The 144,179-nt window shown below is 35.2% G+C and overlaps 1 long non-coding RNA gene across 1 annotated transcript; it reads left to right on the top strand.

Moving 5' to 3' along the window:
* The first annotated feature begins 34,153 nt into the window (after positions 1 to 34,153).
* LOC144333568 (uncharacterized) lies at positions 34,154 to 118,269 on the top strand. The gene is made up of 4 exons (XR_013402325.1): positions 34,154 to 34,314; positions 35,117 to 35,265; positions 39,818 to 39,962; positions 118,156 to 118,269. It is a non-coding gene; the product is annotated as an uncharacterized LOC144333568 (long non-coding RNA).
* The last annotated feature ends 25,910 nt before the right edge of the window (positions 118,270 to 144,179 follow it).

Raw genomic sequence — 144,179 nt, 5'->3', positions numbered from 1 at the left:
ATACTCTGAATATATCATCCCATTCTCTCTTGACCTGTAAGACTTCTGCTGAGAAATCCTCTGTTATTTCAATGTAAGTGACTAGATCCTTTTCCTGCTGCTATTGTTAGAATTTACCCTTTGTCTTAGATTTCTAACGGTTTAAGTATAATGTGCTGTTGAGAAGACTTTTGTGAATTTTATCAATTTATGAATCTTTGAGCCTCTTGTATCTGGATGTCTAAATCTTTTTCAAGGCTTGGGACATATTTATCTACTGTTCCATTAGTAGGCTTTCTAATCTTTTCATTTTCTCTTTACCTTCTAGGACACTGAAAATTTAGAAATTTGATTGCTTTATGGCATTCCATATGTCACAAAGGCTTCGCTCATTCTTTTAAAATTCAATTTATTTTATTTTGTCTGCCTGGGTTATTTCAAAAGACTTGTCTTCAAGTTCTGAGATATTTTTTCTTCCTGTTTGAGCTTGTTTATTGTGGAAACTTTCAAATATATTTTTTATTTCTTTCAAGGAATTCTTCACTTCCAGAATTTCTGTTTGGTTCTTTTTCATGACATCTGTCTCTTCAGTAAATTTCTCATTTCTATCCTGAAACATTTTTGTTATTTCTTTATTATTTTTCAGAATTCTCTTGTATCTCACTGAACTTCTTTAGTATCAATATTTTGGATTCTTTTTCAGGGATTTCATAAATATGTTTTTGATTGGGATTTTTTCTTAAACAATATTGTGTACTTTCAGAGGTTTCACATTTTTAAAAATGTTTCCTGTGTTCTTACATTAATATCTGTGTATCTGGTGTAACAGTGTTTCTTTCCATTTTTGGAATGTGCTGTCCTAAGGGAGGACATTTTCCTGAGAGAAATCTATGGTGTTGGTTGGGTAGGACCCTTTGTCTTTGATTCTGGGTGCATTCTGTAGTGCAGTCTCTGTATGATTTATTTGGCTGTAAAAACTGTCGCTTGGATCTGTGATTGCTTCTGTGTCTTAGGGTGCAGTTGCTAGTAGAGGTGGTGGTGAAGTTTTGTTGGGAACTGATATGCCAGCTGGGCCAGTCTTCAGACCCTAGTGAGGTTGCAGCTGTAGGCTGTACATGCCTGTCTTGGGCTCCAGGACAGTGTATGTTGGCTTTAATGTTAGTGAGTCTAGACAGACCAATTTTAGGGCCTCCAGGTGGTTTGCTTGGGTGCTGGGAATGGCAATGATTGGTTTGACAGATAAGTGGGTTCTCAAGCCCCTGGGCAGCAAGCATGGCATGGCCTATGGCATTGGAAGTAGTGGGACAACCTTCTGGGATCCAAGTCATCCATACCATTGTTGATAGTGGCTATGATGGATTGGGCAGGCTGTTCTCAAGACTTATAGGTGGTACATGGTGGGTGTCAGTTGTGATGGTAGTAGCAGGTTCAGTGAACCATAGGCAGGCACCTGGAGGGTGTATGCTTTGCTTTTGCATTAGTCCTACATCTGCTTACAGCAGTGGCAATTGTGGGCTTCAGGATTTGTCTTCGGTGTACATGAAAATGTGCAGCTGCCTCTCTGCTGAGAAGCGGGGTTACATCCCATGACTCCCACCTCAGCCCTGAGGACAGGGTAGGATGCATTCTGGTGGAGACTAGCCTCTCAAATTGGCACCATGCTGCAGCTTAGGAGTTATGGGATTTAGCAAGAACTCTCTCTCTGGAGCAATGCCTTTGTGTGGTTTCCAGGCAGCTACCTTTGTTAGTCTTGTGGCCCATGAAGATTGAGGGACTCTCCTGTGGCTCAGATTGTAGGCACCCAGGTGGGAACGTGGACAACTGGGAGACTGGGAGTCCCTCAGTTACCTTTTCCCTGCATTAGAAAGCCTCTCTAGTCTCCAATTCACCCTTGATGAACAGGCTGCCTTGATTTCCTCTCCTTCCTTTCTTTCGGTGCTACCCATCACTTCTCGGTTGAATTTTCGTGTTCTCGCTTAGATGATCTGTTCATTCATGTGATTATCTACTCACAATTTGGTTCCTCTCCATGGAAGAGGCAAGTACCAGATGCATCTAGTGAGCCATCTTGAAGCTCCTCCAGTTGCTTTTCAATTCTTTACAAACAATTTCTTCATGCATTTAGCAATATCAGAATTCTAGCATTTAACTCGTAGGCTTCTTACCTTCTGGGGTATCTATGTTCCTATCAAAGGCTAACTACTCATCCTCACTGCCTCCTTATATCCCCACCTACCTGAGTGTTCTAAATATGCTAATTTTTTCCTGAAATGCTTTAGTGTAAACCCTATAATGCCATGTTTGTACATGTTCTTTCTTGATACTCATTTTATCAGATAAATTTCTTAATGAATTTTAAACACTTTAAGGTCAAGGAGCTGCCCGGTTCCTAATTTCCTACCCTTTCTTTATTCCCAAACCCAGTGCTGTAAGTAAGACAAATGCCTAATAAATACTTGCAGGAAAACAGAAATGAAATCTATTTCTAAGAATTATCATCTTGTATTTTGTTGATTTATACCTTTAAAAGATTTGTTATTGCAAAAGTAACATATACATATGTTCAAAAGGTTAATCAGTACAAAAAGAGATCTATTTGTGGTAAATAAATCTCCCCTATGCCCAACCTTTGGACCCTCTCCCCAGAAACATTCCCAGCTCTATTTCCTGTACATCGCTTTTAGGGATCATCTAGTTCATTCATCTCAGCCTGCAGGGTTCTAGGTTGGCAGTCAGCCCTCTTTTCCTTCAGCTAGGGCATGCGTGCATACCAGAGAAAGTTGTCTCTGAGTTGAGAGACTGGCTTATTTTTTAGCTGCAGCAAAATAATTAAAAATGAATGGATACGGTTGAATTGTAGAAAGCATATTTATTATTTCCAGTAGTTATAAAAAAATCCTTGAAATTAAAAATCATACTTTGAACAGGTCGATTAGTCAGATTTAATTTTTCTTTCACTCTCTTATATTGGTGTAAATATTTTCATCTGTTATGCATAAACAAAAAGTATATTAAACTGTCAAAACATAAATGATTTCCTTTTGGCCACCATGGCTTGAGGGATTTATTTCGAGTCTGTTGTGCTACTATTTGCCCCTAGGATGTGTAATCTATATTTTAGGGGAATGTGGCTTACTGTAAGACACCTGTATTATTTATGTGTGATTAATATTTGCGTTACGGTGAATGAGGTCTTTTGGCCTTACTTTTCTCTTATAGTGACTTAATCATTTCTCACAAGAATGTAGTCATTGTAATAAAACATTCCACATACTAGTTTGTTTTTCAGCAGTGACAAATGCAATTGTAGTAAAATGTGAATTTTCAGTTATTAAATATGGCATCATGAATGTAATTTACTGAGCTACATCTGCAAGATGCTGCTATATGGCACTGCTGAAGCTAAAACCAAGCTAGTCTTTATTTGTATAAATTTAAATATAAACATTGTTGAACAGAATCTTTAAATCACAATGCTTAGGCCTCCAGACCTAATTTTATATTTCTGGATATAAATCTGTAAACCATAAAAACAGTTGGTTATATGGATGCCTATTAAGAAGGGTTCATTGTAATTTGCAAATTTGCAACAAATTATGAAGATCTTTGATCATCTCTGACAGATAATATCATGCACCAAATTAGGATATATGTCAAAGTTCCATTCTGTGGGTCACAAGACATGAAATTTTTTACAACGTTCTTTTAGAAAAAGCACTTATGTCGGAAGAATGAGAAATTGTAAAAGTTCCAAAATCTACAAGACTAAAATTCAGTTAGATATTAATGTTACCTGCCAGAGTAATCTTTCACAATGGTGACAGTGAAACATATTGCTTTTAGCAATTATAATACAGACTTGGCATCATATGGATTATTGAATATAAAAGAAATTAATCTAAAATGGCCACAATGAGTCTTTTAATTGAGTTTTGGTAAGCTTTTCCAAGTGATAAGAAAGAAGATATAAACATAAAAGATTTTTTTAATATATATATATATATACACACACACACACGCACTCACGCACATACATGTGTCTGTGTGTGTGTAGCTGGACAATCTTCCTTTGTGAATACCTGAAAGTAGTAACTTTTTTGTCAATTACATTACTTTAAATTTGAAAAGATGCAAATAACTCTGGAATTTGAAACCTTTTTTTTTTGTACGTTGTCTGTTATTAGCTATAGCCCAAGTTTTATACTGTAATCTTGCAAGTGATAAGTATTTTGGAAATAGAACCCTCTGTCAGTATTTCAGAGAGGGATTGGATTGTGTGTCTGTTAAAGGTGTGACAGAAGAATCATGTATGTCAATACTGGAATTGCGACATATTAAAAACCTTTCAGATGTATATTAAAATTGTAAAAGTGCTCAAACTTATTGAGTTTCCAGAAGTCATCAAGAGTATTAAAGAATGATGTTGATAATTATACTAAATTCTAAACCAGGATATGGTGGACAAGGGCCTTAAAACTTCAGAAACATCAATTAAAGCCCAAGTTGTGTGCAATAAGCATCAAAAATTGATAAAAACTCAAATTTAGGGTTTTAGATTTAGTGTTTAAATCAATCAAGCGCAAACAAGATTTAATTAAAGAATATTATTTCAAAGTGTAATTACCTACTGGGATTAGAATGAACCTCTATTGCCCATAATGTTCTCCTACTGTGATCCCACACTGAAAAATGTTGAGTTTTAGATTAATATGCATCTTGTAAGTACAAGTCCTAATCTCAATCTTAAAGGACATTTAAAACACACTTGGAACCTTCTATGCAATCAAGCCCAGTGTGACTACTCTGTCCACCATGCTAAATTTGTGATTACATTTTTTATGTGCATGATTTAAATCGCTTTAGCAGCAGTCCAGGGAGCATTTTACCCTGCATATTAATTACACAAAGGCTTTGTCATGTGAGGGTCTCAGTGGTCATGGTCTGTAATCCAGCTCATTTGAACTGTGAGTACAGTTTTTGAGCATGCTGTGCACATCAAGCCCAGCTTTAAAGCTAGAATAGGCTGAGATGGTTAACAGGTATGGTTCCTGCTTAACGAATGAATGCCATTTATTTAGTGACATCTGCAAACTAATTGCTTAAAAATCTGAAAGTGAATATGTGTGCTCAGAAGTCTGTTATTAATACATAAAGAACGAGATTCCAGGCCACAGTATTCCAGCTCCTATTGTCTCAAGCTAGCAGTATCTGTATAATCATATGATTCCATCATAAAATTCATGTTACACGAAAGAGATTTTTTTTCTTTTTGTGCTTCAATAATGTTATCATCATCAGTCCATGTATATGTTTGGAACCATTTTTAAACTTGTGATTTAAAGAGGAATTAAATATATTTTAAAATATATTTATATATGTTTTGCAATGTCATGAGGGAAATTCAGAATTATTTCAGTATATGCTATATAGAGACACCCCGGACCCATGCCAGAATTTTAAAATCAAAACCAGTAAAAGAAGGATATGGTCATGTGCATGTGTATTCTGAAAAAAGCACTGAAAATCCAGAAGCACTAATGGTTAGCTGAGCAATTTAATAGAAAATAACTCTGCTTTAATTTATGTCCAAAGAAATGTAATGACAGAAGTATAGAAAAGACCCACAGTAAAAGAATGGTAAATGCTTCAAGATTCACTTTGCTGGGTAACTCCATTGAATCCCTGCCAGCAAATGATGTAGCAAGCAATCTTTTAATTGACACATATGACTATATTATCACACTTTACTGGAAGAGCAAAGAAAGTACAATATTTTAAAATGCCAAATTATGTCTTAAAAACATAAAATGGACAGTCTAAATGTGAGCTACTGAAATACTTTATAAAACCTAAGTGGAAATAAAATAGGAATTGATTCTTCTTTTGTTAAACTTAAAAAATATGTGGTATATCTATCATACCCACCAATATTTGAAGAAGAAATTAATCATCTCTCAGAACGAAAGAACATCTCTGTTATTAAAAATATGTGTTCAATTATTTATGTATAACTTTTCATATTCAAAGCAATTTACCTTTTACTTCTTAGTCTTAAAATCCAGCTAGCAACTAAACTATTTTAAATTCTTCCTGAGACTCCTGGAAAAGTTCTACTCATTCAATATTCAATACAGATGTTTTTTAAAAAGGATGTTCCGTGCATTAGGCACTATAAATGGTGCTGAGGAGAGAGAGATAGCTAAACTATAGACTCTGGCTTAAGGAACTCACAATCTTTAGGGGAAAAATGATAAAAACAAAAGATTAAAATACAGTATAACAAGAAATGCATAAAAATAAATAACTTTATTTTTCTAAGTTTGTCTTCCACTGCTAGTTTTATTTTTCATTACATGATAAATGTTTTGGAAATAAATTATTTTCCATATTCTTTGAAATAAAGATTATTTGATAATGAAAACAGAATACATTTCTTATTAGCTTTTATAAGAATATGTACTTATTTTCATTTAATCAGAGTAAAGTTTATGATTTGAATAAGGTAGACCTGCCCTACAGGTAAAGAATTTTAGCATGAGTTTTTGGTACAGGAAGAATTACGTGTAGGTTATAATAAGCAAAGGGTATGTAAAGTTACAGATATTTTTGTGAAATTGGCTCAAATGTATCCTATGGATTGAGTTGCATATTTAAAGGATTTTTTGGTGTGGTATTTGAAGAGTCAAATGCTACGTTGACTTACACTTATGCATCATTGTATTATAAAAAGATTCAAGAGAAATTTGGCTATGCCATTTAGCAGGTCTGACAGCCTTTGTAGGAGTGTGAACACTTCAGAGGCCATGTAAAAATGCAGTGTCTATGTCGGAACATTTGTGCTTTCGTACTGTTGGTTTGGGTTACAAAAGATTGTGATGGTTTTTAAAGGAACAGCATCAGTTCAACCAACTCTAAATATTTTAATATTAATTTCCATTTTGGTAAAGCAGAATGAAGATTTAAGGTAGATATCCAACTAATTTGAATTATATAGGCAGCCTTTGCAATTACCTGAATATCTCAGTAAAAAAAGAATTATCAGTGGGATGTGACTTACTTCTGTTCTTCATTTCTGTTTGGCCACATGGATGCCAAAAATTATGAATATTTGGAAACAGTCTTGGCAATTGTGTTTTTCACTTTTCTTAGGGATGGTTGGCATCATATAGTCATAGACCTCATTGAATTCTGTAGCCTTTACAATGATTTTCAAAAAAAGAAAACCATTTTATACCAGGCATATTTTAAGAGCTTGTTACTTAAACCAGTTTGACGACTAAAGCCTGACGTCATTCAATTCAAATTTTATCAAAGAATCAGGGCTCTTTCTTAAAATAATCTGTCTTCTAGTGACTGCTTAACATTATTCATGAAACAGTGTAAATGTTTCCAGAGAATTCACTGGAAATTAAGCTTTTGTAATCATTTATTTAAATTTCCCAGTTCTTTAAGCAACAGTTTTCCTGCCTTAAAACTGGTCCAAAATGCAGGTAATTGGAAGTTAATATGCCCTTTCAGGGTTGATGACTTTTCTTTAATGTACTTTCTTCTGTTTACTTCATAGAGTTGTACATTAATAAAAATCCATAGATTAAAGCCATGGAGTTATTTTTCTAATGAAAAGGCTCCCTAAATATGTGGCATTTCATATCAAATTTTAATGTTTCCAATTTTGAAATCTCAGCAAAAAACTGTTGATGTGGGTCTCCTTTGATAAATTATAAAGGTAAACTTTAATGAACATTGAATAGGATCACCTTTGCTACTTGGGGTAATAGAACAAAATAAAACAAGCAAACACATTTTTCTTACTGCCACATGCCTCTCCTTAATAATAACTTTTGTCTCTTCCACAGGAATAGATGCTGTGTAAGTCTCATTAAATTACCTGACCGATGGAATAAATACACAGCCTATAGCTCGGCAGTCCATAGTAAACTGAGCAAGGATCTTGATATCTCAGAGTTCTGCTTATTTACACATGCCTTGGACTCTTCTCACAGATATGTAAATTATTCTGGTTAAAACTAAATGCTAAAGTCTACACCATTAGTCTTCCACTTCATGATCTCCACATGGGGCTGTTAGAGGGATAATGTACCATACAATACACGGTTTACTTTTAATTAATAGAAAAAAATGTGAAATGAATATTAAATGTAGCTTAATGTGAAAGAAAGCTCAAAGCAGCTTGGTTGTTATTTATTTATTTAAAAAATATTCAGTCCCGCTTCATGATTAGAAAATAAGGAATGCATTACCGGACTGGAAGCCTTGCTGGAGCCTTGGAAGGAAAAAAGAGCTTGGAGAGGCCTTAACAAACCAGCTAATGGTGCTGGGCCTGACACAACGAAGAGATTCTTTAGGGAGCAGTCCAAGGAGCTCTGCCCTGTGCCATTGAATCCCAGCAGAGCTTTTCTCTATATTCCCTGCTGAGATCGTCCCCTGCTCTATACCACACGAACTGAAGGATCTAGTATTAAATCTTAGAGTAAAAAAGCTCATCAAATAGAGCATTTAATTAAAACACAAGATCTGTTTGTCTGTGTTATAATTCAATGTGTCAAAATTAATGCCTCTGTTTTTAATAAATAGAATTACCAATTCGCAAACAGTTTATCACACTGTTCCCAACCACAGAATGGAATTTTAATTATATAACATTATTTATGGCAATGAAATGATCGTGTTTCATAATGTTTGCCAACAGCACGAGTTCGGGTTTAGAAAGAAAAGCTCTATTAAATAATCACTTCCTTCAGTGGATTCCCTTTTGTCTCATTTGGCTCACCTAGGATAAGGTAAAGACCTTGGGAAAAGACAAAGAGCATGAACAATTCTGACTAGGCTTTAGGAGATAACAAAGTCCTCACCAAAAGCACTTATTTGCAAGATTAAAGGGTTTGAAGTAAAGCCTGAAATTAGTAACTTTTCATCTCCTTTTACCCAGACAGCCAGTGTTTTGTAATAAAATAAAGACCTTGCACTTTCAAACCTTCGTGCCAGACAGACTGTGAAACTGAATGCTACTCAATTTTAAATTATTCATACATTCTTAATGTGATGTTATCCTTATAAATGATAGTAATGGTACCGTTTAAAACCTAGAAACCAGCAGGCACCTGCCAGTGAAACGGGTTCATTTAAAGCATAGCCATTGAATCCTTAATATGAGCGGATCCTCCAGAAGACTCAGCTAGGGGAAAGTCAGTAAGACATTTGATTTTACAGTTAGGAATTAGGTAGCTTGACATGATTAGCAGAAGGGAAGTGAAATGCCAGTGCTTAATCTACAGAGAATTTACACACCATTTGGAAAAATCATCCTGGGCTTAGACAGTACTTGTAGAAAATTTGACTAACTCTCTTTATAAGCGCATTAGCTACAAATAATTGTTTTCATATTATTTAGAAGAGATCAAAATATACTGTGAGGAAAAAAGACATGTGAAACCGTGAATAAATTCACTTGCTCACTTTAAAAAATATAAAAGTTTGTGTGTGTATCTAAGTGCATCTGTGTGTGAAGTTGAGTGCTTAAAAAAAGTTTGTGAGAAAGATCCATGTAACAGTCCAAATAGCTCTTTTCTGAGTATTAAGAGAACGGAGTTGAGTCTATAAAAACTAAGGTCTTTACAAGACATACCATACCAGTCATTTTGCTTTCTCCAACATTAAAAAAAAATGATGTTGCTTTGAATTCATTTTCAGAATCCTTTTAGTGATATCAACACTTGTCATGGTGTTGGGAGAAGAAATGTCTCTCTGAAATGTGGCCATATTCTTTTGGAACATACTTGTTAAAAAAAAAAGCAACTTTTTGAGGTTGTGTCATTTTTAGATGGACATTTTTACATACATCAATTTTTGTAACCTTTTGAACATTTTTTCTTTCTTTCCTGTTTGTAATTTCACATTAAGAGTCTTTTCCTTTAGAAAAAGGAATTTAGTTGTTAAATACTTTATTCAGCAACCAGTTTTCATACATTCTAAATAAGTAAGGAAATTAATAACAGGTTTCTGTTCATCCAGCTTTGGGTTCAAGACACAAGTGTCTCCAGGACTCTCATGATACTGCTTTAGGTATCATTAAATAATTCTGGCCTGCATATTATTAAAGCTTACAAGAGCTAGTGTTAGTGAATCTCATTTGAACTCCTTGAAATCTGTTATTTATACCTGAAGCCTTCTCTTGTATCCATTAAGAAAAAGTACTCTCATGTCTAGAAGTCTCAAAGTTGATTAATATGAGATTTTAACACTATTCTCCACAAAACCCCAACCAAAAGGGTGTTTACTGCTAATTGTTTACTTGATTGCTTGTGTCTGTCCTGTGGTCTCATCGAAATGAACTTTTTCTACATGCATGTGTACTGAAAAATAATATTTATTTTTAATTAGGATAATGAATACAATGGTGGTCAGATAGGAAGCCTAATAATATTACACCATTAAAATAAGGTGTCTCAACATTGCAATGCACCCTTTCCTTAAAATTTGAGATTTTAGAGTTTTAGTAGACACATTTTAATGCTTCAAGCATAGTTGCTTGATTCAGATTGTTTGGGTAAAATACAGGATTTGATGCTTCCATACCACCTGCGTGTCCTTGGGCTCAACAGGGACACTTATACAATCACAACACTGAGATAGGTGCTTGACTCCTGTTAGCTGTTCAACAGCTGTGGACTATTTTGAAGGTCAGTTTTAGTGGGGAATCAGCTTTGTACATTTTATAATGTACACATACATTCTATATAGTCCTACTAGCGAATAATTGGGTAGTTGGCATATTGAATAAGCAGAATGTCACAAAATCAACTTTATTTAGTTGTCTCGCTGGTCTTTTAAATCATTTGAGAGGATAATCCTCACCTTGATTCTTGATGAAGCTTCCATCAGACCTCATGACTTCCTTTCATCTTGAAGCACACAAAAATATTCTCTATCATTTTTTAAACTCAATTAACTACATCGAAATGGTCCAGTCCCCAAAATTTATCAAAATATTCCATTCATTTAATATTATATCTTTTCCCAACCTCTATCTTATCATTCTGACAAGCACTGACACTTGTAGTGGGGAGGGCATGGCAGTCTCCTTTTTTTTTTTTTTTTTTTGCCACCAAACAGTGGCCTAACTCCTCAAGGGTGCTGATCGAGGTTTCAAGTTCTGTCAGGGTCAAGAGGTACTGGCTGGAAGAAAGAGTACAGGGATAAGATAGTTCACGACATGATGCTTTCTCTTATTCATATCCTTCTCCAAAATAGCCTCATTTTTATATTTAACTTTATTTTGTTCCTTCAGAATCAACGAATTCAGTGTCACCTGGTGAATGTTTATTAATAAATTACACAAAGTGCCAATCAACAGACAGCTAATTCTCACTGCATAATGACAAATACTGCATGATCTTACTTATATGTGGGATCTAAAAAAGTCAAACTCATAGAAGCAGAGAGTGGAATGGCGGTTACCAAGGGCAAGAGGAAATAGGAGATTGAAGAGATGTTGGTAAAAGGACACATAGCCTCTGTTCGGAAGAGCGAGCTCAGGAGATGTATTGCACAGCATGGTGATTACAGTTAATAACAATTCATTGTATACTTGAAAGTTGCTAAGAGACAGTAGATTTCAAATATTTTCCCTAGAAAAAAAGTAAGTATGTGAGGTAGCAAATATGTTAATTAGCTTGATTTGGTCATTCCACGATGCAGACACATATCAAAATATTCTATACACCATAAATATATACAATTTTTATTTGTAAATTAAAAATAAAAATAAAAGTTCTAAAAAAAGAAAAAGACTTGATTTCTATCTCTGAATATACAAATCTTTGTCACATTTTTAGTTCAAGAAACAATTCTGACACCTCCCTAACATTTGGAATTATTCTCTCATAAAAACTTCAAGTATTTTATTCTCTTAATTTTGATAGTAAAAAATTCCCATTAAACAAGTCTTCTTGGGATAAGAAATTTATTTATTTTGGGTAGTTTTGATACCAGCTTACAATTTTAAGCTATTTAATATATAATCACATGATTTTTAAAAAATGTAATAGAATATAATTAGCCAAGTGTGGTGGTGTCCACCTGTAATCCCAGCTACTTGGGAGGCTGAGGTCGGATAATCACTTGATCCCCGGAGGCGGAGGTTCCACGGAGCTGAGATCTCACCACTCCACTCCAGCCTAGGCAACAGAGGGAGACTCTGTCACACATAAAAAAAGTAACAGTATATAGAAAATTTGAAAAACAGTTTATAACACAGTTTCTCATAAAGGAATGGAAAATATTTTAATTTGATTGCTACATTTAACATATTTGTAATAACTCTAGCATAGAGGATTGAGAAAGATTCTTTGGCCACAGTACCTGTAATTGGTTGATAATGTCTGCTGTGATACACAAAGGAGTGCCATATATATGCTCTCCTCATCCTAACATTGCCACTAACCACATGGTAAGAATTTCTTTCCAGTTATTTTTTTCTATGTATGTTATTTATTTTGTTATGATTATGGTGCTAAACAGCAATTCTAAAGTACACATATGTGCATGACTCATGAACCTCATTTCTGCTTCTGAATTTATTGAAATGACTAAACTTTTATGAATTATTCATTAGTATACAAGATGGTCAGGAAGATTCAATCACCTTTAAAATTTCATGTAGAGGAAAATACACATAAGCAAGAATGCTACTTATATTAACTCTATTAGGAAGTATGTATTATGTTAAAGAAATTATTTTATTAATTTAAAATATTTGATTTGAAATTTTGGATTAAAAATTAGTATTATACCTTTCTTAACATTTTAACTATTGGAAGAAATTTTGTTAAGTTCTGGGCAGAATATTTTCCATTCTGTCACATTTTCCATATGGGAAAATAAGCTTAAATGAACCTTATGAAAGGCATGAAAATGGCTTTATTGATGCCCAGCTCCCCTCCCAAAATATACGTTTACATGTCTATACACGCGCGTGCGTGCGCGCGCACACAGACACATATATATATTTAAATATTTTCTTTTGATTGCCAGCTTTTTCTTTAGAAATTGCCACATAACTAATATATTTTAAAGATTGAGGTAAATACTCTATTTTAAAAAGATAACACTAATTATACATTAATTGAAGCTTATATTCTTATATTTTCTTCAACTTTTTAATTTGAGAAAATTATAGATTCACACACAATTGGAAGAAATAATAGAGAGAGATCACACATACCTTATATTAATTTCCCCCAGGGCTTACATCTTACAACATTAGTGTAATAGTATCAGATCATAACCAAAGTATCAACATTGATAAAGATACAGAACAGCTCCAACATGAAAAGTATCTCTCCTGTTGCCACACCAACTTCCTTCCCCATCCTTTTGCTATTTTTACAATTTTGCCATTTTGAACATGTTATACATTTGACACTTTCTATGAGTTCCACATCCACAAATTTAACCAACCAGAGATCAAAAATATTCAGAAAAATAAAATATAATACAATAATTAAAAAATTTTTAAATACAGATTAAAAATATTTGCATTGCATTTATATCATATTATAAGTAATCTAGAAGTAATTTAATATATACAGGTGGATGTATGTAGGTTATATGCAAATACTATTCCATTTTATATATGGGATTTGAGCATATGTGGATTTTGGTATTCCTGGAGATCTTGGAACCAATCTCCTGCAGATACTGAAGGATGACTGTATACATGAAATCACAAAATATTTAATGTTTAGGGATTGACACTTTTCACTCAGCCTAATTCCTGGACATGTATCTAAGTTGTGGGTATCAATGGTTTGTTTCTTTTTATTCCTAAGTAGCCTTCCATTGTACATTATATAGATGTACCGCAGTTTGTTTAACCATTCACTCAAGAAAGGATGTCTGGGGCTTTTCATTTTTTAGCTGTTACAAATCAACTGCAGTGAACATTTGTGTACAGATTTGTGTGTGAACATAAGTTTTCATTTATTTGAGACAAACACACAAATGTTCAATGGTTGAGTCATACGGTAATTGCATGTTGAGTTTTATAAGAAATTGACAAACTTTTATTTTTTTTTTTTGGAGATGGAGTCTCACTCGGTCACCTAGGCTGGAGTGCAGTGGTGTGATCTCTGCTCACTGCAACCTCTGCCTCCCAGGTTCAAGTGACTGTCCTGCCTCAGTCTCCCAAGTAGCTGGGATTACAGGTGCCCACCATCAGTCCCAGCTAATTTTTGTATTTTTGTTAGAGTTGGCGTTTCACCATGTTGGCCAGGCTGGTCTCCAACTCCTGACCTCAGGTGATCTGCCCGCCTCAGCCTCCCAAAGTGCTGGGATTACAGGCATGAGCCACTGCACCTGGCCCAACTGTTTTCAAGAATGGCTGTGCTAGGTTGGGCATGGTGGCACCTGCCTGTATTCCCAACTACTCCAGAGGCTGAGGCAGGAGTATCTCTTGAACCCAGGAAGTTGAGGCTGCAGTGAGCCGTGATTGTGCCACTTCACTCTAGCCCGCACTCGACAAAGTGAGACACTGTCTTAAACAAACAAAAAACAAAAAAAGAACAACTGGACCATTTTGCATTCTCACCACCAATGTTTAAGTAGTTCAGTTTCTTCAAATGCTCACCTGCATTTGGTGATGTCACTATTTTTTCCCCTAACTATTCTAATAGATTTACAGTAATATCAATTGTGGTTTATGATTTTCATTTTTCTGATGGCTAATTATGTTGAACATCTTTTCATGTACTTATTTTACATTTGACTATTTTTTCAGGGAAATATCTTCCCATATATTTTTCCTACTTTGTAATTAATTTTTAAAAATTCTTCAGTTCAGAGTTTTTGTATATTCCAGATACTGGGTTTTTTTTTTTTTTTTTTTTTTGGTCAGTTATGTGGTTTGCATGCATGCATTTTCTCCCAGTCTCTAGTCTGTCTTTTCATCTTCACATGAGCTTTTACAGATCAAAGATTTTAATTTTGATAAAGTCCAGTTTGTTTTCTCTTACAATTTATGCTTTTGTTGTCATTCTAAAAATTGTTTACCTGGCCTAGATCCCAAATTTTTTTATCCATTACGAGTTAATTTTCATATAAAATGTGAGATTTAAGTTGGATTTCAATTTTTTGACTATCGATATACAGTTGTTCCAGCTGCATTTGTTGAAAAGGCTTACTTTTTTCCATTGAATTGCTTTTGCACCTTTGTTAAAATCAGTTTAGCGTATTTATATTAGTCTGTTTCTGGACTCTTTATTCTGTTCCATTGATCTGTGTGTCTACCCCTCTGTTAATACCACATAATATTGATTATTAGCTTTCTAGTATGCCCTTATATCTGGTAGAATGATTCACTCTACTGGCTAGAATCTTGCTAGAATTTTGATAAGACTTGCATGCAGGAAACCTACAGATCAATTTAGGCAGAACTGACACCTTTAGTATGTTGAGCACGCCAACCTATTATCGTGGCATATCTCTACATGTACTAAGATCTTTCTTTCATCAGCATTATGTAATTTGCAGCATATAGATATGATATTTATTTTGTAGGTTTACACATAAGTTTTTTTGTTAATTGTGGGATTTTGGGGGTAATTATAAATTGTATTATGTTTTTAATTGTGGTTAATATTTTTAAAAATTGTTCAGTATTTCTGTCATTTTAAAGATGACTATATGACCATTCACTTTTTCAGCAATGCTTAAACTTTTGTCATCATTTCTTTCCTTCCTAAAGAGTTTAAATACAAAACAGAGTGAAACCTAGAACTGTTACTACTAACAGAAATGTGTAAAGTGATCTAAAGCCATTATAGCCATATTGTTTGAGAGAGTAAGGCTCAAGCAAATATGTATGACACAGACTTATGGACAAGAGATACACACACACACACACACACACACACACGCTGGATGATAGTTTAAATGGAATATCAGCTGGTTAAATTTATATCAATACAACTTTTCAAGTATCTCCCTTATTATACATGTGCTTATATATAACACACAAAAGGATGAAGGTAGTACAATATGTATATTATGAAGTAGGCAAAAATGTATCAGAATATTTTAAGGGATAAAATTAACATAAATAGAAATTTCATATTATTCTTTTCTTATCTCAAAGGATCATTTTGCATACCCAAAAAGTGTGTACATTACACTTTTGAGATCTTAGGCTTAATAATCCTATTTAAAAGGCGATGACACATCTTGATCTAAGTGGAGGTCTTAAGTATTGTGGTCCAAGCCTAACCCAGTTCTATATTCTATATTTGTAATGATGTGTTTTCATTTCTCCTCTTATCAACATCCAATCTATTATGTACACATCAGGTGATGTGATTTTTGTAAAATTTACATTGGATGATGTCATTCTTCTATTGAAAAACTGATAATGGCTTCTTAAAGTATATAGGAAAAAAATATCCATTCCTTTATGATAGCCTACATGATTTAGTACAGCCTAACTCTCCTCATGTATTTCTTCCTCATGTCTTCTATGTTACCCTTACAGTTCTGGCCTTCAGTTTTTTCCTCAAATAAGCTAAGCTCTGTTTTCCTGGCCTACACTATGGTTTTTCTACATCTTCCCCTCATTGCTTCTTCTAACGTAACCTTAAAGTTGTAAATTAAATGTGAATTCCTTTATGTTATCTTCCTTAAACTTTCAGTTTAAATTGGGTTTATCTCCCCATCTTCTCAAGCTATTCTTTATCTCAGCACCCATCCCCCATTACATTAATACAAATGGTAATTATTTTCCTTGTTCTCTTGCTTTTGTTTCACACTATTTCCCTGCAAGTGGCTGTAAGCTATAAGAGGGCAGGGTACATAAGTCTTTTGTTTACCTTGGCTTATAATATAGGTTCCATAAATGTGTGCTGAGTGAATGAATGAATACTGAAGACACATAGAAGTTAAAAAGAAATCAATCTGGAATGTATGTTTAGAATTATGTTTGACCTATAAAATTAATTGTGTATAATTTTCCACAAATGGCAGAAGATCCTTGCAATTTTTCTTGACTGCATATTTACCAGTATTATTGTGGGTGACAATTTTAAAAAGAAAGATGGTGTCCAGAAACACAGAGTTGGGAGCTTCGGTGCATTATTTTCTGATTAGACAGCTTCTGAGGTACCATGATCCGTTTAGATGAGTATCTTTGCCCCAATATATATATATATATTTTTTTACTGAGGTATCACTTACATGTCATAAAAATTCACACATTTTGAATGTAGTTTGATGTCTTCGTAAGTGTATAAGATCACATAAATACCACTAATATCAAAATACAGAGCAGTTATTAGAGTGATATTTTAAAAAGGAATGTCTCTTACCTGAAGTGTATGTGGAAGAAGATCAAAATTATGGGGTGACTAGAATGTGTACTTAATGGAGATTGGTTGAAGAAATTGGGCATATAAGATAGGTCTTCTATTTTGACTTGGAGCTAATGTAGGAGTGAAACACGACACTTTTTGTCAACTTTTTGAAGGACCATTACTCGAAAGAGGGATTTAATTACTTCAGTCTGTTCTTAAGAAGCAGAACAGAGACCAATACATAAAGATTACAGGCAGGTAGATTTTAGCTTACCTAGCGGGAAGATGTTTTAGGAACTGGTGCTTCACAAAGAAATGAGCTCCCAATAGTTAAAAGGATTTAACCAACAGTTAAATATGTTAGGAATCTTGTAGCAAATTTTTCCTAACCAGTAGAGGTGATGGAAGACGATCTCTAAGCTGGCTTTTCCAAAGTATTTGTTGAATAAATGAGATCACTGGGTTAGGAGGTGCAGGAGGTGAAGTACTCCAAGGAGAAGTGGGATTTGAGTTGAAGTAGAAAGCCTTTGGGGTTTTCAATTACATACAGAGAAAGGTAGGTGGAAGGAGTATTCAGAAGGAAAACTATCAGAAAGGCAAAGATATGTAACAACACATATCCATTCAGGTTGGATTGTTCTAAATAACCACTTAGATTTTATGGATCACAGATCACTGAAATAGGAAGAAAAAGTGTTCTCTCACACTGCTTTTTAAATATTATTTTATTTCTAAAATAGATTTAAAAGTAAGAGAAGAAAGAGTTTTATCTGCTTGTACAAATTCTCTGGTCTCTTAAGCAGGACTAATGATCTTAAATTTACAAACAGCACATAGCTACAAACAAATATGTATTTTTCATTTAAAAACACCATGTGCATTAGCTTCTCTTCCAGGCAGATAATGGGCTTTTTTCTCTCATAGTTCAACTGACAAAAAATTGGTAGATTTTCTTTATAATATGCTATTATCCTAAAACTCAAAAGTAAACCCAAATGCCATCAGTGGTTATAAGCTGTGATGTGTTTGAAAATGGAAATTTGACCACTTCAAACAGCAAAATCTTCATTTCCATTAGTTTTATGAACCGCCTGATTGTAGTTCAGGATAAAATGTACACTATTCTGTAGCCTGCTACGACGACCCAGTCATGATGATGGAAACAAAGGCAATTATTTGTACTAGAAATAGCATATTTCATTAAGCACTTCATGCATGAATAGAGCCACTTTGGCACACATTGCCTTTTATTGGATTTATACCCTCAAAGTCATAGACAGGTCTTCTATTTTAGCTATGGAGATTTGTCTTTGGACATCTTTCTTGTATATATCTTTTAATTATGCATTTTATACACAATGCTTTATAAATCACCAACATTCAATAAACTAGTCAATTGATCTGATAATCATCTTCCAGTCAACAAACAAAAGACTAATCATTAAAAAAAAAAAAACAAAGGTAAGTTGTTCCTTATCACTTTAGCAAAGGAAAATAAAGACAAAGTTCAAATAAATGATTTCTATAGGCCCAAACACAGGTAAAAAGCAAAGTTTCATAGACCTTTTCAGAATTTTCAGGAGTGATCAAATATCTTATTAGAAATAGAATGATCTAGATATGGTTGTGAAACAATTTTACTTTAAAAAATGATAAAGTTATGAATCTGAATCTCCAACTAGGGATCACACTAGACAAAATATAGGCTATTTTGTTTTACTTATTGACATGTGAGTAGAAAGCCAGAAGCTTTAGACTTTTGTTATTCTTAAGGGAAATGACAGCAAATATTCATGACCAAAATGGAAGTGTTTACCCAGAGTGTATAAATGAAAGTTCTCAAAATGAGTTACTAAAACATTTTTCCTTTCCCATAGTTCAGAAACGCAGACTTTAATTTTAAAGGGAGATGATCTTCCTGCTTCTAGATTCGAAGCCTTCACATACTTCCACCATGGATCTAGGAACAGGCCCTTGGGGAAATCTGTAGTCTGAGAATAGGTTATCTGGGAATAAATCACCCAGGCTTGCTAGTGGTTTGTATTATTGCAGACTGAAAAATCAGCATACCTGTATAATCCCTGGTACCTTTTCTTGTGCAGTAGAGTTTTACTACACCCATCTGGAACACTGTTGGAGGTTAAGTCTACCAATTTTTAGCTATCTTATTTTGGATAAGTTACCTAATTATTCCAAACTTTAGGTTTTCTCCATGAAATGGGGATAACAATGTTCATTTTAGGACTGATGTGAAGACTAGAGAGAGTACATGTAAAGCACCAACCTAGTGCCCAGTTCGTGACACATGAAATCCATGTAAACCATTATATAAGTCAGTAGGTGAGATATAAGTAGAAGATCATTATCATGTTAGGTAAGAAATAATATGACTCATTTGCTAATTATTTAATCAAACTTGAGGGAAACCAGATTCAGTGGTATTGGAGATTCTGCACATTTAACTCTAAAAATTCTTATCTACATCCATTTTTAGTCATTCATTTAATAAACCCTTATTAAGTGCCCAGTATGTTTCAGTAACTATTCTAAACCCTAAGTATACAGAAATGAATAGAATAGGCTCCCATTCCAGTGGGAGAGACAGATTCAAACAAAATGCATTAAGTGCAACTACAGAGGTACAGGCAAGGGCTGGGAGAACTTAAGGAGCAAGTATTGAAATCCTCTTAGAAAAGTCAGGAGAATTTCTAAGAAGAGGTAAGAACTTGAGCTAAATTTTAAACCATGAGTAACAGTTTGCAGGCAGATAAAGTGGAGAAGGACATACCTGAGAAAGAGTCCAGCATATGAAAAGCAGGAAGTTGAAAAAAGAGAAAAGCAAGGGAGAGAGACTGCATGTGGCTGAGTACATTTTTTTTATCACATGATGAGAGTAGAAGAAAATGAACCTTAAAATGAAGGTAAGGGCCCTGATACCATTCCCCTTAAATTCAAGTGACCCTGAAGGTTGTCAAGCAGGAATCAGGCATCACAGCTGCATTTTCCAAAGATACACTGGCATCGGCATTAAGGACATATCTAATGGACAGCCAGAAAACCCAGGGAGACAAGTTAGAAGTCACAAGAGTGCTTTCACTCATAAAACCTGTACCTGATAGTTTAGTGTTGGGGAATGACTGTTAATTCAAACCCAATTAATTTTGACATATTTCCACTGTGTGTAACTACCTGTCAATGAAAATTGTCACTATTGCCTCAAAATATTTTTTGAATTATCACCTTCCCCTGAAGTCTTTTGTCAACATTGCAAAAATAAATTTATAAGGTGATTTGAAGAATCAAATATAGCTGTGATTTTGTGTTTGTATGGGTTTTTGCCCTCAAAAAACTTTTTTTCTATTTGTGAAATTATGCTATGCAAATGTGTATAGCATATATGCATTTTAAAATAAAAAATACCTACATACTCCATACCAGCTTAAGAAGTAAAAGTTCACCAATACCTTTTTACAGGTGCTTGTGTGTCCTCCTTATCACATTCTTCTCCACCCTACTGTACTGAGTTTTGTATGCCTGTTCCCTTATTTTTTGTAAGGGCTTAGACAGTCTTCTAATTTCTTTGTTTAAGTTCTCCCCCCATCCACCCACATGCCGACCTAAGACAGGATTAAGATATCTAGTGTCTACTCTATGTCTGATTGACATACATGAGAATATTCCCCAGTTGGTATTATAGCACAAAGTTGGTGAGGTGAAAGCACATTTTATGTTAGCACAGACTCAAAAATACTTGGAGCACTGGAATGCACATATGTTATCTTTGAACTACTGCCAAATCATAAGAGAATGTAAAGAAATATGAAAACTACTATATAGAATAAGATATTGTCATTAAGATCAGACATTCTTTGTTGTCATTGTCATTCATGTTTTCTTTGAAGCAATTTTGACTTTATTAGTTATTGCTAAAAGATTTGAAATATACCTTTCTAGGTAAGCAGTAACTGTTTTCCAGATCTTCTCTGATTAGGACATTTTACATAAAATAGTTCCTGTAAAGCTATTTAAATAATGACCAACATAGAATAAGCCCTCAACAAATGTTAGCTAACAATATTATTGTTATTATTATTGCTATTGTTATTATGCCAACTCTATTCTTCCAGTGATGTAGATCCTATTTTCTATTGAGAGAAATACAATAGTGGGAGATGGTACTGTATAATTTGTTGTAATCTTATTCCATTGATGGTAAAAACACTTCTTTCATTATTTTATTTTGCATACAGGTGGGAATTCGATGACCCTAGAATTAAATGTTTTGTGGGCAACCTTTCTTTTTCCATTTCCATCAATGTAACCATTCCTTAGTAGGCTGTCTTTTTCATATTATTTAAAACACGAAAGGACCATGTAATAGACATTACTGCTGCTCATCAGTATCCCTTTTCTTTCTGTGTCCACTGAGCTAGCTTGCATAGCTTTTGGTAAGACCAGGTGACCAACTGACCAATGAAATGTATCCTTCCCAGGTGGAGGCAATGAAAACCCCTGGAGCAACATTCTGTAGTCAGTATTTCTTCAATTTTAATCATGAAAATTGTTTGTTGAGAGGGCGGAGCAGTAAAATTCAAACAGGTTAGATTGTTACATTTCCACACAGAGGACAACTGCCCAAAAGGACAACTGTCCTGACCTGTAGCACACTTTGCATTAACCAAAAATCAATTATAGATGCTAAGCCACTGAGATTTTGAGGTTGTTTGTTACCTAATCTGTCTTGACTAATACAAAGTACTACTTTATTTTTCATGCATAACTAATCTGGCATTCTTGACTTCAAAGAGAAATAGCACATTCCTCATTTTAATGGACTATCACTGTGCTTGTACCAAAAGGATGAAAACTTGAGCAATAATATTTATTGCTGTTAAATTTCACTTTCTATTATTCAGTATTCTAATACTTGTTTCCAGATATTTAAGAACATATAATAAACTGAGCTCATTATTTTACCAACTTAACACAATAATACCAATAATCACAAAACAATTTCTTGCAGAGATTAGCTGGCTGTGAATATACACAAATAAACATTAATCTCGGATCTCCTTGACCTCACAAATGAAGTCATCTAGATTATGATGCTCTTGTCATTAATTATAAAACTAGGACCTCATTTGATATCTAACATCAAACTTAATCAGGTTAGTTTGTAGATGGTGGATTGTTGTGGGTGGAAAGGTATATCCAGGAATGAACAAGCCATAGCAAATGCTGATAGGACAGAATTTGTGTCAGGCAGCTTAGGCCAAGTTATGCTGCAGTAACAGCCTCAAAGCAAGTGACTTACAACAAATCTACGTCTCTGTTCTAAGTCACATCTGTTCTGGAATCCAGGCTGAAGGTAGCATTTGCTATCTGAAACATTGCTGGTTTTATGTCAGGGAGAAAAAAAAGTATTAGAATCACATGATAACCTATCTTTGAAGTATCACACATATCTTTCTTCACATTCTACTGGGAAAAGCAAGTTATATGGCCAAATTTGATGGCAATGGATAGGGATAGATATTTTTTCTACAAGGAAGGGCAACAAATATTTAGAACAGTAGTTATCCAAAGTAGACCAAGGTTAAACTTGTGAGGTTGGGGTAAGGTAAACCTTTTGGGATTTCCAAGAACACAAGGTCAATATAAGCAATGCTTATAGCAAATTGGACAATTGAGAAACAATGACAAATATAATCAGGAAATCTGATTCTAATCTCTATTCCATACGGAAATAAAAAGTATGAAGCCCATATGAGGAGGTCTGAGAAAAACAAGGCACCAGTTAAATATTGATAGGATTAAGACTAGAAGTTCTGAGACAGATTTCCAGTTCTAAATCAGAACTTAAAAACAAATCAAACTTTTTAAAATAAAAAAATTTCAAAGATAGTTAAAAATAATGTAACAATGAATCTTCCATATGCTTATCATCCATATTCAACAATTATTAAAGTGTGCACAGTTCCATCTAAATTACTCCATTTTCTGCCTCTGGTTTATTTTGAAGTACATCTCAGACATCATCTCATTCATATCATTCAATTAGTATTTATCACTAAAAGATACAGTCTTATAATTTAAACATATACTATTATTATAATTTGTAAAAGTTAAAAATATTGCTTAGAATTTTCAAATACTGAGTCAGAGTTCAAATTTCCCAATTATCTCACTTTTTTCTTTTAATTTGTTTGTTTAAATCAAGGACCTAGTAGGTCTGTTATTACAAATAGCTTTCATGTCTCTTAAGACTCTTTCAAGCAATAAGTTCCCCCCTCTTTATTTTTTATTTTCTGTTTTCATTTTGTGATTGTTGTTATTGTTGAATAAACAATTAAATTCAGAACATTTAATCTGATCTGTACCTGTGGATGTTGATTCTAACAGAAGGTGTGCAGATAGAGGCAAATGTAAGCACCTAAATTGACCAAGGAGTTCAGAGAAAAGATATCTGGAAAATTATGACTTGTTATGACCTCCATTTATGATGTGCTGAAGAAAATGTGCCAGGATTTTGCAGGTACTACTGTCATTGTAAACAGGAAAGGTATAATGCTCAAAGTATTTCATTGCTCTTATTCACAAAATGCTGGCTAGATCACCTTAGATCACTGTATTTTCAAAACAGCCCACAATAATATGTTCTGTTCTACAACTTCATGAAGAGAATATAGTGCAAGTGACTTCTCATCTCAGTCACGATACATCTTCTGCCGGTGTTTTCTCTCTCAGGACTCATGCCTTAGAAGCTCTGAGCTAGAAGCCATCAGGCTGGAAAGAACACATAGAGATAAAGAGGAATGCTACTAAGTTGTCCAGCCCCCAGCATTTTAAATCTTTCCAGACCAGAGACCAACTTGTAAATTTGTAAGCCTTCAATGGATTCCAGCCCCCAGCTTTGAATAACCCCAGTTGACACTGACTAGAGTATGTAGTCCCAACCAAGGTCTGCCCAAATTGTGATTTGTAAGCAGAATGAAGATTGTGCTGTTTTAAGTACCAAAGTTTTCAGTTGGCTTGCTACCTTAAATTGGTACCAGCTTGCTGATAAATTGGTGGTTTGCTACTAGCAAGTGGTAAGGAAAAATGAGTAACTGAATATCTGGTTGTGCTTTAGCTCTGCTGCTTTTAAGTTCCATCAAAGAATTCAATTTGGTTTATTTCATCAGGTATTTATAGTTTTCCTACTATGTGGCAGACATTATATACAGAAAGAAATAAAACATGGTTCCTACCAGCACATAGCTTACAGTTTAACAAAATTCATTATCAGGGCATAATTTTCAAGACTTCATTAAATAGAGTGAGTGTTAATAAAAATATTCATCACTTATTATACATGCATCATATTGCCAGACATTATACTAGATGTTTTACATAATTATTTCACTAAGTCTCGAATTAATGTCATGAAATAAGTATTAGGAGCTTCACTTTATACTTGAACACACTAAAATTCAAAGAAGTTAAGTAAATAGTCCAAGGTTATCTAGTAAGTAAATATCAGAACTGGAGTTTCTACCCACTTCTGCGTGAGTCTTTGAAATGACTGTTTTTTTATTGTTATTGTTTTTCTATAACAGAACCTTTCAAATATCACAAGCAATAAGTTTCAGTTGAATGAAGGAAGGTTTATTTATTTACAGGTTAATTCCACCCTAATGCTAAATGATATTTAAAGTAGACTCTTTAAAAAGGCTTGATAAACATGAAAGTCATATGAATATGCACATACATAGTGTAAAAGGATTTCGATTGGGATGTTTCCTATTCCTTTGAAGTATGCTATTGGCCCATGGATGAAAAGAAAAATTGTAAGCATGGCAGCACTAACTCATACCTACCTACAGTGAATTAGAGGAGGCATCCCTTGGATAGCTGTAGCTCTGCTCCATGACCTGAGGTTTCATCAGAGCTAAACAGAAGAGATTTTAGTCCCCATTTGCTCTCTTAGTCAGGTATCTTTGTCGACAAAGATCCACAGAATCAAGCTTCCAACAACTTTGTTGGAAAACTTGCCCATTTTCTGGCTAAATACTCCTACTGCTCTTGGCACTGAGCAACCATCTTACCTTCCACTGCAGTCTTTGTGAGATGATTGAAGAGAACGGAGAGAATTTTTTCTAAAAGTGCATCATTTATATGGTAAAGTAGTTCTCTCTACACAAGCCAAGTGATAAAGAAGAGTGAGTCTTCAGGAGAATAATTCATGGAGATTGCAGGTGCCCAAGAGAAGAAAAAAAATCTGAAAATCTGCTTACCTGGCTGAATGGTTGCTAAGTTATAAAATTTATAGTTTTCTTTTATGTCAATTGAAGCACAAATTATAACAGTATTCTTGGAAGAGGGAAAGTTGAGATATGTTCCCTGATGACCAAAGGAGAATATGAACTTAGACCTGGTCTCTGCTTCTTATCTGGATATTTCTGAAGGCAAATATAATGTATTATGCCTACGAAGAAGATGGGAGCAAATCAGAGTCAACTTACTTACCCTCAGCTCTTAGAGTGTAAAAGGAAAAACCTGTCAGTTTTTATGTCTCTCTGTGATGGATGTGAGGAGGTGAGAGGTGAGAAGAGAGGGAAGTTATGTTGGGCAGACCATGTGAAGTGAAGCTTTTCTAGAGAGAAAGTGTAGATGTGGAGAACCACCAGGGTTGAAGGAATTCAGGATTTCTCCTCTCTGAAGTCCTCCTGTGTGGCAGAGTCTTAGGGTAAAGCTAAATACCATTTTCAAGAAAACCTTCTATGAATTAAAGATCTGGAAGAAAGCCAGGATAGTTCCAAATGGACATGCAGCTCCTTTCTACTTCATTCTCCTCCTTGCCTCCAACTTCAGAGGTGCCAGACCCCAAAGAAGAAGCAAGCCTAACAGGAAAACCCCAATATTAGTCCCATTACTTCAAATTCTTTATGTCCTTCAAGTAGCCGGGAAAAGGAAAAGGCACAGATTCTTCTCTTGAATCAAATAGAAACCGAAGTTTTAAATTAGCCTAAAATCAGGTTTAGTGAATGAAAGTGACAAAAAGTTGTAGAATTCACAAGATGTAATAAAGGTCAGTCCTGCCTCTCCCCAGCACCATCAATTTCCCCTTTATGGATCTCTTCTATTAGCACACAAATATGCTATACCCTCAATAGCAAAAGGCTCCCTTACCTATACTGCTGTTCAACTTCTATCCTGTTGCCCCATTCAACTTTGCAGAAAATTTTTGTTAAAACAGTTGACTAAAATCACTTTTTCCCCATATATTCTCTTTCAACACAACCTAACTGGACTTTGGTCTCCATCACTCTACTCCGATTGTCCTTATCAAGGTCATAAATAAATCCATGTTCCAAATCAAGTTGTCACTTCACTGTCATTTTCTGAACCTCTCCCAAACATTCAACATAACAAACCTTTCCTTCTTTCTTGAAACCCTTTTTTAAATTTGGCTTCAGGGATACTATGATATCATATTTTCCACTTCTTTGTTTGCTTCCTGTCCTCCACCTCTAACACTGGAGGGCCCTTGGGGCATGGATCTGCTCTCTTTTATCTTTTCTATCTAGATAAACTCCTTAGGCAAGTTTTTTTAGTCTCGGGGTTCCAATAAAACTCAAATTTATCTCCATTGCTAATCTGGCATTCCTACAGGCATTATTCTAAGGCTTTGTAAATCAAAATATATCTTAAGCAAAACTTTTATTCCCCCTCCCCAAAGAACAGATTCCTGAGGCCCTATTCTTTCCTGTCTGTGTAAATGGACTCACATCTGCCTGTTGATCATCATAATTCTTGGAATTATCCTTTATTACTCTCATTAGTTTTCTTGCCATCTCTTCCATAAGCAATTTCGGTAAATTCTGCTTGCAAGATATATTCCACATGCATTCAATTATCTCCATCTTCCCTAATTCAAGCCATCATCTTCTCTCTCTTGGACTACTGCAACAATTAGCTAAGAATCCTGTTGTTTATTCCCTGATTCTTCAATTCTTCCCACTGTAGCCTGAGATATATTTTAAAATGCTACACTGTATACATATTTCCAGGCTTAAGACCTTCTAGGAACTTCTGAGGGAACTAAGCTTATTTCTGCCATTTGACCTTTTCACTAACTCTTCCTTTGACTTGCAATGTTCTTCCCATAGATTTTATCACGGCTAGCTCCTTTGTGTCATTCAGATCTTTGCATAAATATCACATCCTCAGAGATACCTTCTTAAATCCTCAGTCTAAATTTGCATTCACTATCGCATTGCACTCATAATTTTCTACCAAATACTTACAACTACCTGAGAATCTTCTTGTTTATTTGTTGGTTTTCTTCTACCTGTAGTGCAAACTCTGTGATAATAATGACATTCTCTCCTTTTTCTCCTATGTCTGAGAATTCATACCTATTTCTGTCATGTAGTAGGCATGCAATACATATTTTTTAATTAAAAAAATTAATAACCCTTATAGGAGACATATAAAAAATGTAGTTGAGAAATGTTTACCCTCCCTGCATAACAACCAACATTTAGGAAACTGCATTCACAATCTAAAAACTGATGCCATAGAATAAAAAGCAGTAAGCATTAAGTTCTGCTTATTTAAGTAACCACGAAGTAGCAAAAACCTAGAGAAAATTTATCGAGACAAAGACCACATCAATTAGAATATTGGCAGAAAAAAATCAACGTAGACAAAAGGTCCAGACTAGAGTAGGTTACCAAAGTTCTTGAATCTGTTGTGTGAAGCATGTAGACACATTTTATTAGTAACACTTATGAGTCACAAACAGCAGTAAATAGAAAGGCAAAAAGCTAACCACAAGGTCAAATGCTGTCACTAAAGACAAGTTCATAGTAACCCCGTTGAACTGGAGTGGCAATGGGAAGTGACAGGGTGACATCACAGTAAGTACATTATGTTGTACTCAAGAAGAAAGCAAGACATGGGGGAAATATTACATAAACAGCAAACAGACACATAAAAAGAAAGTAATTGCAATTGTTGGTATCCAGAATGAATAGATGATGCATTTGGGCAGGTAACTTTATAGAATTAAATACTCTCTACCCAAATGGGGACAGCTGGCAATTAAACAAATATTTTTAGTAGCACATTGTGAAAGCAGAGAAGAAAGAACATCTAACTGGTCAATTTGGTCAAATTGTTCAAAGTATTTGGTGTCAGGTGCTCAGTTTCAGTCAGATCCTTGAAATTTGTACTTCACCCACATAAAATACTCAGCTGGATATTTAAGAACTAAGAACCCAGTTTGTTAACACATTTTTTTTTTCTGGCCTATATATTTAGTTTTATCTAAATTTGTTAGATTGCTGCATAAAGAAAGAAGGGTTTTGCTTTAAGTAACATGAACTTCATTCATTACTGCTAAGTTGAGGCTGTAATTGAAACGGAAACGGCTCCCGTGTCCCCTTCGAAGGGCTTGCCATGGGACTGTGGCTCACTTCTTCACTGTCCTGCCGCTCAAACCTCTAGGCCAGCATACAGACAGGCAGGCAGGCTGTGTGGCTCCAACCCCACCGCAGTGTCCAGGGGTGAATGTTTACAGCTCCTGAAGCCCCAGTGGGTGTGTGTTACAGGGTTCTCTCTTAGTTTGCCGTCTATAGGCAGCTTGTGTTAACCAGCTCAATTAGACCCCCTTTCTTATCGCAAGAACAGAAAGAATTCTGTATCCGGGGGTTTCTTGCCTTGGTGTACTGAAGAATCGGTTCACACGTGGGCTTGGAGAATGAGTGTAAGGTTTTATTGAGTAGAAGTAGCTCTCAGCAGATGGGGAAGCCAGAAGGAAGATGGATTTCCCCTAGAGTCTGGCCACCTAGCCTGGCGGACTGCTTCTGGCCAAACTCTGCTGCGTTCTGCTGGTGGCTGGCCTGCCATCAGGCCGACCAGGGGCTGTCTGCATGCTCTTCCGCCAGGCGTGCTCTCCATGACCAACCGCTTGTATCTTCTGCCAGTGTGTTCCTCACAACGTCCAGCCGTTTGTGTGTCTGCCTGCTAGTGTCTCCGGTTTTTACAGGCCCAGGATGGGGGCGTGGTAGGCCAGGATGGTCTTGGGAAATGCAACATTTGGGCAGGAAATGCCTGTCCTCACCTAGCTCTGTCGGAGTGGAGCCCTAGCCAGAGACCACCTTTCTCTACCCAGCACTTCCCTTCCCTTCTTCCCTGCCATCTAAAGGGACCACGCCCTCGCCTTCCCAACAGTCCCCTATCATCATGACTGAGCCTTAACATCCTTATTCCACAATGTGCATTTCTCGAAACACGAAGGACAATAGAAAGGGCCAGGAAAAGACACAGTAAAATACCGAAACGCATCAAGACTCTTCAAATAAAAGATTGAGTCCTCAATTTTTAATATGAACAAAGAGAGCAGTTCTCACAACAATCAAATGGTTCTTAACTGTCAGGGCTTGCTTAGCATTGCACAGGATGAAGGAGACAGAAGGGTTGTGTGCACGCAGGGAACAGAGCTCCGAGAGTCTGAGGAGAGGAAAGGATTATACTTAATAATGGATATATTTTTGAACTCCTTAGGAATGTTTTGTTGCCTTGTGACTGCAGAGCACTGTGGGATTTTGCCATTCTGTCTTTCCCTAGGGTCTTATCATGAGATGGTTACCTAATTAGCACACAGCACATTCTTGCCTATGTTCTATTTGCACTGCAGATGCTTTCATTTCATATATCATTCACAACCTGCAGCAATTATAAAGTAGTAAATGACCTTATGCGATAATTACACTAATAGATCTGTATTGTTTCATTTGGAAGACTGTTTGGAGAAAAGAGGTGTCTGATAAGTACAGATTGGTTGCAATTATATTCCTTCTTTAAATCTGCAACAGAAAGCAAGAAAAAAGGTAACTTTCGGTCATAAAAGTTGCATCATATACCCAGTCTGAAAAAATTGTTAGGTAGAGAATTCTCTTTCGAAGGAATATATACTTTTTGCAAGTATCTCAATGTTGTACCGTTTCTTGGACCAACAGTATTTGGATTTATCAATTAGCCCTGGCATTTTAATAAATCAATAGTATCCTTATCTGTTAGAATCAGGAAAAGAGAGATTATTATTTCCCCTAAAACTACTCAAAAACCAGTCTCATACTAATTGTAAAATTCGATGCATAAGGTATGATTCTAATCTTTTTTTTTTTTTTTTTTTTTGAGACGGAGTCTAGCTCTGTTGCCCAGGCTGGAGTGCAGTGGCCAGATCTCAGCTCACTGCAAGCCCCGCCTCCAGGGTTCACGCCATTCTCCTGCCTCAGCCTCCCGAGTAGCTGGGAGTACAGGCGCCCGCCACCTCGCCCGGCTAATTTTTTTTGTATTTTGGTAGAGACGGGGTTTCACCGTGTTAGCCAGGATGGTCTCGATCTCCTGACCTCGTGATCCGCCCGTCTCGGCATCCCAAAGTGCTGGGATTACAGGCTTGAGCCACCGCGCCCGGCGATTCTAATCTTTAAAGTGGTTGAAAGCCAAACAAGTTGCAATTTTCAAAGGAAGTGCACACATAAAATATGAATGCTAATATAGAAGAAAATGAAACAAAAATAAAAAGTCAGTGTTGGTTTCTTCCCTCCTCACTCTTCCACTTGTGCAATGAGGCACCTTATGAAGTTGTATTGAGATGGTTTTTAGAAAGGATTTGTATCATATGAACATACTAATAAAATAATCTGAAATTTTTATAGCTAAGTAAATACTTATGCTTTCTTTGTTAACTTGATCTCGTTTTATTGCCTTTTAAATTGAGCCCACAAAAATCTTTACCCATACTTTCTGGATTTATTGCAAAGTGTGTGAAAACTCTGAAGCTTACTCTACAATATATTAATTAAAATATACTTTTAGCAACTAATTAAATGTGATAATTTTAGAACAACTTTCTATACAAGTCTAATCTTCATAAAACATGAATTGTCTACACAGATGCAATTTACAAAATCTGGCTTAGTTTCAGTTTTACTTTCTACTGACCAGAAGCTTAAAGGTGAGAGATGCATGATAGTAGTTTTCTGTAACTTAAATCATTGTTGGTGGATGAAAACAATAATTAAAATGATAAATGTGATAGAGTGAAGAAAACACTTTATACTTAGGAAAGATGTGTTCTAATCATTGTATAGCTAATGCTTCAGTGGATTTGAAATGATTAAACAAGAAAAACTTTTAGCTATACTGGTAGTGATATTCTCTTGAAAATTCCATCATAATCATGGTTTGCTTATTAGGTATTCTGTGTTACTGGTTTAGATCTCAGTCTAGAAATTACTTGTCTGGCAAAGGCAAGAATGTAACAGGGATCTTAGCTTTAACAATAGCTTTCTTAGTGGGGGGAAGTAAAACAGGGAAGGTGAGAAAGGATGGAAGATGGAAGGGAGGTAGGGAAGGAAGGAAGGAAGGAAGAAAGAAGGAAAGAAAGAAGGTAAGAAGGAAGGAGGGAAGGAAGGGAGGGAGGCAGGAAAAAAAGAATGAAAGAAAACTAAAACACGGTTTCTTTAAATGTACAAATTGTAAATGCACTTACATTTTAAGATTGTAAAAGTGTGAAAATATAAATATATGGTTTAGCATGAAGGGATTAAAATACAATTTACCTTGCTGTGGTGTGTATGTGCACACACACACACTCTGCAAGTACAGTATGGACTAGTGATTACACTAATGGCATTGTAATGGCATTGAGCAGTCATTCAATTTGTTTGGACATCATTTTCTTCACCTAAAGATGAGATAGAATGAGGCAATAGACCACAATTTTCTAACATGACTTTTATCTTCAGATAAATGGACTCATTCTATATTCAAAAAGGAGTAGATGTCCCTTCTTTTTGGAGCAAATTCTGGAACTCATATAGGTGGACAGCAACACATCTCAAGGGTCACCAACCACATACATTATTTCCAATAAAAAATAAGCATAAGTGATTCCACATAGCTTTTCATTGTTTTCTTCACTGCCCTGGCTTTGCTCAAGGAGGTTTTCTGCTATACTTTGAATATGGTCACCGTTAAGGTCAGGTTTGTTTTCAGGCTGCCTGGCATTTTTTTTTTCTCTTCCTTACCAGTAGCTCTTCTCACAGACATTTTCTTCGAGTCTTTCTTGTTTAGTCACTGAGGGCTTTGGTGACCCACACTCCTACAGGGTAGATTTAAACTTTGCTTCTTTTGTAATCTCTGAAGGTTTTTTTTAGATTCTGTTATGGCAACAGCATGGGACTTACTTCCCTTCCCACCCCCGAACTAGTTGCCATCTGACAGAATCAAGAATTGCATTATTTCATTCTCTTCTCATCATCACTATTGTTATTTTATTTTTTTAAAAAACCACACATTGTTCTTCTCTGCTCAAAGCTTGGCATTCTGAACTCTGAGTAATATTTCAAATGAGATGAAATGATGTAGTGCACCACACTGTGCCAAAATGAAATGCTTGCCCCTTCTAATCAGTGCAGTTAAATAAGACAGACTTTGTTGAATATCTTATTATAAAGCATTCCTAAGTACACATTTTACATGTAGCTGAGTGAGTAAACAATTGGAGTACTGTAAGTTGCTTCACAGCATAAAGCTGAATAACGTATTGAAACAACTTCAAGTACCATCACTCAGAGAACTAATGTGTTTTCTTCATTAGAGAAGTCTTCATATGTCACATTCTGGGAAATTGAGAATCTAATTTAGACATTTTTTTTTCCCATTTGATATTCCTTACCCCTTTCTTTTGTTTGACAACCATAGTAGAGTTAATCAGCTACAGTAACTCAATCTTCTATTAGCCTTGCTAATCATGCAAATACCCTTTCTGAAAGTCATCCTTGCATTTTTAATGGCAACACTCCCCACCCAGATGGTGGTGAGAGGGTAGGGGAGAGGGGTGGGAAGAATGACAACTTGAAATAAAATAATAATAAAGAGAGTTTTGGTCATCTAGCTCACTGAGTAGCCAATTGGCTGATTTCCTATACAAGAGGATGGGAACACAGGAATGTGAGTAATTCAGTTCATCCCTGAGCTTTAAAGTCAGATGAATTGCTTCAAAGTTCTGACTGCCATTTGCTAGATTTGTAACCTGAAGCAAGTTACTTATCATATCTAAGCCTCAGACTCTTCTTCTCTAAAATGGGATAATAGTAGTCGCTACTTTTAGATTGAGAAATTTAAATGTTACTTTATTTTAGTCTTTGCAAAAAAACATATAAAGATTTCCTAATGGTTATTTTTTATTGATGCTGCTGCTGTTAGTGTTATTGTATAGAGCTTTAAACACATATGATGAAAAATAGCAAAGATGGTTACATTTCTTCAACCAAGTCCAATGCTTAAGCAAATATTTCACTAAAAGGATTAGCTAGAAAGAAATTCATTACTTCATCTAATTCCTTTTTTACCTATCATCCTCTTCCTTAATATATACAATATATTTTAAAGAACAAATGGTTTAGCAATACTTTTCTAGAAAAGATAAACTTACAAAATGAAGCTTGTGTGTTTTCAGAAAGAAGAGTAGTTCTTAAAATAAAAGTATATAAAAACATTGATTTTGACCAAAATTTTACTTTTTTTGGCTTTCATTTCAGTTTCCTCACTTGAGAAAATAAGCCTGGTTATTTTTTGGCCTATGTTGAAACATCATAAGTAGAATGAAACAGCATAATTTTTCCCCCTGGGGTTCAAGAGTTTATTTCTTTTGATACAACAATAAATCAACTGACAAAATGGAATTTCTTTGCAATACATATGCAACAAGTTAGACTGCACGGACAAGTTGAACTTCAGTTTATATATAGACACTCTGGAGCATTTTATTATAAAGCAATAGTGCTGGGAAGCCTCTTACGGGGTAACTGCACGAGTAACTATGAAAAGGATATATATGATTAACCAAGTAGAACTTAAAAAGTGATTTCTGCAGCTTTGAAATCATCTACACATGAACTCAAGCAGCAATATGTATTGAGTGAGTATAACATAATGCTGATGTAATTAATCTTTCTGATGCTATTTCCTTAGAAAGAATGGGGTGGCAGAAATTTTAAATGAATTGGTGTAATTTTGTTTTATTTTCAATGTAAATTGAATTTTTGAATCTAAGAATCCATGCTCAGCATCACAGGCACTATACTTTTATGTCATCACAGGTTTGGAAAACCCCATAACCAGATTTGTCTCTTCAAGAAACAAAAGCCAACTTTGTAGTTATAGACAAGACACACACGTTAAGCCAGCTCATATTTTCCTATAGCTTCTCTTTCTAGTTAAGTCTGCAAACTAATTTGGATTAAACTAAAACAGACTTTTGCTCCAAGCATTTTGAAAGTTTAAAGAGTTTGGCTAATTTTGGTTGTCTTTTCAAAATATTTCTTATATGGCTTCATGTCTGTGTCCTGGAAGGGGACCAATATATGCTTAAATCTTTCAAGAAGTTGCTCTTTTCTTCTGCCCAGGATTCTGAAAGGCAGCAAACACGTGGAAGTTGTAAGTCTTTCTGCCTGCTTTCATCAAATGAGATGCCGGACAAAGTTCATTGTCACTAGGATTCAGAGTCATTGGGAGAAAAATGTAGAACACACTGCATTAAAAAAATTGTCATTCTTCTGATATTATAAAATTTAGTATGTACTTAAATCACTTTTTAAGGAAAATGAAAAGACACGTATGTTCCAAGTCCTTTGTCATCTTTGTTCCTCTCTTGTTCATACTCACTGACTTTATTTCTTGCCAGTTAACCTGAAATCACACTATTTTAATTTCTCGTTTAGATTCTGTGCTATCATTGGTACATGGTACTACACAGTGATGCTGTTTAAATGAAGAAATCTACTCTTCTAAAAAATCTTTGCCACTGATGCCACATACAAATACCGTATGGACTAGCTCTCAGAGCCAAAGCAGGAAAAATCGCCAAAGGGTAAAAATAGTTCTTGATATGATGATATGCTGCTAAAAGCCACATGGTGTTTGGGTGCAGTATTTCACAGTCAAACAATCATAATTTCATGCCTAAAATGTGCATGTTATTTCAGGAAAATACAAAATCTGAGCATTGCACATTTGCTACAGAATGACCAGTGAGTGTTGCTATAATGATTTGTTTTTCTTTTACAAATGAATATTTCTTGCTGAGCCTTTTCATGCCATATTGCCTGGGGCGGCAATGGAAGTAAGGACAGACTGAGGTTAGAGTCGGAGGGAGTATTGGGGATGTCTGGTCTTTTCTGCTAAATTTCTGTAATGCTACAAACTAGGTATAGTATAAAAAAAGCTTCCCTTTTTGTTTTCTTTCTTTCTTGAAATGTTAAGTACTGTAGTTCTCGTCTTAGAAGAAGAACTGGGCTTTGTGGGGACGGATGGTAAGAGACAGCTTTTCAAAAGCATCGTTTTTATCTTTCTCCGAGAGCACTACGATTCTCATGTGATCTTTAATAAATATTTATGATATGAAACTCTCTCTCCCTTAAAGTTGTCATAAATTTGGAGGGTTCAATTGATCTGAGCCCATGGTCATTGAAGTAGAAATACAAGAACATATTATAAATGTTAGTTTCTCTGAAATACTCTTCACAATTTATTTAAGCTGTATGATGCTACACAGTCAGACTGAAGAGTGAGAAGGATAGTCAGGTGTAAGGAGAAATCTGTAGGGGGTAAACATTGGAAACAACAAGGAAAGGGAATTAGTATGTGTTTTTTGTCTTGTTTTGTTTTGGTAACATAAATTGCTTATGCAAAGAGGAAAATAACTCCTGACATTATTAAACAAAAGTGGGAGGTTTGTGGCATCTATCAAGCTAGAAAAATATTTAAAGGCCTGAAGACAAAAAATCAAATCAAATAAAACCCAAACCAGTTGAAAGGTTTAAACTTTTAACTCATGACCTCACACTCATGAGGATGGATGATATATCCCAGTATCAATGCAGGGTAAATGAAAAAGGATTTGGTTCCTTACCATAATAATAATTAATAACATTATATTCAGCTTACTGTGTGCTAGGACCTTGAAGAAAATAAACTCATTTAATTATTTATTAAAAATTTTATAGGTATTATTACTATACCCATTTTGCAGAGGAGGAAACTGAGGAAGAGAGAAGCTAAGACTCTGTAGACAAACCTTTAGAACATTAGCCAGTAAGTGTAAGTTGGATGACTAAGAAGAGTTGGGAACTGTGGCTAAAGGTACAGAGACACAATCTGCTGTCATGAGGTCAACTAGAACTAATGAAAGAAATTACTAAGTGTTGTATTAACAAAAGAAGACTACGTAAAAATTAAATACTAATATAATTATGTGATGTTACTCTGTACACTTGTCTTCTACCTCAGCTTAATAGTTTGTAGCCCCAGAGGCAATATGTTTTTGAACTGAAGAGGATCTTAAAGGTCATCTAGTTCAGTGAAACAACATTTTTTTCTGATAGAAACTCAATGAAGGACAACACTCACTTGCAGGGCACATCCTGATATGAAGAAACTGAAAGCTGGAGCGATTAGCTCAAGACTTCATAGATAATTAGTAGTAGGATAAAAGCTCCAAATCAGCTGTTCTGACTGCCAGATCAAATTAAATATATGCATGGTGAGGAATGGGGAAGAAAAGACGGTATCTCTGCAGCCATACAGCTAAAATGCATTCTGGGGATATTGATTCACTGTCTATTATGTCTCAAGCATTATAACCCATAGAACAGATGTGACTCCAATTTTCATGGATCCTATGGCTAGCAAAGGAAATGGGTCAGCAACAATACAGTAAGCCCTTATCCATGGTTTCACCTGAGGTTTCAGTTACCTGCAGTCAACTGTGGTCTGAAAACATTAAATGGAAAATTCCAGAAATAAACAATTCATAAATTTTTAAATCATATGCCGCTTTGAGTAGCATGATGAAATCTCCGACCATCCTGCTCTTTCCTACCCCGAACATGAATTATCCCTTTGTCCAGCATATCTACATGGTATATACTACCTCCCAGTTAGTTTACATTATCTGCTCCTGACATCCAGCTGACATTATCAGGGCTCAGTGATTCAGGATCAACCAGAGCAGATGATCCTCCTTCTGATACATCATCAGAAAGTCAAGAGTAGTCTAATGCTGTGTGACAATGCCACTGTCATTCACCTCACTTCATCTCATTATGTACCTACTTTATCATCTCACATCATCTCATGAAGAGGGGTGAATTCAACAATAGATATTTTGAGAGAGAGAGAGAGAGATCACATTTGCATACCTTTTATTACAATATATTTTTATTATTATTCTATTTTATTAATTATTATTAATCTCTTACCATGCCTAATTTATAAAATAAGCTTTATAATAGATATGTATATTTAAGAAAAGAGCATGATATTTATAAGTTTTTGTGTTATCTGGGGTTTCAAGCCTCCGCTGTGAGTCTTGGAATTTATTCCTTTTGAATAAGGGAGAACTGCTGTAAGGTTGTAATAGAAGAGGATGCTTTCAGATCATGGAGAACAGGTACCAAATCTTGACTCAAAGACTTTGGGGAAAGTTTCAAAAACGTTTACTGAATAAATGGATAAAAGTTTGTCAGGAGGAAAATTAGAGGGAAAAAAGATTCAGCCAGACCTAAAAAAGAGAGCATTGCATAGATGAGCAACTTTTAAGAAAGTGTTGTTTGAGTTCATTCCAGAGTCTCATGGCAAGTGGGAAAGGTGAAGATAAAAGGGTGGGCAGGTGCCAGTTTTTAAAGAGCCTTCAGTACAGTATTAAGCAGTTTGAAATTTATCTCAAGGACTTTGAAGAGTTTTTAATAAGAAATTGGTATTTAACAGATTTACATTTTAGCAAAATCACCCAGTCTGTAGTGTGAGTAGACGCATGACAAAGAAACTAGTATAAGAGATATTTAGCAATAATCCAAGTGAGAGAAAAAGTGTCTTGCTGTTTTGGTAAACACATGCATATGGAGGGGAATGGATGGATTTGAGAGGTTTGAGGGGCAGAATGGTAAGCATTGTGCTAATTAAGTATAGTATGAATGGTGAGAGAGCAAGATGTAAAAATCAAAACAATGCTAAACTTTATAGTTTGTCCCTTTATCTATCCTGGTACATAATGGTGACATTTGCCAATTTTGGAAACAATGAAATGTGGATTTTTAAATGTAATTCTCAGAGGAGAAAACTAAGCAGAAATAGACATTTTAAACAACAACAACAACAAAAAATCCGAAAAGATAGTGTGACAGAAGTCAAGAGAAGAGAATTTTAAAGAGATAGTGGTCAGCAGTGTCAAATGCAGTGGATAGCACAAGAAAATTTACAACTAAAAAGAGTTCACTGACTATCAGTTGAAAACTTGATGAGAGTAATTTTAATGATGGGGTATAACAGTTGATGAACTGGAGGAGACTCAGTGAGTTGCCAAAAGAATATTCCACTCAAACATGCTGCTGCAGGAAGACAACCGAATGATAGCTCCAGGTGCTGCATTTCTGGATTCACCACTGTCGGAGCAGAGTCCATATTTACCATTGACTGCCTATCGCCAATGACTGAACACAGTGGGGGTGTCTTAGTCCATTTTCTGTTGCTATAACAGAATACCTGAGACTGCATAATCTGTAAAGAAGAGTTTTATTTTGGCTCATGGTCCTGGAGACTGGGTAGTTCAAGAAGCATGGTGCTGGGGTCTGGCAAGGGTCTCCTAACTGCATCATAAAATTGTGGGTGATGTCACACAGAAAAAGCATGTGAGAGAGAGACTGGACAAGAAGGCTGACCTGTTTTATAACAACCAGCTCTCACAGGGACTAATCAAGTCCAATGAGAACTAATTCATCTGGTGGAAACTAATCCATTCTCACAAGAAAGACATGAATCTGTCTTAACAACCTAATCACCTCTTAAATGTTCTACCTCCCAACACTGTTATATTGGCAATTAAATTTCAATATGAATGTTGGCAGAGACAAAGGACATCCAAACCATAACATTCCACTATCCCCCTACAACTCATGTCCTCTTTATATGCCAGATGTGATCATTCCATCCCAATAGTTCCCAAAGTCTTAATTTGGTCTGGCACCAACACAAAGGTCTAAGGTGTCATCTAAGACTCAAGGCAAACTCTTTCCGACTATGACCCTGTAAAACCAAAAACCAAGTTATCTACTTCTAAAATACAATGGCAGAACAGGTATAGGTTAAACATTCTTATTCCAAAAGGGAGAAATAAACAGGAAGAAAGGAGTAACAGGCCCTAAGGAATCGTGAAACCCAGCAAGGCAGACATTAAATCTCACAGCTCCAAAATAATCTTCCACTCCACGTGCCATTTCCTGGACACAGTATCTTAAAACTGTGCTATTGTCTGAGACTCTTCCTAACCAATCCTTCTTCCTTCATTCTCTCCTTCACAGGGATCCTCCTCACAGTGTGAAGGGTTTCCTCACCGATTCATGATCCCTCTGCTTTCTCTTTTGCAGGTATTTTCCCAGACATCTCAACGCACATTAAGTTTTTTCTTGGTATCTGCTCCTCTAAAATTGCAAACTAATGCTGAACGCTATGAATATTTGTCTCCTCCAACCATGCATTGAAATTTGATCCCCAACGTGGAAACATTGAAAAGTGAGGTCTCTAAGAGGCAATGGAAAATGAGGGTTCTGCCCTCAGGAAAGAATTAATCAATTCAGGGCTTAATGGGTTAATAAGTGAATGAGTTATGATGGGAGTGTGACTGGTGGGTATAGAAGAAAAGGAAGAGAAACCTGAGCTAGTACACTCATTCTCCTCACCATGTGATATCCTGTGCTGCCTTGGGACTCTGCAGAGATTCCCTGCCAACAATAAGGGTATCATCAGATGTGGCCCCCTTGATCTTGGATTTCTCAGACTAAGACATTTAGGAATCAATAAGAGGTGAAAACTGGAGACATTATCATGCAAAGAACATTAGCCAGAAGTGTGGTTATGAGGAAGGAGAGACCATAAAATGAGTAGAGGAGATTCTCTGAGAAGTCACAAAGGCTAGAATCTGGAGGCCAGCAGAAATGGTAGCCCTAGCAAAAGGAGAACGCTCATTTTCACAAAACGGGGAGGAAAGTAGGATAAAGATGCAGGTGATTTTATAGGTTTAGTGGTAGGATATTAAGGCAATTGTTACTTCCTGGCTTTTAAAAATTCTGTGAATTAGGAGGTGAAGCATCCCTTGAGAGGGAAGGGGAAGATTGAGCATTGGAGGTAGAAAATAGACACTGTGGTCCCACTCAATGTAGATTGAGCATTTGAGAGAGAGCAAACCAAGAAACAGCAGGACTCCAGGGCAACTTCAAGGATCAAGTTAAATTTGGTTGGTTGCTTTTATCTTTCCAAAATGAGCACAGTAGTTTTGTTACAGGGTGATAGAAGGCTGAAAGTTTAATTTTAATTTTAATTTCCTTGTTTTCAACATTGTTCTGACTACATCCATGTCACTATCCTTTGCTGTTTGGACACTTGAAATGAAAACATTTCTCTGAGATTTCAAACTAGAGTAAGAGTTGTTTCAAGACATCTGGTTTCTTTAAAACTCTTGAGAGTCCCTTTAATAGTAGTAGAGAGACTCTCTCACTTTAGTATAAATACTGCTACCTGATTTCTAGTTTTGACTAACCAAAATGCTGAAACGATAAAAAGATATCTTTGATTTCTTCTCACGTTTCCATTGGATATGTCTCCTGAGACATTTGTGTTCTCTAGGTGGACCTACTTCCTATATTATGCCTGCCATATAGTCCCACCACTCATAAGTAATGAAAATTCAAAGTGAGCCCATGAGGGCTAATATTTCACCACGTTGGTAGCCTGAATATACATTATTTTGTTTGTAATTATTGTTTTCTAAGACATCACATTTGTAGTTTTGGATAAAGGAATGGAGGAAAAAAGTGAAAATCTGATGTATCCTACAGCAAAAAAAAGTAATCCTTACTAACAAACTGGTTATATAAGATTCAGAGATCTAACTATGCGTTTTATTTTTTCTGAAATAAATACAAAGACAAAATGATTAACTATGATATTGACATTGGATGTTGCTTTATTGTACACAGAAAAATGTGAATATCAGTTTCTTAATTTTATTTTTTAAACTCCATTGGCAAAATTGTTTGTAGATTGAAGTGCTATAAAGAATTTTAGAGTAAAAATGTATTTTTAACTGTTAATTATACACAGCATTTGCTGAAAATTCCATCCCCTGGAAGCACAATCAAACATGAAAATCGACTTTGGTCTGTTCCCACAAAGAAGAAGAGAGTGAAAGCAATGTTCCAAAATAAAATAACATAGAAAATGATAGTAATTAAGAAATGAAACAATTCTAATAGTATTAACTACATTCTAAGAATCACTAGTATTAATGAAGCTTTTTTAGCTACAAATATTCTTTATACATATATATATTCTACTCTCCAATCCTTTCTGTGAAAATCATTTATTTGGTTGCTACTACATTGATAAAGGTTTCCTACGAAATGGAGGAGACAAGATAATACAAATTCACACTTTCTTCTTTGAGGAAATTTCTGAATACACTGATGATTTATAATCATTATTATATTTTATATAAGATCCTTATAAAAATACTATAGAAAATATATTACTTTCATGAACACCAATGTATTTATTTTTATCTTGCCTTTCTTTGAACGTGAAGGAGACACCTTTAGTATTTTCATTTTTTTTTAAGAGAGATGCATATTTTTCATTTTAGCAAATTATTTTCTAGTCCCAGAAGAAACACAGGAAACTGCAATTAGGCAGAATTTCCCGGAATTATTGTGTGTGTGTGGGTGTGTATGTGTGTATGTGTGTACGTGTGTGTGTATGTGTATATATATATTTTTATATATACGTACTTTTACAATTTTATATACATATTATATATAACTACATATTTGAATATGTATACTATTGTATATATGTATACAATTGTATATATGCATATACTATTTTACATACATATATTCACACATATATATGCATATATATAAACATACATAAACATTAAGTGTCAAGACAACTGATATGAGAAATATTTTAAAAAGTAACCTTCAAGGTAAAAAGTAAGTTTATCCTAATGATCTAAATCATCAATACCTACAGTACTTTGTAAGTTACTGCTCAGAGATTTTCATGAGTATAAGGCACCATGAGACCATCAAGATTTTCTGAGTAATTGATAAAAATAAAAAAAACCTTAATACTTAATGTGGGTTCTATAGAATGCATATTATACTTATTTCTTAATAATCCATGCATTAGGTATATGTTAGTTTTTAATTAACTATAACCTCATTTTCAAATTATTTTGCTTAAATGGCCATTTGTAAACAGCATTTTTAATGGATTTTTCCTTCTTCAAAAAGAGAAAAATACATTTAATATCATGCCAGAAATGTAAATTGGATAATATAGACAATATTAAAGCCTTACTGTTTTGTAAGTATCAGACATTTTAATCATCGTCATCATCATCATCATCATATCTTTTAGGAATTCAGTTTAAATTTTCAAAAACAGTTCTTCTGTAACTACCAATTTTTAACTTTTATGTTTAAAGCTTGGAGATTAATGGTGGTTTTGAATAGCAACAGAAAACTTAGAAGCTCATAAGCCAGCTTTTATATTCATGCCTTACACTTATGTAACTTATTTACCTTTTATAGGTTCATTTTGATTGCTGTGGTTCTTGACACGTCTGATTTTTTTGTTACAAGTAGTTTTAACACGTTTATAACTTTTAATACATGAATGAATTCAGTTTGTATTCAAATTTAACACAATTATGAATAAATAATGTAGGCACTTTCTTAAATCACTATATACTTACAGTGGAGGATTCACCATTTCATGCCTACATGTTAAGGAAATTTTTAGAGTTATTCTCTTTATAATGACTGTAATTATGACAAAAAAAAAAAGGGTTGAACCTTTGTGAATACCATTGAAAAACAATGTTTTCCCTAGTGATTTCTAGATAAACCCATTTCTCCCTTGGACTCTAACACCCTGCGATTTTTATTTTCTTTCAAAAAAATCACACTTATTGGGACTTTGGTACCTTGAAACTTGGTCAAACTTCATGAGAAAATAACCTAAGAAATCATTCTCAAAATTTAGATGCACACTATTTTTAAATTAGACTTGAGAGTGACAGGCAAGTCACTTACAGGGAAAACCTCAGAAGGGGAGGAAAAGCCTGGGGCCATAAACAGCTGAATGCCCCAGGCAATCTGTAAGTACGGAACTGGTCTGTGAACTTATGCTGGGAGTGCATCTCACTGGACAGATTTGCTTGCTGGAGATTTTTTTTTTTTTCTTTTCCTGGTTTCGAATCAAGATAGAAAAATCATTTTGCTATGACAGTATTTAAAAAAAGAAGTCAGACAAGACTTAAGTAGTGAGGTGTATGTTCTCCTCTCAGTATGTGCCTGAAACTCCCATCGACACTGACAGTAGTTATGCAGATGCATGCAGAAGAAAATAGACCCCTTTTAACATTAAACATCAGATTTGGGTTTCCCCAGAGAACACTGGTTACTGAAGTGGCTGTGAATGATGCATTCTCACAGAATGTTTCAGCCATAAATCAATCCTGAATCATACTTTTCCTAGAGTTCTTTTTTACTCATTTGAAATCCTAGTGTATTATGCATGCACTGACTCTATTTCAGACTGAGCCTAAATACATTTACCAAAATAAGATTCAAATAATTAAATGTGACTTTTATAATTGTTTTCCTCTGAAGATCCAGAGCCTAATCTGGCTCTGCTTAATCATTTTAATTTGACTTTTAATACAGTGTCAGTTTATTTAGTTGGAATTAGTTTTCTATTTCTCTCCTTTTTGTAAGCGCTGCCTGTTTACTTAACAATATTTGGCTTTGCCTAATGATATGTACAGAAGACAGTGCTAAGTGGAACATCAGCTGTTTACATCAGCTCTAACAATTAATGCATGTTAATTTTTAATTACACTGATTGTACTAGAGGCAGAATGTATGTTTCTTCACAGAACAGATGTACTAGTCAGCTTGGCTGGTGAACATGCATATCGATCAGATGTTGATGCTGCCAGCAATTCAGCAAAGTCTGCTAAGAGTGTCGGCTTCTAATGTACTTACAAGTTTACGGCTTAGAGTCCTGGTAGAGGCAATACAACTCGATGCTATATCCTCTAATGTTTACAGATAATCACAGTATGTCTGTTTTGTGGTTAGCATTCTACAGCGTATGATTAGAAGACTGACTAGGTATGAAGGGATCCAAAGGTGTCATTGCCTGTGGACTGCTTTCTCCATTATTATTTGCTGCAATCTCTTCAAAGATTTTTTGTTTTTAACCCATGTTTCTTTTCCTGTGTTAATACTAGATCTCTAACACTGATGACCACTCTTCCTTCAAGGAGATTGTAAAAAGCAATATAATTACTTGCAAAGAAATCTGTCTCCGTTGAACATCATCACCAAAGCTAGATGGGAAATACATAGAAAATGCCAGCAGCTAAAGAGCAGACAGTTGACAGGCTTTCAGTCAATGGCCAATCAGTCAAGAAGCATTTATGGAATGTTTCAATATTTTGAGCATTTCACTAAGTACTATGGGTTACCTTGTCATGAGGGGTAAAAAGAGGTCTAAAAGACCTTTGCCCTTAGGGAACTCATAATATTACTCATAACTCACATGAAAAATAAGACTCATATGCACAAAACAAAGAAATTGTTTTGTAAACTACAGTATATATGCTCTAGTTGATAACATGTAGTTGGTAATGTATACACTCAGAATGTAGGAAATGCTTTATGATAGAGATGAACTAGAGTAGAACTGGTGTTGTTTACCCAAAATTATAGTTTGAATATTGATATGATTTGGCTGTACATCTCTACCCAAATCTCATCTCAAATTATAATCCCCACATGTCGAGACAGGGACCTGTAATCCCCATGTGTAGAGGGAGGGAGGTGATTGGATTATGAGGGTGGTTTTTCCCATGCTGTTCTCATAATAGTAGTGAGTTTTTATGACATCTGATGGTTTTATAAATGTTTGACAGTTCCTCCTTCACATGCTTTCTCTCACCTGCTGCCATGTAAGATGTACCTGCTTCCCCTTCTGCCATAATTGTAAATTTCCTGAGACCTCCCTAGCCATGGGGAACTGTGAGTCAGTTAAACCTCTTTTCTTTATAAATTACCCAGTCTTGGGAAGTTCTTTATAGCAGTGTGAAAATGGACCGATAGAATAAATTGGTACTACAGAGAAAGGGGTACTGTTAAAAGGATACTTGAAAATTTGGAGGCAACTTTGGAACTGGGTTATGGGCAGAAGTTGGCACAGTTTGGAGGGCTCAGAAGAAGACAGGAAGATGTAGGAAAGTTTGGAGCTTCCTAGAGACTTGTTGAATGGCTTTGACTAGAATGCTGATAGTGACATGCACAATGAAGTCCAGGGTGAGGTGGCATCAAATGAAGATGAGGAACTTACTGGGAACTGGAGCAAGGGTAAGTCTTGCTGTGCTTTAGCAAAGAGACTGGTGGTGTTTTGTTCCTGACCTAGATATCTGTGGAACTTTGAACTTGAGAGAGATGATTTAGGGTATCAGGTGGAAGAAATTTCTGTTTTTGTTGGAAAGGCATGATTACTCTTGAAATGTGAAAAGACATGAGATTTGGGAGGGGCCAGGGTTGCAATGATGTGGTTTGACTCTGCATCCCTACCCAAATTTCATCTCGAATTGTAATCCCTATGTGTCAAGGGAGGGAGTTGACTGTATCATGGGAGCAGTTTCCTCCATTCTGTTCTCATGATAGTAGTGAGTTCTTATGAGATCTGATGGTTTTATAAGTGTTTGATGGTTCCTACTTCACATACTTTCTCTCTTCTGCTGCCATGTAAGGTGTGCCTGCTTCCACTTTTGCCAAGATTTTAAGTTTCCCCAGCCATGAGGAACTGTGAGTCAATTAAACCTCTATTATTTATAAATTACCTAGTCTCAGGACGTTCTTTATATCAGTATGAAAATGAACTAATACACATATAAATGTATTAAGCAGTATTTTTTAAACTACTTTGCCAGACTCTTCTACATCATTCTACAGATAAGAATATCAAGGTAAAACATTTCTCTCTTTTTTTTTTCTTTTAGTGTATTCCCGCCTTTTGTCCTCTAAAATTTCATAAAGAAATCTCTTGGGTCTCTTTTTACTTGTGGATAGAAATGACTATCTGATTTAATCATTTTGACACACTGATTAGACTTTAAAAATTCTTATTCTAAACTTAAATGAAAATATAAATGACCAGAAATAGCCAAAGCAATCTTAAATAAGAACAAAGATGAAGGATATACATGACCAGATTTCACAATATATTGTAAAGCTTTAGTAGTCAAGACAATGTGGTTTGATATAGTTGTAGTTTAAAACACCAAAGCAACTAAGAATTAAGAGGTAGGCCTGCTTATGCCATGACAATTTTGTGAGCATAAGATTGTTTAATAAATAATGCTGGACCAATTCTATATCCATATGAATAAAAATGAACTTTAAAATAGATTCTATACTAGACTTAGAGTAATTTAAGAGAGTTTATAGTTGCAAATGTGAAATGTAAAACTATTATGTTTCCAGAAAAAAATATGAGACAATATATTTATGACCTTGGTGGAGACAAATATTTCTTTAAAAGGGCACAAAAAATTAGCTCTAAAAGAAAAGATTGTTACACTGGAATTCCTTTTAAAATAAATAATTTTGTTCATCAGAAGATGTAATAAAAAGAGTGAAGAGGTAGGCCACAGATTAGGAGAAGATATGCAATGCACATATCTAACACAATATATAAAGAACTCCTAAAAATAAAATAGGAAAAGACAGCCAAACCAGTTTTTTAAAAAAATGGGCAAACAACTCAAAATGGCACCCAAAAAACACTATTCATTTGGCCAACATAGGAAAGATACTTAACATCATTAGTTATAATGGAGATGGAAAATATAATCAGAATGAGATACCATTAAAATGCTACCAGAAGGGCTAAAATTAAAAGAACCTGACAATACCAAAGGTTGTCTAAGTATGTAGCAACTAAAACTCTTATTTATTGCTGGTGGTAGTATATATTGGAACAATATTCCTGAGAAATTGGCAAATATTACTAAAATTAAACATACACATATTTTATGACATGTTTCATTCATAGGAGTATGCTGAGAACAAATGATTACACTGATTAAAAAGTATTTGATAATTGTTATAAGAGCTTACTTATAATACCCCCAAACTGAAAATGATCCAAATGACACTGAGGAGAACAATGACTTGTTATGGCATATTCATACCATGAAGCATTATATAGCAATGAAAGAGAAGAAATTATTGCTACACACAATAGCATAATAGTATCTCAGATGCATAATGCTGAGTAAAAGAAGCAGATATCACAAAAGTACCTCTATGTGATTCTCTTTATATGCACTTCAACAGGAAGGAAAATGGGAATTCCACTTCTGATATCACTGTGAGGAACTCCATGGGTCCACTCCCTAGTGAAACTTGTAAATATTATAAATAAAAACAACATTGAAGTTTTCAGAAAATTGTATATAGTAAATGTAAAAAAAAAAAAAAAAAAAACACTTATTCAAAAAAATCTATTATACTTAGTAAAAATTGCAAAAGCCTGGATGTTTAAGCTATGACCCATGCCTTTCATCACCCCTTTTCCAGATCAGCTGGACAGAAACTCTACTCCAAAGTGGAACAGCCAAGAACACAGGCTTCTCTCTTCTTCCAGCATCAAGTTGGAGGGCTCTCTTCCCTTAAGGTTCAGAACATCAGCATTTTTCATCTTCATCCCAGTTACCTGTTTCTGAATCTAAGCTCTAGATGAGTATGGCTAAGGTATGGAAGACCTCTTTTATTGCCTAGTCCTCACTTATGGAACAAATGATCTAGTTTGGGAGTGGTGTCTGGGCATTACCCTTGCCCTAGCTCATGGGATGAACATTTTATAAGAACAAAGGAGGCAAGCCAAAGATACCTAAAAATGCTGCCCCCTTCTTATCCACTGAGTGTTCAGCTCTTCAACTGGGGTGTCACTTAGAAAGAAGCTCACCATTTTCCCTGTCCCAACACCAAACACTGGGTTAATATTTTGTCTGAGAAAACAAGCAAGTCATAGAACAGAGAACATCAAAGGCCGCTTTAAATAAAGGAACTTCATTTGCAGCAGAATGCAAAAAAGTCAGGCATTGGAACACTCTCAGGAGGACATCTTAGGTAAAAAGCAATTGACAAGTGATTAACACATTCATGTGAAATATGAGCTATTCTTAGAGAAGCCAGCTTGTTGGAAAGAAATGGAGAAATAGCTTGCAAGAGCCCTTCTGGTGTCAGAACAAATCTCAAACACTGACCTTTGGAACTACACCTTCAAGGAGCCTAAATTTGATTGGATTAGTCTGTGGAACAATTTATGCCCTGGGATATTATTGTAAACAGTTGAACAATGAGCCAGCAACTGCTGGAGCTTAACATCTGGTGTGATAAGGAGAGATAAAGAGAGCCCAGTAGAAGCCACTGTCAACCCAGAATAACTCTGGGCTTACCAAAGGGTGTATCCCCTGAAAAGCAACATCACACAGACTTCACTAAAACAACCCAGCCAGTTACTAAACAAGAAAAGAAGAAAATATCAATAACAAGCTCTGGAATGGAGAAGAAAATTGCTACAATACATTACCTAAATTGTTTAGTTTCCAGAAAAAAAAAATGAGACATTCAAAGAAACATGAAAGGATGAGCCAAATACTAGAAAAAAAGCAAGCAACAAAAACTGCCAGTGAGAAGCAACAGAAATTGTGTATAATAGAGAAATACTTCAAAGTAGCCCTTATAAATATGTTCAAAGAGCTAAAGAAAACCATTATTAAGGAAGTAAACTATGATGAATGTGTTACATTAGATAGAGAACATCAACAAAAACATAGAAATTATTTGAAAAATAGAAAAATCTGAAACTGAAAAGTGTAATAACTAAAATGAAACATTTACCAGAGGCGTTCATTTGTAGATTTTAACAGGCAGAGGAAAGAATTAGAAAATTTGAAGACATTAATGAGGAAAAATAAACAACGATTCAGAGGAAATATATGTACAGGTTGAGTATCCCTTATCCGAAATGCTTGGGAACAGAAGTGTTTCAGATTTCAGATTTTTTTAATTGTGGAACATTTGCATATACATCATATACATAATGAGATATCTTGGAGACGAGACCCAAGTGTAAACACAAAATTTATTTGTGTTTCATACATACCTTATACACATAGCCTGAAAGTAATTTTGTATCATATTTTTAATAATTTTGTGTATGAAACAAAGTTTCTGTATATTGAACCATCAGAAAGCAAAAGTGTCACTATCTCAGCCACTCATGTGGAAAATCTGTTTTTGTTGGTATCACCATCATTCCTGAATCTGAATTTCCGTGCTATCAATAAGTAATTATTTTCTTATACTTATTCACACATAAGTACTTAACAGTAAAAAGTATGATGTACGATTAATAGTGAAAAAATTATGTGTTCATGGTAACTAAGAAGCACAGTAGCAGCACCAGACTACCTGTGTAGGCTGTTAAACAACAGCAACAGAAAACAACAGCAGGCTTTCAGTCTCCACCTGCAATTCTGTGTCTTGATTAAAAGGTTACTGTACAGATGCTGAACGAACTATGTGTTGTGGGCCTGTGTTTTGACTGTGACCCATCACCGAAGTTAGGTGTGAAATTTTCCACTTATGGCATCATGTCAATGCTCAAAAAGTTTTGGATTTTGGAGTATTAAAGATTTTGAATTTTTTGAATTAAGGATGCCTAGTGTGCACACGTATACACACATACCTACTTAATACATATATATAATATATATACACACACATACATTCATACACTATATGTGTATATAGTATTTTTGGACTTATAACATATAGAATTGTAATATATTGTCTAATAACAGCACAGAACATGTGGGTTGGATGCAAAGCTGTATTGGACTAAGGAAGTGACTACAAATAAAAACTTGAAACCATGGGAATAAACAAACAGAATCATAAATGATAGATGAGATGCTTAATATAACAAAAGCTATAAATAAATATTTGTTCACCCTTTTTCCCTTAGCTTCTTTAAAGTACATAATACTATATAAAATTATGATTTTAATAAGCATCATTTGGTTTGTAGAAATTATAAGTGTAGTATGTTTAAGAGTAATATCACAAAAGGAGGGAAAGAAAATAATTATATAGGAGTAATGTTTTCCTATCTCAGTGAAACTAAGTTTGTATAAAATAAAGACATTTTTTATAAGTTAATATCTATACGATAAGCCTGAAAGCAGCCAATGTGGAAATAACTTAAACAACAAAGTAAAACATTCATTAAAAAAAACCTTAAATACTCCCAGGGAAAATATTTACCTGATGCAAAAAAAAAAAAAAAAAAAAAAAAAAAAAAAAAAAAAAAAAGAGCAGTAAAAAAGGAATAGAGGAAGAAAAAGGCATAGGAGATATAAAAACAAAAAGTAAAATGGTACGTGAAAATCCAATTATATCAATAATAACAGTAAATCTTCATGAATAAAATATTCCAATTATTAAGCAGTAATTTTTAGACAGGATTAAGAAAAAAAGATCTAAGACACTTGAGATTTAAATATATGAATCAACTTAAAAAATAAAAAATGGGAAAAGATTTATGCAAAGAGTTAATTAGGAATTGACTATAATAACAATAAAAAAAGTAGACTTCAAAACAAATAATGTTACTAGACATAAGGGAAGATATTTGCAATGATAAAATAATCAATCCATCAGGAAGATATGACAATATACATATATATGCACCTAATAACAGAGCACCAAAATACATAAAGCAAAAACTGACAGAAATGAAAGATGAAATAGATAATTGAACACTAATAGAGAACTCAGATGCCCACTTTTCATAACAGATAGATCAAATACACACATCAACAAAAAAGAAGACTTGAACAATATTATAAACAAATGAAATCTAATAGATATGTGTAGAACAGTCCATTCAGTATCAGAATATACATTCTTTTCAAGTACACAGGGAATATTCTTTAAGGTAGTTAATATTTTATGTCATTTTAAAAAACTCAGTACGTTTCAAAGAATAGAAATAATATAAAGTATGTTTTCTGACTGCAATAAAATGTCAAAATAACACAAATTAGAGAAGCTTACATATATGTGGAAATTAAACAACTTTTAGTTTAACCATCAACAGAAGTGTACATTGGACTCATTAAATAATTTCCATCCCCCACCCCCTCCCACCATTCCACCATTTTAAGTCTCCGATGTCTGTTACTCAACTCAACTTTCTATGGCCATGTGTACACGTTATTTAGCACCCACCTATGCATGAGAACAAGTCAGTATTTAACTTTTGGTTTCTGATTTATTTCATGTAATATAATGGCCTCTGATTGCATCCATTTTGCTGCAAAAGACATGATTTAATCTTTTTTTATGACTGAATAGTGCTCCATGGTGTATGTGTACGTGTGTGTGTGTGTGTTTGTGTGTACATATACACAGCACATTTAGCACATTTTCTTTATCCAATCATCTGTTGATGGACACTTAGGTCAATTTTCTATCTCTGCTATTCTGAATAGGGCTGTGATAAACCTACAAGTACATGTGTCTTTTTTTTTTTTTTTTTAAGATTTCTTTTCCCTTAGGTAGATACCAGTAGTGGTATTGGTGGGTCAAATGGTAGTTCTACTTTTAGTTCTTTGAGAATCTCCATACTGTTTTCCACAGAGATTGAACTAATTTGCCTTCCCACTAACAGTGTGCAAGTATTCCCTTTTCTCCACACTCTCACCAACATCTGGGTTTTTTTTTACTTTTTGAAAATAGCCATTCTGACTGGTATAAGCTGCTCTCTCATTGTGGTTTTAATTTGCATTTCTCTATCATTAATGTTGTTTAATGATTTTTCATATGTTTGTTGGCAATATGTATGTCTTCTTTTAAGTAGTTTCTTCATGGTTTTTTTACTCATTTTTAAATGAAGTTATTCATTTTGTTTTTTTCTTCTTCAGTTGTTTGACTTCTTTGGAGATTCTGGACATTTGTTCTTTGTCAGATGCCTAGTTTGGAAATATCTTCTCCCATTCTGTAGATTACCTGTTTACTCTGCTGATTATTTATTTTTTTGTGCAGAAGCATTTTCAATTAAGGAAGTCCCATTTGTCTGCTTTTGTTGTTGTTGCTGCTTGTGCTTTTGAAGTTTTGGTCATAAATTTTTGGCTTAGGTCAACGTCCAGAAGTTTCTCTTAGGTTTTATTTTAGGAATTTTATAGTTTCAGGTTTTAATTTTAAATATCTAATCATATTGAGTTAATATTTGTATATGGGGAGAAATAGGAGTCCACTTTCATTTTTCTGCGTATGGCAATCCAATTTTCCTAGCACAGTTTGTTAAATAGGGTATTGTTTCCCCAGTGTACATTTTAGTTGACTTCATCAAAGAGCAGTTGGTCATAGGTATATGGCTTTATTTCTGGATTTCCTATTTTGGTTCATTGATCTATGTGTCTGTTTTTATATCAATACCATATTATTTTGGTTAGTATAACATTATTGTATAATTTAAAGTCAGGTAATGTGATGTCTCCAGTTTTATTCTTTTCATTTAGACTTGGTTTGGCTATTCAGGGTCTTGTAGGTTTCAGATGAGTTTTCTGACTTCGGTATTTTGATAGTAATTTCACTGAATCTGTATCTAGCTTTAGGGAGTATGGTCATTTTAACAATATTGCTTCTTCCAATCCCTGAGCATAGGATGTCTTTTCATTTATTCATCAGTGTTTTGTCGTTTTCCTTGTAGAGACCTTTTACCTCCTTGGTTAAATGAATTTCTAGATATTTTATTTATTTATTTTTGTAGCTATAATACATGGAATTAATTTGATTTTCAGCTTAGTCATTATTAGTATATAGAAATGTTCCTAATATTTGTACATTGATTTTGTATCCTGAAACTTTACTGAAGTCACTTATGACTTTATCCATTTTCTCTAGGTTTTCTAGTTTGTGAGTGTAGAGCTGTTCATAATAGTCTCTCATGATCTTTATTTTTCTATGGCTTCACTTGTGATGTCTCCATTTTCATCTCTGATTTTGCTTATTTGAAGTTTCTGTCATTCTTTCTTGGTTAATCTAGCTATCAATCTATTTATTTTAGTCATCCTTTGGAAAGATTAACTTTTAATTTTATTAATCCTTTTTATTTTTATATTTTGGTCTCAATTTCACTTAGCTCTTCTTTAATATCTTTTATAACCTTTTCTTCTGCTAGCTTTGGGTTTGGTTTGCTCTTGTTTTCCTAGTTGCTTGAGGTATAATGTTAGGTTGTAAATTTGTGATCTTTCTATTTTCTTGATGTAGTCATTTAATGCTATTAACTTCCCTTTCCATACTGCTTTTGCAGTATCCCAAATGTTTTGCTTGTTGTGCATCTATTTTTATTCATTTAATTTTTTAAAAATTTCTGTGTTAATTTCATTGTTTTCACAAAGATAATTGAAGATCATGTTCTTTCATTTCCATGTATTTGTATAGTTTTCTGAGTTCCTCTTAAAAGGAATTTCTACTTTCATTCTACTGTGGTCTGAGAAGATACTTGATGTAATCTTGATTTATTTAAATTTATTAATATTTGTTTTGTGGACTTACAGGTGGTCTACCTTAAAACTTCCATGTAATGATGTGAAAAGTGTGCATTCTGCAGCTGTTGGATAGAACAGTCTGTAAATGTCTATCCAGTCAATTTTGTCTAAAGTCCAATTTAAGTCCAGTGTTGCTTTGTTTATTTACTGCCTAAATTATGTTTCTAGTGCTGTTAGTAGGGTACTAAAATTCCACTATTATTGTATTGCTGTCTATCTCTTTTCTTAGGTCTAGTAGTGTATTAGTCAGTTTTCACACTGCTATATATATACTACCTGAGACTGGGTAATTTATAAAGACAAGAGCTTTAATTTACTTACTGTTCCATATGGCTGGGGAGTCCTCGGGAAACTAACAATTATGGTGGAAGGTGAAGAGAAAGCAAAGCATGTCTTACATGGTTGCAGGAGAGAGAGAATGAGGAAGTGCCACACTTTAAAGTTGTCAGCTCATCAGCTCTTGTTAGAATTCACCCACCATCACAAGAACAGCATGGGTGAAACTGACCCCATGATCCAATCACCTCCTACCGAGTTTCTCCCTTGACATGTGGGGATTACAATTCAAGATATGATTTGGGTGGGGACACAAATCCAAACCATATTCTTCTGTCCCTGGCCTCTCCCAAATCTTATGATATTTTCACATTTTAAAACCAATCATTCCTTCTCAACAGTCCCCCAAAGTCTTAGCTCATTCCAGCATTAACCCAAACGTCCAAGTCCAAAGTCTTGTCTGAGACAAGGCAAGTTTCTTCTACCTATAGGATGTTAAACTCAAAAACAAGTTAGTTACTTCCATGGTACAATTGGAAGTACTGGCATTGGGTACGTGTTCCCTTTTTAAGTGGGAGAAATCAGACAAAACAAAGGGGCTACAGGGTCTATGCAAGTCAAAAACTTGGCCAGGCAGTCATTAAATCTTAAAGCTCCAAGTGGGTCACCTGAGGTCAGGAGTTCAAGACCAGTCTGGCCTATGCAGTGAAACCCTGTCTGTACTAAAAATACAAAAATTAGCCAGTGGTGGTGGTGGGCACGTGTAATCCCAGCTACTTGGAAGGCTGAGGCAGGAAAATTGCATGAGTCTGGGAGGTGGAAGTTGCAGTGAGCTGAGAGTAAGACTCTGTCTCAAAAAAAAAAAAAGAAAAAGAAAAAATCTTAAAGCTCCAAAATCTCCTTTGATTTCATGTCTTACATCTAGGTCATGCATCATGCTGATGCAAGGGGTCACTCCTATGGCCTTGGGAAGCTCCATTTCTGTGGCTCTGCAGGATACAGTCCCCATGGTTTCTTTCATGGACCGTCATTGAGTGCCTGCAGCTTTTCCAGGTGCATGGTGCAAGCTGTTGGTGGACCTACCTTTCTAGGGTCTAGAGGACAGTGGCCTGTTTCTCACAGCTACATTAGGCAGTGCCCCCCTGGAGATTCTGTGTGGGTGGCTCCAACCCCGCATTTCCCCTTTGCACTGCCCAAGAAGAGATTGCCCACGAGGGCTACACCTCCACAGCAAACTTCTGCCCAGTCATCCAGGCATTTCCATACATCCTCTGAAATCTAGGTGAAGGTTCTCAAACTTCAACTCTTGTCTTCTGTGCACCTGCAGGCCCAAAACCACATGTAAGCCATGAAGGCTTGGATCTTGCACCCTATGAAACAATGGCCTGAGCTGTACATTGGCCTCTTTGACCCATGTTGGAACTTTTGGCTGGGATGCAGAGCACCAAGTCTCAAAGCTGCAAAGAGCAGTGGGACCCTGAGCCTACCCCACAAAACCATTTTTCCCTCCAACACCATGTGTAAACCACCAAGGTTTGGTGCATTGCACTCTCTGAAGCAACAGCCGGAACTGTATGTTGGCCTCTTATAGCCATGGCTAGAGCTTTTAGCTGGGACACAGAGCACCAAATCCCAAGGCTGCACAGAGCAGTGGGGCTCTGGGCCTGACCCACAAAAACTATTTTTTCCTCCTAGGCCTCTGGGTCTGTGATGGAAGGGTCTGCCTTGAAGATCTCTGAAATGCCCTGGAGACACTTTCCCCATTGTCATGATGATTAACATTGGCTCCTCATTATTTAAGCAAATTTCTGCAGCCTGCTTGAATTTCCTCCCAGAAGATGGGTTTTTCTTTTCTACCGCATGGTCAGGCTGCAAAGTTTCCAAACTTTTACACTCTACTTCCCTTTTAAACATAAGTTCAAATTTCATATCATCTCTTCGTAAATGCAAGGTCACCTCTTAAATGCTTTGCTGCTTAGATATTTCTTCCACCAGATACCCTAAATCATCTCTGTCAAGTTTAAAGTTCCACAGATCTCTAGGACAGGGGCCAAATGCCACCAGTCTCTTAGCTAAAGCATAGCAAGAGTCACCTTTGCTTCAGTCCCCAGTAGTTCCGCATCCCCATCTGATGTGGACTTCATTGTCTATATCACTATCAGCATTTTGGTCAAAACCATTTGACAAGTTTCTAGGAGGTTCCAAACTTTCCTACATCTTTCTGTCTTCTTCTGAGCCCCTCAAACTGTTCCAACCTCTGCCCATTACCCAGTTTCAAAGTCAATTCTACATTTTCAGGTTTTCTTTATAGCAGCAGCCTACTCTGCTGGTACCAATTCTCTGTGTTACCTGTTTTCACACTGCTATAAGATGACACTTGAGACTTGGTAATTTGTAAAGAAAATAGATTTAATTGACTCACGTTCTGCATGGTTGGGGAGGCCTCAGGGAACTTATGATCATGGTGGAAGGTAAAGGGCAAGCAAGGCACATCTTACAAGGTATCAGGAGAGAGAGAGACAGCAGAAGTGCTACACTTAAAGTTATCAGCTCTCATGAGAACTCACTCATTATCACAAGAACAGCATGAGGGAGAACACCCCCATGATCCAGTCACCTCTGAGCAAGTCCCTTTCTTGACATGTGGGAATTACAACTCCGGATGAGATTTGGGTGTGGATATAGAGCCAAACCATATTAAGTAGTATTTGCATTATCATTCTGGGTGTTCCAGTGTTGGGTGCTTTTATATTTAGGATTATTATATCTTCCCGTTCAACTGATAATGACTATGTCTTTGTTAACTGTTGTAGATTTAAAGTCTGTTTCATTTGACATAAATATAGCTAATCCTATTTGGTTTTGGTCTCCAATTGTTTGAAAAACCTTTTTCCATTCTTTACTTTGAATCTATGTGTCTTCAACAATTAGATTTGTTTCTTATAAGCAGCATATAGTTGGATCTTTTCTTTTATTCATTCCACCAATCTATACCTTCTAAGTGGAGTATTTAATTCCTTTATGTTCAAAGTTAATATTGATATGTTAGGTTTTGTTTTGTCATAATGTCAGTTGTTGTCTAGTTGCTTTGTAGTCTCAATTACTGTTTTATAAGGTCTGTGAATTTTATAATTGCATGTGTTTCTATGATGGTGATTATCAACCTTTCATTTCAAGGTTTAGATTGCCTTAAGCCTTTCTTGCAGAACTGGCCTAGTGATGGTGAACTCTCTTAGTGTTTGCTTGTCCAGAAAGACTTTATTTCTCCTTTATTTATAAAGCTTAATTTAGCATGATTGATAATATTTTTACTTAAGAATCTTAAAATTGGACCCCAGTCTTTTCTGGCTTGTGAGTTTTCTGGTAAGATATCCACTGTTAGTCTTATGGAATTTCCTTTATATGTTATTAGATGCCTTTTTTTCCTCTTGTTGACATTTGGGTCTTGTTTCTTCATATTGACTATGTGTAATTTGATGACTATATGGCATCGTGAAGTCTGTCTTGTGGTGTATCTTGTTAAAGTTCTTTGAGTCTTTATATCTCAATGTCTAAGTCTCTAGCAAGAGTAAAGAAACTTTCAATTATTTCCTCAAAGAAGTTTCCCAAACTTTTTACTCTTTCTTCTCCCTTAGGGATATCTACAACTTGCAGGCTTAATTGTTTTCATAACCCTGTAATACTAAAAGACTTTATTCATTGAAAATTTGTTTTCTTTGTTTTTGTCTCACTGGGTTAATTGGAATGACCTGTCTTCAAGCTCTGGGAAACTTTCTTTCACTTGGTCTAGTTTATTGTTAAAGATTTCAGCAATAGGTTGAAATTCCTTCAACAAATTTTTAAATTCCAGAAGTGTATCTTGTTTTTGGTTTTTAACATCTGTATATTTAGCAAATTTATCATTCATACCTTGAATTATTTTTCTTATTTTTGTGTGTGTTGGTTTTCAACATTCTCTTAGATTTCATTAAGCTTCTTTAAAATAAGTATTTAAAATTATTTATCTGATGTTTCAAAAATGTTGTTTTGTTTAGGTTCAATTGTTGGACAGTTAGTATGATCCTTTTGGCATGTTGTAATATTCTGCTTTCTATATATCCGAAATTGTTTCTATGGTTTCTTCTTAACTGGATAAATTATCTCTTCTTATTTTGTAATGTACTTATTGTTTCATTTGGGAAGAAATTTTTTTCTTTTCCAGTTGATGATGTGACTATGATGTATGTTGTGTAAGGTCATTTGGGTTTGGTTCTGGGTGCTTTCAGTGGCAAAGACTGTGTAAGTTCCTTGGTTGTAGATAACTTTTGCGTGGTGGCTTTTTTAAATGCTGGCTATAATAGTGATGGACTGGGTGTGTGAGCTAACTCACTGCCTCCTGTGGGGCTGGGATGATGGGGATCTCAGGAAGCTTATTTTGTTTCCCAGTGCTGTGCACTTGTGTCAGCAGATTTTGTAGTGGGTTGTGCAATTCAACCTCCTGGCCAGTGGGTGGCGTTTAAGGGTAAGAGCTGGTTATAGCAAAAGCAGATGGGATTATGCTTGATCTTTGTTTACTTAGTGAAGCTCTCAGTTGTCTTAGGACATGAACTGGTTTGTGGAATGCACAGTGGCTTGAACTCCCTTTTCAGTCCTTGAGTTGGGGACCAACCTGGGCTGAATTGAACCACCAAGGCTGCCCTTGGAAATCCCAACATCAGGCACAAGCACAAGCCCTGATTAGGACAGCAGGGTCAAATTTATTAAGATCTCTGTAGAGGAGGAGCGGGGCTGCCCCAGCTCCAAGGCCTCGGCAGGCAAAAATGTGATCTGCTCCCTGCCACACCCTTGTCTCAGTGCTTGGGATGTGCAAATTGGATGGACACTGCTGTCTATCTCCAGGCGGCAGTACAGCCAAGAGCCATGAACGACATTTGCCTTCTGGCTCACTGCTGAAATATCTTCTGTGCAAAATCTCCTCTTTCAGCCCCAAACACTCAGGTTTTTGGCTCTCCTGCTCGCCACTGCAGAAATCTTGCTGTTCATGTAGAGATGATGACAGGCCTCACCTTTCATGCAAGCCTGGGTCCAGTGGGCACATTGCCAGTGGGGACATGGCCATCCCTAGTAGCCCTAGAATGGCCATCCTCTGATGTGTCTTTACCAAACTCTCACAGGTGAAACCAGGGCTGTCTCTGAAGCTGTAGGTAGGGACAGGAGAAGTTCCTGTCTCCCTCTCCATGTCCATGCCTGAGCACTGAGGCTTTCTGTCCACTGGGATGGAACCCTACTCCTTTGTTGCAGAGCCAACCACACCACCCACATCTCTGCTGGAAGTGGCACAGTCATTCTCAGCCTACGAGCAGGAGCTCTCGGGCCAGGAAAGTGTTTGCACTGGTCTCTCTGTGTTCACACTCCCTTAGTATGCTGCTCTTTCCCTTCTCTTTGGAGCAGTCCTCCCTGAGGGCCAGACCACTGGTAATCCTGCCACTTTTCTGGGTCCAGCAAGTCCTGTGTAGCTGTTACAATCAAAGCAGGTGCCAGGGAATGCCTGCAGGGTCTCTGGTGACATGGTGACACAATGGCTGAGGTTTCCTGAGCTGGACACAGTTCCCCAGTGTGTGTACTCAAAGTATAGCAACCACCACCACAGCTTAGATCTAGGGGGAGGGCAAGTGACTTTGCGTGAGTGGTAATCTGGTGTAATGCTCTTAAGAAGTCCCTAAATTGACACTCACAGCAGTGTTTGGGTTTTCAAGGAAAGAGGAGCACTCTTAGTTCAGACACCAGTAGTCTACTGCAGGGGCAAAGGGAGACAATACCACATGTACCTACCCTTTTGATGAAGTAACAAGCCCTTTGGGCTCCCAGCCAATCCCTGCCAGTCTCATGCTTTCTTCTTTGTCTGTGCCCTAGTTTCTTCCTGTGAGTTTTTCACTAGGGTCCATCACTTTCCCCTTGATAACTTTTTTTTTTTTTTTTTTTTCTCTGAAGGAAACTGGCATCTGATGTTTCTAGTCAACCATCTTGAAAAGAGAAAGAAAGTTAATCCAATTTTGACAAAGATACCAAAACCATTCTATGGGGGAAAAATTGTGTTTTAGGTGAATGATATTGAGAAATTGGATATCCATATACAAAATAATGATATTAGATTCTATCACATCATATATAAAAAGTAACTCAAAAGTTTTTCAAAGACTTAAATGCTAGAGCTAAAACTAAAACTCTTAGAAGAAACAGCTAAATCTGCACAATTGCAGATATGACAATGGTTTGTTTACATATGGCATCAAAATATGAGCAAAACAATATGAGCAACAAAAGAAAAAGATAGATAAATTGGACTTCATCAAAAAGTTTTAAAAAGCCTTGCTTCAAACTATGCTAAATGCCTAAGCTCTTTGAATTTAATATGTAGTGTTTCCATCCTCCAGCATCTGGAAATCTGCAGATTTGGATGCACAAACAATTAGACATAAGACACAGCATAATGAAGTATTTGTTTTTATAGAGGATCATAGAAGTTCATAAACAGAGGATGAAGAAACACAGAAGACAGAGGAAGGATTTAGTTTTGGGGGCATGTGCTAATGGCCATGAAACAATTCTGAAATGTAAGTAACATTTCAAAAAGCATATGTTTTTGGCCCTTATTTTCTGCTTTTTTCAGTTTATAATGATGATAGAGAACATCAGTTATCATAAATAGCTTTATAGAAGGGTTATAGCTAGTTTATATCAGATAATGACTTTACTGTCTTTACTAAATCTAAAAATATATTAAATATATTAAAAGCAACAATAATTAGAATAACATTTTCCTGGTACGATGATGAAGAGACAGATCCATGAATTCATGGTCCAGAAATATATTCAAGTATGGTCAGGCAGTGCATAAAGATGTTTTGGTCAATGACAGATTGCATATAATATGGTGATCCTGTAAGAAGATAAAGGAGCTGACAATTTTCTATCTCTTAGTGACGCTGTAGTCATCATAAGGTTATAGTTCAATTACTTTATTTATAAATAAATTTAGTGTAGCCTAAATATACAATGTTTATAAAATCTATAATAGTATTCAGTAATATTCTAGGCCTTCACATTTAATCACCATTCATTCACTAATTCAACCAGACTCCTGCAGGCTCCATTTATGGTAAGTGCCTTATACAGGTATACCATTTTTAAAATCTTGTATACTGTATTTTATGTACTTTCCATATGTTTAAAAATGTTTAGATACACACATAGTTGCTATTTGTTAAAATTGCCTACAGTATTTAATGCAGTAATATGCTTCACAGGTCTGTAGCCTAACAACAACAGGCTGTGCCACGTAGCCTAGGTGTAGGCTATAACATCTAGGTTTGTGCAATGCATTCTAGCATGTTTACTCAGTGACAAAATTGTCTAACAATGTATTTTGTAGAACATATCCCCATTGTTAAGTGATAAATGAGTGTACATATAGAAATAAAAGTTCTCACACCAGTGGGGAAGAGGTACATATTTAGATAATTTGTTTTTTGAATAAAAGCATTTTGTGAGAAAAACCTTTAAAACTTGATGTTCAATTTGTCCCTTACAGAATAGGTTATCAGTGGATAAAAGATCTAAGTGTATAACATTCTATCCTAACATAGGTAAATGTGGGAAAAAGACACTGAAATGTTATTTTACTTTTTACTCTGAAATAAGTTACCTAAATTAAATTGAAAATATATGTTAATATTGTCTTTATACTCTTTTTTATTTGACAGGGTCTTTCTCTGTCTCTTAGGCTGGAATGCAGTGGTGCAAGCACAGCTCACTATAGACTTGACCTCCCAGACTCAAGTGATCTTCCCACTTCAGCCTCCCAGGTAGCCAGGACTATAGGCACATGTTACCACACTCAACAAATTGCTTTAAATTTTTTGTAGAGTTAAAGTCTCACTGTGCTGCCCAGGCTGGACTTGAACTCCTAAAGCTCAAGTGATCATTCTACTTCTGGGTCCCAAAGTGCTAAGATTACAAGTGTGAGCCACCATGCTTAGATGTCTTTATACGTTTAATGAAAGTAAATTTTTTATAAGTGTGTCCAAATGCCTGGAAGCTCTCAACATCTCTCACCTGGGCTATTGCCCTGATCAGTTTCCTGATAAATGTTCTCTCTACTTCAGCTTTCGTTCTCATCTCCTGTAGTCTACTCCTTATGGTGCAACCTGAATGATCCTTTGTCATGTAAGTCAGATAATGTCATCCCTCTGCTCGAAATCTTCCAGTGGCTTCTCACATCACAGGCTAGCACTCACGGATCCCCTCAGCCTTTGGCCTCTTTGTCATTCTTCACATGCACTTAGTAGGATCCTGCTACATCTGTTGTTCCCCTATGTGGTTCACTTCCTTACTTTCTTTTAGAGTCTTATTAAATATCATTCTCTCAGAGAGGCCTTTCTTGATTGCTTTATTTAAAGGAGTAGTCCTCTCCCCCAAACACTTTTTTACTCTCTCTCTTGCTTATCCTCATCCTTTGCATGACATATGAATCATATATATGTATTCCTATGTCTCTCTCTCTCTATATATATATATAGATAGATATATTTAATTGAGACAGGGTCTCATTCTGTTGACAGGGTCCTTCTCTGTCTCAGGCTGGAGTGCAGTGGTGCAAACACAGCTCACTGCAGCCTCGACCTCTCAGGTTCAAATGATTCTCCCATTTCAGCCTCCTGAGTATCTGGGACTACAGGTTCACACCAGCACACTGGGATAATTTTTGTAGATATGGGGTTTTGCCATGTTACCCAGGCTGGTCTAAGACTCTAGGGCTCAAGTGGTCCGCCCGCCTTGGCTTCCCCAAATGTTGGAACTATAGGTGTGAGCCACCACTTCTGGCCATTAAACATTGTTTTTAATCCTATATCTGTGGCTCCTAGGAAAGAGGTTGGCACAGTGTAGGTACTCAATGATGAATAGATCTGGGAAAACTAGTAATTTTTGACTAGATAAAATTTCTAAAACTGTTAAGAAAAGCAGCATAGGCACAGTCAAAAGATCAATATTAAAGTGGGTAATTTTTTTCAGCCCCACTGATAGAAAAGGGAAATTGAATATAAAAAGAGCTCTTACACATCACTTAGGGAAAAAAAATACATATGTAAATAGGCCGTGAAGATAAAAACAATAATAATTGTCATAACTTATAGGATAAGATCTGTAAACTCACTAGTAATCAGGGAAATGGAAGTAGAAATGCCATTTCTCAACATTACATTTACAGAACAATTAAAAAGTGTGAGAGTCTACAGGGTTGGCAAGGATTTGGGAAAGCAGAATACTTATACAGTCTTGATGTCAGGTATTGAGGTACTTTAGTAAAACTAGACTGGAGGACAATTTGGAAATAGTTGTCGACATTTTAAATGTGTATCTATTGTACTTTTAGAAATCTTTATGATGGAAAAACTCAGAAGTACACAGTATTCATTTGACATAGGACTGATCACTCAGTTCCCTGAAATAGCAGAAATATGGACCAATCTATATGTCCTAATGATAAATCCATTTCCTGGGACAGCATGCTTATATATTTATTCAAGCCTCTGTTCAAATATTCCCTCCTACTTTCTTGATCACCCTATCTAATGAAATCTCCAGATTTTTTTTTGTTTCACAATGTGTGTAGAGTATTCAAATATTTTTTAAAAGAAACCTAAGATCACTGTCATGAAAGGATAGTCATATGTTGTCTAGAAAAAAGCAAATCATAGAATGATGTGTTTATATTCTTAATTTGTAGAAAAATCTGTGTGTATGAATGTATTTGTTTTTGTTTAGAAGATACCTGCAAAAATGTAAACCAATCTATCATCAGCCATGGTTCCTTCCAAGGAGTAGAATGGAGGATTTAACTATTTTACTTTACATCCTATTGAACTGATTTATTTTTTAACAAGAAGTATGCATTTATTTGACATTTAAAAATATCAAAGAACAACAAAATGCTGACTTAACTTTAAAATAGATGGCAAAACTTATAATTATGGATATCCTTTAACAATTTCAAAAGAGAGTTGATGTTTGAGATTATAAATTTATTCCAGTAAATTTTCTCTCCAGAGAATAAGTGAGTGAACCAGGGAGAAAATGTGCTCATGAGTGCAGTGGATACACTTGTGAGCATGCACAAAGGTGTATGCATGTGATACGTTGCTTCTTACTCTATTCCTACTTAAGAGGTGTGGGGCATTTTGGGTCCAAAGACAGAGGAGTTGTAATATTCATAGGGAAGAAGGGCACTCTAACATTTTCAATTTTTATTCCTATACCCAGCATCTCCCTATCATCACAAAAGCTGTATTTTTAATAGGAAAGGTGAGAGTTGACAAGTATTCAGTATTTCAGTAAGGGCTCTATTAATTTCCAGAACTGACATTACAATCTATGTTTTCTCCAGATTGCTTTTCTGTACTTACCTATATGAAAATTACTTTGTGCCAATACATAGTATATTTTTAAGTCAGTTCAAAAATATTAAGGATTTAATGTGAAATTTTCATTCTCCTTGATATGTATTCATAACATATTTTCTGAGTTTCTTACTAGAACTGAAGTAGAACCTTTGAAACACCCTTTAGGTTAACAGCCTAGTTTGTAATCTATAACAACAAATGGTATTAATGAGGTAAGAACTCCACTACATCTGTTTCTATTATTATGATTGCTACTGATACTAATAATTATTATTATTATTGCTAACATTTATTGAGTGCTCAAAATATACCAGAAACTATTCCAAGTGGCTCTTGTGATAACTCAATATGTGTGTAAAGATTTAGAACTGTGATTGATGCATATTAAATGCTCACAAATGTTAACTACTATTATTACGTACAATAATATAAAAACTAATACTATTGTGCATAGGAGAAAACTAAGAATATTTAAGTAACTTTTCCAGGGTCATGCTTCATGCTGTTAACAAATGACGTTACTAAGATTTGAACCGAGGTTGTATGACTCCTGTCCATATTCTTAACATTAATTCCACATTTATTTTCAGCAAAATAAATCTTACATGCTACATTGTGTCACGTAAATGATGTATATTATTTGAATCTTAAATTAAGATAGGAGCAGCAAGAACACTGAGAAAAATTAGTTCTTTTGCTATATTTTGCCAGAAAATTCCAAAAAAGTCAAAGAACTAATGCCTCTAAACATTAAAATAAATTATCCTAACCCAAACTTGAAAAGCATTCTTGGGTTTGGTATAAGAAAGTAGGCTTTAAGTGTAACAGAACAGAGCCATGTTGCACAATAATCTGGGACTGAAAAGGAAAGGACAAGAGGTTTTTTAGGCTCGTGTATTGTAATTACCCGATTGGAATATTAATTCCATTTGTCTTCCTTTGAAGGATGTTTCATCTTTTGTTTTACTCCTTGGTGGTATATCCAATTACTGAAAACAGGATGTGCTTCTAAAAAAAAATTCAATTCCCAGCATTGAGGAACAAATGCACATCTACTACTAATTGTTGTCATTGAAATTGAGTACCACAGAACACCAGAACAGCAAATGGTAATGTTAATAATTAAAAAAAAGAAAAAACCTCACTATATTTTGTAACAAGAAAAACAGGGAGACCACATTTCAGAGTTTAGGTTTTCCTCTCTAAAACTAAAATGACTTAATTAGGAGAAACTTTGGAGTTAGTTAGTTGTACTTGTCAGTTCCATTCCATCCAATTTTGCAAAATATACAGAGGTGCAAAAATGGTCGTATATTTACTGGACATCATTTCACTGAAAAAGCTCAAATCCACATACCCACACTGCCCAGCTGAATTACAGCAGCATTATTCACAATAAACAACTTCTTCCTTTCAAATGTTTGAATATAGACGACCTAGAGTCCTTGATATAGAACTCAGTGTACCTATTGCGATCCATTGTCAAAAGAGAAAAAAAAAAAAGGAAGCCACTTTAGCATTTTTGAATGAGGTATTATAAAATCAATCAAAAACAAAAAATCAAAGACTAAATGAGATGGTACCATGATTACAATGAGGTCTGTGTTTATATTCTACTGGACAGTAGTGAATAGTATTAAGCTTATACATAAACAGATACCATGAGCTTTCTTATCATGGATTCCCGTGGCAATGTGCATAAGAGACATTATTTACTTAATGTACTTGTTGATGTTCTACATACTGTAGAGAAAATATTGCACTTTATTGTCTCTATTGTGATGTTGCCTTTTTGAAGTAACCAGGGCTGCCTCTGATGTTTTGTTTGGTGTTCCAACCCCCAAACAAAAACAAGCAAACAAAGACTGAATTTGTCATGCTTTAAGATCCCATTGTGTGATTCATCAGTCAGCCCATTTCTAAACTTTAGAGAATTTAGTTCTTTGCATGTATAAGAATTGTGTATTTCACTACAGTCACGTGTCCCTTAATGACAGGGATGCATTCTGAGAAATACATTATTAGATGATTTTGTCATTGTGCAAACAACCTAGAGTGTACTTACACACAGCTAGATGGTATAGCCTACTGCACTCCTAGACTGTATGGTATAGTCTGTTGCCCCTAGACTACCAATCTGTACATCATGTTACTGTAGTGAGTACTCTATGCAATTGTAACACACTGATAAGTATTTGTTTATCTAAACATATCTAACATAGGAAACCTACAGTAAAACTACCATATTATAATCTTATGGGACCACTGTTGTACATGTGGTCCATGGTTGACCAAACCATCGTTATGCAACTCATTACTGTATTTTAACTATATCCATCTTTTCTTTTTAATGAGTGCAAAGGAGTATCTTAGATGTGAAGCCTCCCATATGCAGGGATTGTCTCTGTTTTTTATTCTGTATATAAGCCATCATGGTCCTTAATACATGTTTTTTTGTTGAAGATACTAAGGAGAGGAAAGAGGATGACATCCAATTAAATGTGGTGTTAAATATTCCAGAATGAAAGATAATTGTTTCAGGTTTACTCCTCTTATGTTAGGTAAGAGGAGCGGTTGAAATCATGGTGTGCAAATTAAGTAGTTGTAGTTGTTAAAGTTTAGAGCAGGATTTGGATAAAAAAAAGAGCCTACTTTTTGTCTCATTTTAATTGATATTTGTTAGCTTTATACTTATAGGTATCCTCAGATCTTATTTCTGAAATCCAGTCTTTTTGATAGCACTCTAAGCTTTGTGATATCTTGAAATTCAAGAAGTATGCCTCTTCCCATTTTCCAATAGACACAAATGCAAGTGAGAGTCTAGTAATGGTAGGAGATGTGTGTGACAGGCTTCTGAGTGGCATCAGTCTTCTGTACTCACATTGGTTGTGACAGTTCAACCCACCCTCTATTCAATTGCTTTGGCAATCGGTCCCTCTTGGTTTCACCTTAACCAGTTGTTCCAGTGTCAGTCAAGACAGGTCTTTTCTATAAAGGCAAAAAGCTCCCAGATCTCAGCAGTTGTATTACATTTCTACTACAGCTCACAAATTATTACCAATTCATTAGCTCAAAATTAAATACATTTATTATCTCAGTGTTAATGAATCAAAAGTCACAGCATAATTTACTAGAGTTTTCTGCTCAGAATGGCACAAAGCTACACACACGAAGTTAACCAAGCTGTGTTCCTTTCTAGAGATTGAGGTCCTCTTCCAAGTTCACATAGGTGTTGGTAGAATTCTGTGCTTTAAAATTTTAAGACTAAGGGTCCAGCTCTTTTGCTATATATTGGCTAGGGGATGCCTCCAGGACCTAGAGACCTTCCACAGTTTCCTGCTGCATGCTTTTTTCCTTGGGCAATTCATATCATACCAAGAGAGTCTTCCTCCTTTAGTTTGTAAGACAGAGTCTGTTCTAACAACATAACACAGCCATGGGTGTGACATCCCATTATCTTTGCCATGTAGCATAACCTATTCAAGGAGTTGACCATCCACTTGCCTTTGCTATGTTCTCTTGGTAAGAGCAAGTTATTGGTTTTACCTACACTAAACAGAAATAGATTATACAAGGGCACAACTCATTGAGGTTCACTTTAGGATATGCCTTCTACAGTGGTTTATCAAAATAAGGGTTTATTTGTTGTGCCTGCAAAATCTGCTGCAGTTTTGTGTCACCGCAGGGTAGTTTTCCTCCATGTAGAGACCCAGCTGACTGGGCTGCCTCATGAGGTCTTGTGAAAATTCATCTCAACTCAAAATCAGATCACTATGGCAGTGAAATAGGGTGCTGGAGAGCTTCACACGAAGAGTTAAAATGGTTGCACAGAATCATGACCAGTTGACCGAAACTAGCCACAGGTTCCTACCTAACCGCAAAAGGACAGGATGTTTAATCTGACTCAAATGCCTAAGTGATGTTAAAGGCCTAACCTCAATATGACTATTTGGAGATAAGGCCTTTAAAGAGAAAACTGGGGTTAAATAAGGTCATAAGGTAGGGTCCTTATCCAATAACTGGTGGCCTTATAAGAAAACAAAGTGACACAGGATGTGAGCTTGCAAAGAAAAGGTCATGTAAGGATAGAACATAAAGGTGGTTGTCTGCTAGCCAAGGAGAGGAGGGCCTCAGGAGAAACCAAACCTGCCAACACCTTCCTGATTTTGGATTTTCAGCCTCCAGAACTGAGAGAAAATATGTTTCTGTTGTTTAAGCCACCCAGTCTGGATAATTTGTTATGGCAACCCTAGCAGACTAATACAACACCAAAGAAAAAGAAATGTAATTTAGCCTAATATTTAAAGCTCTATAACTCACTTTCATCCATTTGCCTATTGATTTTGATAGCCACCCTAGAATTATGTTTTTTTTGTTTTAATTCCCATTTTGTAGATCAGGAGAAAGAGATTCTCAAGAGGAAAAGTAACTTAGCAAAGTCCCATAGTTAACAAGTGGATCAAACAGCTTGGTTGAGCCCCAGTACACTGCTTTGCATTCTAGGGTAATCCAGATTTTCACCAATGATTTGTCTCAGGCAAAACTGGTTATTTATGTCTATAGACATTGTCCTTTGGCCATAGACAGATGGCTAAACTAAGATTTCTACCTTGGGTTATAAGATTAGCCCCTTAGAAACTTCAGTTACTTGGAAGTCCCCAAGCAGCATTAATTTAGCAACTGTTTACTATTAACTCAAATTTTCTTTGATCTTAGAAAACAATATTTGAGACAACCAATTGTAGTAACAATATTTTCTAGTGCTATTATTATGGTACACATCTTAATGGCTGGGTGTATGTGAGTAAAATATCAAAGGATCTCAGCTTGGACAGGTTTTGTTAGTAGAATTTTAATCTAAATATGACTGGGGGAGTGAATACTTCTGCAAAAAGAGATGATTATTTAAATAATAAAGAAATGTCTCCTATTCCCATTGAAGGTTTGGTCTTGTTAAGTGCATTCTTCCACAATGTGGGCAATCACTGGTTTCTGTGGTACATTTAACATAATTAATATAGGCATTTGTATTTCCAAGGATCTTTCTTCTTTCCTTTGTTCATGCCATGAACCTTATTCACCTTCATCTTTCTATTCTTAAAATATATTTTAGTTCATTAAATATTCAGAGCACCAAATTTGCTAAAATGCATAGAGTTTATTCATGATTCATAAATAGCATTTTTCTCTATCTCTTTTTCCTATTGTTTAAAGCAGTTTAATATATTCTGCCAAGTGACTCTGTTTTAATACATTATGGATTATTTGGCTATAGTTTTTATAAGATTTTCCAAAAACTTTTCAAGCTTATGTCTTCTAATCCACGCCACTGCATCCTAATAATATTATCTATAGGACATGAGTTGTATCTGTTTTGTCAGATTATGATAGAAGTTCATTTTCTATCCCCTATCACCGTCATCACAATGAGCCATTCCAAGTCATTTTGATGTGTACTTGAAGATTCAATGAGCTGTATTCCATACCAGAAGATCATCTGGGACTACAGTCCAGTCTCATATAGGAACACCCATGAAAGCTATCAGTTCTTGCTTCAGTCTGAACTGATTGCATTTTCCAAAATGCAGAAGCACCTTAGGTAGTTGCCCAAAAACTCCAGAAAGTGGTCAATCACTATTTTCCATCTAGGTCTGTGAGTATTGGTGTGTTGCTTTAGGTTAACAGATTGCCGCTGTGTTAATGAAAACACATGCAACTGCACTTGCAGTCTCTTTTTTCTTGAATAAGTGCCCATTAAAAATAACTATATGATAATTAATGAGGAAGGAAAATAGTACTGTGTAGATGGTTTGTCAATATTGTAGTTAGGTCATTCATCTGTGGAGCAGTGGTATTCACCTACTTTCTCCTTTGTTACAGAGATGTACAATTAATATTTCACTTTCTATTTTAGACATTCTTGCAAGCATTATTTTAAACAGGCAAACAGGGACCACTTCCAAGATAAAGAAAGTCGCCATTCTTTTGATGATGAATTCATAATGAAGGGAATCCTCATTCCAAATGGACTTCTATAAGGCACCATTCCCCTGAAATTAATATTCCTAGGTATGTGGGGAGAACTAGTTAATGAATGTTAAATTAAGTAGTAACATACTTAGAGGCAGGGCGATGTTTATGTGACACTAGTTTACTTTAAAACACTCCCTATTGACCTTTACAAAAATAATACGATAGCAATTTGAGATGAATATTTACAGTACGTGGAAATAGTTCTGAAGTGCTAATTCCCAAACCACTGTTTGCAAAATGTCCTGCTTCTTTGATCTACATTTTCATAGGCTTTTTAAGGCAGAGATTGGCGAGATTGCCAGTTCAACAAGAAAATTTCTTACTTGAGAACAGATGGTACCTGCAGTCTTTAAATGGCAGGAATCAAGTAGACCAGGTTACTGAAAAAAAAAATCACTAATTTTGTGACATGATAGCATGTACATCCAAACTACTAGCTACATTTCCAGAAAGCCTGGAAATATAGAAATCCAAAGAGAATGTATCATTTTAAGTGAAAAATCTAAAAATAGTTAATACTTGGTACTTTTACATTTAAAATGCTCCTTTAAAAATTAGTTATATTTATTGATGGATATTGTCTTTGCAGCTGATAGCTCTTTTTGGGGGTCTTATGTATTAGTAAGTTGGGGGAAATATTTTAAATCCGTGCTGTAATATAAGCATAGTTAGATAGCTAACATGAGGATTTTTACTTCATTTACATTCATTACATATTATGAGTTTAATTACCTTCCTCAAATAATACCAGTATGAAGGAAAGATGCTGAAGAAGGCGTACTTCTATGATGATTTTATTGATTGTGACTGATGGATGGCATCAACATTTCATAGTGAAGAATCATGGTTTTGTTACATCAGGAAAATTAAATTGGGAGAGTTATTTTCTTTCCCAGTGATAGTGGCAGTTAGAATATTTCACCTGTAATGAGATGTGTGCGTTATGTGCCATCGTGAACCACGGCTCAGCCATTAAATATATGTAAATGAAGAGAAACACAAGAGAGCCCGGGCATAATAACGTGCAGAACAGAGAAATGGATCCTGGAAAGTGATTAATTTATTTGATGATGCCTCAAGTGAGGAATTTTAGGTCACAAATGAAGTGACAGAATGACAAATTACCATTTTAAAGAATTTACTGGGCATCATTACTGAACAATTGTCAGGTAGTTTATGGTGGCTGAGAAGATGGTATAAATATAGATCTTTTCCTTATCTGAGATGAATTATTAATCACCTTTTTAAAAATCTTTGTGAGTGATGGTTGGCTGTCTGATTGGAAATAATGTGTTCTACAATTTTAACTAAATTCTAATATGATATGTAACAGGAATCTTTACAATTAAAGTCTCAGTGGAGAGTGGTAGGAGGTTTACAGTCAATTGCAGTTTTAATGTGATAGAAGAGGATGAATCCACTAACATATTTCAATAGATTTCCTTAGGTATATTATCCCTGCTGTGATGTTATTCAAATGTTTACAGTTTATTTTCATTTGAAAAATGACATTCAGATACTTAAATTGTTTTCCTTGGTTTATTAGTTAATGAAAATGAAATTCTAGTAATTACTATAGTTTTGCAGCCTGCCACATTATTTAAAGTGAAGTGACTGGCTTTGTCAGCTGCATTGTAAATGTCATCTTCCTGTGTTTTGTTCAATTTTTGTTTGCGTTATCTGTGTCTTGTCCCTTATCTTTCTACATGTCTACGTGTCTAATACCAGTAAAAACGAGAATGTGGAAGAAAAAAATCAGAATTTGAAATAAAAATGTTTTCTCCTGTGTTTTATGTTTGATATTTAAAGCATATACTAACCTACTCAGGAACAGCACTAACAATACCGAAGATAAAAACAAAACTCCTCAATATAAGGTGTACTAAAATTTCTAAACATATTTTAAAATGCCTGGATGTGTCATGCTACTTAAACCAGAGTTTATATGTCCGCTCATGTTTGATCACATCAAGTGTACTTCAAAGTTCCTTATTTTTGATGAGAAAAGGGTGGTTTTTAAAAAAGTGTATGTTAGATATTTAACAGAGTAGAAATGTCTAGAGGACTATTTTTAACAAGCATGTTTCTAAAGCAAGCAAATATAGCAGTTGCTGTTTGCTTTCTGGATTCAAAGGACTTAAATGACTAATCTTTCACCTAGAAAAAAGCTTGAGATTTTGCTCCTTTTTATGCTATTACGTGAACCTCCTCATTTTAATCTTGATTCCTTCTGAGAGTATATGAACAACTTAAATAAGTATTCCCTGTGTTACCTATGACATCTAACATTGCTGAACTGGAAAAAAAATTAAATTTTGAATGTACATGCCACTTTTCACTCATTTTGCTTTTACTTTTTTTCCTCAACCTGGATAGTAGAACATTACTGAAACTTTCTGTCATTTAAAAAAGAAAACCAAAAGATTTATCGTACTTTTGATTTCTTGGTCCAGTTTATATAGTGTGCCCATAAAGGGCCCACTGAGTTTAGAGAACATTTTAAGGATGGCAGTGCTTCTTCTGTGTGGTGTTTTCCTTTTTCATAAAGGATGCTTAGGTTTGCTCTGATGCCCGGAACACCACATTTCAGGTTAGCCTACACCAGCATTTCTCCATTAGAGATGACTCTCACCTTTCATTTGTTTTTCATCCTTGCTTGCCACAGAAAATGCAAACATGCAAACAAATGAATGAGGGCATGCCCCTCTAAGGGAAATTCAAATCCTGTATGAGGTACTGTAGTGAGATTGGACTTGTTTAACCAGCACAGTTCAGAATGATCAAGACTGTGTCAGAGGAGAGGATGATTGCTTTATGTGAACTGAGCCCTGCTGCCACACTTTAAATACTTCTCATCTTCTGCCAGCTTGCATCAGCTGTCAGAGGGACATGCGAAAAAGGAAATGAAGATGCATTTGACTCCAAAACATTTAGAGAGCAAAAGAAAAGATTCTTAAAGTGAAGAATATTTTTAAATTCACTGAAAGACATGGAAAAGAAGATGCTGTATGCAGTTACAAGGTCATGATTTTTGGCCATTTGCATGGTTCAGGAATATGATAGAAGAAGAAGAGGAGCACTTGATTAATTAAAATATCATTGCCTGGTAACCACAGGTCAAGTGTACAGAGAGAAATATATGTTGGCTACGCCCTTAAGAATCTTACAAACTGATGAGAAGTTGGGTAATAAAAAATGTGCAGAAATTTCTTATAATTTTGCCACTGAGTTTTATGAAAAGTTTTATCTTACATAAGTGACTTAATTATGTCCATTTCTTCTTTTTCAGTCAGTGTTGGTTCATTTCAGGATCAACACTTCTCTGAATCTTTTTTTTCCATCCAAACCGTTGCAGTGGCATTAAAAACAAAAACAAAAAAACAAACGAAAAAACCCCCAAAAAACAGTCCAAGGAAAATTCTCCAGATACTATCTCCTTACTGCCTGTTTTCCCAATATTTTGTGATACAAAATTTCAAACAGATTCAAGGTGAACATCTATGTGGCCACTACCTAAATTCTACCATTGATATTTTGCTATAAACATTTCATCACATATCCAATTATCTACCCACCAATCCAACTTATAATTTTTAATGCATTTCTAAGAAATTGGAGACATTACATTTTCCCTAAATACATCAGCATATCTATCATTAACTAAAGGTTAATATATGTTTACCATATTTTTTTCTCTTGAACTACATTTTACATACACAAGAAATATATATTTGTTGAGTTCTGATGAATGCATACATTTGTATAACCCAATCCCCTATCAAGATATAGGTCACTACCCGTATCCCAGAAAATTCCCTCATCCTGTTTCTAATCAATATTCAATTTCCACCCTAAGAGAGGAAACTGCTATTCTGTTTCTTCAATACAGATTAGTTTTGCTTGTTTTAGAACTTCATGTAAATGGAATAATACAGTATGTACTCCTTTGTGGGTGAAGTAGTTTGTTTCTTTTTATGGCTGAATAGTATCCTCTGAATGCACTGAAGTTTGTTTATCCTCATATTGATGGGCACTTGGACTTTTTCTAGATTTTAGGTATTATAAATAAAACTTCTATGAACATTCTTTGTTATTTATGATTTTAGTTTCAATAGTTTGGGAGTACAGGTGACTTTTCTTAAGTGGGTAAGTTTGTTAGTGGTAATTTCTGAGATCGTAGTACATCTGTTACCTAAGCAGTGTACACTCTGCCCAATATGTAGTCTTTTATCCCTCACTCCCCTTGAACATTATTTTTCTGGACATATGATTATATTTCCTTTGGAAAAATATCTGAGTGAAATTTCTGATAATAGAGTAGATATGTCTACTTTTATAAGAAACTGATGGGTTTTTTTTTTTTTAACAAAATTAACGCTCTTCTTTATATTCCCGCCAACATTAAACTAAAATTCTGCTTGTCTCACCTCCTTGACAACATCTGCTATTGTCAGGCTTTTTATTTTAGGTTCCCTTGCATTTTTACTTCTCTAGATTTTTCCTCATTTCTTTTGTCTTCAACTATTCTCTTTCTCCAGAATTATTTTTATCAACCTTCAAACATGCTCTGGTACTTTCGTCCTTGAAAAACAAGCAAAACAAAAATTTTGACCAATGTCCCCCTTCAGCTATCAAATTATTTCTCTACTGCTTAACAAGTATGTTTCTTCACCTTACCAATTAAGCTACCTCCACTTTATCACTTGAAATGTCCTGACGTCTAGATGCTGGGATTTCTTAGGCTGTGGTCCTGGGCCCTGTTGTGTTCTAATCATTCACTCTCTCCCCAGAAGATCATATCAGTTCCTGGCGGTTTTAAATAAATCTCTCTGCCAACAGCTTTTAAACTTATATTTTGGGCCTGTATTTCCCTCTGAGTTCTATCTGCCTTCTTTACATTTCCACTTGTCTAGGATTCTGATACTTCAAGTCACAATATCTGACTTTGAACTAGTACTCTTCCAAATACTCTGTTTCTCCAGGGTTCTTCATCTTTCTTAGGATAATTTATTTCCTTTTCTTCATGTCCAGAAATAAACTGAATAATATTCAAATCCAAGTTAACTTAAAGGATATATTTTAAAAGAAATAAAAGTGGTCTTAAAAAGAACATCTCAAGAATCTATTATCTGAAATAAAATTAGACAACATTTAAAAATCAATGAAAAATTCATATATAAATAATTAGTGGATATAGCTAAAGTTAATAGTAAAAAATTTGTAGCCTTAAGATACTTATATTATGATAGGACAAACATAAATAAGTTATGCAATCAAATTGCAATAATGAGAACAGAACAAACAATCCTAAATAGAAGAATTAAAAAAAAATATGACTAGAAAATAATAAAATAAAATTGATTAAGAAACAAAACATTTAGCATGATAAAAAAGCCAGAATATGTTGTTTGAATAGACTAACAAAATTGTTAATCTTCAGCAAGATGTTTTAAAATAAAAAGAATGTAGGCTCAAGTAAGTAAATTTCTAATTAAGAAAGCAGGAGTAAATACAGTAAAGATTTAGATAATATTAAAAAATATTATGAACAAGATTTATGCCAGTGAATTAGAAATTTAAAAATGCAGACTGATTTATCATATTCCCAGCAAAATTTAGCATTCTAATTGAGCTTCAAGAAGACATAGAATACCTATATGGTCCTATAACTCCTAAAGATATTAAAATAGTAATTGAAATCAGCACATAAAGAAAGCTAGAAAGTTTTACAGGGTGGTTCAACCAAATAATAATTAAACAATACCAAATGTAGTTAATAGCAAAAAGAAACAAATAATTGTGAAGACAATACAAGAAAGGGCACTTCCCAAAACAAACACACATGCAAATATGTGTGTGACTGATACAATATTAAAACCCAAATCACACAAGAAACATATAAGAGAGAAAAATCATAGGCCAATATCAATCATGATCCCAGATGCAAAAACCAATAAAGATGAGCAAATTAAATCCATCAAAGTATAAAATGTGGAAACCATGTAGGATTTGTCCCAGAAATGCAAATAGATTTAGCATTAGAAAAGTCATCAACTTAATTCTCTATCTGAACAATTTTAAAAGCAAAGGAAGAACTTAATAAATAAAAGATACAGAGGAAAACATTTGGACAAAGTAAATACCAACTTACGTTAAATGAGCAAAACAAAAACCACCTATTAGAAAAATAGGGAAAGAAGAGAAATTATTTAATCTGAAAAAGATAGGTATCAAAATCCTGTATCAAATAGTAGAGCAATGTTGAAATGTTAAATTTATTTCTATTAAGATAGAAATAAGACAAGAATATTCATATTTACCCATTTCTATTCTTTATTTTATCACATTTTGACATCAACATAGTAACACAAAAACAAAAATAAAAATAAATGGTACAAATGTGTAGAAAATATAAAAACTGTCATTTGTAAATATTGTCTAGGTAGACTACTGAAAACAATACAAATTACTAAAATAATAGTTTTGTAAGTATATATGCATATATATACACACACACACATAATATATTGTGTGTGTATATATATATTACATGAATACATGAAAGAAATCTTTATAGCCATGTTAATATCAATCAGAAAAGACTTAGGCAAAAAGCATTATGTAATTGTTTAAGAATCAGTTAGGAAAAAATCCCAACATAATCAAAAAAGAGAAAAGACATTAATAGGCATTTAACACAAAAGGAAACATAAACAGTTAAAAAACACGAAAAGATGCTCAAAATTCTACATACATGTCCTAGTGAAACCTTGCATGCTACATAGGGAGATATATGAAAGAATGTTATTAGAAATATTGTTTATAACAACAAACACAAAAATTTGGTCAACATTTGAATGCAGAAATAAATGGAAATATATGTATATAGTGAAAAGACATCATGCAGATACAGAGATGCAACTCTAAATGAAAGACTACTGATATGGTTTGGCTCTGTGTCCCCACCCAAATCTCACCTTGAATTTTAATAATGCCACTTGTCAAGGGCCTGACCAGGTGGAGATAATAGATTCATGGGGGCAGTCTCCCCCATACCTTTGCCGTGATAGTGAGTGAGTTCTCACAAGATACGATACTTACATCAGGGACTTCCCACTTTGCTCAGCACTCATTCTCTCTCCTGTCACCCTGTGAAGAGGTGCTTTCTGCTGTAATTGTAAGTTTCCTGAGGCCTCCTCAGTCATGTGGAAAATGAGTCAATTAAACCTCTTTCTCTTATAAATTACTCAGTCTCATTGTTTCTCCACAGCAGTGTAAAAATGAACTAATACAGTAAATTCGTACCCCAGAGTGGGGTGCTGTTATAAAGATACCTGAAAATATGGAAGTGACTTAGGAACTGGGTAACAGGCAGAGGTTAGGATAGTTTTGAGGGCTCAGAAGAAGACAGAAAAATGTGGGAAAGTTTGGAACTTCCTAGAGACTTGGAGGGCTTAAAAGACAGAAATTGGTGGGAAAGACTGGAACTTCCTAGAGACAAGATGAATGGCTTTGACTAAAATGCTGATGGTAATATGCACCATGAAGTCCAGCTTGAGGTGATCTCAGATGGAGATGATAAACTTGTAGGGAACTGGAGTAAAGATGACTCTTGCTATGCTTTAGCAAAGAAACTGGTGGCTTTTTTTTTTTTTTTTTTTTTTTTGAGACGGGGTCTCGCTCTGTCACCCAGGCTGGAGTGCAGTGGCCGGATCTCAGCTCACTGCAAGCTCCGCCTCCCGGGTTCACGCCATTCTCCTGCCTCAGCCTCCCGAGTAGCTGGGACTACAGGCGCCCGCCACCACGCCCGGCTAGTTTTTTGTATTTTTTAGTAGAGACGGGGTTTCACCGGGTTAGCCAGGATGGTCTCGATCTCCTGACCTCGTGATCCACCCGTCTCGGCCTCCCAAAGTGCTGGGATTACAGGCTTGAGCCACCGCGCCCGGCGAAACTGGTGGCTTTTTACTTCTGCCCTAGATATCTGTGAAACTTTGGACTTGAGAGAGATGATTTAGGGTATCTGGTGGAAGGAATTTCTAAGCAGCAAAGCATTGAAGAGGTGACTTCGGTTCTCTTAAAAGCATTCAGTTTTAGCATTCACAAAGATATGGTTTGGAATTGGAATTTATGTTTAAAGAGAAGCAGAGCATAAAAGTTTGGAAAATTTTCAGCCTGATGATGCAATAGAAAAAAAAAACGATTTTCTGAGGAGAAATTAAAGCAGACTGCAGAAATTTGCATAAGTAACAAGGAACTGAATGGTAGTCACCAAGACAATGGAGATTATGTCTCCAGGGAATGTCAGAGACCTTCACAGCAGTCCCTCCCATCACAGGCTCTTACGCCTAGGAGGGAAACATGGTAACCTTGGCTAGGTCCAGGGCCCCTCTGGCATGTGCAGCCTTGAGACATGGTGCCTTTCAGTACAGGTGCTTCAGCTTCAGCCATGCTAAAAGGGGTCAAGGTACAACTTGGGCCATTACTCTTCAGAGAACAGAGAATACAAGCCTTGATACTTGGTGACTTACACCTAGTGTCAGGGCTGTGGGTGCACAGAAGTCAAGAATCTAGGTTTGGAAATCTCCATCTAGAATTCAGAGGATGTACGGAAAGGCCTGGATGTCCATGCAGAAGTCTGCTGCAGGGTGGAGCCCTCATGAAGAACCTCTGCTACATCAGAGTGGAAGGGAAATGTGAGATTGGAGACCCGATACAGAGTCCCCATTTGGGCTATGCCTAATGGAGCTGTGAGAAAAGGGCCACCATCCTCCACACCCCAGAATGGTAGATCCATTGACAGCTTGTACTGGGTGCCTGGTAAAGTCACAGGCACTAAAAACCAGCCTGTGAAAGCAGCTGGGAGTGGGGTTGTAACCTGAAAATCCACATGGGTGGAGCTATCCAAGTCTGTGGGAGCCTACCTCTTCAATCAGTGTGACCTGGTTGTAAGACATGGAGTCAGAGGAGATCATTTTGGAACTTTAAAGTTTAATTACTGCCCTATTGGATCTCAGACTTGCATGGACCTGTAGGACCTTTGGTTTGGCCAATTTCTCCCATTTGGAATGGGTGTATTTACCCAAGTGCCTGTACCCCCATTGTATCTAGGAAGTAACTAACTTGCTTTTGGTTTTACAGGCTCACAGGTGAAAGAGACTTGCCTTGTCTCAGATGAGATTTTGGACTTGGACCTTTGGGTTAATGCTGAAATGGGTGAAGACTTTGGGGGACTGTTGGAAGGGAATGTAAGGACATTTTGAAATGTAAGGACATGAGATTTGGTAAAGGCCAGTGGGGAAATAATGTGGTTTGGCTCTGTGTCACCACACAAATCCTACCTTGAATTGTAAGAATCACCTTGCATCAAGGATAGGCCCAGGTGGAGATAATTGAATCATGGGGGTGGTTTCCCCCATGCTGTTTTCATGATAGTGAGTTCTCACATGATCTTATGGTTTTATAAGGGGTTTCCTGCTTTGCTTGGCACTCATTCTCTCTCCTGCTTCCCTGTGAAGAGGTAGCTTCTGCCATGATTGCAGATTTCCTGAGGCCTTCCCAGCCATGTGGAACTGTGAGTCAATTAAACCTTTTTCCTTATAAATTACCCAGTTTCTGGTGTTTCTTCATAGCAATGTGAAAACAAACTAATATAACTACTACAAATATAAGATTTAGTAAAAATAGTAGATAGCAGCATACTGAACTTATAATGTTTCCATTCATATAAAGTTAAAAACTATGCAAAAATAAACCATATTCATTTAGAAATGCATCCATATGTTAAAATGTTTAAAGGCAAATTAATTATGAATACTATAATCAGAAAAGTGATTTTCTCAAGGAATGAAATTTTATTACAATGTCTTCCAATGTACTATTACTGTTATAATTCTTGGACAAGGAGTTTGTTGTATGAGTATTTAGCTCAGTATCATTCTCTGTATTTCATATGAACATTATATATTTTGATTTGCATGAATTTTGCATAAAATTATTTCTAAAGCAAAACAAAAAGCATACATATTTGCATTTGAATACTTAGTCTAAAGATTAAAAAGTAGATATTGTTTTATGTAAAATTGATATAAATATACTCTATGGAGACATATTCATTACTTTCATTTCTTATATTTAAAGACTGAAAAATTATACACACCTACTGAAAATAAAAATAAAGATGACATAAAAAACCAAATATATGATGCCATTGGCCTTTTCTTTGTAACTAAATTTATTTAGACAAAAATACAAATACTACTTGTGGGGAAATGTTTAGCAATTCTGTATCTAATTATGTTATTGTCATATGTAAACACAATGAGAAGACATTATAAACTAGGTTAAGTGTTAGAAACTGTAGTTTTTTCTAGGGGGCTGAGACACACCTTAAATTACCACTATGAAACCAGCAATTTAAATGTGCAATATTGCCCTGATAACTGTATTTAGGCTCTGATAGTTGCTACTATATTGGTCAAAGAAATTCTGTTTCACTTTATCTTGTTTTGAACTCCATCTAGAGTTGAAGATTTCCTTCAGCAATTTTCTTTGGTTTGTTTTTGGTCTCTTTTAGACCACACCCTGTGTTTTCAAATGTACTCTGCTTGCTTATTAAATACAGGTTAAGCTTGATTTCCAATGTGGAAAAACAAATTATGAAATAAAACTTCATTAATCAATAGAATGGCCTTTTCACACCTGCCCCCTACCCCACAATAACCCCATAGCTTTGCATAAGACCAGTATGAAAACAAAATAAAATGGTGCCAGAATAAAAGCCTCAATATTTACTAATTTGCCACTAGGATAGTATACTTACCAGTCAGACTGATGGAGATTTTAAATAAATTAAATAATGTTATTCAGTCTGAATTCTAAAAACAGTGGAAAGCAATGAAAAAATAAAGCAAGTTACTTAAGACATATTATACAGCTGATCTTTGAACAACATTAGGATTAGGAGTGCCAACCCTCTACACAGTTGAAAATCTATGTAACTTTTGACTCCTCCAAAACTTAACTACTAGTAGCTTACTGTTGACCTAGAAGCCTTGCAGATACCATGAACAGACAATTAACACATATTTTGGATGTTATAGGTACTATATACTGTATTCCTATAATAAAGTAAGCTAGAGAAAAGAAAACGTTATCTAAAAAACATTTGTAAAATATAATTGTCATCTCAGGTATGGAGAAGGGCAAAGAAGATTCATGTATAGATGAACCCACATGGTTCAAACCCATGTTGCATAAGGGTCACTTGTATGACTTGAATCTGAGTATTCAACTCTTTCAAATATTTTAGTAAATTCTCACCTGTTAAGCATTGCCTCCCAACATTCTCTGTATTTTCCCTTTATATTTTTAGACATATTGGATTTCTGTTGGACATGTATTAGATTTTCTTATTTTATCATCCATGACTCTTCTATGTTTTAAATTTTTTATTTTTTTCTTTATACTGGGTAATTTCTTCAAATGTATCTTCCACTTAACAAATTCTCTTTTCAGCTGTGTCTAATCTGATTTCTAGCACATAAAATGAGTTTTTAATTTCTATCCCCATATTTTTATTTCTAGAAATTCTATATGATTATTTATAAAAATACTTCCTGTTCTTATTTTCCTGGTGTATTGTTATTTCCACATATATTCTATATATTTATCTTTGTAATCATTTTAAACAGGCTTTATTAATGCTATCATATGAACAGATTATAAGGATACAAGAGGGAGCTGAAGAGATTCTTGTCCTAATGAAGATATCATTATAGTATAACATTTATTTTATTTCCATCACCTATTGTTTTTCCATATTCCAAAATTAGAGAGCTGTTGATGTAAGCCTATTGCTTTTTATATTTGTTGACTTTTATTGATATTGCAAAACTTTATTTTCTATATGACACCAGAGATCTCTCTGAATGCACATAGAAAAGGTCATATGAGCACATAGAAAAATTGTGACTACTAACTAAGGGAAAAACCCTCAGAGTGAAACATACCTTGCTGGCAGCTTGATCTTGAACTTATCAGCCTCCAAAACTGTGAGAAATAAATCTATGTTGTTTAAGCCACCCAGTCTAAGGAATTTTCTTATGGCAACCCAATACAGGGAGGAAAGAGGGAGACATTTTAATTGTTACTGGGTGAAGAAGAATGATTTAGATATGAAATAATTTAACTGCCAGGGGAGAGGGAAAATATCAGAAAGTACATTGAAATGTTTTTTTCTGTTTAATGTCTGTATCTAGGAAATAATTGAAAGGTGCCCCCTGAAATGTCTCTGAAACAGAGGAGCTATAGTAAAGTCATCTGAGAAGTCTGTACATAATAACTGCAACAACTAAACAAGGTAGTTTCAAAATCTTTGGAAGAATTTTAGAGGGTATGAGTGAGAGAATCAGCTAAGCATTAGTAAATGAGGTATCAAGAGATTTTAAGTGAGGAGATCTTTGGAAGAATTTTAGAGGGTATGAGTGAGAGAATCAGCTAAGCATTAGTAAATGAGGTATCAAGAGATTTTAAGTGAGGAGTACAGTTTTGATAGGTAAGGAGATGCTTAAAATACCATGTACAATTAAAGGCAGAATTAATAATCTAAGATGTCCATCTCTTAATCTTGAGAATCTGTAATCTTATATGTAAATAACAAAAAAGAACTTTGCAGATGTGATTAAGATTATGGACCTTGAGCTAGAGGAATTAACTTGGATTATCCATGTGAGTTCAACCTAATTACATGAATCCTTAAAATGAAGAACCTTTCTTGGCTGTAGTCAGTGAAAGATATGTGATGACAGAATTGTCACTAAGGAGGAATAGCAGAGACTACAAACCAAGAAAGAGAGGCAGCTTCTAGAAACTGAAAAAGTTGGAAAAACAGATTCTTCCCTTGAACCTCCGGAAAAGAAGACAGCCCTGTTGACACCTTCATTTTGGTTCAGTGTGACTCATGTCAGAATACTGAACTGCAAAACTTTTTAGATAATAAATTTGTGTTTTTTAAGTCAATAGGTTTACAGTCATTTGTTGTGGCAGCAATGAAAAACTACACAAATTGGATTCTACAAATTTGGACCACAGGACATACCATATAGACCCATGAAGTAGTATACACAGCCAAAACTTGCCATAGACTATAAATAAAATATTAGCCCAACCATATTAAGGAAAACAATATAAGGAAGGTGAGGCTGGGTGTGGTGGCTCACACCTGTAATCTCATAGCTTTGGGAGGCTGAGGTGGGCAGATCACTTGAGGTACGGAGTTCAAGACCAACCTGGTTAACAAGGTGAAACCCCATCTCTACTGAAAAAAACAACAACAACCGAAGGTGAGTACTAAGATACATAAAATACCTATTGGTTTACATATACAGATATATTTGTATAAGAATTTAATATTAGAAAATAAAATCAATCACTTTAATACATCTCAGAGTAAAATAATAAACACATTTAGTACTTCCTATGGGACAGGTATGGTTTTAAGTGCTTAGATGACAGATCGATAGGTGCAGCAAACCACCATGGCACTTTTATACTTATGTAACAAACCTGCATGTTCAGCACATGTATCCTAGAGCTTAAAGTGAAATAAAATACAATAAAAAATATACATATTGTATATATACTATATTTTATATATAATAAAATATATAATATACAATACATATTATATAGTATATATATAAAACCTTAATTCTCACAACAATCCTGTGAGGTAGGTACTTTTATGATCATTCTGTTTTCAGACATGCAAATAATGACAAAAAGAGGGTAAGCAAACTACACAAGGTCACACAAGTGACAAAGTGGTGCAGCTAGGATTTAAAACCATGTACTTTGGCTCCAGGGAAGCTTCCCTTAAAATGTGTGCTAGAGAAATTGAAATATCAATAGATGCTGGTGTAGTTCAAGGATTTTAAATATCCTTGATGAACTATAGGTAAAATAGTATAGCCCTTGATCAATTAAGAGCATCTAATGCATTACTGTGTACTTTTAATTCACCTGTAAATAATATTTAAGTACTTAATTATTATGTTAATAATGAGAGAATAGAGCCATTCTTATTAAAAGCATAAGCCAAATACAAAGAACTACCCCATATTAATTAGCTTTGTTGCTTTCCATTTTTTTGTTTGTTTGTTTGTTTTGTTCTTTTTTGTTTTGTTTTGTTTTGTTTTGTTTTTCACATGGAGTCTTACTATCTAGAGTGCAGCGGCAAGATCTCGGCTCACTGCAACCTCCGCCTCTCAGGTTCAAGCGATTTTCTTGCCTCAGTCTCCCGAGTAGCTGGGATTACAGGTGCCCCCACCACCACGCCTGGCTAATTTTTGTATTTTTAGTAGAGACAGGGTTTCACCATATTGGACAGGGTGGTCTTGAACTCCTGACCTCGTGATCCACCCACCTTGGCCTATCAAAGTGCTGGGATTACAGGTGTGAGCCACTGCACCTGGCCTAGATAGCTTTCTTATGAATTGTTTGCTTATTGCTTTAAAGCATAGTGATTTAAAAAAATTTTTAAAAGATGAAAATATTATTATCTTCCTATACAAATTTAGATTTCTAAAAGGAAACTTAGGGTAAATAAGAAATGGAAGAGATAGCAGACTAAAAAGTAAGTTCAAAATATCAATTTATTAGTTTCTATGCTGTATCTACTAAGTATACAAAGACTGAAGACATCTCAAATTTATTTTAATAAGATGGCATGGCTCCTCTACTAAATGATAGACAATAAGGGCAACTACATGCCAATTTTACTTACAAAAGAGATAAAATCCTAAATACCATACTAGCCAATTTAGTGTAACAGATTATTCAAAATAATCCAAAACAACCAAATATATTCATTTAAGGAATCTAAGAAATGTTATATTAGGTTATTGATTAATGTAACACAACACATTAATTATTTAAAAGCGATAAACCACATTACGTTCTCCAGAAATACCAAAGTAGAATTTTGTATTTATTTAGTGTACACTCCTTAATGTCATTTGATCATGGAAACTCCCTCCTCCTGCAATCATATGCTAATATTTACCAGAACACCAATCTTTTTTTTCTATATGTGTAACTTCTAAGTTTCTTCCACTATGTTTCCCTTCCTCTATTATTGTTGGAGAAAGGAGCATTAAGATAATTTTAACAGTGAGATGCTGGCATAAAAATAGTAAAATGCTAATATAACACATTAAAATGTTATGTATAATTTGGGGTATTTAAAAAATCAGTGAAGAAGAGGGAGGCTTTTGTAATAAACATTATTTGGACTACTGATTTAGCAATTTGGAAAATGATATAGCTATATGGTCATATTACACCACTTATCCAAATAAGTCTTAGATGTATTAAACATATATTAATAAAGTAAGAATTAAATAATAACAACATTAGGAGGAACCATTTGTCAATACTTGGAGGATGAATACATCTCATATGCACAACAAACAGCCTTTTTAAATACGCAAGGAGTGACAAAAAGCCTAAGGAAAAATATTAGAAGTTTGGCATAAAAAAGAAAGTATATGTCCATATCAAAATAAAAATATGATAATGTTGGGCCACATTATAGCATATCTTCCACATAAACTGTTGATCATCTTAATAGCTAAAAGACTTTTACACTACCACTAACAGGAGAAAAAGTTTTTCTTTCCCAAAGTCTTACAGCATCTTAAATTAGACTAAATTTAATTATTGCATGGTATGACATTACAGAAGTTTCACAATGTATTTAACCAAAAGATCATTTGATCATAGTAATACAATTTTAGCTATTAGTAATACAATTTTAGGTTTTACAAATTCTAAATTAGTGAGCATGTTCAAAAGTGAATGTCGTCACATAGCTTGATTATTCCTAAAACAGGAATACTATAACATGTATTTCAAGTGTTTTCCGTAATTGAGATTGGTCAGTGAGATAATGGATATTTTTAGGACCATTTACTTTATACTTCCAAATGTTCCTTTGGCCTACTAACATTGCATTATTTCACACTTTATCTGGGTGCATAATTTTGCCTCCTAGGGTACTCAAACTTCACTAGGTACTAGGTGCTTTTTCTTTTCTTAAATTAGCCAAATTGAGGTTTTAAAAAAAAAAAAGTCTCAATGTGAATTTAAGGTGCATTCCTTTGAACGATTTTTGCTTGTTTATAGACTATCTGTATCTCTGTATTTTTCTTCAATGAATTGCCTTGCAAAGAAAACTTTTTCTCTATTGGGCACAGTGGCTCATGCCTATAATCCCAGCACTTTGGGAGGCCGAGATAGGCGAATCACGAGGTCAGGACACTGAGACCATCCTGGCTAACATGGTGAAACCCCGTCTCTACTAAAAATACAAAAAATTAGCCGGGCGCGGTGGCAGGCGCCTGTAGTCCCAGCAACTCAGGAGGCTGAGGCAGGAGAATGGCGTAAACCCGGGAGGCGGAGCTTGCAGTGAGCCGAGATCGCGCCACCGCACTCCAGCTTGGGCAACTGAGCAAGATTCCGTCTCAAAAAAAAAAAAAAAACAAAAGAAAGAAAAGAAAAGAAAGACAAAAAAATTGCTGTGTGTATTTATTTCATGGGTTTGCACCTATCTGCCTTTGAGTCTTTCCTTTTTTCTTTTTTATTATTTTAAGCATTATTGAACAATTTGAGGTCCAGGATAGCTCTGTCCTGATCTTTGTCTTTGCTCTTTAGATCTTCCTTTCTCTACGTGTTGAAAACTCCAATCTCCAATTTCCGGGACCTTTCCTGTATCCACATCTGCCAGATGATTTTCTCCCCCAACAAGTCAACTCATTTTATCTAAACGATGCAACTTTCTAAATATGAAAAGCAGATACAGTGTCAGAATTTCAAAAAACGTGTAAAAACCTTTTTCTATTGTTTTTAGATAAAAGACTATGCAAAGCAAAAGTCATAAAGGGAAAGGGATATTTATTTATAAAGACGTTCAGTGGTGCACACTTGTAGTCCTAGCTACTTGGGAAGCTGAGGCGGGATGATTGCTTGGGCACAGGAGGTTGAGGTGCAGTGATCACACCACTGCACTCCAGCCGGGGTGACAGAGTGAGTGAGACCCTGTCTCAAAAAAAAAGTAGCTTGTCAGTGTTATTCATAATACATTTTAATTATATGAAATAATTTAAATGTCCTTCACTTAGTAAGCGCACTTTATAGCTTGCCATAAAATGTTTATTTACATGATATACTGTTACAACATATACTATGTTGCATATAAATATATATTACAATGTATGCTTGTGTGGTATAAGTAAAAGCACATTATTAGTAGTACACATAACATTACAGATCTATAGATATACACACACATATACACATAAACACAGCACTCACACATACACTGGTTGGGATGGGTAATTCAAATAGACCAATCAACTGGTCTTGAATGAGACCTGGGATTTTCTAAAGATTTTAGTATTTAATGTGTAACCCAGATTATTATTATCATCAGCCAAGTTAGATAAACATTAAATTAGTTAGGTGAAGTTAACTTGTATCAAATATGTAAATGAGGTTGGCTGTTCTGAGAGATGTAGTTTCCAAATTTGGAGGAGGGGTGAGGTGGGCAATTTTAAATTACAGGGGACAGAGGATTTGGCTCAGGAAGTGACTTAGAGCATAGTTAGCGCATTGGGTACTTGCAGACACAAAGAAAATGGTACTGTGAAGTGAAAAATTATACAGAATAAGTTAATATGTACCAACAATGTTTCACATATTTTATTTTATTATTTTTGCTCATATTATTCCCCTTCTGTCCTCTGTTGTCTGTAATGTCCGGATTTCAAACCAGTACTGCAAGATTTATAAACTGATCCCATTTTGGTTTAAATAATCTACTGTGGGATATCTTGGTATCTTATCTACAATCATAAAAGTATTCTATGTTAGTATATCCTAAAGTTTGAAGAGTTCTATCAACACTAGAAGCACAGCTTTTTAAAGTTGTTACCAACTACAACTTTATTTTCACCATATAGTTTATTTTACTATGATTTTTTTCCTTCTAAAATTTGGGAATATCCAAATACATCCATTCAGTACATTCAGTTCTTTACCAGTATATATATAAACTCTTAATCACAAGTGTCATAAAATGACATGATGTGTAACAGTATTTCCTTGTCATTTCTCTGATAGGCAGGGAAGTTATTTGAGTTTAATGTCTCTTTAAATTTTACATTTCCCCAAGGGATGTAATGGCTGATTGTAAGGCAAAATGACTAAATTAGAAAGAGTGTAACAGAATGTCATAAAAGCTAGTGGAAATTTTCAAATTTGGACTTTCCACATAAAAGCAAGTAAGCTCAAAAAGCCAAGTGTCTTAGGATTTGTCGACAACCTGTTAAACGAGCTTAACCCTTCTCTGAAGAAAATGTAAAGTGATTTGTATTCAATTTAAATTTCTATATCATGATTCTACACCAAGAAAGACAAAACCATGATTTCAATTATTTTTTATCAATCTTTATGCCCGTTTATATTAAATAATTAACTTCAACCAAGCAATATAATTCCTTTAACCAAGCAATGTAATTCCTCATGTTTTCTCCTAAGGCAATAGGCAAGTAGGCAAATATGACTTTACAAATGTTCTTTGTAACACTGAAAAAACAGAAATGTTATAAATATAGAATAGCTCGCTATTTCTAATAGTTTACTGTAAGCCCTGCTTTTATTTAATTTTTAAGGTAATGTACTATAAAATAATTCTATGTGTACATTTATTGGTTCCCCAAAATAGTAGGCAATTATTTAAAACCCTGTGATGAGTCCACTTCTGGGTTTTCCTGATTTTTAGTTGTAATATTGACTATCACTTCAATACTTAGTAACCTCCAGTTTGTTACCCTCTCTTTTACTATTAATATAGGAATAAAGCCAGTATCTCCTCTTTGCCCTTTTTTTAAACACTAGATGTTATTTATATAGTTTTTAAAAGAGAATCATGGATTGTTTGATCAAAAGCTTCCTTATGTCTTAAACTTGAAAAATTTCCTTCTTAAGTCTTCATTTGTAGCAATCATTGACTTTTTTCACCAGTTACCAGGACACAATGTTCCTACTTCTTACACATTGGTTTTCATAGCAAGAACTCTGTGAAATAAATATATTTTATTTAGAGTAAACTCATGAGAATTCCCTTCATTGTCTTCTATTCTCTCTCTTACTCTCTATTCTATCTTCTTTCTCTCTATATACAAAGAGATAAACATATATACATTTCATACATTTGTGTACATATAAAATGCCTTTTATGTCACTCATTTCTGTTTTTCCTTAGTGTTTAATTCATATCTGTCTCTCATGCTACTGAAAACAGAACGATTTAGTTCAAAATCAGTAAGTTACTTGCAGTAGTTTAATGGTACTCATTTCTGTGATAATATCTGCTTCTGAGTATTATTTACTCTACAGATTAGATGTCTTGTTCTAACATACTTGCTCTTTTTAATATATTTTTTGTTAACTTTCTTAAAAGAGAAAACTCTTCAGTTTATTTGTGAATTCTCAACTGTGGTCTTTTATTTATTTAATTAATTTTTACTTTTTATTTTAAGTTCAGGGGTACATGTGCAGGTTTGTTACATAGGTAAACTTGTGTCATGAGGGTTTGTTGTACAGATTATTTTATCACCCAGGCATTAAGCCCAGTACCTATTAGTTACTTTTCCTGATTCCCTCCCTCCCTCACCTTCACCATCCAATATGCTCCAGTATATGTTGTTCCCCTTTATGTGTCCATGTGTTCTCATCATTTAGCTCCCCCTTACAAGTGAGGACATTTGGTATTTGGTTTTCTATTTGTGCATTAGCTTGCTAAAAATAATGATCTCCAGCTCCATCTATGTCCCTGCAAGAGACACTATCTGGGTTCTTTCTTATAGCTGCATAGTATTGTATGGTGTATATGTACCACATTTTCTTTATCCAGCCTACCGTTGATGGGCAATTACATTGATTCTATGTCTGTGCTACTGTGAATAGTGTTGCAATGAATAAGCACATGCATGTGTCTTTATAATAAAATGATTTATATTCCTTTGGGTATATAACCAGTAATGGGATTTCTGAGTTGAATGGTATTTCTTTATTTAGGTCTTTAAGGAATTGCCGCACTGTCTTCCACAATGGTTGAACTAATTTACACTCCCACCAACACTGTATAAGTTTTCCTTTTTCTCTACAACCTCTCCAGCATGTTATGTTTTGACTTTTTAGTAATAATTATACTGACTGGTGTTAGATGGTATCTTATTGTGGTTTTGATTTGCATTTCTCTAATGATAAATGATATTGAGCTTTTATTCACATGTTTGTTGGCCACATGTGTCTTCTTTGGAAACGTGTCTGTTCATGTACTTCGACCACTTTTTCATAGAGTTGCTTGTTTTTATTTCTTGTAGGGAAAAAACAGGGACATAGATGGATCCATTATCCTTATCAAGCTAATGCAGAAATGTGTTTAAATTCCTTATAGACACTGGATATTAGACCTTTGTCAGATGCGTAGTTTGCAAAAATTTTCTACCATTCTGTAGGTTGTCTGTTCATTCTGTTGATAGCTTCTTTGGTGTGCAGAAGCTCTTTAGTTTGATTAGATCCCATTTGTCAATTTTTGCTTTTGTTGTTAATTGCTTTTGACATCTTTGTCATAAAATCTTTGCCCATGTATTCTAAATGGTATTGCTTATGTTGTCTTCCCAGATTTTTATAATTTTGGGTTATACATTTAAGTCTTAATCCATCTTGAGTTAATTTTTGTATAAGATATAAGGGAAGGTATCAGTTTCAATCTTCTGCATATGGTTTGCCAATTATCCCAGCACCACTTATTAAATAGGAAATTCTTTCCCCATTGCTTGTTTTTGTCAGATTTGCCAATGATCAGATAGTTGTAGTTGTGCAGTGTTGATTCTGGGTTTTCTATTCTGTTCCATTGGTCTGTGTGTCTGTTCTTGTAACAGTACCATGCTGTTTTGGTTACTGTAGTCCTTTAGTATATTTTGAAGTCAGGTAGCATGTTGCCTCCAGCTGTATTCTTTTTGCTTAAGATTGCCTTGCCTATTTAGCCTCTTTTTTTGGTTCCCTAGGAATTTTAAAATAGTTTTCTTAGTTCTGTGAAGAATGTCAATGGTAATTTAATAGGAATAGAACTGAATCTATGAATTGCTTTGGGTAGTATGTCTATTTTATGATATTGATTCTTCCTATCCATGAGCATGGAATGCTTTTCCATTTGTTTGGGTTATCTCTGATTTTGTTGAGCAGTGTTTTGTAGTTCTCCTTGTAGAGATCTTTCACCTCCCTTGTTAGCTGTACTTCTAGGTATTTTATTCTTTTTTTTTGGCAATTGTGAATGGGAGTTCATTGCTGATTTAGCTCTTGACTTGACTGTTGTTGGTGTATAGAAATGTTATACATTAATTTTGTATCCTGAAAGTGCTGAAATTGCTTATCAAGTTTAGACGCTTTTGGGTGGAGACTATGAGGTTTTCTAGATATAGAATCATGTCATCTGAAAATTGGGATAGTTTGACTTCCCCTCTTCCTATTTGGATGTTCTGTGTTTCTTTCTCTTGCTTGAGTGCCCTGGCCGGGACTTCCAATACTATGTTGAATAGGAGTTGTGAGAAATGGCATCCTTGTTTTGTGCTAGTTTTCAAGGGGAATGCTTTCAGCTTTTGTCCATTCAGTATGATGTTGGCTGTTTGTCAATTGTATATGGTTCTTATTATTTTCAATTCCTAGTTTATTGAGAGTTTTTAACATGAAGAGATGTTGAATTTTATCAAAAATGTTTTCTATATCTATTGAGATAATCATGTGGTTTTTGTCTTTAGTTGTCTTTATGTCATGAATCACATTTATTGATTTGCATATGTTAAACCAACCTTGCATCCTGGAGATAAAACCTACTTGGTCGTGGTGGATAAGGTGTACCAGTATTTTGTTGAGAATTTTTGCATCAAGTTTCATCAGGGATATTGGCCTGCAGCTTTCTTTTCCATTGTATCTCTGCCAGGTTTTGGTATCAGGATAATGCTGGCCTCATAGAATGAGTTAGTGAGGAGTCCCTCCTTCTCAATTGTTTTGGAATAATTTCTGTAGGAATGGTACCAGCTCTACTTTGTACATCTGGTAGAATTTAGCTGTGAATCTTTCTAGTCCTGGGCTCTTTTTGGTTGGTCGGCTATTTATTATTGCCTCACTTTCAGAGCTTGTTATTGGTCTGTTCAGGGATTCATTTTCTACCTAATTCAGTCTTGGGAGGGTATATGTGTCCCAGAATTTATCCATTTCTTCTCGACTTCCTAGTTTACATGCATAGAAGTGTTTGTAATATTCTCTGATGGTCATTTGTATGTCTGTGGGGTCACTGGTAATATACCCCTTATCGTTTCTGATTGTGTTTATTTGAATCATCTGTTTTTTCTTATGAATCTAGTTATTGGTCTATTTTATTTATTTTTTTCCAAAAAACCAATTCTTGAATTGGTTGATCTTTTGAATGGTTTTTCATGTCTCTATCACCTTCAGTTCAGCTCTGATTTTGGTTATTTCTTTTCTTCTGGTAGTTTTGGAAATGGTTTGCTCTTGGTTCTCTAGTTCTTTCAGTTGTGATGTTAGGTTGTTAACTTGAGATCTTTCTAACTTTTTGTTGTGAGCATTTAGTGCGATAAATTTTCCTCTTAACTCTGCCTTAGCTGTGTCCCAGAGATTCTGGTATGTTGTATCTTTGTTCTCATTAATTTCAGACAAATTCTTGACTTTTTCCTTAATTTCATCATTTACCCAAAAGTCATTGAGGAACAGATTATTCAATTTCCATGTGATTGTATGGTTTTGAGTGAATTTCATTTTCCTGATTTCTAATTTGAATGTGCTGTGGCCAATAGTCTGTTATGATTTATTTTGCATTTGCTGAGGAGTGTTTTACTTCTGATTATATAATCAATTTTAAAGTGTGTGTCATGTGGTAGTAAGGATGTGTATTCTGTTGCATTTGGGTGTAGAGTTCTATAGATGTCTGTAGGTCTATTTGTTCCAGTGCTAAGTTCAGGTCCTGAATATTTTTGTTACTTTTCTGCCTTGATGATTCATCTAATAATATCAGTGCAGTTTTGAAGTCTCCTACTATTATTGTGGTCTCCTTGAAGGTCTCTAACTACTTGCTTTATGAATCTGGATGCTCTTGTGTTTGGTGCATATATATTTAGGATAGTTAGATCTTCTTATTGAATTGAACCCTTTACCATTATGTAATGCTTTCCTTTGTGTTTTTTGATCTTTGTTGGAAACACAATTCTTATGATTATTAACTCAATAACCATTCCCCTATATAATTAAAAAAATTTATTCATAGATGGATACAAGTATTTGTTACAATATAGAAAATTGTATTTAACACTAATAAAATGAGAAGAGAAGGCAGCAGCATGAAGAAAGTACAATAAAATTGTCCTTTTTATATATATGTAAAGTGTTGGGAACATTTACAGAATAACTGTTGCTTGTTTTCAATAGAACATTGAGCGTTTACGTATTTTCTGAATGTCCCAAGTAAGAAGTAATGTTGCCAAAAATAACTTGCTCTGCCTTTGAAAATTCATTAAAATTGTCTTAATTTCAGTGTAGTTTGGGGAAAGCAAGGCCATCTTTAATTCTCCAAATGAATTGCTTTGTGGAATATTTTGTGGCATGGTTATATTCTGAGGTCATATTTGAAGAGGACTAGGAAAATATAACTGCAGTCTCTCCCTTTTCAAAGCATGTAAAATGATTAGGGACTTCAAACTTGACCTTTGCTTGGGCAAACTCACCTGACAGCAGAAGAACAGATGAAGAGACTGTAAACTATGTTATCAACAACCATTTTATATTAAATCTTGTCCCTGAAGAGATTCAGGAACTCAAGGTGTCCACATTACTATAGTTGTGCAATATTTATAATTTTCCATCAAATGTGTGCTAACTGTATATAGATTACTGTGATCAATGAAGGCTGTGAGTCATAGAGGCGGGGGAGAACTTTGAAGCCAGAAAGTTTTAGGATCAAATTCCATTTGCTACTTAACTATTGATGTGACCAAGACCAAATTACTTAGCTTCTATAAGACTCAGTGGCCTCATGTGTATAAAAAATATAATAAAACTCACCTTACAGTATTGTGAATTTTAAGCAAGCATTCATACCAAACTTAAACAGCTGAAATTAGACATTTTAAACACAGTATCATTTACATTAGCACCCTCCAAAATGAAATACTTAGGAATTCCACAAATACATATACAGAATAAGTGCAAAATATATATGAAGAAAATTGCAACACTCTGATGAAAGATATTAAAGAAGAACAAATAAATTAACAGATGTTTCAAGTTCATGGATAAGAAGACTCAGTATTATCAATATGTCCATGGCTTTAATGAAATCACAATCAAAATCTCAGCAAAATATTTTGTAGATGATGACAAATTGATTCTAAGGTTTATATGAAGAGGAGAAAAGCCCAGAATAGGCAACACAATATTGAATGAGAAAAGTAGTCAAAGGACTGACACTATCAAACCATAAAACTTACTATAAAGCTACAGCAATCAAGACAGTATGGTAGTGGGCAGAAGAATACACAAATAAATCCATGGAACAGGATAGATAGCTCAGAAACAGACCTACCCAAATAAGGTAAACTGATCTTTGATAAGAAACAAAGGCAAATAAACAAAGAAAAGGTAGTTTTTTCCACAAACGGTACTTGGAACTTCTGGATACAGCATCTACATGATAAAAAACGAATCTAGATACAGACCTTATACCCTTTACAAAAGTTAAATCTAAAGGGATTTTACACATAAATGTAAAGTGCAAAAACTATAAAACTCTTAGACTATAACATAGGAGAAAATCTCCTATGCAAAAATGCAGAAAAATAAAGTGTGAAGTGTTTGTAGGTGGAGAGACTGAGAATTCTTTGCTATTTGTATTTGTTATTGTATTGAGTGACATTTTAGATGCAGCATCAAAGGTCATATCCATGAGTTTGAGTGATAATTATGTGCCCATGTATGCCTACTGATTGTAACAAATTTACCACTCTGTGTAAGATATTAGCAGTGGACAAGGCTGTGCTTGTGTGGGTACAGGGGTCATATGGGAACTCTATGTACTTTCTGCTCTATTTTGCTATAAACTTAAAATTGCTCTGAATTTTTTTGAAAAAGGTAATATCTAGGTGAAAAAAATGAACATAGGAATATAGAGTGGAGAAACAAAAATGAAGCAATAGAAAGTAAATGTGTCTATCAAATAATGAAATAATTGAATATCTTTCTTTATACTCTTCTCATATCCAATATCCTGCAAGATAATTCTCTATTTTTAAAGATTTAATTTTATTTTAGATTCAGAGGGTACATGTGCATATTTGTTACGTGGATATATCGCATAATGGTGGGAATTGGGCTTCTAGTGTACCCATCACCCAAAGAGTAAACATTGTACCTAATAAATAATTTTTCATCCCTTGCCTCCCTGTTTTGGAGTCTCCAGTATTTATTATTCCATCTCTGTGTCCATGTGTAACCATTGTTTAGCCTCCACTTATAAGTGCAAACATGCAATATTTGGCTTTCTATTTCTGAGTTACTTCACTTAGGACAATGGCCTCCAGTTCCATCTATGTTGCTGCAAAAGACACGATTTCATTCTTTTTATGGCTGCATAGTATTCCATGGTGTAAGTGTACCACATAGAAACTTCTCTCTCTAAAACACAATAATTTAAAGCTCTTTACATAATTAGTAGAAAATATTATGGTGTATTTGTTATAATTCTTCAAACTTAGATCCCGGACAGTATGAATGGGATTTTATAGTTTGTCTTCATTTTTTTAAAAGAATTATTGTCTTCCAAGGAAGAAAGTAGGTTTTACTTACAATCTTTATTTGCACAATATTATTGACATAAAGTACATTTACACATAATTATTGTGAATACATTTGCAATATTTTTGATTTCACGTAAGAATGGAAGATAGCCAGTCTTGGAAGGCGGAAATGCCATGATTTTAGTGGAAACAGATACAAACTGGAAAACTCCTGCTTTGTTCTTGCTGCATTAAATTTTCAGAGTGAAGTATCACCTTATAAGGAGTATATCAAACTCTCTCTACCTTCCAGGTTTGATAGTTCCTACTTCCCTTCTGGACTATTTGCCTACTGAAGATTCTTAGGCGTCACTGGCAATCTCATCTCCTAATGCTTGTGGCCAAATATGGCTTTCCTAGTGTCTACCTGAAGGGGACAGCTAACTAACTTTAAAAAAGGCAGGGAATTTTGGTCAGTGAGAGACAGAAGGCAACAAGGAACCAGCAATGGTTGTTCCGAGGCATGATGGCTCCGTATGGCCAGTCCAGTGGTACCTGGTGTTTTTGAGCATTCAGCTACATGTCATTGTGATGCCTGACTGGCTTAGTGGAGTACCAACTTTGGTTAACTTTTCCTCCTTCTCTGTTTTAATCTGCTTTTACCCTTACTCTTGTTGCCCTGGGATTGCAAATCTTTTTCATCCTCTTGCTCCACAAAAATATGTTAGCATATAAACTTTGCCTCAAACTAAAGGAGCCTGGATAAGACAAGTCATATTTTTTCAGTGGGTGATAACATTTAACTTACTGATATAAATATGAAATATGTACCACGAATTGCTAGTTCTGTTATATATCATTACATATCTGTTACATATCATTAAAGGCCTCTGCAGCCAACAGTGTCTGAAAAATGTTGGGTAAACAAGTTTAGTTAAGTTTGTTGTTGTGTTGGTGTTTTTTTTTTTTTTTTTTCCTTAGAGCATCCACTGAGACCAGTATATCTGGAACACTTCTTGAAAAGTAATATTTAAAGAAGATAAATGGTAGAAAATTCAAATCCCAGAGGATCCAGGGAAGTAATGTAAATAAGTAAAACAACCTGGTAGCAGACTGTGCTAAGTGGAGTGTGTTTGCCCCATCTCGACAGAAGCATCTTCAGTGGAGGGTGGTATGTGTGAGTGTAGGTCTTTTGTGGCTGCACCCTACTAATTTTTTGGATTAAAGCAAAACATCTAGATCTGTTTAAAAATTGTAAAATGTCCTAACGTTAAAAGTATTGGCATCTAATTCTAGTTTTTAAAAGTCATTGCAGGATCCAAAGAAATTAAGTCTGTGATCTGGGCCAGAACCAATGATTTGTAACAATGGTTACACTATCCTTAGGGTATGCTGATCAATTGACCATGTTCTAGGCACCAAAAGGTGAAGGAAAAAAAAAAAAAAGATTCAAAGAAACCTGCCTACCTTCAAGGATCTCACAACATATTTTGGGAAAGAAGTAATAGCACATACATTTCAATTTGGGCAGTTTCATTTAACACCAATGTATTTAGGATCCAGTATATGACAGGCAATGAATACTACCTTTGATAAGCTCCCAGTATGATAGAGGTGATGGGTACATAAACATGTGATAACATATTAGTTTGAAGTTTACACTAATTTCAGCCTATATCATATGCTATAAGATACATAAGAAAAGTTCTGACCTCTGTAAGCATTTAACATTTTATAAATAATCTAGCCCTCATGCATATGTTTGTGTTTATCATAAGCTTATGTATAAATTAAATTGTATGTAGTTTTGTAGGCCAGCCCATAAACAGTTCTTCATGGGTACCTACTGAGAAACTAAATTTTTTTTCTTGGATTGAACTGTCATTGCTAATTGGATTATTCTTCTTTGAAAATGCCTTCCATTAGCCTTTAAGAAAATGATGAGAGAATTAGATTTAGTGTGTGTGTGTGTGTGTGTGTGTTTAAATCTTCTTTCTATTTTGAGCACTGAAGGAGATGGCAAAAATAAAATTTGTTTTACGAAAAAGGAGACTTTTTAAAATTACACAAATTTCTTTATAATAGAGGAAATACCACCTACCCTTGGTAAATACTCACAAAATCTTTACTTTTTGTATTTCTGTAAGAATAATTTTAGGTTATTTGCAATTATGCAAATAACTTTCAAAAGCCTCAAAAAATAAGAATTTCTGGGAGACCTAAACCTTAGCCACTAAAGTCATTTGAATTAAAAAATGGCATAATCAGTGGTACTGCAAATAAATGGTTTCACTAATTTGTCTTTTATTCTTGTACTACATTAATAAAGAGGAATGGAGGGATTTATGGAAAAAGTTTAGGATTAAGTGGGACAGTAAATTTAGACATTTATCTTTCACCATTGAAAGTCTCATTCCAGAATCATTCTAAGGTTCAGTTAAGTTCTAGCTAAAAGTAAACCTCATCATATTTCATATTGCCTGCAGAGCTCACATAACTCTGTATTTAAGCATTTACACTAAAGGACTATATTTCCCAAGAGGTCTGGTTCCCATGAAAGTCAGCATTAGGAATGTTAGCGAGAATTTCTTATTATTTTATGTCTAGTTTGCAGAGGTATGTACAGGGCATTTTAAAATTCATCCCAGAATAGTCATCTGTGTTAAAGAATTTGATGACCTTGATCAGTCTGAAGACATGATTCTAAAAATGCATCAATTCTACTTTTTGATGTATTAAACACTGGTATGTTGTTTACTCCTTTTTGTTTTTTCATTTTGAAATTAGTGTATTAGACAAACATTTATACTTATGTTTTATACCTAGATATGCTCTTGTATGTAACTGAAGAAAATCCTTAGGTGGGTTGTGTCACTTCACAGGAAGGATTTTTTTTTTTTTCTTTTTTTGATGTAGTCTTGCTCTGTCACCCAGACTGGAGTGCGGTGGCACGATCTTGGCTCACTGCAACTTCCACCTCCCAGGCTCAAGCAATTCTCCTTCTTCAGCCTCCCAAGTAGCTGGGATTACAGGCACTTGCAGACTTTTTTGTTTAAGAACCTGTGCTGAAAACACAATTTCGCCACCATGTTTTGCCAACTTTTACAACCTAGGGAAGTGTAACAAAATGATGATGTTGGTGATGACGATGATGACGATGATGCTGATAATGCTTCCCAAAATTCATTCACATGTGATGTGATAATAAATGAGCAATACCAGAGTTGCATGTAAGTTTTTCAATTATCAGCATAGAATCGATCAAGGTGCCTTCTTATTTTACAAATAAGAAGACTTATTTGTAAATAAGTTTTGAAGACTTCTAATTTTAGCTCCTAAATACACAGTGCTGGAAAATCATTACTTCTTTCTTTAGAACAAGAAGCAAAGCTAAAGAAACAATCAATTACTATTTTTGGATCCATCAAATAATTGAGAACACAAGGAAAATCACTATTTTGAAATCTGAAAAGACAGGTTAGTATAGAGAAGCGCAATTGAGATTACCTCAGTGGAGCAGAAGCCATCTGAGCCATAAACTGGAAGGGACATATATAGTATTTGTGATAAACTTCTGGATGCTGAGTATGAGTTAGCCTGAGAGTGAGAAGCTCCTGGGCATTCAGTCCTAGAGAGTCCTCACACTTCCATGGGTTTTACCTCCAGGAGCTCCTTCAGGTAGTCATTGTGAAGAGCCAAGAAAAAGCATCTTTAGTCATTGGCAGAGAAGGAAAGAAGTGAAAACTTGAAATATGCCCAGTGTGTTTTGTATAACAAAGACCTATAACCTAGCGAAGAAGATTTTATCAGAAATGTATCTTACCTATTCTGCGAAAGGGCGATTATCCAACTCTAGTTAAATCTAGCCTTTCTACCGCACGTCAGAAGGAAGAAAGGGAAACAACAAAACAACTTAAGAAACACTTGTAAAGGTTACAGCACAGGGACATAGGCCCACTGAAAGACTGAGATTTAATCGTAACATCATAGAACACCCACACGCAGGGCTCTGGTGTAGTAACAGATGATTAGAGCTGGAAGAGCTGCAAGGCACAGACTCTATTATAGAAGGAATCCTTAGAGAACCAAAATATGACAAAGGAGGGTAAAACAACAGCCATAGGGGAAATTAGAAAATCTTGACACCTGTAATTGTGGCAACCTTCAATCACAGCTCAACTCCTAGCCAGATTAGCAGAAAATAAAAACTTTATGTAAATCAGAAACTCGAATTTACATAAAGAGTGCTGGAGAAAAAACAAATGAAGGTAAAATATATTTATTATTTTTCTTATTCCTAATTGACTTAGTGGATAATTGTTCAAAGTAATAATGGTAGCAATGTATTATGTGATTATAACAGATGGATAAATGAATGAATAACTGCAATGTTCTCTTTAAGAACCAGAAGGAGGAATTGAGCATACTCTGTTATATGTACCTGCACTAGTTGAGAAGTGCTAGTGTTAATTCAAACAGAAATTACATTACTTTTACAATCATACTGCAAACTTTAGGAAACACAGTTTTTTTTTTTTTAATTCTTGAGACACGGTCTTGCTCTGTCACTCAGGCTGGAGTGCAGTGGCATGATCACAGCTCAATGTGGCCTTGAACTCCTGGACTCAAGTGATCCTCCTGCCTCAGCCTCCCAAAGCTCTGAGATTACAAGTGTGAGCCACCATGCCTGGACACAATTTTTTAAAGTATAATTGATATGTTAGAAAAGGAGAGAAAAATGGAATTACATAAAATTCTCAATTAAAACCGGAAAAGGCAGGAAAAGAGGGGTAAAAAGAAGGAAGGAGCAACTGGAAAAAATTAGAAAATAGTTACAAACATGGTAGATATTAATCTTACTGTATCAATGATTACTTTAAATGTGAATGGTCTAAATATATCAAAGTAAGTTAAAAATCTCTTTTTCACTTGATAGACCAAGCGTGTAGAACATCAGTAAAGATATATATGAAATGATTAATTCAGCATCATTAATCAGCTGAATCCAACTGACACTTATAGAATATTACATCCAGGAACAGCGGAATAATCATTCTTTTTAAGCTTACTTGGAAACTTCACCAGGATAGACCACATTCTGGGCCACAAAACACAATTTAACAAATTTAAAAGAATAAAAAGTATGTTTTTAGAGCACAATAAAATTAAATTGGAAATCAATTGAGTTACATTACATTACATTAAACAACTCACTTCTAAATAATGCATGGCTTAACAAAGTCTCCAGGAATTTTTTTTTTTTTTTTTTGAGACACGGTCTGACTTTGTCACCCAGGCTGGAGTGAGATTCACGATCTCAGCACACTGCAACCTCCACCTCCTTGGGAGGGCTCAAGCAATCCTCTCACTTCCGCCTCCCAAGTAGCTGGAACTACAGCACATCACCATGCCCAGCTAACTTTTTTTTTTTGGTAGTGATGGAGTTTGGCTATGTTGAACAGGCTTGTCTTAAACTCTTGAGTTCAAGAAATCTGCCCACCTTGGCCTCCCAAAGTTCACAGGAATTACAAGTGTGAGCCATTATTAATGGCCTCAGGGCAAGTTAAGCAAATATTCTTTAACAAATAAATGTGAAATTACAGCTTACAAAAATTTGATATAGCCAAAGAAGTACTTGGAGGAAAATTTATAGAATTGAGTGAATATTTTTGAAAAGAAATATCTAACATCAATAATCTAAGTTTCTACCATAGAACACTAGTGAAGGAAGAGAAATCTAAGATTAAAACATACACAAGAAAATAAGCAAAACTTGAGTTGGCTGGCAAGATGGCCAAATAGGAACAGTTCTGGTCTGCAACTCCCAGTGAGACTGAGGCACAAGGTGAGTGATTTCTGCATTCCCAACTGAGGTACCCGGTTAATCTCACTGGGAGTGGTTGGACAGTGGATGCAGCTCAAGGAGGGCTAGCCGAAGCAGGGTGGGGCGTAGCCTCACCCCAGAAGAGCAAGGGGTCGGGGAACTCCCTCTACCAGCCACCGGGAAGCCATTAGGGACTGTACCATGCACTCCAGCCCAGATACTGTGCTTTTCTCACGATCTTCACAACCCACAGATCAGGAGATTACTTCCGGTGCCGACACCACCAGGGCCCTTGGTTTCTAGCACAAAACTGGGTGGCTCTTTGGGCAGACACCGAGCTAGCCGCAGTTTTTTTTCGTACCCCAGTGGCACCTGGAACATCAGTGAGACAGAACCATTCACTCCACTGGAAAGGGAGCTGAAGATAGGGAGCAAAGTGGTCTGACTCAGTGGGTCCAACCTCCACAAAGCCCAGCAAGCTAAGATCCACTGGCTTGAAATTCTCACACCACCACAGCAGTCTGAGATCAACCTTTGACCTTCCAGCTTGGTGGGGGAGGGGCATTTGCTGAGGCTTGAGTAGGCGGTTTCACCCTCACAGTGTGAACAAAGCTGCAAGGAAGTTCAAACTGGTGGACCCCAGCTCAGCAAGGCCGTTGTGGCCAGACGGCCTCCTTTCTGGGCAAGCCGTCTCTGAAAAAAAGGTAGCAGCCCCAGTCAGGGAATTATAGACAAAACCCCCACCTCCATGGGACAGGGCGTCTAGGGGAAGGGGTTGCTGTGGGTGCAGTTTCAGCAGACTTAAACGTCCCTATTTGGCAGCTCTGAAGAGAGCAGCAGATCGATCAGTTCTGAAAAGGGCTCTGAGGGTTCAAGCTCTGAAAAGAGATAGACTGCCTCCTCAAGTGAGTCCCTGACCCCCGTGTCTCCGGACTTGGAGACACCTGCCAGTAGGGGCCAACATACAGGAGAGCTCTGACTGGCATCTGGCAGGTGCCCCTCTGGGACAAAGCTTCCACAGGAAGGAACAGGCAGCAATCTTTGGTGGTCTGCAGTCTCCTCCAGTGATAGTCAGGCAAACAGGGTCTGGAGCAGACCTCCAGAAAACTCCAGCAGACCTGCAGTAGAGGGTTCTGACTGTTAGAAGGAAAACTAACAAACAGAAAGGAATAGTATCAACATCAACAAAAAGGATATCCACTAGAGACCCCATCTGAAGGTCACTAATTTCAAAGACCAAAGGTGGATAAATCCATGAGAATGGGGAGAAACCAGCACAAAAAGGCTGAAAATTCCAAAAACCAGCACACCTCTTCTCCTCCAAGGGATCACAACTCCTAGCCCACATGGGAGGAAAACTGGACAGAGAATGAGTTTGACAAATTGATAGAAGTAGGCTTCAGAAGGTGGGTAATAACAAACTCCTTTGAGATAAAGGAGCATGGTCTAACCCAATGCAAGGAAGCTAAGAACCTTGAATAAAGGTTAGGGGAATTGCTAACTAGAATAAACAGTTTAGAGAAAAACAAAAATGACCTGATAGAGCTGAAAACACAGCAGGAGAACTTCGTGAAGCACACACGAGTATCAATAGCTGAATCAATCAAGTGGAAGAAAGGATATCAGAGATTGAAGATCAACTCAATGAAATAAAGTAAGAAAACAAGATTAGAGAAAAAAGAGTGAAAAGAAATGAACAAAGACTCCAAGAAGTATGGAGCTATGTGAAAAGACCAAACCTACATTTGGTGTACCTGAAAGTGATAGGGAGAATGGAGCCAAGTTGGAAAACACTCTTCAAGATATTACTTCCCCAACCTAGCAAGACAGGCCAACATTCAAATTCAGGAAATACAGAGAACACCACAAAGATATTCCTCAAGAAGAGCAACCCCAAGACACATACTCATCAAATTCACCAAGGTTGAAATGAAGGAAAAAAATGTTAAGGGCAGCCAGAGAGAAAGGTCAGGTTACCCACAAAAAGCAGCCCATCAGACTAAGAGCAGAGCTCTCAGCAGAAAGCCTACAAGCCAGAAGAGAGTGGCGGCAAATATTCAACATATTTTTCAGATCCAGCCAAACTAAGCTTTATAAGTGAAGGAGAAATAAAATCTTTTACAGACAAGGAAATGCTGAGAGATTTTTTTCACCACCAGGTTTGCCCTACAAGAGTTCCTGAAGAAACACTAAACATGAAAAGGAACAAACAGTACCAGCCACTGCAAAAACATACCAAATTGTAAAGACCATTGATGCTATAAAGAAATGCATCAACTAACAAGTAAAATAACCAGCTAGCATCATAATGGCAGGATAAAATTCACACACACATTTATTAACCTTAAATGTAAATGGGCTAAATGCCCATATTAAAATACAAAGACTGGAAAATTGGATAAAGAGTCAAGAACCATCAGTGGACTGTATTCAGGAGACCCATCTCACTTGCAAAGACACACTTTGGCTCAAAATAAAGGAATGGAGGAATATTTACCAAGCAAATGGAAAACCAAAAAAAGCAGAGGTTGCAATCCTAGTCTCTGATAAAACAGACTTTAAACCAACAAAATCAAAAGAGACAAAGGAGGGCAACAAGAAGAGCTAGCTATCCTAAATATATATGCATCCAATTCAGGAGCACCCAAATTCATAAATCATGTTCTTAGACAACTACAGAGACTTAGACTCCCACACAATAATAGTGGGAGATTTTAACACCCCACTGTTAACATTACAAAAATCAATGAGACAGAAAATTAACACGGATATCCAGGACTTGAACTCAGCTCTGCACCAAGCAGAACTAATAAACATCTATGAAATTCTCCACCCTAAATCAATAGGATATACATTCTTCTCAGCACCACATCACACTTATTCTAAAATTGACCACAGAATTGGAAGTAAAACACTCCTCAGCAAATGCAAAAGAACAGAAATCATAACTGTCTCTCAGACAGTGCAATCAAATTAGAACTCAGGATTAAGAAACTCACTCAAAAATGCACAACTACAAGGAAACTGAACAACCTGCTCCTGAATGACTACTGGGTACATAACAAAATTAAGTCAGACATAAAGATGTTCTTTGGGACCAATGAGAACAAAGACACACATACCAGAATCTCTGGGACACATTTAAAGCAGTGTGTAGAGGGAAATTTATAGCACTAAATGCCCACAAGAGAAAACAGGAAAGATCTAAAATCAACATCCTAAAATCACAATTAAAAGAACTAGAGAAGAAAGAGCAAACAAATTCAAAAGCTACTAGAAGACTAGAAATAACTCAGATCAGAGGAGAACTGGAGGAGATAGAGACATGAAAAACCCTTCAAAAAAGCAATGAATCCAGGAGGTATTTTTTTGAAAAGATCAACAAAATAGAGAGACCACTAGCCAGACTAATTAAGAAGAAAACATAGAAGAATCAAATAGATGCAATAAAAAGTGATAAAAAGGATATCACCACCAATCCCACAGAAATACAAACTGCCCTCAGAGAGTATTATAAATACCTCTATGCAAATAAACTAGAAAATCTAGAAGAAATGAATACATTCCTGGACACATACACTATCTCAAGACTAAATCAGGAAGAAGTCGAATCTCTGAATAGATTAATTGCAAGTCTGAAATTGCGGCAGCAATTAATAGCCTACCAACCAAAAAAATGTCCAGGACCAGACAGATTCACAGCCAAATTCTACCAGAGGTACAAAGAGGAGCTGGTACCATTCCTTCTGAAAGTATTCCAAACAATAGAAAAAGAGGGGCTCCTCCCTAACTCATTTTATGAGGCTAGCATCATTCTGATATCAAAACCTGGCAGAGATACAAAAAAAGAAAATTTCAGAACAATATCCCTGATGAACATCGATGCAAAAACACTCAATAGACAAACCAAATCCAACAGCACATTAAAAAGCTTATCCACCATGATCAAGTTGGCTTCATCGCTGGGATGCAAGGCTGGTTCAATGCAAATCAATAAATGTAATCCATCGCATAAACAGAACGAATGACAAAAACCACATGATTATTTCAACAGATGCAGAAAAGGCCTTTTACGAAATTCAACAGCCCTTCATGCTAAAATCTCCCAATAAACTAGGCATTGATGAAACATATTTCAAGATAATAATTGCTATTTATGACAAACCCACAGTCAATATCATACTAAATGGGCAAAAACTGGAAACATTCCCTTTGAAAAGTGGCACAAGACAAGAATGCCCTCTCTCACCACTCCTATTCAACATAGTATTGGAAGTTATGGCCAGGGCAATCAAGCAAGAAAGAGCAATACAGTGTAGTCAGTTAGGAACAGAGCAAGTGACCTTGTCTCTGCTCACAGATGACATGTATTTAGAAAACCCCATCATTTCAGTCCAAAGTCTCCTTAATCTGATAAGCAACTTCAGCAAAGTCTCAAGATACAAAATCAATGTGCAAAAATCATAAGCATTCCTATACACCAATAACAGACAAATCATGAGTGAACTCCCATTCACAATTGCTACAAAGAGAATGAATTACCTAGGAATACAACTTACAAGGGATGTGAAGAACCTCTTCAAGGGGAACTACAAACCACTGCTCAAGGAAATACGAGAGGACACAAACAAATGGAAAAAGTTTCCATGCTCTTAGATAGGAAGAATCAATATCATGAAAATGGCCATACCACCCAAAGTAATTTACAGATTCAGTGCTATCCCAATCTAGCTATCATTGATTTTCTTGACAGAATTGAAAAAAACTACTTTAAATTTCGTATGAAATAAAAAAAGACACCACATAGCCAAGACAATCCTAAGCAAAAAGAACAAAGCTGGAAGCATCACGCTACCTGACTTCAAACTATACTACAAGGCTACAGTAACCAAAAGAGCATGCTACTGGTACCAAAACATATACAGAGACCAGAGGAACATAACAGAAGTCTCAGAAATAACACCACACACCTACAACCATCTGATCTTTGACAAACCTGACACAAACAAGCAATGAAGAAATAATTCCCTATTTAATAAATGGTGTTGGGAAAACTGGCTAACCATATGTAGAAAGCCGAAACTGGACCCCTTCCTTACACCTTATATGAAAATTAACTCAAGATGGATTAAACACTTAAATTAGGTTTCTAAACCTAAATCATAAAACCCTAAAACCATAAAAACCCTAGAAGAAAACCTACAATGCCAGTTAGAACATAGGCATGGACACAGACTTCATGACTAAAACAGCAATAGCAATGGCAACAAACTCCAAAATGGACAAATGGGTTTTGATTAAACTAAAGAGCTTCTGCACAGCAAAAGAAACTATTGCCAGAGTGAACAGGCAAACTACAGAATGGGAGAAATTTTTTGCAATCTATCCATCTGACAAAGGGCTAACATCTAGAATCTACAAAGAACTTAAACAAATTTACAAGAAAAACACAGACAACCCCAAAAAGTGGGTGAAGCATATGAACAGACACTTCTCAAAAGAAGACATTTATGCAGCCAAGAAATATATGAAAAAAACTTCATCATCACTGGTCATTAGAGTAATGCAAATGAAAACCACAATGAGATACCATCTCATTCCAGTTAAAACACCAAACAAGAAAAATTACATGATGATATCAATTGGTGGAGAAAACATTTGACAAAATCTAACATATTCGTGATAAGAACTCTGAACAGATTAGGAATCAAAACTCGATAAAACTGAATATATAAATTTTCACCCCCAAACCACAGCTTTTCTACAGCTTTAATCATACTTAATGATGAGAAACTGGACGCTTTTCCTCAAAGACCAGAAACAAGGCAAGGATGTCCATTCCCACCACGTTTTTCAATATTGTACTGGAAGCCTTACCAATTGCAATAAGACAAGGAAAGAAAATAAAACGTTTACTGATTGTAAAAAGGAAATTAAACTGTCTTTGTTCAAAGATGACATGATTGTCTAATAGAAATTCCCCACAAATCTAAAAAACAAACAAACTTTTGAAACTAATAAGCAATTATAGCTAGGTCACATGATATAGGGTTAGTAAACAAAAGTCAATTGTTTTACATCCGTACTGAAAGATTTGGTTTTGTAATAAGAACCATAAATACTATACTAAATAGCCATAATACTAGTTATGATAGCATAAACATAAATACATATGTGTAAATCTAACTAAATATTTATAGAAATTCAATACAGAAAATTATAAGTCTAGAGGAAAAATTTAAAGAGGAGATAATTAAATAAATGATATTCCATATTTATTGATTGGAAGATGCCATATGTTAAGATGTTAATTCCTTCCAACTTGATCTACAGATTTATCACAATTCTAATGAAAATACCGGCAAGCTATTTTATGTATATGAACAAACTAATTATAAAATTTACAGAGAAAGGAAAAAAAAAAACTAAAATAGCAGAAATAATACTGAAAAACAAGAATGAAGTTAGAGGACTTACATTTTCTGAAAACAAATGATACAATTAGATAATCAAACTATTTGTACAGACAGCTCACCAAAGAAGACACACATATGACAAATAATATGAAAATCTTCTCACATCATTTGTCATTTGAAATTGGAAGTTAAAAACAACGAGGTATCAGTGCACACTTAGTAGAAAAGCTAAAGTAAAATTTTAAAATACCCTAACAGTTTCATATGCTGATGAGAATTGCAGAGCTAAGGAACTTACATTTATTGTTGGTGAGATTCAAAATGAGACAGCCATTTTGGAAGACAATTCATCAGTACCTTATAAAGCTAATAGAGTTGAAGATTTATTTCTACATAATCAAGTTGAAAAGTTATCTCTACACTACAACATGCAAATTGTGTTTGTGTTAGTCCATTCTCATCCCCTATGAAGAATTACCTGAGACGGGGTAATTTATAAAGAAAAGAGGTTTAATTGACTCACAGTTCCACAGCATGTACAGGAAGCATGGCTGAGGAAACCTAAAGAAACTTACAATCATGGCAAAAGGTGAAGGGGAAGCAAGCATGTCCTACATGGCTGAAGCAAGAGAAAGAGTGAATGGGGAGGTGCTACACACTTTTATCCAACCAGATCTCATGAGAACCCACTCACTCTCACAAGAACAGCGAGGATATCTGCCATCATGATTAGTCACCTCCTACCAGGGCCCTCCTCCAACACTGGGAATTACAACTTAACATGAGATTTGTACAGACACACAAATCCAAACCATATAATTCTGCCCCTAGCCCTTCCAAATTTTATGTCCTTCTCACATTGCAAAATACAATAATCTCTTCTCAACAGTCCTGCAAGTCTTAACTCACTTCAGCATTAATTCAAAAATCCACAGTCCAAAGTTTCATTTGAGACAAGGCAAGTCCCTTCCACTTAAGAGCTTGTAAAATAAAAAACAAGTTAGTTACTTCCAAGATAAAATAGGAGTACAGACATTGGGTAAATACTACCATTCAAAAAGGAGAAATCAGACAAAACAATGGGGCTACAGGCCCCATGGTAGTTTAAACCCCAGCAGGACAGTCATTAAATCTTAAAGCTACAAAATAATCTCCTTTAACTCCTTGTCTCACATCCAGGCTATGCTGATTCAAGAAGTGGGTTCCCAAGACCTGGAATGTCTAAACCCCTGTGGCTCTGCAGGGTACAACCCCCTCAGCTCCTTTCATGGCCTGCCATTGAGCACCTGTGGTTTTTCCAGGTGCACTTTGCAACCTGTCAATGGATCTACCATTCTGGAGTCTAAAGGACCGTGGCCCTCTTCTCATAGTTTGACTAGGCAGTGTCCCAGTGGGGACTGTGTGGGGGCTCCAATCCCACATTTCCTCTTTGTACTGCCCTAGCAGAAGTTCTCCATGAGGGCTCCCCCACTGGAGCAGACTTCTTCCTGGACATCCAGGGATATCCATACATCCTCTGAAATCTAGTCATAGGCTCCCAAGCCTCAACTCTTGCTCTCTGTACACCTGGATGCTTAACACCACATGGAAGCCACCAAGGCTTATTATGGTTTGTGCCATCTGAGGAACAGTCTGAGGTGTATCTGGGGCCCTTTTAGCCACAACTGGAGCTGGAGCAGCTGAGATACAAAGAGCAGCATTCCAAGGATTTGCCTGTTAGCATGGTCCTGGGCCTGCCCATGAAACCATTCTTCCCTTCTAGCCCTCAGAGCTGTGATGGAGGGGCCGCTGCAAAGGTCTGAAATGACTTCAAAGCACTTTGCCTATTGTCTTAGCTATTAACATTTGGCTCTTTTTACTTATGCAAATTTCTGCAACCAGATTGAATTCCTCCCCAGAAATTTTGTTTTTCTACCACATGGTTAGGCTGGAACATTTCCAAACCTTTATGTGCTGCTTCCCTATTAAATGTAAGTTCCAATTTAAGATCATCTTTTTGCTCATGAATATAAGCATTGATTGCTAGAAGCAGTTAAGCAACATCTTGAATGTTTTGATGCTTAGAAATTTCTTCTGCCAGATACCCTAAATTATCACTAAATTATCACAAGTTCCAAGTTCCACAGATCTCTAGAGCAGGGGCACAATGCCTCCACAAAAGTGAACTTTGGTCCCATTCCTAATAAGTTCCTCATCTCCATCTGAGACCCCCCCTCAGCCTGGACTTTATTGTCCATATCACTATCAGTATTTTGGTCATAATAATTTAACAAGTCTAAAAAGTTCCAAATTTTCCCTCATCTTTCTGTTCTCTGAGCACTCCAATCTGTTCAACCTCTGTCCATTACCCAATTTCAAAGTCACTTCCACTTTTTCAGTGTACGTCTGTGAGGGTATTTTCGGAAGAAATTAACATTTGAATCAGCTGACTAAATAAAGACAACGACTCACCAATGTAGGAAAGCATCATTCAATCCATTGAGGGCCCAAATGTAACCCTGAATTCTCTCTCCTTTCTTGGGCTGGGATATTCATCTTCTCCTGTCCTTAGACATTGAAGGTCCTGATCCTCAGGCTTTTGCACTTTAGTACTTTCCCTATCCTCCTTCCAGACCAATTCTGTACTTCACCCATATTTTCTCAGGTCTCCGACTTAGACTGGGAGTTTTACCATCAGCTCCCCTGGTTCTTAGGTTGTCAGATAGGGATTGAATTACACTACTGTAATTTTACCTCATTCTCCAGCTTACAGATAGCAGATGGGACTTCTTGGCCTCTATAATCACATGAGCAAATTCCCATAAAAAGTCTCTCTCTATATATATACACACACACACACACACATGTATGTATATGCACACATATAAATATGTATATATGTGTTAATATGTATGTGTGTATGCATATGCATACATACATATATGCATATATATGTATATATATCCACATATATACCTCCTGTTGGTTCTGACTAATATATATGACATTAAGCATTTGCCAAAACCTATAGAACTTTACAACAGAAAGAGTGAATATGAATGTGGGTAAAATCCAAGGATCTTCTTATTATTCCATGCTTGTGCTCTATGAGGATATATCAATAAAAGATAACAGGAGATGTGACATTGAGAATCTGTAAGGTTTCATATGGCACATAAATTGAGCTATTTACTTTTTTCCCAAAACATAGAATCTACTATAACAGAACACAAGAGGAAGGAGGTGTTCGGCATAAAAAGCTAAGACTGTGATGTTGACTTGAAACTTAGTGGATGAAATGAATCAATTCATTCCACTGATTTGTAAAAGGTCAGTTACCAGACAGAAAAAGATCAACTGAGGCTTAGATTTAGTATAGCAATGCTTTAGCTGGTATTGGATAACTAGGTTAATGAACTTGCCTTAGTGGCTGTCTTGTGTCATTTGTTTTTCTGAAGGGCCATATTAAATTCAGTATGTTTTAATTAAGAGAAAAAGTTTCATTTTTGTTGAGAAATGTGAAAACCAGGGAAAAAAGGGTTAGAAGAGAATCATTGCAAATTAAAACAAGAAAATACATGACAAGTACTTTTTTAAGCATTTAGGTTAGCAAAATTTGAAACTATAACACAATTTGGGGGCCCTGACCTTTAAAATAAAAATATACAATAGCAAATAATACATGTTCTGTGTTTGAGGATATAACAGGAACAAAATTACTAAAACTAGTCTCCAATTTTGTTCTTTGTCACTGTTGCAACTAGAAGCAAACATGACTGATGCCTAGTGAATAGGTGATAGCTGGCAGTTCATCCAGAACTTTTCACATGCAATCAGTAGGCACAACGCCGTATGTGGCAGCTCTTCATTTAGGTTAATTTACTGTAACTCACGTGTATTAATATCCTAGTAAGCTCACTAGTGTCCCATGTCTGGCACTGTGTGTGTCTCATCTTCTCTGTATGGGATTCCCTTGTGAAATATTTGGGAACTCTATCATGGAAAGCATTGGGAAGAGACTGCTGTTTAGAGGAGTAGTTTTTTTCTATGATTAAGTAATTTGTTAAAACATGATAAAAACATGCAGTTTGGGTAAATTCTTTCAATATTCATTGAGAACATTATGACGGTATTTTTATTGAAAAGAAAACCACTGAGTGAATGTAAAATCACTTGCTTTTCTAACTATATTTTATTTCCAAATTTTACAGATGTTTATTAAATTCATATGAGGTATAAGCCACAGTGGTATGTATTTAGCAATCCAATTTGATTGCAAGAAATTCCATTTTCACCATTATAATGAAACACATATCCTCCTAAAAACAGCTATGAACGTCTGATAAACTCTACAGAGTTGTCTATTTATTTGTTTATTTATTTTCATTAGGATTGCTCATGGATTTATATTTTGTGCAATGTATTTGATAAATATCATTGTTTATTTTTGGTGCCCAATGTATATTACATTTGTTCAGTTAGATCCTCTTAAATCTGTAATTTATGTCTTTTTGATGTGTCTCCATCATTCTTTGAGTATTTTGTTATTGAACACGGTAGAAGACATTTCAGACTCATTTATTAATTTTCATATCTCAAGCTTGGAGTCAGCTTTTTCTTCATAAAGCCCTGGCAAGCTTTAGTGGAAAATGGTATTTAGAAACCAAGATCAGTGTACGAGGTGTGCTCATTTTCTACCTCTGTCATTGCTCCTGGGCCCTCTTTCTTAGTGGGCAGAGAAACAGAGTATGACATATGTCATATCATTTCTTCATCTATTTGTTTACATCTATCTGTCTTAAAAACTATGAGTTCATATTGATATTTCAAATTCCCAAAAGCAGGAAACTGGGGTTTCATTATTTTCAAAATTGTTATTTATTTGTTCAAGCCTATAATACACAGAAAGTAGTTTCAGAATTACTAACATATTACTACAAAAAAAGAAATTTGATATTTATTTACTATTCTGTCTTTTATTTGGATAAAATTTACAAAGTATGAAATGCATTAATGAAGCCTTTAACTTAATTTTGTCAAAAGCAAACAGCTATGTAATCCCCATCCCTATTAATATATAGAACATTTTTATTACTTCAGAGAGTTTTTTCAAGCTCCTTTCCAGTTGTTCTCTTTTTTAAAAACTTTTATTTTAAGTTTAGGGGTACAAGTACAGGTTTATTCCATAGGTAAACTTGTGTCATGGTGGGTTTTTTAAAATTATACTTTAAGTTCTGGGGTACATGTGCAGAATGTGCAGTTATGTTATATAGGTATACACGTACCATGGTGGTTTGCTCCACCCATCAACCCGTCACCTACATTAGGTATTTCTCCCAATGCTATCACTCCCCTAGCTCCCAGCCCCCTGACAGGCCCAGTGTGTGATGTTTCCCCACCCTGTGTCCATGTGTTCTCACTGTTCAACTCCCACTTGTGAGTGAGTATTCGGTTTTCTGTTCTTGTGTTAGTTTGTTGAGAATGATGGTTTCCACCTTCATCCATGTCCCTTCAAAGGACATGAACTCATCCTTTTACATAGCTTCATAGTATTCCATGGTGTAGTTGTGTCACATTTTCTTTATCTAGTCAATCATTGATGGACATATGGGTTGGTTCCATGTCTTTGCTATTGTGAACAGTGCCACAATAAACTTACGTGTCCTTGTGTCTTTATAGTGGAATGAATGATAATCCTTTCGGTATATACCTAGTAATGGGATGGCTGGGTCAAATGGTATTTCTAGATCCAGACCCTTAAGGAATCGCCTCGCTGTCTTCCACAATGGTTGAACTAATTTACACTCCCACCAACAGTGTAAAAGCGTTCCTATTTCTCCACATCCTCTGCAGCATCTGTTGTTTCCTGACATTTTAATGATCACCATTCTAACTGGCATGAGATGGTATCTCACTGTGATTTTCATTTGCATTTATCTAATAACCACTGATGATGAACTTTTTTTCATATGTTTGTTGGCTGCATAAATGTCTTGAGAAGTGCCTGTTCATATTCTATGCCCACTTTTTGATGGGGTTGTTTGTGTTTATCCTGTATATTTAATTTCTTTGTAGATTCTAGATATTAGCCCTTTGTCAAATGGATAGATTGGTTTGTTTTACATATTATTTCATCACCCTGATGTTACGCCTAGTACTAATTAGTTATTTTTCCTGATCCTCTCCCTCCTCCTAACCTCCACCCTCCCAAGTTACTTTTTTCTTTTTTTTTTTTTCCACTTTAGATTTGAATATACCATAGTATGTTTACCAATTCTCCTGATAACACATTTAAATTCTTTCCAAATTTGGCTATTATGAACAAAACTTCCACAAGAAGTTGGTAAATTTTATGATGTTGATATATGATGAAATTGCCTAATGATGCATTTTCAGAACCATATCTGTTTTTAAGCAATGCATGACCGTATTTGTTCTCAGTTTGTTTCCTCCATTTTTTTTCTGTTCTCTTTTCTGCTTCATTTTGGATTATTTTAACATTTTAAAATTTATTTGAAATTTATTTTTCAGTTTATTGACCATATCCTTGTATAACACATTTCTTAGTGGTCGCTCTCGTTATTACGATATATATATATATATATATATATATATATATATATATATATATATATATATATCTCACCTTTTGTAGTTTATTTGGAATTAATTTTTGCCACTTCCCATAAAATGTAAGAGGCTTTATAACTATATAGATTATTTTAACCTTCTTATTTTATGTTATAGTTGTCATACTGAAAGCCTCATGAATCAACATTATAAGTTTTGCTTCAATAACCAGAAGTCTCTTAAATAACTTAAAAGGAGACTAGTACTGTTGAATTTAGCCAGATATCTGCCAGTTTTTGTTGCTCTTCTTTTATCCTTGAATTTCTAAGTTTTATTCTGGTATCACTTTTCTTCAGCCTGAATAATGTTATTATCTATTTTAGGTAGGTCTTTCGGCAGAAAGTTATCTTAATTTCCTTCACCTTAGAATGAATTTATTTTACAATCATTTCTGAATAATAACTTCACTGAATACAAAACACTGAACTGACAGCTCTTTCAGTACTTTAAATATTTCATTTTACAGTCTCCTGGCCTCTATGGTTTATCCACAGTTATTTAAAACAATGTGGACCATTAACATGCCATTTTTCTCTGGATGCTTCCAGTAATTTTTCTTCATCTGTGGGTTTTAGTATTTTGAATCCACTGTGTCTAGGAATGGCTTTCCTTGAGTTTATTCTGTTTAAGATGGCTGAGCTTGTTAAATTTATGAATTTATGCCTTTCACCAAATTTGAAAAGGTTTTGGTCACCATTTTATCAAATTCGCTTTCCACACTCATCTCTTTTCTCTCTTTCTGGGACAAATGCTATTATTTTTTGATGTTTTATAAGATTCAGAGACTGTTATTTTTCAAATTTTCTTTGTATTATTAAGCTTGTATAATTTCTATTGATCTCTCTTGAAGTGCATGGACTCTTTATTCTGTCATCTTGATCTAATCAAGTGAATGTATTTTAAATTCAGATATTATTAACATATTTTTGTACCAAAATTTGTATTTTTAATACAATTTTTTTCATTTTTCCATTCATTTCAAGAGTGTTTTCCTTTCCCTCAAGGAGCATTGTTACAATAGGCGCTTTAAAGTTATTAACTTATAATTTCAAACTTTAAGCCATCTTGAAATTGACGTTATTTTTACCATTTGGAATTTGTCACATTGTCCTAGTTCTTAGTATGTCCAGTAATTTTGGATGTATCTACGGAATTTTGAAAAGTATATTGTGAGGTTATTGCTGCTATTAATATTCACTTCAAAGTTAATTTTTGTTTGTTTTTGCAGACAATAAACTTGGTTAGTTTTAATCAGACTTGTTTGTCAACTTCTGTGGGCAATGGTTCTAATGTAAGTTCAATTTTCACAGCTTTTTCTAAATGACTGAGCTCTATATTGCCCATGTTCCTCTTAGTGGTTAGTCTTGGATTTGGGCTGTAGTTGACTTTAGAGTTAGTTCTCAGCATGTTCTGTGTTATTTTGGTTTTACCTCGCGCAAGTTCCATTTGGGGATAAGCCCAAGAGTTTTGTCAGTTAATATCACATTTAGTGCATCCTTTTCTCTGGATCACTTAATGAGCATTTTCTCTATGCCACATTTTCCAGTTTTTGGTTCTCTGGCTAGAAAAATAGGTTTTATTCTCAGAAACTTTGTTTCTCACTATTACTGAGCTTCACCCTCTTGGGATCACCCTCAGGACTAAGCAACAAGATAAAAAAGCATAAAAAGTTAATAAAGACTTCCTTCAGCATTTTAACCACAAGGTCTTCTTTTCCTACTCTCTCTGATGAGAAAAATAAATGTTCTGTCAAGGCATTCCTTCAATGACGTCTTGTCATACAAGTCTATATCCAAGGTTGCCCACAAAGCAGAAAAATGGGGAAAATGTGAGTCTCTCAAATTCTTATTTTTGTTTGATAACACTTCCTAAGATTTTTACAATTTGTATATTTTCAAAAAACAGATTTTTGTCTTTGTCAATTTTTAAAAATATTTTTCTTTCAAAGTGGTCTGCTCTTATTTTTGTTATAGCATGAATGTTCTTTATGCATCCCTAAAATTTTGGTATGATGTATTTCGTTATCATTCACTTCAAAATATTTTAAAATTTTCTTTATAATTTTTCTTTGACTTACATATTTATTCAAATGTATGTTGATTAATTTCCTTATTTGGAGTATATCTCAATATAATATTGCTTTTTTAAAAATTACTTTTTTTCCTATGGCAATATTGTCATCTTTGCATTTTATGTTTACATATTTTCTAATGCTCTTTAAAAATATTTGGTTTTATAATAAGAACTGTATATATTTAAGGTGTACATGTGATGATATGATATATGTATATGTTATGTAATGATTATCACGATGAAATTAACTAACACATCTATCACTACCCATGCTGAAAATTAGATACCCAGAACTTTTTCATCTTATAACTGAAAGTTTGTATCCTTTAACTAACATCTTCCCATTTCCCTCACACTCCTATCCCAGGCAACTACCATCTCTGCTTCTGTAAGTGTAAGTTTTAATTATTATTATTATTTTTTAACAGTGTCTCACTCTGTCACCCTTGCTGGAGTGTAGTCGTGTGATCATGGCTTACTGCAACTTTATCTCCTGGGATCAATTGATCTTTCCACGCCTCCTGAGTAGCTGGGACTACAGGTGTGCACCACCATGTACCGCTATATATATATTTTTTTGTGGGGGGGAGGGAGGGATTTTTCTGTAGAGATGAGGTTTTACCGTGTTGCCCAGGCTTGTCTTGAACTCCTGGAATCAAGCAATCCGCTCACTTCGGCTTCCCAAGGTGCTGGCATTATAAGTGTCAGCCACTGTGCCTGGCTCGAGTCTAACTTTTATAGAACTTACATCTACATGTATGTGAAAGCATGCAGTATTTGTTTTTCCAGGCCAAGATTATTTCACTTAACAGAATGTGATCCAGGTTCATCCACGTTGAAACAGAACAGACTCATAATAATTGCTTCAAATCCATTGTTAGATTTTACATCTGGGTAATCTCTAGGTTGGTTTCTATTAATCTCTTTTTGATTCAAATTCTCATGTATATTATTTTCATGTCAAGTAATTTTTGAGTAATTACTGAGCATTTTTATAATATAGAATCTCTTTTTCCTATGCCCTCTGCATATAAGGGTCATGTTAAAAATAGCTAAATTTCTGATCTCCAGCCTCTTTTTGTTGTTCCCAATTTGATTAGATTTAGGTTATATAATCATGTTCTTTTAAAATGACCTTATATTCCTCATTGATATAGAGTCCCATCAAAATCAAGCAAAAAGAAAATACAAATGGAAAGAAAGCATTTTCAGAATTAATTTATTATATAACATTTTAAAAAACTTTGATTTAACTAATGCTTAATGTGCAGACAAAAATTTAATTTACTGGTTTTATTTTTGTTTTTAGTATAATACTCAAAGTATGGTTATATCTTCTTTTAAGCTATTAAGAATTTTCTTGACTAAGTATAAAAACAAAATTTGCTATAAAAGTATAAGAAATTTTATATCAAATTTTTGTTTGTCAAGCAGAAAAAAACCATTGACCCCAAAAAAATATTAGCAAAGTTTACCGATAAATAGTAAATAGCAAGAGATGAAGATTTACCAATGACAAGAAGCCTAGAAGATATTTTTATATGAAACATTATATGGTAAATATAAAACAGATAAAGTAATTTTTTAAACTCTTGAATATTAAGAAATAAAGTAAATAGCAATAAAAATGATTGATTGGGTTTAAATGAATATAGTCCCCTTTAATATTTGTTATGACTTTTGTAATTTATCATCAGTGTTATTTTTATAAATACTTATCTGAAAATTCAGAAGGAAACAGACGAGATGATATTTTGTTATTGTCCACCTCTGCCTTAGAGTTAATGCATAATGTCATACTAATTTAAATGGATATAACAAATATCTTAGTGCTTTGAAAATGGCCAGAATTAGTTGTACATATTTTTATTCATTTGTTTTAATTTATAAACTGCCACCCATGGCCTCTGAGTTCATGTGCATGATAAAATTATCAGAAAACAAATTATAAATAGCAATCAGTGACCTCTTTCTTAGCCACTGAACTTTACCAATGGCCTAACCCAAGACCCCAGGCCTGAAGGCCAATCAACTTGTCAGTTCATAAGGCAAAGAACATTTTAAATACAATCCCCTACATGAGGAATTGCCAACCAATAGCTTGATAAAGCTAAGTGAGATTCACTGGCTGCTGTCTGTAGTAGCCAGATAGCAAATTTTAACTATGAAATATAGAAGCAAAATTTACCACAGTGATCTTATAGAAGCTATTATTAGTTCATGTATTTAATCCATTTTTTCTAAATCAATTTACACCAGTAAATACAATCGAATAATTTAGAATGTCTATCCTGAAAATAAGTTTATTTCAAGAAATGTGATTTCATTTTTAAAAAGGTCTTCATGTTGACAAAATTAACCTAATAGTGATTGGCCTGAAACCTATAATAAAGCTTTAATTTCTTAGCTTTTACACGTTCCACATTTCAATATAGTGACTAGATTTCTGAAAACAAAGCAGTTACTTAAAATTTTGAAATGAAAGGAAATACTTGCTTTTACCTGTAATGTTTGATAATTGCAGCTATTTTCTTTTCTACCTGTTTTCCTCCACGTGGTTAAGATCTTTATAAAACTTTAATGTCTTTAAAAAGTGAAGGACTTGCTCATTTAAGGCCCCACTCTCAACAAATATTGAGAAAAAATGTGATATGACATGAGGTGGTGGGGGGTGGTAGTGAGAGAAAGAAAGGCCAGCAAGAGAGAGACTCAGAAAAAAAAAAAAAAAAGTTCTTGATAACTATTCAAGTACAAAGCAGGATCTCCTGAATTCAACCAAAGCAACTTAGAAAATAGGAAAAATTCAACAAAAACCCAAGGTTTAAGAAGAGTACTGTAAGTATTCAGAATGTGTACTACATGCAAGAAGAAATTTTGGCTTGTATGAAAGTCAGAATTTTTTGGACTGGGCCATGAAAGGTAATCTATCCTAAGACAACCATGAAAAGTAAACAATGTAGAAAGAACTATCAGCAGTATGTTTAATAATATCATACCAAAGTGTTCAAAAAACTTTGATTTGACATCAAAGGCAGAGAAAAATGTTAGTATCCAGTTCCAATTTCTATTAGAAATTAAGATACTTCATTAAGATTTTAGTGCAATCAACGCATCTGGAAGTGTCATATAGCACTCTCTTTTCACCTGGTTTTGTTTTCCACTCAATTCTAAGTCAGTTCGATTGCTACTAATTACTTTAGTCAAGTGGATTGTTTTTTTCTGGAATGTATTATATCTGCATGGAAATTTGACAATTTCTATATATTTGATTTTTATGTGTATAATATAGGATATCTTTTCCTAAAATGGAGATTTTATTCCTTCAGTTTATTTTTTAAAACTTGAAGCATGGATAATACGGAATACAAACTGAGGCACTTTGAATCTACTTTAAGTTTGGTCATATTGCTTATTAGTAAGATCATAAGGAAGCAAACATTAATAAATTATCAAACAGGCCAATATGTCTGAATGTAACTCTTTAAAAGCATTAAAAGAGAGATATTCTTTTTATTTCAAAAGCAGTAAATCAAAAAAAATTAAACTGAACATAAAGACTTTATTAAATTCCAAAGATGAGAAAGCTAAAATTTTTCACACACTATACCTCATAAATTTGACTTAAACTACAGAGATCATTTGGTAGCAATACCCTTAATGGTAAATTCTAATTGTCAACGTTAAAGTGAAAGAAAAAAGGGTGCTGAGGTAAGCAAAGTATAGCATTCCTATTCCAGTATATAGTTTTCTTGTGTAAATGTAGAAAGAATTTTTATAGTGGCATAATAACCTCTATGAAGAATCATTCTTCAGCCCCAAGTGTCATTAGAAAGGTTATAAATTTAACCTTTCCAGTTTTGGCAAATGGAAAATTTTGGGACCTTAGGCTATGATACTCAGGTATTCAACTTAATTCGTAAGAAATAAATGTTTAGCAAGCAGGATGTAGAACCATCTATTCAGATAAAATGATTCCAAATACATTTACTTACAATACTTACTTCTTATTGGAGACTAGTTTCAAAACTGAGTAGAGGGCTATTTCTTGAGAATTATACCTAGTAATACAATTCAGAGATATTTCTCTTCACAAAAAGAAAACCACACAGTCAATTATTTCCTGTAGTTGATATATATAGAGACAAGTTATGCATTTAATTTATTTTTTCTAGATCCAGTTACACCAATAAATATAATTGCATAATTTAGAATTTCTATCCTGAAAATAAGTTCAAGAAATATGATTTTATTTATAAAAAAGGCTTCATGTTGACAAAATTAACCTAAAAGCACTAGACCTGAAACCCATAATGAATTTCTAATTTATCTTCACAAAAAAACACAGAAAAATATTTCCTGTAAACTATATATTTATTATAAGATAGTAGCAATTATAATAATAATGTTGAATCTGGACACAACACTGAATACAGTGAAACACTGAATACAACACCAATAAGTCTATGAATTTAAATTTTTGAATCTCCCTAAAGTACTGCTTATCAAATTTAGGCTTCTCCCACCCCAAACATCTCTAATAACATAAAACCAGCATAATAATTAGACATTAAGAAATGCTTTGGTTGTGCTGAAAAGTCTAGTAAAGTGAAGGTAGAATACATCCTCTAACAGGATTGAGACCAGAACACCGCATAAGAGGGAACACAGAACAAAAATCCTTCATTTGGAACAAAAATCCATCCACCTACAATGACCTTTTTATTTTATTTTATTTTATTTTATTTTATTTTATTTTATATTTATTTTTACAGGCAAATATTTTACTATGTTTCAGCTTTACTGCCAGGGGTCCAGCTTTTTTCTTATTTTATTTTACTTTAAGTTCTGGATACATGTGCAGAACGTGCAGGTTTGTAACATAGGGCAGTATGGCCATTTTCACGATATTGATTCTTCCCATCCGTGAGGATGGAATGTTTTTCCATTTGTTTTTGTCCTCTCTTATTTCCCTTAGCAGTGGTTTGTAGTTCTCCTTGAAGAGGTCCTTTACATCCTGTATTAGTTATATTCCTAGGTATTTCATTCCCTTTGTTGCCATTGTGAACGGAAGTTTATTCATGATTTGGCTCTCTGCTTGTCTATTGTTGGTGTAAAGGAATCCTTCTAATTTTGGCACATTGATTTTGTATCCTGAGACTTTGTTGAAGTTGCTTAAGAGCTTGAGGAGACTTGGGGCTCAGATGATGGGATTTTCTAGATATCAGATCATGTCATCTGCAAACAGAGACAATTTGACTTCCTCCCTTCTTATTTGAATACTTTTATTTCCCTCTCTTGCCTCATTCCCCTGGCCAGAACTTCCAATACTATGTTGAATAGGAGGGGTAAGAGTGGGGATTCTTGTCTTGTGCTGGTTTTCAAAGGGAATGCTTCCAGCTTTTGCCCATTCCGAATGGTATTTGCTGTAGATTTGTCATAAATAGCTCTTACTATTTTAAAATATGTTCCATCGATACCTTAGCTTATTGAGAGTTTTTAACATGAAGGGACGTTGAATTTTATCAAAGGCCTTTTCTGCATCTATTGAGATAATCATGGGGTTTCTCTCATTGTTTCTGTTTATGTGATGGATTACCTTTATTGTTTTGTGTATGTTGAACCAGCCTTGCATCGCAGAGATGAAGCAGACTTGATTGTGGTGGATAAGCTTTTTGATGGGCTGCTGAATTTGCTTTGCCAGTATTTTATTGAGAATTCTTGTTCAACAGGGATATTGGCCTGAAGTTTTCTCCTTTCATTGTGTTTCTGCCAGGTTTTGGTATCAGGATGACGCTGGCCTCACAAATGTGTTAGGGAGAAGTCCTTCCTGTTCAAATGTTTGGCATAGTTTCAGAAGGAATAGTACCAGCTCCTCTTTGTACCTCCGGTAGAATTTGGCTGTGAATCTATCTGATCCTGGGCCGTTTTTGGTTCATACACTATTTATTACTGCCCCAGCTTCAGAACATGTTATTGATCTATTCAAGGATGCAATCTCTTTGGGGTTTAGTCTTCGGAGCATGTGTGTGTCCAGGAATTTATCTGTTTCTTCTAGATTTTCAAGTTTATTTGCATAGAGGTGTTTATAATATTTTCTTATGGTGATTTGTATTTATGTGGGGTCAGTGGTGATAATTGTGTCTGTTTGATTCTTCTTTCTTTTCTTCTTTATTAGTCTAGATACTGGTCAATTCGTTAATTTTTTTTTCAAAAATACATCTCCAGGATTCATTGATTTTTTTGAAGGATTTCGAGTATCTGTATCTCTTTCAGTTCCGCTCTAATCTTAGTTATTTATTGTTTTCTGCTAGCTTATAGATGCATTTGTTCTTGCTCCTCTAGTTCTTCTAGTTGTGATGTTAAGGTGTTGATTGGAGATCTTTCTAGTTTTGTGATGTGGACACTTAGTGCTAAAATTTCCCTCCTAACAGTGCTTTATCTGCATCCTAGACATTCTGGTACATTGTCTCTTTGTTCTTGTTGGTTTCAAAGAACTTCTTGATTTCTGCCTTAATTTCATTACTTACCCAGGAGTCAGGAGCAGGTTGTTAAATTTCCATGTAGTTGTGTGGTTTTGAGTGAGTTTCTTAATCGTTAAATTTCCATGTAGTTGTGTGGTTTTGAGTAAGTTTCTTAATCTCGAGTTCTAACTCAGTTGCACTGTGGCCTGAGAGACTGTTATGATTTCCATTCTATCACATTTGCTGAGGAGCATTTTACTTCCAATTATGTGATTGACTTTAGATTAAGTGCCATGTGGCACTGAGAAGAATGTGTATTCTGTTGTTTGGGGGTGGGGAATTCTGTAGATATCTATCAGGTCTACTGGATTCAGAGTTGAGTTCAAGTCCTGAATATCATTGTTAATATCCTGTCTCAATGTTCTATCTAATATTGACAGTTGGGTGTTAAAATATCTTACTAGTATTATGTAGGAGTCTAAATCTCTTTGTAGGTCTCTAAGAACTTGTTTTGTGAATCTAGGTGCTTCTATATTGGGTGCATATATATTTAATGATAGTTAGTTCTTCTTGTTGAATTATCTCTTTACCATTATGTAACGCTCTTCTTTGTCTTTTTTGATCTTTGTTGGTTTAAAGTCTGGTATGCCTGAGACTAGGATGGCAACCCTTACTTTTTTCTGCTTTCCATTTGCTTGGTAAATTTTCCTCCCTCCCTTTATCTTGAGCCTATGTGTGTCTTTGCATGTGAGATGGCTCTCTTGAATATAGCACACTACTGGTGTTGACTCTTTATCCAATTTTCCAGTTCATGTCTTTTAATTAGGTCATATAGCCATTTACACTTAAGTTTAATATTGTTATGTATGAATTTGATTCTGTCATGATGATGATAGCTGATTATTTTGCACACTTTGATGTAGTTTCTTCATGGTGTCATTGGTCTTTATATTTCAGTGTGTTTTTTCAGTGGCTGGTACTGGTTTTTCCTTTCCATACTTGGTACTTTCTTCAGGAGCTCTTTAAAGGCAGACTTGGTGGTGCCAAATTCTCTCAACATTTGCTTGCCTAAAAAGGGTTTTATTTCTACTTTGTTTATGAAGTTTAGTTTGGCCAGATATGAAATTCTGGGTTGAAAATTCATTTATTTAAGAATGTTGAATATTGGCCCCCACTCTCTTCTGACTTGGAAGGTTTATGCTGAGAGTTTCACTGTTAGTTTGATGGGCTTCCCTTTGTAGGTGACCTGGCCTTTCTCTCTGAATGCCCTTAACGTTTTTTTCTTCATGTCGACCTTGGAGAATCTGAGGATTATGTGTTTTGAGGTTGATCTTCCTGTGGAATATCTTACTGTAATTCTCTATATTTCCTGAATTTCAATGTTGGCCTGTCTTGCTAGGTTGGGGAAGTTCTCCTGGATGAAATCCTGAAGTATGTTTTCCAACTTGGTTCCATTCTCCCTGCCTCTTTCAGGTAATCCAATCACTTATAGCTTTGGTCTTTGTAAATAGTCCCATAGTTCTCGGAGGTTTTTTACATTCCTTTTCATTTCTTTCTCTAATGTTGTCTGCCTGCCTTATTTCAGCAAGATAGTCTTCAAGCTCTGATATTCTTTCTTTCACTCGGTCGATTCAGGTATTGATACTTGTTTTTGCTTCAAGAAGTTATCGTGTTATGTTTTTCAGCTCCATCAGGTACTGTATGTTCTACTCTAAACTGGTTATTCTAGTTAGCAACTCCTGTAACCTTTTGTCATGGTTCTTAGCATCTTTGCATTGTGTTAGAACATGCTCCTTTAAGTCAGCTTTAAGTTTGTTATTACTCACCTTCTGAAGCCTACTTCTGTCAATTTTTCCATCTCATCCTCCACCCAGTTCTGTGCTCCTGCTGAAGAAGTGTTGAGATTATTTGGATGAGAAAGGACACTCTGGCCTTTTGGTTTTCAGCGTTTTTGTTGATTCTTTCTCATCTTGAGTTTGTCTAGTTTCAATCTCTGAGGCTGCTGACCCTTGGATGAGGTTTTGTGGGGACATTTTTTGTTGATGGTGTTGTTTCTCTCTGTTTGTTGGTTTTTCTTTCAATAGTCAGGTCTCTCTTCTGTAGGGTTACTGTGGTTTTCTGGGGTGGGGGTCATTTCAGGCTCTCTTCATCTGGATTGCTCCCACATTTGGAGATGTCACCATAGGAGGCTGGAAAACAGCAAAGATGGGTGCCTGCTCCTTCCTCTGGGATCTCTGACATTGAGGGGCATGGATCTGATGCCAATAGGAATGCTTCTGTATAGAGTGTCCGGTGACCCCTGTTGGGAGATCTCTCCAATTAGGGGGCAAGATAACCAGGATCCATTTAATGAAGTACTTTGGCTGACCCTTCGTTGAGGGGTGTGCTGTGCTGGGAGGAAACCCACTTATCTGGCCTGTCCGGATTCCTTAGAGCTAGCAGGAGGAAACACTAAGTCTGCTCATAAGTGAGGACTATGGCCACCCCTCCCACTAGGGGTTTAAGCCCAGGGAGATCAGAGTTCTGTCCCTGAGCCCCTGGCTGGAGTTGTTGGAGTTACTGCAAGGAGGCTCGTCCCAGTAGGAGGGATGGGTCAGAGTCCAACCAATAGAGGAAGTCTGACCATGGTCTGCCAATGCTGGTGTGCTGTGCTGTGGAGACTATCTCTTGGGACCAAGTTGTTTAGCCTTCTCGGCTCCAGCAGGGGCAAAACGTGGCCTGGAGCTATAGTGATGACTGCCTCCCTTCCTCTTGGGAGCTTACTGTCTTATGTAGCTAGCAGTCACAGTGATGGCTGCCACCCCTCTCCCAGGGAGCTCAGTTTTCTTAGGCAGCTGGCAGCCACAGTGATGGCTGCCATCCCTCTTCCAGGGAGCTCAGAAGACTTAGACAGCTAGCAGCCACAGTAATGACAGCTGCCCCTCCCTCGGGGAGCTCTGTTGTCTTAGGCGGCCACAGTGATGACTGCTGCCCCTCCCTCAGGGAGCTCAGACAGCTTAGACAGCAGGCTGCAGCAGTGATGATGGCCACCCCTCTCCCCAGGAACTGAGTACTCTTAGTCAGATTCCAGCCAAGTGGATGTTGAGAATCTGTGCGGCTCTGTGGTTGGGATCAAAAGACCTGGTGGCATGGATTCTTGAATGGGATCTTCTGATCTGTGAGTTGCACAATTCCGTGGTAAAAGCGTGATTCCTCAGGTTGTGTAGCACACTCACTCACTACCTCCCTTGACTGGGGATGGGGGCTCCCCTTCCCTGTGTGGCTCTCAGGTGGGTCAGTGCACCACCCTGCTTTTCCTTGCTCTTCGTGGATCACGCTGACTGTCTAGTTGATGATAGAACCTGGATACCTCAGTTGGTGGTGCAGGATTCCAATGCTGTTTCAGTTCTTCTTGGTGGGAGCCTCCAATTGCAGCTGCTTTTAGTTGGCCATCTTGGCCCTGCCTCAACTTTTATGTTTCTTGAAGAGGGAAGTAGAAAGTTTTCTATCAGCAAGACTGAAACTGAAAGCGCATACACAAAGTTGGACATCTACTGTTGATTATTATTCAGTCATTTCCAATTTGCTCACTTAACTAAGAAACGCCAGTGAACTGAGCCCTGTCTAGAGTTTCATTTTAGTATACAAATAAGTTTTGCTTTAGTAGAAGTACTATCTTGTTTGTTTAATTCTACCTGTTTGTACTCAAAAGTACAATCTTTCAAGTACAAACAAGTCAAAAGTACAAACAGACAGGATAAAAAAAATAAAATATCACCAGGATGTTATTTATTCCTTAATAATTGTATATTATATGTTGTTACGTAACAGACTACCTCAAAATTTAGAGGCCTAAAACAATAATTTATTATTCTTCATAAATCTGTAGGCTGGTTGTATAGTTCTTTTGTGTGATTGACTCTCACTGCAAGGACAGCAGGGATGCAGTGTTTAAGATAACTTCACTAACTGATTTGGAAGTTGATTCTGGTCTTGTTTTTCTTGATGTGGCCTTATAACTGACATGTGAAAATCCATTCTAGCCTTGACTCTTCTCTAGGCTAGAACGGATTTTTTTTTTTTTTTTTATTACACTTTAAGTTCTAGGGTACATGTGCATAACGTGCAGGTTTGTTACATATGTATACTTGTGCCATGTTGCTGTGCTGCACCCATCAACTCGTCAGCACCCATCAACTCGTCATTTACATCAGGTATAACTCCCAATGCAATCCCTCCCTCCTCCCCCCTCCCCGTGATAGGCCCTGGTGTGTGATGTTCCCCTTCCCGAGTCCAAGTGATCTCATTGTTCAGTTTCCACCTATGAGTGAGAACATGTGGTGTTTGGTTTTCTGTTCTTGTGATAGTTTGCTAAGAATGATGGTTTCCAGCTGCATCCATGCCCCTACAAAGGACACGAACTCATCCCTTTTTATGGCTGCATAGTATTCCATGGTGTATATCTGCCACATTTTCTTAATCCAGTCTGTCACGGATGGACATTTGGGTTGATTCCAAGTCTTTGCTATTGTGAATAGTGCCGCAATAAACATACGTGTGCATGTGTCTTTATAGCAGCATGATTTATAATCCTTTGGGTATATACCCAGTAATGGGATGGCTGGGTCATATGGTACATCTAGTTCTAGATCCTTGAGGAATCGCCATACTGTTTTCCATAATGATTGAACTAGTTTACAATCCCACCAACAGTGTAAAAGTGTTCCTATTTCTCCACATCCTCTCCAGCACCTGTTGTTTCCTGACTTTTTAATGATGGCCATTCTAACTGGTGTGAGATGGTATCTCATTGTGGTTTTGATTTGCATTTCTCTGATGGCCAGTGATGATGAGCATTTTTTCATGTTTATTATAAAGCAGAATTTTAAAATAGTCAAAGCAGAAGCTGCAAGACTTCTTGAGAACTAGGCTTGGTTATGCACAAATGTGATTCCTACAACATTCTAGTGGTCAAATCCTAGACAAGATTCAAGGGATTAGAGAATAGAACACGCCTTCTGATGGAAAGTGTGTCAAATATAATGACTGTTTTTCAATTCACCACAGAAATGAATATATTATTTTGATGGGAACATAAGAGAAAATGAAACTTTGATTGAACGATGAAGAAAAGAATTTTATGGACCAGTGGGGACAACTATTTTTTCTGCTTGTTTTCTCTTTGATTATTGCTGTTTGCATCACACTTTTTGTCAATAACTCTCTTGCTCTTGTATATTTTAATATTTAATACTTAGCATTTTCTATGATTCTAAAACTCTGCCTTGACACTGAATATTAAAAATTAATTCAGGAAAACATGTGTCAAGGAATGTGAATTTATAATATACTTAATGAAAGTTAACATAGATTAAAAGCTTTATTACAATATCTGAATTCAACTTTCTATACATTTTTAAGGTAATCTGGCTAGGACTGAAATAAACTGAATATTTAAGATTGAAGGAAATCTCTGTCTCTATTTTTTTGCTAGATACTGACAAATTATACTCGCATATATGGGATACAGAATGATGAGTTTTTTTTTTTGATAGAATGTGGAATGTTAAATCAAGCTGATTAACTTATCCACCATCTCAAATATTTGACGTTTCTTATGATTAGAACATGTGAGATTTACTCTTCTAGCAATATTGAAATGTACAGTATTCAATTAATAGCTATATTACACCAAATTGTGCATTCAGTCTTTTAAAAAATCAAACTTATTTCTCCCATCTAATTAAGGCTTTATATTCTTTGATTATCATCTATCCATTCCTCCTACCCCCAGCCTCTGGCAACCACCATTCTATTCTGTTCTTCTATAAGTTCAATTATTTTAGATTTCACATATAAGTAAGTAAATGCAATATTTGTCTTTCTGTGTTTGGCCTGTTTTATTTAGCATAATGTTATTTAATTCCATCCATGTTGTCATAAATGATGGAAATTATTATTCCATTGTGTATACATGCCACATTTTCTTTATCCACTCATCCATTTGGAGACACATTGTGAACAGTGCTGTAATGAACATAGGCATGCAGATGCTTCTTTGAAATACTAGTTTAAAATCTTTTGAGTAAATACCCAGAAGTGGGATTGCTGGACCATAAAGTAATTATATTTTTAGTTTTTTAAGGAACTTTTACACAGTTTTCCGTAATAGCTATACTAATGTACATTACACTAACAATAGTGTACAAGGGTTCCCTATTCTCCACATCCCTTGCCAACTTTTGTTATATTTTGTCTTTTTGATAGAAGCCATTCTAATAAGTATGAGGTAATATCTTATTGTGGTTTTAATTGGTACCTCCTAAATGATTAATATTGTTGAGTATTTTTTTCATATATCTGTTAGCCAATTGCATGTTTTCCTTTGAGAAATGGCTATTCAGGTTCTTTCACTGTTTCTTAATCAGGTTGTTGTATTTCAATAGAGCTGATTAAGTTCCTTATATATTTTGGATATTAATCCCTTATCAGATGTATGGCTTGCAAACACTTTCTTTAATTCCACAAGTTTTCTATTCATTCTGGGTTTTTTTTTTTTTTTTTTTTTTTTTTGGTAGTGTAGAACTTTTCACTGTTATGTAATCCCATTTGTCTATTTTTACTTTTGCTGCCTGCACTGATGGGTGTCAAATCTGAAAATTCATTGCCCAGACTAATGTTGTATAGTTTTCCCCCCGTTTTCTTCTAGTAGTTTTACAGTTTTAAGGTTTAGTGATTATGCTTTTACTACATTTTGAGTTGATTTTTTAATACTGAGATAAAGATCCAATTTAATTTTTTGCATATATATATATATCTCCAATTTTCTCAACAACATTTACTCAGAGACGATCCTATTTCCATTCTGTATTCTCAGAACTGTTGACAAAAATAAATTGACCATAGTTTAATGGATTTATTTCTGTGCTTTCTATTCCGTTTCATTGGTCTATGTGTCTTTTTTGTTCATGATTGCCATAACATACCAGAGACTGGGTAATTTATAAAGAAAAAGAAGTTTAATGGACTCACAGTTCCATGTGGCTGGGGATGCCTCACAATCATGGCAGAAGGCAAAAGGCATGGCAGCAGACAAGAAAGAATGAGAGCCATGCACAAGGGAAAAACTCATAAAATCAGCAGATCTCATGAGACTTATTCACTACCAACAGAATAGTATGGGGAAACCACTCCCACAATTCAATTATCCCCCAGTGGGTCCCTCCCACAACATGTGGGAATTATGGGAACTACAGTTTTTAAGAGGGGACACAGCCAAACCATATTAGTGGGTGAATTCCCTTTTCTCCACATCCACACTAGTATTTACTATTTTTTGTCTTTTCAATAACCATTCTAACTTCAGTAAGATGATACTTCAATATTGCTTTGATTTTTATTTTCCTGATGATTTATATTTACATTTGATTTTCATTTTCATGATGATTGGTGATAAGCTTTTTTGCATATATTTGTTGGCCATTTATGGGTCTTCTTTTGAGAAAAGCCTGTTCAAATTAATAAATATCTTACCCTTATAATAGTCTATTTCAAACACATAATAGCCTAATTTTGACTGCATAAAACAACTCTATGATTTTACTACCACCTCATTTAATATTTTTCCTGTCTAAATTTATATAATTTTGTAATATATATCACTTGACAATTGATATTAGCCCTAGTTGTTATTTATAATTTTTCCTTTAACTTTCCTACTAGGGATATAATTATTTTACACTCCACCATTACAGTTCTAGGTCACTCTAAATATTCCTCTATATTATATAAACCACTACGATTGCTGCTTTAGTATATTTTATGTTATTAATTATAGTTTTTTGGTTGTTTATGTTTATATAAGTCCTTTTAACAATCACTGTTTAAGGTCTACCTGTGATTAACTTCCTTACTTTCGTTTGTCTGGAAAAGGTTTGTGTTTTTTTTTTTTTTTTTTTTTTTTTTTTTTTTTTTTTTTTTTCTCCTGTGAAATACAGTTTTTCAGAATAAAGCATTCTTGATTGACAGGTTTTGTTTGTTTTTCCTTCAGTATACTGAATACATCACCCCACTCTCTCCAGGTCTGCAGGATTTCTGCCAAGAAATCTTCTGATAGTCATAATGGGACTCCTTTCTTTGTGAGATATTTCTTCTCTCTTATTGCTCTCAGAATTGTTTTCTTTGTCTTTGATTTTTGATACTTGTTTATTATGTATTTTAGTGAACTCCTCTTTGAATTGAATTTAATTGGTTACCTCTACTTCCTGTACATGGATATTGTTTTCTTTTCTAAGATTAGAAACGTTTATATTACACACCAACGTATTTCTTTAAATAACCTTTCTCATCCTTTTTCTCTTACTTTTTTTTTCCTGGAATGCCTGTTTACACAGGTTAGGTCTCTTAATGGTGTCCTATAATTTCCATATGCTTTCTTTATTCTTTTTTATTATTTATGCTCCTCTGATTAGGTAATTTCAAATATCTGTCTAGTCATTGATTTGTTCTTCAGCTTGATCAAATCCAGTTGTGGCATTTTTCAGCTCAGTCATTGTATTCTTCATCTGTAGGATTTCTATATTATTTTATTTGTTGTTTCCATTTCTTTGTTAAGCTTCTCATTTTGTTTATGTATTGTTTTCCAAATGCCATTTAATTTTCTTTTATCTATGTGTTCTTCTACTTCACTGGACTTTTAAAAGACAAATATCATTTTTTCCCATTATTTCATAGAGCCTTTTTACTTCAGAGTCTATTGTTTGAACTTCATTAATTCATTTTGGAGATATCATAATTTCCCGAGTCTTTTTAATTCTTGTGTCTTTGCATCAGAATTTACATTTTTGTAAAAATAGCCATCATTTATGGCTTTTCCACGAGTACTTTGGCAGGGACAGACCTTAATTAGTTTAGTCTAAATCCTGGATAGGCCACCTGCTAAAGACCATGGGCAGGTAGAGCTTGCTGTCAGGTTCTCTAGATAGCTGGCTTGCTGCTTTTGCTTTGAATTCAAGTGAGACAACTAGCTAGGTTCTGCACTTTTGCAAGACCACTGGCTGAACTCTGCTATCAGACTGAGCTGCTTATAGCACTGCAATCACCTCTGAAACAGGCCACAGGGTGTATTCCCTGGCTGGAAGATATCACTGTTTGAGTTCAGTAGTTGGATAGCATTGCAAGAGGTACCTTGGGGTTAAGTAGATCAGAATGAATGAATGAACTGCTATACTGAGTTGAAATGCTCAGCTGAGATTTGCCTTTCTCCCTGGAAGGGCTGTGGGTGTGGGCTTTGAGGCCATGAGGAGTGCTGATGAAATTTCCAGGCCTGGCAGATATAGTGTCTGCTTGTAAAAATTTGCTGTGGGGATATGTTTCCTCCCTGGGTGGGGCCCTGGTGTAGGATCTAAGATCAGCTCTTTTGAGAGCTTTGATCAGCTCTGCTGCTAGCTGTTACCTCTGATTGAGTACCATTGCTAGCAGTACACTGAGCTTTCATAAAAATCCACACATTGGTCTTGGTGGACTCTGCCACGTTTTGTTTCTATCTTGACATAGGGGCCTAGCTATGCCGTTTCCACTACCTTCCCCATTTCTGATGGGGTGAGAATGCAGTGGGCTTTCTGGGAAGCTGGATATCCACCTCTCCAGTTCCCTTTTTTTTATTGTAGAAACCATGGACCCTGGAGAGTTCTCTCCATGTGTTTTTGTTCCAACTTGGGGCAGGGGAAGGAGCAACACGGTCAGGGTGAGCTTATTTATCCTTCCCTTTCAATGTGGACTTTTATTGAGTTATGTACAGCGTACAGGTACTGAGGCTTATTCTCTCATTTTGGAGTTTTCACTAAGGTGTTTTTGCCTGAGTATAGTTGCTAGTTGATCTTTTTGTTGAGGGAAGTAAAGCCTGGCATCTCCTACTCCACCATCTTGGTGATGCCACTCTCCTGCCTTTTTTAATTATAAAAATTACAAAATTATAAACTGCTACATAGCATCTCTATTCATATTCACTTTAAAAAATATTACATTAAACAAAATGACTCATGAAGAATTAGACATACGTTAACACATGAATCAAATAGTTTTATTATAATGTGAAATATAGTAATTGAATTCCTATACAATAAACTTGTTAGTAGAAGTGTAGAGAAATACTATAATTTGATTTATTATCTGCACATTTGAATTAAAAACATCTAATACTTTGATCCAGTAAAAATTTTCAAGCAAATAATTGTCATTGCCTGCTGTTATGCAACATCCACTTCTGTTACTGTTAGTGCATAACAAATGGCTAAGCAATATATTGGTGCCATCATGTAATCCTCAAAAGTTACAAAGTATTTTGTTCTCAAAAATAATTATTTCTCAAACAAGTTAAGTAAAAAATATAAAGCCATGCAAATCATAGAATAACAAATTCAAAGGTACAATACATTAATGTTAAGGTTAAATTCAAGAATATAATGAGCAAAAAGAAGAGTGTTACATTACATGAGAACAGGTATAACAACAACTAAGTAACTTTATGCACTCAGTAACATAGCAATAAATTATACAAAGCAAGAAAAGGGACAGAAAAAAAGAGAACTTAAAAGAGAACTGTAAAAAATATCAAACTAGATTTCATAATTCTCCATCTAAAAGAACAGGTAACAAAAATGAAAATGATAAGAATTTAATCATCATAATTAAGTAATAACTAAATAGTATGTATGTAAATCATGTACATATATCAAATTATTCACCTCAGAAGCAGTATATAAGAAACTTTTTATATATTCACATACTATTAATTCTAGTAGAGGATGAATTTCTGTTATCAGAGTGAGCCTTTTATAGATAACAATTATAATCTCAACATAAAATATAAAGAATAACTATACAAGACACTGAAGAGTGACCAAATGCTGGGAGAAAAATAAGAAACTAGACTGGCCCTTGAGAAAAATGCACAAAGTTTGACAGAACTCACATTTATACAGTTTTTTGTTTGTTTGTTTGTTTGTTTGTTTGTTTGTTTTGCTGAGGTTATTCTCCAATCCTTGCAGTATAGGACTATTAAAACTCAAGTGGATGTCACTGTCTTCTGTCCTAAGAAAAAAGAGGATAAAATTTAGGGCTCACTATATGGATGGAAATTGAGGGGGAATATCTCTGGAAGGAGATAGTCACGGAAAGTGAAGCCATAAAAACTGCATATAAACACCACATACATTCTTGTCTGATGTCTAATCTACATATGCATCATGATTTTAAGATGAATGCCATAGCTGGAAGGCTGAAACAACTGATCAGAGGTTCCAGCTTCTTTCAATTAGGTGAGAGTTGAGTTTGAGTTCAGTCAAGTTAACTGCATAATATGTAAGAAATCAATACACTTCAAAAGGAAAGCTTTTTTTAGAATTTTGTTCTTGAAAAGCTAAAAGTAACAGTACACAGCAAATAATATACAATCTTCAGAATATATATGTGACAACATAGATCAATATTTGATATTGACCCTTGATCAGACAGGACATCCATTACTGAGGATCCCTTTTTGCCGTGTTCCTTAAGTTTTGTTAAGGATAGCTCTATATGTGTCTTAAATAACTGAGATATGTTGATATGACTAGATGCATTTTAAAAATGCACCGTAATAAGATTCCTAGTAAAATATTTAAATAGTGCAGAGGCCAAATTACCTGGTAGTTAAAAACGAAAGCGCTGACATTGAATTGTGTCTACTCCAGCTTGGGTTCTGGCTCATTCTAACTGTGCACTAACTGTGAGAAGGTTACTTAACTTCTCCAAATCCCAGTTTCCACCTGTGTCAATCTGGACTAATAAGGGAGTTGTCATGACAGATTGTGCACATAAAACTCTTGGCACAGGAGCTGGCACATATGTCCAAAATGTGTTAGTTATTCATGTTAAATGAGATTTAGAATGTTCATAAGTTCACTGTATAAGAGATATTTTATAAATATTCGTTGAAAATTAGTGTTAGTTGTGTCTCCAAAGATAATTTCTCTCACAAAGCGAGCAATATTTTTGATGAAATTTAGGACTATTGTCTGTCAAGTGATCAAGCGGCCTATAACTGCACCATTGTGGCAGCTGCTAGGTTTGCTTGTCACATGCCCATAGGTTGAACCAGTGAGGAGGCAACAAACCCAAATAAATCCAGAAAGTTTATTATTTATACAGCAGTTTTATAAACTCACACAGAAGCCTGAAGCTGCACCCTCATAGAGGAGCAAGATCGATGTACACTACTGAAACTAGGACTTGGGATCACAAATGGTCTTGTGGGAATCTCCTGTAAGATATGGATGAGAAACTGCATGCAATAGCCATTTACCAGTATGTCTACACTTGTCCCAGGAGGAATTTCAGGCCATTTCACCAAAGCTTGGGTCAGACCTTGGTCAAACATTGCCTACATGGTCTATGTGATGACAGGCAGGGTCTCCCAGTTCCCATGGCAGAGCTTTTTCCTTACAAAGCCAATTAGATGAACAGAGGAACCAAAAAGCTGGGGATGCTATTGACCTGTTCCAACCTTCTTTATGGCTTTCCAGGTTAGATGCCCACTCTTACAAAACACAGCATTGTGACGACAGTGCTAAGAGGTGTTGTTTTCAAAGGGTCAAGAGTAATCCATGAGGGTTTTTACATAGTATTTGTTCACTTATAATACGTCATAGTCTTTTCTCTCTAGGTGGGCTAGTAGTGAGGCAAGAACCAAGATGGGGCTTCTGGGAAAAGCCATAAGGAGTGGTTAATTTAGACAAGCTGTTTCAAGACTAAGGAAAAAATTCATGGTGTGACTTTTCTCTGGAGTAGGGGCTTCTTTAAACCTTTAGTTTTTCACTGGAGAAAGTTTATAATTCAGAATTAGGATTGCACTGGGGCCTGCTTTTATAATAGGTCTTAAATTAAGATATTTTTCTTCCAATTTAGTTTATGAGAAAAACTTATGGTTGTAAAATGCAATTTTGCTGAGCACAATTCCTCTGCCTATTTCCTTCTAGGAACCTAAAATGGCATGATTATATGGGGGACTCTGGGAAGATCTACACTGAGAACATGAACATGGCAACGTTGGGTACCTCAAAAATTGAGAAAAGGCTCAGTAGAGTTGAGTGTCTCCCCTTCTCCTCAAAACATACTTTCAATCAATACTAACATGCTATAGTTTTCTGACATCCTCACCTCTATGACTTTTGGGCATGCTGCTCTCTCTGCTCAGAATTACCCTCCCCAATAGCCAGTAAACCTGATGAACACTTACTTATTGTTTAGAATTAACACTGGTCTATAAATGAGTTCTTCCCTCCTATTTTCTCATCTGATAATGCTCACTGTTTTATGCCTTGGATGTAAAATTCTGTTATTATATTTATCATTCTATATGTTATTTTTTTCTTTATATATATCTCCCTGATAATAAACTGCAATGCTGTTGAGCTCTAGTTCATGGTTCATGGTTCATGGTTTTGCATTCCTGGCATAGAATATATATTCCTCAAACTTTTGTTGAAATGAATTGAGTTGAATTTAATTAAATTGAATAGTGTTTTTTTGTTTTTTAATAAAACCATCCACACTCTTTCTTCATTTTCCTTCTGACCAATGACAGGTATTTGAGAGATGAACATGTTTAAGGGCACAGTTTTTGAAATGGAGCAGAACAAAGTTAAATGATCCACGAGGAGATCAATGCCTAGAATTAGACCATAGAAGCATAATGCTCAAACCAACAAACACACCTTTTTGAGGCCTATAACGAAGCTAGAGATACATTTTTTGTTTCATTGTTGTGGTTTAGCTGTAAGAGATCTGTATTTCCAGACTTACAGGAAATAGGTGTTATTAAAATAAAGTCAATTATTATTGGTAAAGTTATCCAGCTGTTTAGTACATACAGTAAAACTAATATTAATAAAATTTAATGTATTTTAGTCAGAAAACAGAATTCAAAGATTTAAGGAAATTAAGATTGAAAATAAATAAAAAATGTAATATGCATAAAATACATATAAAATATAACCAATAAAATATAATACAACTGTATTTCAAAAGCATCTTATAATATATACCCTTTTTCATTTTTATAGCCAAATAATTTAGTCTAAAATATTTATCAATTTGTATTATCTTATAATTTTGATTATTAATCAATTATACTGAGAATTCAGATGAATAGAGGTTTAATAGATGCTTTCAAGGAATATAAAGTTTTAAAACTTATTCATCAAATAAATTAAAAGCTATGTCATAATATGCTCTTGTTGGAATTAAGATTTTGTGTCCTTTATTTCGCTTAATATTTGTCACTAGAGACATAAATTCAAAGATGGAGTTTTAAAATTTAGGTTGCTTGTTTTTTTCAACTGGATTAAATTTTGGCTAAAGATAATAATATCAAATATATTAAGTTATAACCTTCAACCAGTGTTTTCTAAACTTGTTGGATATTGACAATCATCCAGGATACTTGTTATACAAACAGATCATCAGTTTAACTTTGCAGGTTCAGGTCAGGCCTCAAGAATTTGCTTCTTTTTACGTGGAGTCCAGTTAATTCTTATTTTTCAGCATACTTAACAACTGCATCTTTATACCATCTTAATAAATGCAAAAATTCAGAAAATATGAAGGTAATTTATTACCCTTCTTCTTACCCCTTGAAATGTCTACTTTCCTCTTCAGACCCATCTCTTACCACTAATCTGTTTGCTCTCTAATGGATAGTCATGCCGTACTGCCTAAATGTTCCTTTATTCATTTGGCCATGCTGTTTCCTGTACTTCAAATCCAAGGCCTACTAATTTGTTTCAGTTGGTTGACCATATCTGCCATCGAATACTTCAATCTAGGATCATCTCTGCTGGGAATAGTTCCTTAACTTCCTGCACCTGGAATAAGTCTCTATCTATGTACCCTAAACCACCTGTGCCTTATATTGCTCACGGTAATGGTACTCAGCATTCTTCATTGTTCTGTACTTTTAGACAAAAGATTCTTGTAGTAAGGAACACTATTAATTACACTTCATGGTCTCAACCTACCATAAAATACGACTTTCAATAGATGTCTAAGTGTTTACTAAAGGAATGAAGAGTATAAATTCTTGGAGCTCTATCTCAACAATTTTAAATCTCTAAATGTACAACACTTTTTGGAAATGTACTATTTTTTCTACTGAGTGTGTCCTCCATCTACATGAACAACTGTCATGGATAGTCGTATTTAGCAGCCAGAGGTGATTAACACAAAAACTTTTAAATTCACTGGTTTAAAAAATTATTATCAAAATAATACACGTACATGCAAATAGTGTGAGGTAATATAAATTAAAAGTTAACTCTCCTTACCATCTCCAATCCATGATAGATAACCACTCTTACCAGTTTCTTGTTTGTATTTCTAGAAATGCTAATATACATAAAGTACATCTCTCTCTCTCTCATAAGTATTTATATATACAAATGCACAAACAATCATTCATATATTATACTTTAAAGTATAAGTATACAGAAAAACATACATATATGAATGGTTGTTTGGGTATAAGTATACTTTATACCAGTATAGACAAATTTATAACTAGAAAAGTAAAGTCTATATCAGTCTTAGATAATTTTTAATGGAATGGATATAATGACAAAACTGGAAAACTGACATGATATAAAGTATTAGAATATGTTTTAAAGAAAAAGTGTTAAATAGCAGTGTAGTATTATTAAAAGATAAAGTTGGGCATAGGAACCAGAATTTCAGAAATGAACAGAGAACTAGAGATTTTTTAAAAAGCATAAAAATATAAACTTTAGAATAACTTTACAGCAGAGAAAAACAGATATAAAAGTATCTAAGACAGCAGCAGACACAGAACCAACATGTTTCCTTAAAGTACAATTTTTTTTTACTTTTTATTTTTTTTTTGAGATCGAGTCTCTCTGTTGCACAGGCTGGAGTGCAGTGGTGCGATCTTGGCTCACTGCAACATCTGCCTCCAGGGTTCAAGCGATTCTCCTGCAATAGATGTGTGCCACCACATCCGGCTAATTTTTGTATTTTTAGTAAAGACGGGTTTCACAATGTTGGCCAGGCCGGTCTCCACCTCCTGACCTCAAGTGATCCGCCTTCCTTGGCCTCTCAAAGTGCTGAGATTATAGGTGTGAGCCACCATGCCCAGCCTAAAGTATATTTTAAAGTATACTTATACTTTATACTCTTATACTTAAAGATATTTTTGGCCAGGTGCCGTGACTCAAGCCTGTAATCCCAGTCCTCTGGGAGACTGAGGTGGGTGGATCCCCTGAGGTCAGGCGTTCGAGACCATCCTGGCCAACATGGCGAAACCCCGTCCCTACTAAAAATACAAAAATTAGCCAGGTGTGGTGGCAGACGCCTGTAATTCCAGTTACTGGAGAAGCTGAAGCTGGAGAATTGCTTGAACTCAGGAGGCAGAGGTTGCAGTGAGCCGAGATCACGCCCCTGCACCCCAGTCTGGGCTACAGAGTGAGACTCTGTCTCAACAAAATAAAGAAAGAATAAAAATAAAAATATATTTTTATATTTGCTTATATAAATCCACCTAATTCTTTTTTATTGGCTATATATTATTCTATGTGTCATGATATAGTTAACCAGTCTCCTCTGATTGGATAGATTGTTTTCGTTTTTTTCTCATAAAGAACAATATTGCAATGATGAGTATTCTTGCCCATAAATCTTTGTGCAGTCATAAATTTTATATGTTTAAAGTAACATGGATTTGGGGTAGGAGATATTTCTGAATTAACCTCAAGAAAGTCTGCTACAATTTATCCTTCCAGAAGAAAATGATGCCTGCCTGTCCACACCCTAATTTTGTATTGTCCAATTTCTATTTGGGCAATCTCATATGCTGCTTTGATTAGCATTCATTTACATAGGAGTGAGCAAAGCATCTTTTTACGTGTATTAAAGATTTATATATCTGAAACACATGGCTTTTGTGTCTGCCGCTATCTTAGATACTTTTGTATCTGTTTTTCTGCTTTAAAGCTCTTCCAAAGTTTATATTTTTATGCTTTTAAAAAATCTCTAGTTCTCTGTTCATTTCCAAAATCCTTGTTTCCATGCCTGATTTTATCTTTTAATAATGCTGCACTGTTATTTAACACTTTTTCTTGAAACATATTCTACTGTTTTACATCATGTCAGTTTTCCAGTTTTACCATTATGTCCAATCCATTACAAACTTTCTATGGCTGATATAGACTTTATTTTTCTAATCATATATTGTCTATACTGGTATAATGTGTGTGTGTGTGTGTGTGTGTGTGTGTGTGTGCACGTGCTTCAGCAGTTGTTTTACAGCTACCTAATTGTTTTACCTGTTTTGGGACTGCACTTGATAAAGAGTGCTACAAAAAAATTACTTTGTAAGTTTTGTGTAAGCTCTAAGTCTTCAGAAAATTTTATCTATCTTTATCTAATCCTGAAAATAAACTAGAGATAATCTTTAATTATTCTAGCATTTTAATAATTTTTAAACCTGCACTTTTAGATCGTTTGTCATTAGATAGCTCTATTTTAAAGTTTAGTATCTTGTTTATACAACCCTGTTTTTAAAAATTCATTTTAAAGTTTTGCATCTTAAATCATGGATGCTCATATATTAGCTTCCTTTAAATAGTAGTTGAAATAAATACATATTTATTTACTTGTTACATTTTACACATCTCTATATCTTTCTTTATTTGTCTCTTTCTTTCTCTCTCTCTCTCTTCCCTTATAGAAGGCGGGACCACAAGGCAAGAGGAGAAAGGTAATTGACCTCTTGGCCAAGTTGTTCTGTTTGGGGAGGTTGTACCACATTGCCCTTGTGAGGTTTACAGTAAAAGCCAAGCGGAGGTCTGGAGTAGAGGGACTAACAGTGTTAGGATCAAAGGCCTAATTGTCTGCTTTCTTGAAGTTAGGGTTATTGGCAGCTGCCATTGTACCATCCATGCTGCTGTCACCCAGCACAGCCAACCAGCATGCACTAATTGCAGTGGCCTTTTCATCAAGTAAGATCATCCCACTAAACACAAAGAGCTGTCTTTCCATTAGCACAGACAGTAGCCAGCTAGATCAGCTGGGCTCCTTGAGTATGATTGGACTGTCATATTGTTATGATTTGTTCAAGTTTAGAGCATTTAGCAGATACCCTTTGCACCTCTCTTTGTACCTGAATACTATAACCTGACTGCCCCTATCATTTAAGAGGGTACTATAGCTTTTCAAAGTTCAGCAGCGCACAATTGCAGGCAGGCAACTGGTTTCTGACAAGAGATCAATACTGTCCTTCCAAACGCTGGAGTCAAGCTGCTGGGTCTGTCAGAGGGATGTGTGCTGTAATTGGATCATGGATGCTGCGAGTCATCTGAGTTTCCCTTCAGCACTGTCACAGCTGTCAGATGTCATCCCTTCGTACAGCTGTCACTGCGGGAGGGTTGGGGCTCTTTTTCCGTTCTAACCCAATGCAAATGTCCACTTAGCAGATGAATATTGAAGATATTAGACACTTCTTTATGCCTTTATGCAAAATAAAGATCTGTGTCATCTGTGAATTTCATGGAAATAAGTTGCAATTTATTCACTGTGAGAAAAGTGAAGTGAAGCCTGTAAAAATGAGAAATTATTTGGTTCAGGCTATTAAAAAAAGGAATATTTTACAGAATAAACAACAATATGCAGATATTTTTTCTTGAGATACAAAAACTGTCTAATACTGTGCAGTATTTAGAATAGTAACCTTGTATTTGGGTTATATATATTTAAAACTATATACCTATCTTTTCCTTCACTCACATACTTAGAAAAAGGACACATCTTGATAGATTTAGGTCCCTGTAAGACATTAAAAATTATTGAAAAATATAAACCTAATATCTGTTTTAAAGTAGCAGTACTATGAGATTTAAAAAGCACTGCTTTAGTTATAATCAGATCAAGCTCTCTCAAGAAAGTTTTCAAGATCAGTAGAACAGCCTCAGTGAAAATGAGCATCATGTTTTGGTCACAAAATCCTTTTTTTCTAAATTATTACAAATGAAAAAGAAAGACATGATTATAATTAGCATAATGATTATATAACCAATCAGAGGCTTTGGTTAATTTCAATCAGTTTGCTTTTGTCTAAATTAAAAAGATATATTCAAGCAGAAATACATTTTTGTATTGTTTTTAAGCTTATGAAACTTATGACTCCTATACAACACTGTATTTTGCACTATGCTTAAAACTATATTTTAAAAAATGAATTGTACAGAATTGCATAATTTGAGCCATGTATACTTGCAACATATGGTAAGAATAGAGATGTCACCAATGTGATTTTGGCAATTGTATTCTTAATAAAAGGACTTTCATAATATTGAGATAGATCCATGAATTTCCCTTGACTATCCCAGAATAAAGTACAATTTTAATTGGTGTTTGATACTATTTTATTCCTGTCTGCCTAAGCTGATGTCAGAATCCCTTTTGGATGGCCGACAGGATAATTTTTGATCTGGGTGGCTGCCTTCCTTTTTCTTGAGATCCAGGCCATACACAGCCTTCTCTGTCAAACAGGCAGCTTGCACAGGCCCTACTGACAGAGTAACATGAACCTTATTTTCCAATATCTGACCTTAGCGTCCTGCCATCCACCGTGGGACTCACTGGGTCAGGCCCTCAAATATCCAAACTTTTTGCCTCCATCTGGCATTATGAGGTGACCTCACCTCATTTGTGGTGGCTCAAGGTTTTTGGAGCCTAAAATTAGTGACTGTCAAAATCAAAACATAGACACTTGGCTTGTATCGTGGGGCTAGGCTGGTGGGGAGGGAGGGAGGAACAAACAGCAAGCACACACACTCAGTGGCTTCATTGTAAAGATGACGTGTTTGAAATCATTATGATATATGATAATTAGGGTGAGAAATACTGTGTTTTCCCTTGCCTAATTTGGCATTTTTCTCTCAATGTGATTTTAATTTTACAAGAAT

This window comes from Macaca mulatta, chromosome 12, assembly GCF_049350105.2.
Source record: "Macaca mulatta isolate MMU2019108-1 chromosome 12, T2T-MMU8v2.0, whole genome shotgun sequence".
Lineage (NCBI taxonomy): Eukaryota > Metazoa > Chordata > Mammalia > Primates > Cercopithecidae > Macaca > Macaca mulatta.
This window is presented reverse-complemented; position numbering and strand designations above follow the sequence as displayed.